Raw genomic sequence first — 139084 nt, 5'->3', positions numbered from 1 at the left:
AGGGCAGTAGGGAGCGCTCAGCGGGACCCAGGCCTGCAGACTGCACGAAGGACCTCATTTGCACTTCAATAACGTGCTTTTCTTTCACTTAACTATGTATCTTGGTGTTAGATGTGTCAGTGGAGAGACTCCCCAGTGCAATTAAACGGGAGTATTGAGCCGGAGAGAAATCAGTGTGTGTTGACTCAGATATTTAAGCAACCACCTTTCAGTATTGACTCAGAAATTGGCCTTCCAGCTGTCCCTGCTGGCAGACTCTTCTGGCATCTCGTCAGGCCTCTGTTAATGTGTTTTTCAAATTTTAACTTGCTTCGACTTGTCTCCTAACTGATCCTCCTGATGATGATAATAATGGTTTCCAGGCTGACCTGCACACAGCACTTAGGCAAGTAGCCCAGGCCGCTCTCTGGAGGCGGCCCCTTCCTTATACATCGCAGTCCGAGGGCGGCTGCTTGCTGGGTTTGTGGCAGGTTAAGTCAGCTTGGGGGACTTCTCAAGCACCTCCTAATTGTTCCTCTGGAGAACTTGAGTGGTGAGGGTCTCTCTTGTGATGGGGTTAGACTTTAGTGGTCTGCTGCTGGAGGGGGGCGGGTTGCTGATTCCCTCCAAATTTTATTCACTCTTCCAAACAGGAAGAACTTTCCCACCATTTGCAGTCCCCCTGATGAGTAATTATTGGATGGGTTTGTGGTCACTTAATTGCCAGGGCCCTTGCCCCTTGCTTTACAGAGACGTGACTATACGAGCACCTTTCCCAGACGTGGCCAATTAGCGGGGGCCCAGCTGGTTTGGAGCCAGGCTTCTAAGGAAGGCTGAGTCCCGGTTCTCAGCTCTGAGGCCTTTCTGCAGCTTCTCTCAGGCCTTCCTAAGTGCAGCTGTCAAACTTTGCTGACCTTTCCCCCTTGGGGCTAATGAGTGTCACAGCCATTTTTAACCTTGGGTTTTCTAGAAGTTGAGCTGTTAACCTAGCTCCTACAGAAGGAGGATCCTGGGAGGTGTAAGTGAACTCTTCACACACAAGGAGGTGACTAATGGAGGAACATAGGATTTTCAGTGTCAGGGCTAGCCTTGAAGTTTTGCATTGACACCCTTGATAACATCGACCAGATGTCAAATCAGAGCTGGTCAGCACAGGCAGCATGGGTGGGAGGGCAGCCGGATCATCTGTGGAACAACCCGTTGACAGTATAGATGGCTGAGCCTCACCTGAGAGGGATTTGGCAGGTCTGCAGTAGGGCTGTGACTGGTTCGTTAACCAACTTTATGGGGGATTCTAATGAGCCAACTGGCTTGGGGATCACCATCGTGATGGAAAGAGCATTAGACTGAAATCAGAATTCCAGGTCCTGGCACTGAGTGACCCGTGTGTTACTATGGGCAAGTCCTCTTCAAGCCATTTTTCTTATCCTGAATGCAGGGGTGATGGAGGGCCTTCTTCACAGGGTTGCTTTGAGAAATAGATGAGATACTATGTAGCATCTGAAAACAGCAGAGCATCAGGTGTGCGGACTGCTGAGTCACTTGCGCATTCGTTCGCTTAACAATTACATGGGTCTTAACACAAAACTGTAAGAGGTACTGCAGAGGTGTTTTTTGTTTGTTTGTTTGTTTGCTTTTTGTTTTTTAAAGTACGATCTGTTGCCTGCAAAGAGCTTCAGACAAACGGGACAGAGGAATCCACATGGAAGTCAGGATCTCAGCCTTGTGCAGGGTGCTCCAGCGTGACAGTGTGCACAAGTGATGCTGAAACACACACTGGGATTTGGAAAACCTCTTAGACAAGGTGCACGCAACAGCAGACATGAGAATAGGCAAGGATCTGCTCTGGTCTCTGGAAAAGGTGGGGACTTCTGGAAGCTGGGAATTTATTTCCTGCACAGCATGGCCTCTTTTGCCCATGAATAGAAAGAGGCAACCAGGTAGGGTGATCCCAGAACAGCCACCCCTCCCCTTATCCTGGAAATGCCATTGCACTCTTTGTATCACTAGGGAAGAAGTCTACACTCACTGGTAGAGTTTCCCCTAAAATTTCATTTTTGAAATTTGTGTCTCTTTTCTCTGTTCACACTTCCCCTGTCCTTTCTCTGGGATGACGGTGAATGCTGGGAAAACTGAGATGGAAGCAAGCGGGAGGGGTACAGAGCTCTGTACAAGTGGAGACCACACTGAGCAAAGGCCAGTCCAGGGTGGGGAGAGAGGTGGGATGGTGGCACAGGCCCTGTGCTGTCAAGGACCAGGATTGGGTGAAGCCATGGGTAGGGTGAAGCCATGGTGGTGCAGGGCCCTGGAGACGACTGAGCATCTGATTTCAGGCTCAGGCCAAACCCTCCACCCCAGTCATGGAGAATCAGTGTTGAAACCAAGATGTGGTCTTCCATATCTTATTCTGTTTAGAAGGTTAGAAACAGATGCAGAAATGCTATGAAGTGATTATCTTAATGGAAAATGCAATAATCCTTCTTATAACCCCATATCATATCGTGTATGACTCATAGAGCCTGCCTGTGATAACAGGTGATGATCCACATCCCACCTCTATTCCCCAAGGCAACAGCATTGCCTCATGTTGCATGTTGCTACCGCTGCAGCCACTACCACCCCTAACTCCCCAGCCTCCAAGTTTGTGTTTGACAATCTCACGTGATAGGTGTTTTCCAAATGGGAAGATTTCTTCTGCAACCATTCTTTTCATTTAATCTGTTCTTGATCTATGTTGAGATAGATTTCTGTGCTGATTTTAATACTGAGCTATGTGATTTGTCCAATTAAAGACTATTTGTGCTATAGAAGAAATATTTAATTTTTAATAAGTAAGGATAAACCAAAAGAAGAAAACAAAAGCACTTATAATTACATCACCCAGAGAGACTACTATTAAAATATGGGTCATATCTTCCCTGACTTGTGGATGGGAGGTTGTGTGTGTGTGTCTACATACATGTTTTTTCTTACAAAAATGGAATTGTCATGCATATACTGTTTTGTAATCTGGAAGGTCATGAATTTCTTTCCTTTGAACATTTAAACACACATTAATACTGAGGAGAAAAATTTTAAAAAGATATAATGTGCTTCACATGGTACCCTTATTTCCCATGTGACTTGTGCTATTGCATACCCCCAAATCACTTTTACATTGTACCAAATGAAAATCCCAATTATCTTATACTACCCGCATCTACAACACATCTTTGGTACCCTTGATGTTCCATGAGTCCTGAAGTTTCCTCTAAAATTTCCAAGAATGACTAAACTTGTTCAAGTTAGCTTTGGTGTTTAGAGTATCCCAGGTGTCTAGATGTCAGCAACCCATGGAAGATGTACCTTGTAAGTTCTATTAATGGGAAAATGTAATTAACCAGAAGGCTACATTTCCCAGCTGTGCACAACAGTGAGCATTAACTGTAACAAAATGATGGTGCTCATAGGCAGTCCTTGGGGGTTGTGAGCAATGGTCTTGTGGGAACGAAAGATGATGGATGAGAATTTGTCTCAAGTAAACAAAATTCTTCCACCATCTGGACTGTGGAACTGAATTGGAGTAGAATGTCAAACATATATGTGTGAAAATTCCAAGACAGCCTTGCGGTTCTGTGCTGACCAAGTCTTGTTTGAATTGTCAGAGGTGTCAACTCAAATTGATGGAGTCAGGTTTGGCTTGTCCAGCTTTCACTGTGCTGTGTCAGTTCATTTTCTCAGCACAATCCTAGCTGATTGTCCTATTTGTTGTCTGTTCACTCTTTAGGGAGAGAAAAGGGGAAGAGGAAAATGAATTTAAAGGAAATAGGAGTAGAAATGGAGGAGATGGAAGATCCAGTTAAGATACAAGTGAGAAAAATGAAAAATGGACAGGCTAGAAGAGAGAAAAATGTGCTATGAGGCAGGAGAGATGAATCAATGCTAAAAAGTGACATTTCTGAGAAGAGAAATTGCAAGGGGGAAGAATTAAAGGGTGTTGAATAAAGAGGAGACGAAGAGATCTGTAAAATATTATTTCCTAGTGTTCAGCTTACTTCCAAAATACCTTATAAGAGGTTAGGCCAGAAAATAGATTATTCCTCTTGGTTACAAAGAAATCATGGTGCTCTCAGGAAGCAAGAGCAGATCATGAACATAGCCTGACAGCTGCTGGGTACAGGGAATGGTTTCCTTCATCGTATTTCTGCTCATTTTAGCAATTCCAGCCCTTTCCAGCTCAGTTTTCAGTTTTTACTAGAGTAACCTCCACTTTTCACACGATTACAAAGATACAAAACAAATAAGTTCTGGGATCACAACACTTTTGTGGAGATTCTTTTCTCTCAAAGATTCTTATAACATTTCTTTGAGTTGAGGGGGAGACAGATGTGTTGAGTGGTGTTGTTTTACATCTGGAGACACTGGGGCACAGAGGAGTACTGAGGGGGAGTTCAGCTGCCCTTTGTAGTGCTGATGGGTGGTGATGGATGTGGAGGCAGATGACCAAGTCTTCTCAATAGAAAAAAATTAGACTTCCATCTGTAATCAACTCATTTTTTCTCTGTTTGCTACGATGACAAAACAAAATGGAACCCAAATTTCACAAATACACTATCCTTATCATTTAACCTGCATGTTCCCATTTTTGAAAATCTTAGTTCTAATTATAATAGTTTTTACATCTCAAAAATACAATACTGCAGTAAACTCCATAATTCAAAATGAGATAAGGGTATTGGGAATAACAAAATTAGTAGAGAATCAGCAAAAAGCAAAAACAAAACACCCTGTATCTGAGTAAGTAACAATTTCCAAAGAGCATAAAATACTGCTGAATATAATTCAGTTGTGTGTGTGTGTGTGTGTGTGTGTCAGAGAGAGACAGAGAATACGTAATAGCAATCAAATGAATCTATAGCTAATGACATCTGTACTTAGCTAACTCTGGTTGGGCCACACCCTATAAGATGTCACAATTGAGAGTTTCATGAACTTTGATTCCTTTTCGGATTGGCCCCAATCTATGCATAAGCTAAATGCTTCCTGTAAATCATTGCTGGAAATTGCCTCAGTGACATGGCCCTACATGTTCCAGGAACCCCCCTTTCTCTGCTCCAGGGCCCTTTCTCCAATTTTCACCTCATTCTGGGCCTGAGACTGAGATGAGACTGGGGAGAGGTCTGGTAGCCCCAAATTTTCCACATGTACGTCATCACTGACATTCCTCAACGAGCAGTGCATTAGCGAATGGGGCCTGTTTCAGTCTCATCGTTTGTGCTCTTAGGATCTTAAAACAAAACTGATCACTAATCCAGGTTCAGGAAGAAGTCTGAGGTGCTAACAGCCTCTAATAGTGAAAAAATAGTCATCCATTATTTTGGGAAGATAAGGCCGAAGACAGGAGCCCCTCTTGATTTCCCACTTTCTATAACACTAGATATACATGAGCCTCAGACCTAACACATGCGACTTTCTGAACTTGAATGTCTCTGTGACAATGATTTATATTTTTAAAAAGGAAATGGGAATGATATATGACTTTAAAATCTTAGACGCTGCCCTTCCAAATGAAACTGCAGGGAACACGGGAGGAGATAGATTCAGTGTCCTCCACCCAGCCTCCATCCCATTCCTTCTCTGATCCCACTCTCTCTCTCGCCTTGGTTCACAGTTCCGGAGGCAGTTTTTCTCCAGGGCCTTCTCCCAGGGTTCCCTCCCATGCTTAGAAATACTAATTGGCATCTTTGAGTTTGTGCTCTGTGGGGCATTGTGTGACTCACTTGGTATAAATCATCTAGTTTAATGATCAAAACAGCCCTGGGAGGTAGGTGTTATTCCCCATTTTTCAGATGAGGAAAACTGAGGCCCAGAGAGCTTCAGTAACTCATTCAGGGTTACAGGGCAAGTAGTGGTAATGCTGGCTCTGACCTTCAGCCTCCGTGTCTGTTGCTCAGAACTCACAGACAGTCACAGGCCAGAAGACAAGGAGGCTTGGTGCTATTGCGTGACTTATGTAGAAGCAAAGATTTGGGCATGACCAAAAAGATGGCACAGGGCAGTTCAAAGAAATCATATAGCCACAAGGCAGTGGTCTGTCTGGGCTGTTTGGCCTCGGCTGTGAAGACTTCTTCCTGTCCAGGGTCACACTGAGTAGAAAAGGAGGCCCATAGTGTCCACACGTGTTCCCCAGGGTCTGGCCCAGACAGACAGTCTGAGGCTCGATCGCTTGCTCACCCCTCTGTGTTCTTTCAGCTCCTGATGAAACCATCCCTGTGGGGAGGGCAGGGGCAGATGGGGACTCCATGGAGGCAGCCGACCTGCGACAGCCTTCAGTTCCGACAAAGACACATCACCTTGCAAATGACACTCTGCCGTCTGGTTTCTGTGTTTTGTTGTAACAGGTTAAATGAACCCCTGGGCTTAATTTTCCCCCTACTTAGTTCTGTGGCAGCAAAGAAAAGTGATTTCTTTTCATTTCTCAGCTCAAAACTTCTTAAAGCTGTGTCTCTTCCTCATCACCCCTTTGAGAATAAAAGTCTAGAAATGAAACACAATCCTGACAAGTTTGGAAAATGTGCTTTTATAGTCTTAGTTCAAAGCCAACCCTAAACTTTGAGATTTTGGGTCAAATTTGTTCTCAGAGATGTAAGTTCAACCTTGAGGCCTATTTCTGTCTTCTTCTAACAGGAATGAATGGCTTCAAATTCTCATCACTATGGTTCCACTGAGCCTTTGCCTGAACAAGAGCCCCAGTGGCTGACACCCTGACTCTGGAGGCTCACCTCGTTTTAAAGGGTGGTGGGAAGGAGAAAGGGAGGAGGAGGGGAAGGGGTTGGGGGGGGAGGTGGAGGAGGAGGAAAGACACCCAGGTTCTGCAGTTTATAAATCACCCCAGAACACAGCCGGGCTGTGAAAGGCACTCAGCCAGAAGTTGTGAAAGGAAATAATTTTCATTCCCAGCCCTGGGAATTGCGTGAAGCAACAGAACAAAAGCTGCATTCCCCAGAGATTTTCTGAAAGTAAAATGAAAGGGAAAACATGAAAATCACCGGAAAGGCAGAGTTAGGAAAGCTAAGGAAAGAAGGCAGAGTACAGCCAAGACACCCAGGTCCTTTGGCCGGTTCCTCTCCTGCTTCCAGCTGTAGGTACAGAATGCCTTCTGCAAAGAGGAGTGTTGGAAATGTTCTCAGAGGCCACCCAAACAAGGGGAGGAGAGACCTGAGATGGGGCTATGCATCTGCATTTCTTGATGATAAGAAAATACGTATTTTTTTGACCTAGACATTAAAGAAAATCTTAAGGGCACACAGGAGCTTGTGATCCATTTAAGATCCATTTAAGTTGTCCCAAGAGGCATTAACTGTCTCAGCAGTTCCCAGGAGGGCACAGGCAGGACCTAGCTCCATCTTCAGCCAATCCCGGGGCCTGGAGACAGAGGGAAAGTGACAAGAGTTGAATTCCTTGCTCCAGTCTTTCTAGAGAGCAACTGTGTCTTGTGTCTAGAAATGGACAGGTGTGACCTGCAGTCCAGCAGGAAACGGCAAGCTCAGATTAGACAAAGTGCAGAGTCAAGAGATGGGGGTTCTTGCCCAAGGTTTACCACCTGATACACCAGCTATACAGTGGGGTTAGTGACAGCTGCCCCACCTACCTCACAGTTTTATGTGTGCATGTGTGTGTGTGTGAGAATTCAGTGAAATACAAGAGCACAAGATAATGACAATGCTCACAGTAGTAGTAACCACAGATGATCCTCAACTTATGATGAGGGTTCTGTCCAGATAAACCCATTGTAAGCTGAAAATACAAAAATGCATCAGGTTTATATCCTGATCAAATGTTTATATCCTGATAAACCCATGGTAAAGTTGAAACTGTAAATCAAACTATCTTAACTCAGATGCTCCTTGACACACGACAGGATTACTTCCCAACAAACCCACTGTAGAGTTGAAAAACTGTTAAACCATCAGGGTACCATCTGTGCTAACATTTATGGAGCCTCAACCACGTGCCGGGCACTGGCCTTGCAGGCATGTATGTTACACATTACTTCTGCTCCTGACAGCAACCCTATAAGACCACTATCCCAGTCCTTCCTTGACAGATAAAGAAATGGGAACTCAGGGAGACTTACTAGCCCAAGATGACACCACTGGTGAGCAGCCAAAACAGGGAGCCTAAAGCTCAGTTATTATATCATCAAAAGAGGCGGGAAAGCCTGGTGGTATGGACCCGGGACTAGCTGTGCAACTTTGATAAAGTTGCTTAACATCTCTAGGACTTGGCATTCCATTTGTAAAACAAGGATAATCAGAGAACCTGCCGCATAGGGTTGTCATGAAGATTACATGAAATGTACACAAAACACTTAGAAGCAGGGCCGACACTTTGGTAAGCGCTCCTTAAACGCTAGCATTTTACAATTTTCTTAAATGCTCCTATTGAGTGACTGATCTCCCTGCTTAAGTGGAGGCAAGGAACGATGATGGAGCTCACACTCTTGTTACTTTAGTGATATCGTTTCCTTCGAAATCCTTAGCTCTGCTGTGAGTGAGAATCCTGTACAGAACGAAGAACCCTGTTATGTGGTAGCATTGCCTGGGAGATAAAGAGCAGAACCGTTTTTTGGTGGGTTGCTGGCTTTCCATTTCATTTTTGGAAAGAAGAAAAGCCAGAGCCTGTGGTTTTAGCCCCCAGCTGGCAGCTTGCTTTGCTTCCTTGGCCCTGACAGAATACACCAGCTTAATGTTCAGTTTTACCGACAACTGCCAGGAATTGTGAAGCAGGTGCCCCCATCCTGGGCTGAAATTGAAGAGAATTGTGCTCAATATTTATTAGGAGTTAAATAATAGTTTCCAGCTGTAAATGAATGACTACATCTCCCCGCATTTGGTGTCACCCTGGAAACTACTATTTATTCTTTTGGGTAAACACTGCTGGAGACAAGCTTCAGGTGCCCAGGCAACCTAGCCAGGCTGACAAAGTACTCCGTGAGCCCCCTGCACTCAGTCCCACAGGCACCTTCATTCTCTCTTGGTCTGCTTCTCTGGGTGGGAGGCCTCAGGAGCCCTGGTACCAAGCTGGGTATGTAAACACTCACTGAGCAGGCAGATTCGCTCGAAGGAGGCCTGCAGCTCTGCACACACCTGCAAGTGCTAGGCCCTAACACCAGCATCTGGTGGTCTGTCTGATGTCCACCAGCCCCCACGTGTGGCTGTCACTCCAGACAACAGACTTGTTTATGAGCAGTGAATGCTTTGCTCAGCAGGGCAGGCAGAATGACCCCAGACGAGGCCCCTCTCAGTCTCAGAATCTTCAAGGATAGGAACCCTCCCACACCTACAACCTGTCGGTTCCATTTGTCTGCCCCCATTCTCCAGCTACCTCCACCTCAGGCCCCTGTTCAGGAGCATGGCAGACCAGGATCCCAGCAGATGGCTGGTCCTGCAGGCTGAGGACTGACAGACTCTTTGGCCTGTGGCCCACAGAGACAGGCAGACATTGTCATTAGGAAGAAATGAAAACATTGCTCACTGCCCCTTTCCAGTGGGGCACAGAACTTAACCCCATGGCCTCTACAGTAGCCTGCACCCCTCCTCCCAGTCTCTACACACCAAGCCTTCCAGGCAACATTGGATCGTGGAGGTGAAGTTCATGGATGTGTGTGGAGGAGATAACAAGGTGTCGGGTGTCCCCTCTGTCTCCCTGTCTTCTCCTTCGTGGACATCTGGAGACAATTCTTCAATGTTCAGGGCTGGCCTGGTGTCTCTCTTCCTCTGGGCTACGAGGACCTGCTTGTTCTTTACAATCACCCGTTTTCCCCCACCCCTTCCTTTTCACCCTTTCTCTCTTTTCCAACTTCCCTTCAGCTCGAGTTGTGTGTGAGAGAAAGAAGGCGGCTCACGTGCCCGGCTGAGGAATGAGATCATTTCTCTCCCCGTGTAGCGGGCTTGCTGTCTGCTGGTCGGGGTTACTGGGAGAAAGCAGGACAGCTCGCTCTCCACAGAGAGCCATCTGGCTCCAACAGACTCACGCGGATGCTAATCTATTGGTTTCTTTTTCTTTTATTCTTTCATTCTTTCTTTTTGTTTGCTCCCGAGGAACACTTCATCTGCAGCTGTAAATTCAGACCTGGCCCCGTGAAGGCGAGCGTTCATTCGTGCATTTATTTATTCCTGCATTATGCGCCCTCGCCCCCTCTCCTCTGGTAGGTGTCAGGAAGCCATTGTTATCATTGGTGTGTCTATGTCGTTTTAATGTCAGGGCTGTACTTTCAAATGGAAATCAGGCAATTATGCTCCACATGGAGAAATCTGACAGATGCAGAGGTTTTACACCACTGGCCGTGTGGCAGGGACAAAAGCGACCAGGGCTCCCAGGGGACGGTTAAATAAATAGAATATGTTTCAAGAGTGCAGAAAAATTCAAGAATAATTAACTGCCTGATGAGAGTTCATAGATCCTGTGGCTGTTTATCTTCAGAATGTGATAATGATATGTCAACGAACCGCTTAACTCATCCTTGTAAAGGCAGAGTTAGAAAACTGATTACAATGTGCATTTACACAGAGGCAGACTGCTCTGTGCATCTGTTTTCCGGTTTCTAAATGCAAAGCTTTGCAGTATTTTCACTTGCTGTTTCCCCCTCGCAGGCGTTCTGGTTGGAGAAAGGAGATGGAGGCATGCCTGAAGCCTGATGTCTACCTAATGAAGCACTGTCATGTCTACATTTACTGTTAGCTAATCACAGTGGTATCTACAGATACCAATGGTGTGTAATATCAGTGTTATCTAATATCAGAGGTATCCACCTGGGAACTCAAGCTGAAAAACATGGTGACAATATCATTGTGGCTATTGTTGGTTGATGCTTGTTTTGCGTCAAACACCCAGCTAAATATTCTCCATATGTGGCCTCCTATAGTCCTGTGAGTGTGATGTACATAGTATTATTATCCATGTTTCACAGAGGGGAAACTGAGGCATGGGCTAAGTGGAAGAAGTGGCCTTCAGACCTAGCTCTGCCCAACTCTGACCTTAGCTCTAAGCCACTGGGCCCCAGTCCTCCCTAATGTTTCAACAGGAAGAAAGGTAACTACTCATTCACACCCTGTATAAACACTCTCATAATGTCAGACACATAGAGTTGGGGTGAACTAAACAGGAGAGATCTAATAAAAGTTAAAGCTTGATTTTTTCCCTGACATATCCTGCTGTTTAAACAGATAGTTCATTTGGAGCCTGAAAAAGAGTCATCATTCAATGTCTCCAAAGCTGGGTTTACATTAGTCTATTTTATGAAAAAGTAAAGTACCTCCAATTACTGGTCATTGCTCTCTTCTGTTGTGGAAGGAAGAGTCAGGGAGCAGGAGACGGTGTGTTTGGATTCCAGCGCCCCCTGCATCTCCCCACTAAGCAGCTGCCTTGAAATACACAGAAGCTGATGCCAATTAGAACTCAGAAAAAAGGGAGGACGTTTTATCTCTCAGGAAAAGTATGTTTTAAACAAATGATAAAATAAACACAACAGGTTTACGTAAGAATCTCCAATGCTTTCTCCAATGAATGAGCGCCATCTTGAAAGTCCATGAGGCCCCACTGCAGCGAGCAAACATTAATCAAAGCCAGAGTTATCAGGAGACAAAACGTCTACTAATTTGCTAGGGACTAATAAGCATCAGTCACACCCACCATTATAACTTGTTTTACCTTGTCCAAGGGTAAAGACACATGTAAGGAGACTCACAACCTTTTAGAACATTAGTTTTGTCTTAAGTGAGGAAAAAAAAATAAACTTATGCTTATGGAGGAATTAGTTTTCTTTTTTCATCTCTATTGAACACATTGGCTTGAAAACATTAGCATAATAAGCTTGTATTACAAAACCAAAAAGTACTATTAAAGTAGCCTTTCAATAAACACCTTAATTAAAAGGATTCAAATACTAGGGGAAAACAAGAAAGAGACAAAGTCATAGCTCACTCAAGAATGGATCACTCAAGAGCTCAAGAAAACAACAGGCACATCATGTCATGGGAGGGCTGATGCAAGGTCTGGGATAGTCAGAATGAACAACTCTTGTTCCACTGAGACCAAACACTAAAGAATGAAGGGAATCAAAACAGAGAGAAGAAAATGGGAAAACCAATTCAAAGCCAGCCTTAAAACATCTGAAGAGGCTGGGCACGGTGGCTCATGTCTGTAATCCCAACACTTTGGGAGGACGAGGTGGGCAGATCACCTGAAGTTGGGAGTTCGAGACCAGCCTGACCAACATGGAGAAACCCCGTCTCTACTAAAAATACAAAAAGTTAGCTGGGTGTGGTGGCGCATGCCTGTAATCCCAGCTACTCGAGATTCTGAGGCAGGAGAATCGCTTGAACTCGGGAGATGGAGGATGCGATGAGCCGAGATCGCACCATTGCACTCCAGCCTGGGTGACAAGAGCAAAACTCCGTCTCAAAAAAAAAAAAAAAAAAAATTCTGAAGAACAAAAATAGAGGTCAACAGTCCTCAAAATACATGCCATAGCTGATGTCATTCAATTGGTTAATGTCCATAATCAATTATTTTCACATAATAGCTTTCCACACATAAATTTGGTTAACATCTTCATAAGATTTTTACATAGCAAAAACTATTTTAAATTAAACACTAAACAAAAATTAAGATTCATTTACAGAGGAATCTCGAACACTTCCCCAGATTCAACAAGTGCTATTGTCAAGTTCAAGATGCGCAATTGCAGGGATGATTTATTAACTAAACAGAACCTGAGGTGTCTACTAATTTACCTGTGATTAATGAACACCAGAAACAGACACACAATCATTAGTCAGTTTAACTTCCCAAGTAGAGAAAATCATTTAGAAAGCCATTCAAAAGCTTTTGGCCATCAACTTATTTTAGGAAATAAAATTTTAATAATTTTCTCTGATTAAAATAATCTTGTGATTATGACTTTTAAAAAAATGCTTGTGATTGGCAAAATCAAAATTGATGTTGACCCAGCTCTTCCAAAAAGAAAAAGTGTATATGTATGTGAATGTGTGTGTGTTTATATGTGTGTGTATTTTAATATTAGCCCACCTCTCAGGTGACATATGCACTGTGACAATACAGGTGACTATGTATGCCTATCACCATAATACCTAAGCATCTTAAGAAAAGTAAAGCAAGTGACTGGCCAGAGAGGGTACAGGTAAATCAGTAGGGTTGCAACAGTATGGGAAGGCTTTCCATTAGTTATACATAAAAATCAAACTTCTTCACACCTGATCACGGACAACGTGAACTTTGAAAAACCATGTCATTTATTAGAAGGAGACTAAAACAGCACAATGGACAGACCACATGAAAAACACGTGGAACTTTTCAGATGACACCTTCATACCTCTAAGAAAAATCATTTCAGAGCGAGCCCCATGGGGTTCCTCAGGATAAAAGAGTCATAGAACTCAGATGGACCGGGTTGGAGAAATGGTAGAAAGCTGCTGATTTAGATTAAAATATTAAGAGTGGTCATATTTAGAAATGAGAATTATGGGTGACTTTATTTTTCTTCTTCATTCTTTTCTGAGTTTTCCAAAGTATGGTGTGATGACTTTTCAGCCTGATTCTGCAGCTGCTTGGCTCATGCAAACCATTTCTCGCCTTTGGACCCTGAAGGTCCTTTCTGTGGGAGGGAAACTATCATAGTGCCTACTGCAAAAAGTTGTTACAGTGATGAGTGACATGGCGCTGGCAAAACATATAGTGCCTTGCACATGTAACTCTGCAATAAATGTTAACTAAGAGAAAAATTCCCTCTACAGATGAAGTCTGTAAGGGTTTTTATAGAATAAGTGGAAATCCTAAATCTTAGTGGTGAAGTCAATATGCCTTCCTATTGCCACATCACCTGGTCACCTGGTCTGAGCGAGAAGCCCCTCTAATTCCTTCTCTGTGCTTTGTTGTCTTTCAGGATTAAAGTTTCCTGATAATATGTATGGAATATTTCTTAGATTTATTTCTGGTTATTTAAGCTTTTTTGTTCTTGAAAGTGTAAAAGGGTCTTTTTTTCCATGACATCTTCTATCCAGCAGTTGCTTAAATGTATAAAACCTTTTGATATTTATATATTGATTTTATATTAAGCTACCTTATTGAATTACAATTTTTATAATCTTTTTCAGATGATCCTCTTGGGTATTCAAATATAAAATCTGCAAATAATGATAATTTTACTTTTTTTCAATTTGTATATGCCTCTTTTCTCTCTCTTATCTAACTGTTTAGAACATTCTTATCGTACTCCTGACTTTAATGGTAATGCTACTGATATTTCTCCACTAAACATAATGTTGACTTTTATTTTGTATATATTAGGGAAGTACACATCTATTCCTATTTCACTGAATTATTTTGAGATCAATAAAGGAAGTTGAATTTTACCAGGAACCTTTTTTTTTTTTTTTTTTTAAATACAGGAAGGGGTTTAATTGACTCACAGTTCCACAGGGCTAGGGAGGCCTCCAGAAACTTACAATCGTGGTGGAAGGGGAAGCAAACACGTCCTCCTTCACATGGTGACAAGAAGAAGTGCTAACAAGTATCTTTTAAGTATTTAAGGAGATTAATACCTTATTTCTTTCTCAGATAACAAAAATGGTAAGACTTCCTAATATTGAACCATCTCTAAATTATGAATAGACCCCACTTTGTCACATTGTATTATTCTTTTAATGAATTATTTGAGCCTACTTGGTAATATTTTATTTAATATTTTTGCATTAATATTTACAAGTAAGCTTGTTTTTATTGTACAATCACCAGGTTTTAAAAAATCAGTATTATGCTCACTTTTTTGTCCTGTTTAATAAATCTTTCCTGTACCCATATCGATTTCATTTTGCTTGGTTTTCTTATTTTTAACCTCTAAGCTCTTGTGCTATTATTATTGTCTATCTTCCTTCAAACACATTTTTGTTTCTTTGATGGTTTATTTCTTCCCCCATGTCTACCCTGTAGTGCGCCAGCTCGTACAACGTCACTTGTCTTTCTGTCACTTCCATGATTCTTTCCTCTCTACTTTGTGCCCAAACTTCATAGAGGTAATTGTTTCATTAAGTGTTTTATGTTTGTAGTAAAATACTTTTTACTATTTTTATCTGCTCTTTGGCAACATTTTATCTGCCATTTACTTTTTCTGGTCTTTTTTTTCTTGTTTTATATCTTTGAAATAACTTGGGTTTGCTCTTTTTGGTTTCTCATCTTTGAGGCACAAGAGTTTTCCTTGGGCCAAATATTTACAGGGCCACATCCCAGCCTAGTAGGAATTTTCTTTATAAATCAGGGTTTTGCATGCAAGTTTTAGATCTATTTCTCCCTGATCAATAAAGACAGGCAGCTATGGGTTTTTTTAAAAAAGCCAATGTCTCTCTTCTTTCCCTCTGCCACCGAGATAGATAGTTCCTGCAAATGTTGTGGATGTGTGATTTTTTTTTTTTTTTTTAACCCCATCATCGCTTCATTTCACAACTAAATTGGGTCTTGGAGAGTTCTTGCTACTCTGGTGTGTATACTGGTTCCTTCTGTCAAAAACATGTGACTTAGACTTTATTCTTCACCTCTGCGCTCCCTGTTTACAAATGTATTTCTGCTGACTCGGTCTCATTTCCACAGCCATGAAGTCTTCCTTTCTCTTTCTCCTGGAAGCTCCCCTGCTTTTTGCAGCCCTTCCATCCATCTATTTGTTGTTTGTAGCTTAAAATACCCTCTAGTTTTACTGAAAATTGATTTTTTGGTTTCCATTTCTTATTTTCCTTTTGTTTTGGATGATTTCAAAGAAGAGATTGGGGGTGGGAGGTGGGGACAGGGGATGAACTTCCCACATCCATCTTCAAATCAGAAATACTAGTATTTCAAAACTTCAGTGTGAGTAATCTAATGGGTAAAAGGCAGCTATTTCTGAAAATTTTTCAAAGAGAAACAATATGGGATTCATTTTATAGAGCACATAGACATTGAAACCTCAAGGTGGATTTAAAGCATTCAGGGTATTTTCTTAACTTATCACTTGGGAAAGTCATCTAATCTTTCTAGGCCCCATTTTTCCAGTGAAGGGGTTCGACAAGAAGATTCCTAGAGCCTGAAGACAGAACAGCCAAAACCCAAGGTTTAATTCCAAGAAATGAATAACTGGTGGTAGATTATAGGCTCAGGGATACTTGGATTGAGGAGAAGTTTGGGGCCTTGGAGTAGAAAGAGAACTAACTTGTATTGAGACATGATTATGTGCCTGGCTCTGTGCTAGGAATTAAATATGTGAATATTTTGGGGAGATGAGAAACTGGAAAGAACAATATTTTGGGGAGATATTATGGTCACCTCTACTTTAATGCCATAGAAAATGACGTTCTAAGAAGTTAAAGGACCTATTCAAGATGGCAGAGCCAGGATGGAAATCCTGGCCTTTCTAGCCTTGAAGCCCAGTGTTCTCTCCCAGAGAAATATACAGAGGCATGCAGGCCTGTCCTGCCTGAGATTCATGGGCTGGTTACACTCCAGCCACTGCTGCCTCTGTCGCCCTGTCTTCTGCTCTAGCTCCATGGCAAATATTTAAAAACCAGTCCTTTTCATATACATCATACTGATTTAGTCTCTAATCATGAATCCAACCAAAATATCTGGATCCCTTCTGCCATCAGTCCATGGTGACCAGATCCAGGCTGTGTTAGGGGTCACTGCATTCAGCCTGCACTCTGGAAATTACATTCCAAACAAGAGAGTATTCATTTACTAAAGCTTGAACAAATGCATTCAGGCAAGTTATCCATTTAAAAAGTAGACTGAGTAGGTATCTTTGAAGACCCAAGATTAACAAGAAAAAACAAACCGAAAAAAAAATTGGTAATTTTGTTCACATTAAAAAAAAAATGCTGCATGTTGACCATCTGTCATGGTTTACTTATTAAATCACTGCAATTAATCTTGTATTACTATTTTTTTATTTATTTTTATTTTTATTTTTTTATACTTTAAGTTCTAAGGTACATGTGCATAACGTGCAGGTTTGTTACATATGTATACTTGTGCCATCTTGCTGTGCTGCACCCATCAACTCGTCATTTACATCAGGTATAACTCCCAATGCAATCCCTCCCCCCTCCCCCCTCCCCATGATAGGCCCCGGTGTGTGATGTTCCCCTTCCCGAGTCCAAGTGATCTCATTGTTCAGTTCCCACCTATGAGTGAGAACATGCGGTGTTTGTTTTTCTGTTCTTGTGATAGTTTGCTAAGAATGATGGTTTCCAGCTGCATCCATGTCCCTACAAAGGACACAAACTCATCCTTTTTTATGGCTGCATAGTATTCCATGGTGTATATGTGCCACATTTTCTTAATCCAGTCTGTCACTGATGGACATTTGGGTTGATTCCAAGTCTTTGCTATTGTGAATAGTGCTGCGATAAACATACGTGTGCATGTGTCTTTATAGCAGCATGATTTAGAATCCTTTGGGTATATACCCAGTAATGGGATGGCTGGGTCATATGGTACATCTAGTTCTAGATCCTTGAGGAATCGCCATACTGTTTTCCATAATGGTTGAACTAGTTTACAATCCCACCAACAGTGTAAAAGTGTTCCTATTTCTCCACATCCTCTCCAGCACCTGTTGTTTCCTGACTTTTTAATGATCGCCATTCTAACTGGTGTGAGATGGTATCTCATTGTGGTTTTGATTTGCATTTCTCTGATGGCCAGTGATGATGAGCATTTTTTCATGTGTCTGTTGGCTGTATGAATGTCTTCTTTTGAGAAATGTCTGTTCATATCCTTTGCCCACTTTTTGATGGGGTTGTTTGTTTTTTTCTTGTAAATTTGTTTGAGTTCTTTGTAGGTTCTGGATATTAGCCCTTTGTCAGATGAGTAGATTGCAAAAATTTTCTCCCATTCTGTAGGTTGCCTGTTCACTCTGATGGTAGTTTCTTTTGCTGTGCAGAAGCTCTTTAGTTTAATGAGATCCCATTTGTCAATTTTTGCTTTTGCTGCCGTTGCTTTTGGTGTTTTAGACATGAAGTCTTTGCCCATGCCTATGTCCTGAATGGTACTACCTAGGTTTTCCTCTAGGGTTTTTATGGTATTAGGTCTAACATTTAAGTCTCTAATCCATCTTGAATTAATTTTCGTATAAGGAGTAAGGAAAGGATCCAGTTTCAGCTTTCTACTTATGGCTAGCCAATTATCCCAGCACCATTTATTAAATAGGGAATCCTTTCCCCATTTCTTGTTTCTCTCAGGTTTGTCAAAGATCAGATGGCTGTAGATGTGTGGTATCATTTCTGAGGACTCTGTTCTGTTCCATTGGTCTATATCTCTGTTTTGGTACCAGTACCATGCTGTTTTGGTTACTGTAGCCTTGTAGTATAGTTTGAAGTCAGGTAGGGTGATGCCTCCAGCTTTGTTCTTTTGACTTAGGATTGTCTTGGAGATGCGGGCTCTTTTTTGGTTCCATATGAACTTTAAAGCAGTTTTTTCCAATTCTGTGAAGAAACTCGTTGGTAGCTTGATGGGGATGGCATTGAATCTATAAATTACCTTGGGCAGTATGGCCATTTTCACGATATTGATTCTTCCTATCCATGAGCATGGTATGTTCTTCCATTTGTTTGTGTCCTCTTTTATTTCACTGAGCAGTGGTTTGTAGTTCTCCTTGAAGAGGTCCTTTACATCCCTTGTAAGTTGGATTCCTAGGTATTTTATTCTCTTTGAAGCAATTGTGAATGGAAGTTCATTCCTGATTTGGCTCTCTGTTTGTGTGTTACTGGTGTATAAGAATGCTTGTGATTTTTGCACATTAATTTTGTATCCTGAGACTTTGCTGAAGTTGCTTATCAGCTTAAGGAGATTTTGGGCTGAGACAATGGGGTTTTCTAAATATACAATCATGTCATCTGCAAACAGGGACAATTTGACTTCTTCTTTTCCTAACTGAATACTCTTGATTTCTTTCTCTTGCCTGATTGCCTTAGCCAGAACTTCCAACACTATGTTGAATAGGAGTGGTGAGAGAGGGCATCCCTGTCTTGTGCCAGTTTTCAAAGGGAATTTTTCCAGTTTTTGCCCATTCAGTATGATATTGGCTGTGGGTTTGTCATAAATAGCTCTTATTATTTTGAGGTACGTTCCATCAATACCGAATTTATTGAGCGTTTTTAGCATGAAGGACTGTTGAATTTTGTCAAAAGCCTTTTCTGCATCTATTGAGATAATCATGTGGTTCTTGTCTTTGGTTCTGTTTATATGCTGGATTATGTTTATTGATTTGCGAATGTTGAACTAGCCTTGCATCCCAGGGATGAAGCCCACTTGATCATGGTGGATAAGCTTTTTGATGTGTTGCTGAATCCGGTTTGCCAGTATTTTATTGAGGATTTTTGCATCGATGTTCATCAGGGATATTGGTCTAAAATTCTCTTTTTTTGTTGTGTCTCTGCCAGGCTTTGGTATCAGGATGATGTTGGCCTCATAAAATGAGTTAGGGAGGATTCCCTCTTTTTCTATTGTTTGGAATAATTTCAGAAGGAATGGTACCAGCTCCTCCTTGTACCTCTGGTAGAATTTGGCTGTGAATCCATCTGGCCCTGGACTTTTTTTGGTTGGTAGGCTATTAATTATTGCCTCAATTTCAGAGCCTGCTATTGGTCTATTCAGGGATTCAACTTCTTCCTGGTTTAGTCTTGGAAGAGTATAAGTGTCCAGGAAATTATCCATTTCTTCTAGATTTTCCAGTTTATTTGCATAGAGGTGTTTATAGTATTCTCTGATGGTAGTTTGTATTTCTGTGGGGTCGGTGGTGATATCCCCTTTATCATTTTTTATTGCGTCAATTTGATTCTTCTCTCTTTTCTTCTTTATTAGTCTTGCTAGCGGTCTGTCAATTTTGTTGATCTTTTCAAAAAACCAACTCCTGGATTCATTGATTTTTTTGGAGGGTTTTTTGTGTTTCTATCTCCTTCAGTTCTGCTCTGATCTTAGTTATTTCTTGCCTTCTGCTAGCTTTCGAATGTGTTTGCTCTTGCTTCTCTAGTTCTTTTAACTGCGATGTTAGTGTGTCAATTTTAGATCTTTCCTGCTTTCTCTTGTGGGCATTTAGTGCTATAAATTTCCCTCTACACACTGCTTTAAATGTGTCCCAGAGATTCTGGTATGTTGTATCTTTGTTCTCATTGGTTTCAAAGAACATCTTTATTTCTGCCTTCATTTCGTTATGTACCCAGTAGTCATTCAGGAGCAGGTTGTTCAGTTTCCATGTAGTTGAGTGGTTTTGATTGAGTTTCTTAGTCCTGAGTTCTAGTTTGATTGCACTGTGGTCTGAGAGACAGTTTGTTACAATTTCTGTTCTTGTACATTTGCTGAGGAGTGCTTTACTTCCAATTATGTGGTCAATTTTGCAATAAGTGCGATGTGGTGCTGAGAAGAATGTATATTCTGTTGATTTGGGGTGGAGAGTTCTATAGATGTCTATTAGGTCTGCTTGCTGCAGAGATGAGTTCAATTCCTGGATATGCTTGTTAACTTTCTGTCTCGCTGATCTGTCTAATGTTGACAGTGGAGTGTTGAAGTCTCCCATGATTATTGTATGGGAGTCTAAGTCTCTTTGTAAGTCTCTAAGGACTTGCTTTATGAATCTGGGTGCTCCTGTATTGGGTGCATATATATTTAGGATAGTTAGCTCTTCCTGTTGAATTGATCCTTTTACCATTATGTAATGGCCTTCTTTGTCTCTTTTGATCTTTGATGGTTTAAAGTCTGTTTTATCAGAGACTAGTATTGCAACCCCTGCTTTTTTTTGTTCTCCATTTGCTTGGTAAATCTTCCTCCATCCCTTTATTTTGAGCCTATGTATGTCTCTGCGTGTGAGATGGGTCTCCTGAATACAGCAGAGTGATGGGTCTTGACTCTTTATCCAGTTTGCCAGTCTGTGTCTTTTAATTGGAGCACTTAGTCCATTTACATTTAAGGTTAATATTGTTATGTGTGAACTTGATCCTGCCATTATGATATTAACTGGTTATTTTGCTCGTTAGTTGATGCAGTTTCTTCCTAGCCTAAATGGTCTTTACATTTTGGCATGTTTTTGCCATGGCTGGTACCGGTTGTTCCTTTCCATGTTTAGTGCTTCCTTCAGGGTCTCTTGTAAGACAGGCCTAGTGGTGACAAAATCTCTAAGCATTTGCATATCTGTAAAGGATTTTATTTCTCCTTCACTTATGAAACTTAGTCTGGCTGGATATGAAATTCTGGGTTTAAAATTCTTTTCTTTAAGAATGTTGAATATTGGCCCCCACTCTCTTCTGGCTTGTAGAGTTTCTGCCGAGAGATCTGCTGTTAGTCTGATGGGCTTCCCTTTGTGGGTAACCCGACCTTTCTCTCTGGCTGCCCTTAAGATTTTTTCCTTCATTTCAACTTTGGTGAATCTGGCAATTATGTGTCTTGGAGTTGCTCTTCTCGAGGAGTATCTTTGTGGCGTTCTCTGTATTTCCTGGATTTGAATGTTGGCCTGCCCTACTAGGTTGGGGAAATTCTCCTGGATGATATCCTGAAGAGTGTTTTCCAACTTGGTTCCATTTTCCCCCTCACTTTCAGGCACCCCAATCAGACGTAGATTTGGTCTTTTTACATAATCCCATACTTCTTGCAGGCTTTGTTCATTTCTTTTTCTTCTTTTTTCTTTTGGTTTCTCTTCTCGCTTCATTTCATTCATTTGATCCTCAATCGCTGACATTCTTTCTTCCAGTTGATCGAGTTGGTTACTGAAGCTTGTGCATTTGTCACGTATTTCTCGTGTCATGGTTTTCATCTCTTTCATTTCGTTTATGACCTTCTCTGCATTAATTACTCTAGTCATCAATTCTTCCACTTTTTTTTTCAAGATTTTTAGTTTCTTTGCGCTGGGTACGTAATTCCTCCTTTAGCTCTGAGAAGTTTGATGGACTGAAGCCTTCTTCTCTCATCTCGTCGAAGTCATTCTCCGTCAAGCTTTGATCCATTGCTGGCGATGAGCTGCGCTCCTTTGCCGGGGGAGATGCGTTCTTATTTTTGAATTTCCAGCTTTTCTGCCCTGCTTTTTCCCCATCTTTGTGGTTTTATCTGCCTCTGGTCTTTGATAAAGATGGTGATGTACTGATGGGGTTTTGGTGTAGGTGTCCTTCCTGTTTGATAGTTTTCCTTGTAACAGTCAGGACCCTCAGCTGTAGGTCTGTTGGAGATTGCTTGAGGTCCACTCCAGACCCTGTTTGCCTGGGTGTCAGCAGCAGAGGCTGCAGAAGATAGAATATTGCTGAACCGCGAGTGTACCTGTCTGATTCTTGCTTTGGAGGCTTCCTCTCAGGGGTGTACTCCACCCTGTGAGGTGTGGGGTGTCAGACTGCCCCTAGTGGGGGATGTCTCCCAGTTAGGCTACTCAGGGGTCAGGGAACCACTTGAGCAGGCAGTCTGTCCCTTCTCAGATCTCAACCTCCGTGTTGGGAGATCCACTGCTCTCTTCAAAGCTGTCAGACAGAGTCATTTGCGTCTGCAGAGGTTTCTGCTGCTTTTGTCTACTGTGCCCTGTCTCCAGAGGTGGAGTCTACAGAGACAGGCAGGTTTCCTTGAGCTGCTATGAGCTCCACCCAGTTCGAGCTTCCCAGCGGCTTTGTTTACCTACTTAAGCCTCAGCAAAGGCGGGCGCCCCTCCCCCAGCCTCGCTGCTGCCTTGCCGGGAGATCGCAAACTGCTGTGCTAGCAATGAGGGAGGCTCCGTGGGCGTGGGACCCTCCCGGCCAGGTGTGGGATATATTCTCCTGGTGTCCCTGTTTGCTTAAAGCGCAGTACTGGGGTGGGAATTACCCGATTTTCCAGGTGTTGTGTGTCTCAGTTCCCCTGGTTAGGAAAAGGGATTCCCTTTCCCCTTGCGCTTCCCAGGTGAGGTGATGCCTCGCCCTGCTTCAGCTCTCGCTTGTTTGGCTGCAGCAGCTGATCAGCACCGATTCTCCGGCACTCCCTAGTGAGATGAACCCAGTACCTCAGTTGAAAATGCAGAAATCACCGGTCTTCTGTGTCGCTCGCGCTGGGAGTTGGCGACTGGAGCTGTTCCTCTTCGGCCGTCTTGCTCCCGCTCTCCTGTTAACTTTAAGGACGCTGTAATAGGCAGTCCCAGGATGGACCCCAGTGCTCCTTGCCTCCTGGTATGTATATTTCCTTCCCAATCCTCAGGGTTGATAGTTCTACGTGGCTGGGGAAGCTTCACAATCATGGACGAGGGGAAGGAGGAGCAAATCCCATCTTACGTGGATGGCAGCAAGCAAAGAGAGAATCTTGTATTACTATTTTTTAAAAGTTAAGAATGAGTTTCCTGAAAATGCTTGGAATTTCTGTGGAATTGCTTAGAAATTCTTTCTACTTTTTGAACTTCCTTGGCCTTATAAAACTGTCAGCAGAGCAAAGTAAGGGCCAGTTTTCTGCAGCCATAACTATTCCCTCTCTTTTACAAGTCTTTATTCTTCGGAAATATAAAGGGTTGTGTTGAAAAGCATTAACTGGGAAAATAAATGAGTAGCACAATTATCAGTTTCCATTTAGTGATTAGTTGCCTCTGGTCTGCTGGTTAACAGTGGAAAGCCTTTGAAGGCTGACGCCTTTCTTTGCACCTGGGTAAATGAAGTCTCCTGACTTTGCCCTCACCTTGCCTGGGCCTGTCCAACCCTAGGGCCCCCAGATAGCTGCTGGCCCTCTAGGCTGTGTCCCCACTGGCCTATTAGCCAGCCCTTATGATTCTATAAACAACTTATCTTGGAATTTCCACTGCCAGCTTTAGACTATAGCACCAGGCAGAGAAAAAGTGAAATTATATCCCAAAGAGATTCTTCAAACCCCAAGAGCTAAGACTGCTTCCTTGCTGAATTCTCACTGCTTCTGATTCTGAAGTCAGGGAAGGTGGGACTATGATGTGTTGTTAATTCCTTTCTTTCCCTTGGGGCTTGCCTTGGGCTGCACCTGCCTGAATCCCATTCATTCCAGCTCAGTTTCACCCACTCCACAGAGCCTCCCATCTATACCTGGCAACCCTGTAGCTCCCTTTTTATGGCTCTTTATTCTGTGTGAGAACCTACATTTCCATCCCTTCAAAGCCAAACTCCTCTGTCTGACTTCAAGACATGAATAGCCTTACCTCACCCAATTTATTACACACTGCTTCTAGACATAGATTCCATTCCCTGAGAAATCTACCTGGGTGTTACAGAGGAAAGATAAATCACAGCTCCGCCAATTAATAGCTCATGCATCTCATGGTCTGCTGTCTTGCCTAGAGAAGGGTTAAAAAATGGCAAATGTATAGATTTACATTTAGTGGAGGATGGAGCTTCCCAATATAGGAAATAACATATGCCTCCTCATCACTGATGATGAACTGTTACCAAATATTCACAATAAAGTGAATTCACATCATCTTATATGTAAAGAGAGACATATATTCCTTAGTGGGCAACCGGCAGTGTAGACTACTGGTCATTATTAAAAACGATGCTCTCCTGAATGATTCTATTCTGCACCCCAGCCACGTCCTTAGGAGTGACCCAGTCCGCCATAGTCCTGATTTGTATAGTTTCGAGTTCCACCTGCTTGTCTTAGTTGCTCCAATCTTCTCATGTGGTGGAGGCAAAAGGTGTTATTTCTTCCTCTTATCAGCTTGCCTGCTAATTGGCTATGAGTTCGAAAACCAGAAACCAGAAATTTTAAGAAGCATTTACAAAATAAGAATTCGTTTTGGTGGAAGGATGGACCTTATGAAATCTGATTGTCAAAGGGGATGTGTGAGGGAGGAAGGAAAGGAGAGTGTGGTGTCAGAAGAGGCTGCACATTAAAATCCCAGTGCCTGGACCACACCTCAGGCTGATTATTTGCAGCATCTGTAGGAGTGGGGCCCGGCATCAGTATTTCTTCAAGCTTCCCAGGTGATTCCAACATACAGCCAACGTGGAGAAGCTCTTGCTCCCCTGATGCTGGGGCGTCACTCTCCATGACGAGCTGGCCGACAATCTAAACACACAGGAAAGGGGGCAGAGATGGTGAAGGCAGCAGAACAGCATCAGGGCCCGAGAGGAGCTGCTGGCTCATCTCTGCCCTGCTGTCACTTCAGATACAGAAAATTCATCTTCATGAGAAAACAGTTCTAACGGGCTTTGACGGGGCTAAATTTCCTGAATCATTTTTTTATTCTGCCTTTTCCAGAAAGATGTACCTTCTCTATTTGGGTCATTAGGATATAATTGATGAATCATAAAATTCCTTAGTTCTTTAGAGAATTTCCACAGGATAGACTTCGTCCTAGTCCTCTGAGGTCATTTTCTTTTCATTAAAAAATTATGTATTAAGCAATTCATTAAATGTCAAATACTGAGCAAGATTCTGGGGATACCATGGTGAGTTGAGAGTCCCCAAGACACCCCGATGTTTGAGTATTTGCAATGAGGACTCACAGGAGTTGGCACATAGCTGTGTTCACAGCTAGGACTTATGACAGTGGTGTGGTGAGGATACACAGCCAAGCCAGGAAAAAAGACATGGGCAGAGTCTGCAGAAATCCACGTACAGGCTTCCTTATGTTCTCTCCCTCCCAAGTGAGGTCACATGGGGTGCACCTCAGCAATGGAAATGCAGCACCATGCCTGCAACAATTCTGCCTAGGGAAGTCCATTATCGATTCCATGACTAATGTTGGGGCTGGTCACGTGGGCTTCCTCTGCTTGGTGAGTACCAAAATCCCAGACCCCCGGAAAGAAAGTCGCATGTTCAATATAAAGCACATGCTTCTGCCCACAGTTTAGGCACAGCCAGCCCCTCTGATCCTATCACTGTTTCATACCAGTGTAAGGAACCATTTACCACGCAAGCTCCCAGATGCCAGCCAAAGGCCAACCTTGCAAGCAGGCCGTTCTAAGCACAGCAGTCTCAGGCCTGCCGTGTTAACTCTTCACATGAGTGGTTAAATGGTCTCTGCCTTCCTGAAGCTCGGTGTAATCCAAGAGATAAACATTAATGTAATTATTAGGCCTAAAACTATAAAATTGTCTCTGTGATAGTTCCATGAAGGGGAGGTCAAGGGCACCATGACAGCTGTGATGGGAAGATCTGACCTGCTCTGGGGGTCAGGGGAGCTTTCCTAAGGCTTCCCTATGGCTGACCACGGTAGAGCAGATCTGAAGGAAGATCGGGACTTAGGTCATCAGAGGAAACTGGCAGAACATTTCAGGTGAGGACACAGCACAGCTAAAGGCCACATAGCCAGAGTAAGCATAGCACGACTGAGGGTCTGCAGTGCAAGTGTGGCTGCAGAGGGAAGGGCTTCAGCTCTGGCATGCAAGGCCTTGCAGGTCATGATGCGGGGCTTCATCCAAAGAGCAATAAAAGCTTTACAGTGGAGCTGGGTATGTACGAGGGCATGGGAGAGGCAGGGATGATAGTGAACTTTGTGTTTGAAAGGCATGGAGAGTGCACAGGAGAGTTCTAGAGTTGGATGCTGGTCCTCCAGGTAGGGAGGACACAGTTGTGCTCTGGGAGATGACAGTGGTTTGAACGAGCAGGAAGGTGATAGGAATGGAGCAAAGTATCTGGCTTGGTGAGATTTTAACAGGATAAACGGAAAGATCATGCATGGGGTGTCGGGGTTAAAATAGCGAGGGGGACCAAGGATGACTCTAAGATTTGCGGCTTGTTATCAACAGGTAAAGCTAGGAAAAACTTGGTCCACCATGTTTGGTTTTAAACACTTTCCTTCTCTACTTCCTTTTCTTTTTTCTTTCTTCTCTCCTTCCTTCCTTTCCTCCTTTCCTTTCTTCCCTTTCCTTTCTTCTCCTTCCTTCCTTCCTCTCTTCCCTTCCCTTTCCTTTTCTTCCCTCCCTCCTTCCTTCCTTCCCTTCCTTCCTCCCTACGTCCCTCCCCCCCTCCTGTCTCTCTCTCTTTTTCCTTCCCTTTATTCCTTCTTCTTTGTCAATCAAGGAGAAGATCATGAGTTGATATAGTCCTTAAGATACCCAAGTGTGACTGTGATGTCAAAGGACCACTAGACATTCAAGCATGGAGCTCAGATGGGAAGTCTGGATGGAGGTCTACATTTGTGGAATAGCTGAGTCTTGAGACTTTGAAATAATAATGAAAAGGTGGTATTCAGCCTGGATAACCTTATAGAAAAAATATTTAACACCTTCATAGATAACATTTAATCAAATAGAACTGGGTTTTCCAAAGGCTGGTAATACTAAGTTCTTAACAGCTGTATTGTGATGGATTGAAATGATGTAAGCATGAACAAGGGAACAAACAAATGTAAAACAACACAAAACCCAAACAATAAACACACACCCAAGGGTTCCTAGATGGATAGGATTCTGGAACACGATTCATCTGGAAGGCTTTTCTGCTTAAATTTTTAGGTTAAAGCTTGGGTGTTATGCAGCTGGAGGGCGTCCGTATCACTAGACTGGCAATCTAGCTAGACTGTTCTGAGGTCTGTGCTGTGCTATTTTATGTATGTTAAATATTGTGGATAACATTCTTGCCATAAAGTGACTAAAGAAGGTGCAAGGAAAAGTCCCAAAGGAGTTTTATGAAATAGCAGCTTATTGAGACACTATATGGGAAAAATAGTTAAGAGTGGTAAAATATATCTGGGAATACTGAAAACTGAATGCATCTCTAGTTTTACAAGGCACATGAAGATATTTGCTCCAAAATCGGTCAGGAAAGAAGTCTGTCAAATTCGGTATAACATACTTATTTTGCCACAAAATGCTGTTCTTTCTCTTAGGTAATATGTATCAATATCTAACCTCTTTTAGCAACAATGACACAAAGAAAAATGTATCTCAATTTTCTAAAAAGGCCTCAACAATATCAAATTTTTATAGTTCCCTTTATTATATCATCAAATCACGTAAAAACTGAGGGAGAAATGAAACATTAAGTTAGGCTCATACAATTTTACATATTTCCAGAAGTGGCCTAAGTAACATTAAAACCATTAAAAGTATAGTAGCAATTAATTTATCCCTACAAAGTTCTTTTGAAAAGTCAAGTACTAGCACTTAGAAATTGAGTCTCTAAAGTTCTTGCTGTGAAGCTGAGCAATTTGGTTACAATCTGCTAGGGCAAAAAAACCCAGCAAAAACTGCATGTCACCAAGTGTGAAACATGCACTGGCTTCTGAGCTCTGCTCACTCAGTAGTATGTTTTTCTCCCTCCCCTTAGTTTTGTAGACAAAAACGGTAGTTATCAGTCCTGGTTGTGATATACTCCAGAGCATTTGCAATTATTTCTAGGGCTCTTAGGAAATCTTCAAAGCAAAATTAATTAATTTCAGCATGTGTGTACATGCCTGAAACACACAATTCCGAGCAAATCATATATCGCTGACTGGGTTGGGAAGTCAAGGAATCAGATAGTAGAGACCTGAAACTCTAAAGGTGTGGGGACAGAAGAAGGGCAATTATTTGATTACTGGTAGGATTTGCTATGATCTACTTGAATGCTAAGCAAAGAACGGTGAAACATATATAGTATGGTTCTTCCTCCAAGAAACTTACCAAATGAGACACAAAAATTTGAAAAGAGATTATAATCTGGAGAGGAAAATGATGAGAGACCGATATATAAAATAACGAACTGAGTATTTTTATTTTTGTATTAGCATAATAGTAAAATGTTTATCTAGAAAATTTCTACAAAAGGGAGACAAGAAAAAAGAAAGGAGAGAAAAGAAGGAAAGAAGGAAGAGGGGAAAGAGAGGGAAAAAGAGGTATTACTTATACTTGCAGTACAAATTTGTTTTTGTTGTTGTTGTTTGTTTGTTTGTCTGAGGCAGAATCTCTCTCTGTAACCCAGGCTGGATTGCAGTGGTGTGATCAATAGCTCATTGCAGCCTCGACCTCCCAGACTCAAACCATTCTCCCACCTCAGCCTCCCGAGTACCTGAGAATATAAGCACAAGCCACCATGACCGGCTAATTTTTCTTTTAATTTTTCTTTTTTCTAGAGATGGGGGTCTCCTTATGTTGCCCAGGCTGGTCTCAAACTCCTAGGCACATGTGATCCTCTCACCTTGGCCTCCCAAAGTGCTGGGATTACAGGCATGGGCCACCACACACAGCCCAGTAAAAAAGTTTAAAAAATAATTTCAGCCTCCTAATTTAGTTTTTTTCTAATTACTTACTATTTAAATAGAACCACAGTGAATATTCTTATGGCTAAACCTTTGCACACATTCCTGATTATTTCCTAAGGCTGTCTTTCTAACAATGGATATTGCTGAAACAAAGACAATGCAACACATTCAGGCTTTTCATATTTACTTCCAAGTTGGCCTCCAAAAGTTGTACCATTTTCTATTCTTACCAGCAAGGCACACTTTCCACCTCCTCTCTAGCTCTGAGCATGGCTGTTTTCTAAGTCCTTGACAACTTGATAGGGAAGGAGTATGTCACCTTGTGTGTCTGTGACTCACGCGCTAAGTGGGGGATACATGCGGCATGCTCAGTGCTATCCTGGTGTTTTTAGCAACGCGGGTGCGTCTCTATTTGAGACATGGGCCATATGGTCTCTGCCCTCAAGTGAACAGTCTTATGCTTGGTGGCAGTGGGCATGAAGAAGAAAGGGCTAGCTGGGCACGGTGGCTCACGCCTGTAATCCCAGCACTTTGGGAGACTGAGGCGGGTAGATCACTTGAGGTCAGGAGTTCAAAACCAGCCTGGCTAATGGTGAAACCCCGTCTCTACTAAAAAATAATTAAAAAAAAAAAAAAAGTTAGCCGGGCATGGTGGTGCGTGCCTGTAATCCCAGCTAATTGGGAGGCTGAGGCAGAAGAATCGCTTGAATCTGGAAGCAGAGGCTGCAATGAGCCAAGATTGTACCACCGCACTCCAATCTGGGCAACAGAGCAAGACTCTGTCTCAAAAAAAAGAGAAAAGGGCTTATTCAAGTGCCGGAGTTTTCTATTTCTTGATTTGTCTGAATTTTAATTTTCCCATGAGGTATTTCTGAAGGAGAGCTCAAGAGGATTGGATTCTTAGAGGAAACGATGAAATGGACTGTATGAACAGTGACTGTAGGGCTGCTCGGGCTGCGAGGAAACAGATAGAAATTGGAAGTGGGAAAGTGGATAACTAAGAAACGGACCTGAGTCAGGGCCCAGGACGCAGTCACCCAGGGAAGCCTGAGCACTGCTGGCAGTGGGAGGTGGGGATCACTTCTGCCTTCCCTTTTTGTGAGAATGTATCATGAATTACTTGTGATTTAAAGAAAAAAAAACAACCGAATGAAATCTTGTAATGTTAGGTGTTTGAATTTAAAATGTTGGAACAGAAACTCGGGGCACAGGTAAGAGAGCAGGATCTCTAGTGACAAACTTGAACATCATCAGAATTTAGTGGCTTTGGTTTTTGCAGAAGGAAGATTCACTTGTCCACTACAGAAGGGCAGGAATTTTAAAAGTCCCTGAGGCTAACAAAAATTTCTACATGTGAAGGGAGGTGTGGAAAAATGGTAAACTACTTCCCAGAACTAGGGTCTAATTATTAATAATCTTTGTAGTCAGAGATTCGGAAACAAAATTATTTCCTGAAGAAGCAGATTGGGGTCCTGTGTGAATGCGGGAAGATCAGCTGAGCGGCACCCACACATTCCTCATGCATGTCAAGTGGACAAGCCAGCTCAAATCCGCAGACATTTTTGCACAAAACCTCCCACTGCCTGCTAAAACATATTCACGACGCACCAGATTCCCCACCAAATCACTTTTTGGCATCTACTTCCAACCTTCCCTCATCTCCTATGTCCTTACTCTGAAAAATAAAATAATACACATACTGGACAAATCTTTTAAAAAGGAAGAAATGTTTAATAACTCCTGGAGAGATAAAATGCCAATGTTTAGGCCTATTTATGAATTAGAAGCTTCCAAATGGACATGGAGTAAAGAAGTGTCAGGTTTTTAAAGTAAGGGTTGAAACTTGGTTTGCCAAAGCTTTCAGGGTGAAATCAAGATAATCAAGTACTTTACGCCACCACATCCATGCCTAAAACATGCCCAAGCTTGAGGTCCTCAGACTATGAACAGGTGCACAGCTGGGATGCTTTCAAGCTCCCGGACAGAACCGCCTAGCTGAGCGCTGCAGGGAGGAACGCTGCTGCCACATAGACTAGTCGGACTCATCAGAGAAATAAAGCATTTACAGTCAGCGCTTTAAAATACACCTTTTGGCACTTGGCAATTTTCCAGAAAGTGCAGAAGAAAAAGTCCGAGCCTTCTGGGAGTGTCTGAAGTTGCAGGGAAAACCGCCAAGCCTCGCGTGGAGCCACCACTGTCACTTGCCCCTTTTCTGTCTTTGTGCTGCCATCTAGAGAGGAAAGGAAAACATGTGTTGTGTCCTGGTGAGGAGAAACAGTCACCTGAAATCCCAAGCACCATCTGCAGCTCCTAGAACAGAACGCAAGGCTGGCGGGTTTAGTCCTGAGGGCAGCTGAGCATTTTTGCTTCTAAGAGATGACCTCAGATACAAGAAGGGGCTCCTATCGTGGCCAGCCTCCGAGATCTCATTCTAGGGTTCATAGCAGGCTCCTGGAGAGCACACCAAGAAGTATATTTTCTTTAAATATTCAAAGGCAGGGAAATATAATGTTGGGGTGGCCCAAACTTATGGGATGGGCACCATCTTATAGGAAAAAAAGTAAAATACAAGAAATGCATGAAAATAATGTTCGGAGATGAGTACTTCTTAAACCATTTTTCTTTTCTTTTTTTTTTTTTTAAGAGGCAGTTCCTTTTATAAAAAGCAGGAAGCCTTATGTGGACTCCAATGTATAAAAAATAGATAAGCAGATACTTGTTGCTGATAGAAGTAATAGCACCTCATGTCCCTGTGAAGAATGTACTGAACAAGTTTAATTACTACAAGTTGGTTTTTATTGAGTGCAAAGTTAAAAATAACTTATTTTGGAGCTATATGTTACCAAAAAAATGTACATGGAAATTAAATTCCTATGCCAGAATGTGGGTAAGAAGGAAGCAAGGCCTTCTCTGACCACTCACTCCCCAGAACTCAGTGCCCTGCCTGGTCAGCTTTTTCCATAGGTCCTGGCACTACTTGAGATATCATCTGTCTACTCACTCTAGAATGGAAATTCTTGAGGGCAGTTATTTTTGCCTGCCATGTTGATATCTGCATTTCTACCATCTAGAAAATGTCTAGCACACAGGAGGTGCTCAGTACATGCTCTTAAAGGAACAAATAAATCTAAGTTAATTCCTTAGCTTCTTTTGCTTGTTTATGTAAGAACTAACAACATGTCTAACTTTAATTTCATATGCATTCTGAATCAAACATGTGTAAAGTAACAATTCTTTTAAAGTCCATGAAGAAGCTCTGATTTCTCTGTAAATTTCATTTGGTGCCATCCCCCATTTCAAATAGTCTTGATTAGCCTGAGACTATCAAAATAACATTTATTAATGAAAGTACAGTAAATGCTAAAACACTGACATCTGAATTAAAGATTTGACATGCAAATGTACCAGCTAAGTAGAAGCTTTACTTAAATTCTGGCTTGCCACCATTGAGGATAAATTGACCTGCAGAATTCATTATGAATAAAGCAAGAAGATGTAGCAGAATAAATGTGATTTTTTTTTCCTTTCTTAAAGTAAAATTTGCAATGAAAACAGATTACTTAAGGCTAAATGGTCATAAGCTACATAGACAATGGTATGAATAGGAACCTTGGGTAAACAAAAGGAATGAGGCCTAGGCTTGGGCACCTAGGCTCGGCCACCTACTGTCTGTATGACCTCACATGAACCATCAATAAACAGGAATACCACCTCCTTCCAGTCTAGCTCGGAGGGTTGTTGTAAAGATTAATTTATTTTATTTTACTTTTTTAAGAGACAGGGTCTTGCTCTGCCACCCAAGCTGATTAATTTATTTTATTTTACTTTTTTAAGAGACAGGGTCTTGCTCTGCCACCCAAGCTGAAGTAGAGTGCTACAGTCATAGCCCACTGTAACCCTGAATTCCTGGGCTCAAGCAATTCTCCTTCCTTAGCCTCCCAAGTAGCTAGAATTACAGGTGTGTGCCACCACATCTGGCCAATTTTTTATTTTTTAAAATATATATATTTTTTTATTCTTTAAAGTTTTATTATGAGATTGCAGCAATTCGGTTCCATTCTCAGGCTTCACTTCTTTTTTTTTTTTTTTTTTTAATTTGTTTATTATTATTATACTTTAAGTTGTAGGGTACATGTGCATAACGTGCAGGTTTGTTACATATGTATACTTGTGCCATGTTGGTGTGCTGCACCCATCAACTCGTCATTTACATCAGGTATAACTCCCAGTGCAATCCCTCCCCCCTCCCCCCTCCCCATGATAGGCCCCAGTGTATGATGTTCCCCTTCCCGAGTCCAAGTGATCTCATTGTTCAGTTCCCACCTATGAGTGAGAACATGAGGTGTTTGTTTTTCTGTTCTTGTGATAGTTTGCTAAGAATGATGGTTTCCAGCTGCATCCATGTCCCTACAAAGGACACAAACTCATCCTTTTTTATGGCTGCATAGTATTCCATGGTGTATATGTGCCACATTTTCTTAATCCCATCTGTCACTGATGGACATTTGGGTTGATTCCAAGTCTTTGCTATTGTGAATAGTGCTGCAATAAACATACGTGTGCATGTGTCTTTATAGCAGCATAATTTATAATCCTTTGGGTATATACCCAGTAATGGGATGGCTGGGTCATATGGTACATCTAGTTCTAGGTCCTTGAGGAATCGCCATACTGTTTTCCATAATGGTTGAACTAGTTTACAATCCCACCAACAGTGTAAAAGTGTTCCTATTTCTCCACATCCTCTCCAGCACCTGTTGTTTCCTGACTTTTTAATGATTGCCATTCTAACTGGTGTGAGATGGTATCTCATTGTGGTTTTGATTTGCATTTCTCTGATGGCCAGTGATGATGAGCATTTTTTCATGTGTCTGTTGGCTGTATGAATGTCTTCTTTTGAGAAATGTCTGTTCATTCCTTTGCCCACTTTTTGATGGGGTTGTTTGTTTTTTTCTTGTAAATTTGTTTGAGTTCTTTGTACGTTCTGGATATTAGCCCTTTGTCAGATGAGTAGATTGCAAAAATTTTCTCCCATTCTGTAGGTTGCCTGTTCACTCTGATGGTAGTTTCTTTTGCTGTGCAGAAGCTCTTTAGTTTAATGAGATCCCATTTGTCAATTTTGGCTTTTGCTGCTGTTGCTTTTGGTGTTTTAGACATGAAGTCTTTGCCCATGCCTATGTCCTGAATGGTACTACCTAGGTTTTCCTCTAGGATTTTTATGGTATTAGGTCTAACATTTAAGTCTCTAATCCATCTTGAATTAATTTTCGTATAAGGAGTAAGGAAAGGATCCAGTTTCAGCTTTCTACTTATGGCTAGCCAATTATCCCAGCACCATTTATTAAATAGGGAATCCTTTCCCCATTTCTTGTTTCTCTCAGGTTTGTCAAAGATCAGATGGCTGTAGATGTGTGGTATTATTTCTGAGGACTCTGTTCTGTTCCATTGGTCTATATCTCTGTTTTGGTACCAGTACCATGCTGTTTTGGTGACTGTAGCCTTGTAGTATAGTTTGAAGTCAGGTAGGGTGATGCCTCCAGCTTTGTTCTTTTGACTTAGGATTGTCTTGGAGATGCGGGCTCTTTTTTGGTTCCATATGAACTTTAAAGCAGTTTTTTCCAATTCTGTGAAGAAGCTCATTGGTAGCTTGATGGGAATGGCATTGAATCTATAAATTACCTTGGGCAGTATGGCCATTTTCACGATATTGATTCTTCCTATCCATGAGCATGGTATGTTCTTCCATTTGTTTGTGTCCTCTTTTATTTCACTGAGCAGTGGTTTGTAGTTCTCCTTGAAGAGGTCCTTTACATCCCTTGTAAGTTGGATTCCTAGGTATTTTATTCTCTTTGAAGCAATTGTGAATGGAAGTTCATTCCTGATTTGGCTCTCTGTTTGTGTGTTACTGGTGTATAAGAATGCTTGTGATTTTTGCACATTAATTTTGTATCCTGAGACTTTGCTGAAGTTGCTTATCAGCTTAAGGAGATTTTGGGCTGAGACAATGGGGTTTTCTAAATAAACAATCATGTCATCTGCAAACAGGGACAATTTGACTTCTTCTTTTCCTAACTGAATCCCCTTGATTTCTTTCTCTTGCCTGATTGCCCTAGCCAGAACTTCCAACACTATGTTGAATAGGAGTGGTGAGAGAGGGCATCCCTGTCTTGTGCCAGTTTTCAAAGGGAATTTTTCCAGTTTTTGCCCATTCAGTATGATATTGGCTATGGGTTTGTCATAAATAGCTCTTATTATTTTGAGGTACGTTCCATCAATACCGAATTTCTTGAGCGTTTTTAGCATGAAGGGCTGTTGAATTTTGTCAAAAGCCTTTTCTGCATCTATTGAGATAATCATGTGGTTCTTGTCTTTGGTTCTGTTTATATGCTGGATTATGTTTATTGATTTGCGAATGTTGAACCAGCCTTGCATCCCAGGGATGAAGCCCACTTGATCATGGTGGATAAGCTTTTTGATGTGTTGCTGAATCCGGTTTGCCAGTATTTTATTGAGGATTTTTGCATCGATGTTCATCAGGGATATTGGTCTAAAATTCTCTTTTTTTGTTGTGTCTCTGCCAGGCTTTGGTATCAGGATGATGTTGGCCTCATAAAATGAGTTAGGGAGGATTCCCTCTTTTTCTATTGTTTGGAATAATTTCAGAAGGAATGGTACCAGCTCCTCCTTGTACCTCTGGTAGAATTTGGCTGTGAATCCATCTGGCCCTGGACTTTTTTTGGTTGGTAGGCTATTAATTATTGCCTCAATTTCAGAGCCTGCTATTGGTCTATTCAGGGATTCAACTTCTTCCTGGTTTAGTCTTGGAAGAGTATAAGTGTCCAGGAAATTATCCATTTCTTCTAGATTTTCCAGTTTATTTGCATAGAGGTGTTTATAGTATTCTCTGATGGTAGTTTGTATTTCTGTGGGGTCGGTGGTGATATCCCCTTTATCATTTTTTATTGCGTCAATTTGATTCTTCTCTCTTTTCTTCTTTATTAGTCTTGCTAGCGGTCTGTCAATTTTGTTGATCTTTTCAAAAAACCAACTCCTGGATTCATTGATTTTTTGGAGGGTTTTTTGTGTTTCTATCTCCTTCAGTTCTGCTCTGATCTTAGTTATTTCTTGCCTTCTGCTAGCTTTTGAATATGTTTGCTCTTGCTTCTCTAGTTCTTTTAACTGCGATGTTAGTGTGTCAATTTTAGATCTTTCCTGCTTTCTCTTGTGGGCATTTAGTGCTATAAATTTCCCTCTACACACTACTTTAAATGTGTCCCAGAGATTCTGGTATGTTGTATCTTTGTTCTCATTGGTTTCAAAGAACATCTTTATTTCTGCCTTCATTTCGTTATGTACCCAGTAGTCATTCAGGAGCAGGTTGTTCAGTTTCCATGTAGTTGAGCAGTTTTGATTGAGTTTCTTAGTCCTGAGTTCTAGTTTGATTGCACTGTGGTCTGAGAGACAGTTTGTTACAATTTCTGTTCTTGTACATTTGCTGAGGAGTGCTTTACTTCCAATTATGTGGTCAATTTTGGAATAAGTGCGATGTGGTGCTGAGAAGAATGTATATTCTGTTGATTTGGGGTGGAGAGTTCTATAGATGTCTATTAGGTCTGCTTGCTGCAGAGATGAGTTCAATTCCTGGATATCCTTGTTAACTTTCTGTCTCGTTGATCTGTCTAATGTTGACAGTGGAGTGTTGAAGTCTCCCATTATTATTGTATGGGAGTCTAAGTCTCTTTGTAAGTCTCTAAGGACTTGCTTTATGAATCTGGGTGCTCCTGTATTGGGTGCATATATATTTAGGATAGTTAGCTCTTCCTGTTGAATTGATCCCTTTACCATTATGTAATGGCCTTCTTTGTCTCTTTTGATCTTTGATGGTTTAAAGTCTGTTTTATCAGAGACTAGTATTGCAACCCCCGCTTTTTTTTGTTCTCCATTTGCTTGGTAAATCTTCCTCCATCCCTTTATTTTGAGCCTATGTATGTCTCTACATGTGAGATGGGTCTCCTGAATACAGCAGAGTGATGGGTCTTGACTCTTTATCCAGTTTGCCAGTCTGTGTCTTTTAATTGGAGCACTTAGTCCATTTACATTTAAGGTTAATATTGTTATGTGTGAACTTGATCCTGCCATTATGATATTAACTGGTTATTTTGCTCGTTAGTTGATGCAGTTTCTTCCTAGCCTTGATAGTCTTTACATTTTGGCATGTTTTTGCAATGGCTGGTACCGGTTGTTCCTTTCCATGTTTAGTGCTTCCTTCAGGGTCTCTTGTAAGGCAGGCCTAGTGGTGACAAAATCTCTAAGCATTTGCATATCTGTAAAGGATTTTATTTCTCCTTCACTTATGAAACTTAGTCTGGCTGGATATGAAATTCTGGGTTTAAAATTCTTTTCTTTAAGAATGTTGAATATTGGCCCCCACTCTCTTCTGGCTTGTAGAGTTTCTGCCGAGAGATCTGCTGTTAGTCTGATGGGCTTCCCTTTGTGGGTAACCCGACCTTTCTCTCTGGCTGTCCTTAAGATTTTTTCCTTCATTTCAACTTTGGTGAATCTGGCAATTATGTGTCTTGGAGTTGCTCTTCTCGAGGAGTATCTTTGTGGCGTTCTCTGTATTTCCTGGATTTGAATGTTGGCCTGCCCTACTAGGTTGGGGAAATTCTCCTGGATGATATCCTGAAGAGTGTTTTCCAACTTGGTTCCATTTTCCCCCTCACTTTCAGGCACCCCAATCAGACGTAGATTTGGTCTTTTTACATAATCCCATACTTCTTGCAGGCTTTGTTCATTTCTTTTTCTTCTTTTTTCTTTTGGTTTCTCTTCTCGCTTCATTTCATTCATTTGATCCTCAATCGCTGACATTCTTTCTTCCAGTTGATCGAGTTGGTTACTGAAGCTTGTGCATTTGTCACGTATTTCTCGTGTCATGGTTTTCATCTCTTTCATTTCATTTATGACCTTCTCTGCATTAATTACTCTAGTCATCAATTCTTCCACTTTTTTTTCAAGATTTTTAGTTTCTTTGCGCTGGGTACGTAATTCCTCCTTTAGCTCTGAGAAGTTTGATGGACTGAAGCCTTCTTCTCTCATCTCGTCGAAGTCATTCTCCGTCCAGCTTTGATCCGTTGCTGGCGATGAGCTGCGCTCCTTTGCCGGGGGAGATGCGCTCTTATTATTTGAATTTCCAGCTTTTCTGCCCTGCTTTTTCCCCATCTTTGTGGTTTTATCTGCCTCTGGTCTTTGATGATGGTGATGTACTGATGGGGTTTTTGTGTAGGTGTCCTTCCTGTTTGATAGTTTTCCTTGTAACAGTCAGGACCCTCAGCTGTAGGTCTGTTGGAGATTGCTTGAGGTCCACTCCAGACCCTGTTTGCCTGGGTATCAGCAGCAGAGGCTGCAGAAGATAGAATATTGCTGAACCGCGAGTGTACCTGTCTGATTCTTGCTTTGGAGGCTTCCTCTCAGGGGTGTACTCCACCCTGTGAGGTGTGGGGTGTCAGACTGCCCCTAGTGGGGGATGTCTCCTAGTTAGGCTACTCAGGGGTCAGGGACCCACTTGAGCAGGCAGTCTGTCCCTTCTCAGATCTCAACCTCCGTGTTGGGAGATCCACTGCTCTCTTCAAAGCTGTCAGACAGAGTCGTTTGCATCTGCAGAGCTTTCTGCTGCGTTTGTTATTGTTTACTGTGCCCTGTCCCCAGAGGTGGAGTCTACAGAGACAGGCAGGTTTCCTTGAGCTGCTATGAGCTCCACCCATTTCGAGCTTCCCAGCAGCTTTGTTTACCTACTTAAGCCTCAGCAATGGCGGGCGCCCCTCCCCCAGCCTGGCTGCTGCCTTGCCGGTAGATCACAGACTGCTGTGCTAGCAATGAGGGAGGCTCCGTGGGTGTGGGACCCTCCCGGCCAGGTGTGGGATATGATCTCCTGGTGTGCCTGTTTGCTTAAAGCGCAGTATTGGGGTGGGAGTTACCCGATTTTCCAGGTGTTGTGTGTCTCAGTTCCCCTGGCTAGGAAAAGGGATTCCCTTTCCCCTTGCGCTTCCCAGGTGAGGCAATGCCTTGCCCTGCTTCAGCTCTCGCTGGTCGGGCTGCAGCAGCTGACCAGCACCAATCCTCCGGCACTCCCCAGTGACATGAACCCAGTACCTCAGTTGAAAATGCAGAAATCACCGGTCTTCTGTGTCGCTCGCGCTGGGAGTTGGAGACTGGAGCTGTTCCTATTCGGCCATCTTGCTCCGCCCCCCTTTTTAAAATATTTTTGTAGAAACAGAGTCTTGCTATGTTGTCCAGGCTGGACTTGAACTTCTGGCCTCAGCTTCCAGCAGTACTGGGATTACAGAAGTGAGTGACTGTGCCCAGCTAATATTAATTTAAATACTGATAAATGATTGCTGTGAGAACTGTAAAAATACTATGAAACATAGGGAGGAGTCCTTTTGGTCAGTCTAATGGCTCTGAGGAATATGTAAACCTCAGGACTGTGTAATCTCAGAGTGTATACCAAGGTGTAAAAATCAAATCATTTCTTCTGATTATTCAGATGAGGACAAAGCCCATAAACATTTTCTAAGCACACTTGGAAAACACCCTCCCACTTGTTTCTCTAGACTTGGAGCTCTTTGTCTTCCAAGAGATCAGACTATGACATAGCTAACTCCCAAGACTGCCAAATTTTGGATTAGTCCTAGAGAAAGGGGTGTTTGGGAGAAAATATGTAATACAAGGCAGATAGTCAAGTTAGATTAGCTTTAAGAACAGAGAAAGTCAACTCCTAAACTATGTGAAAAGGCTGTCTTTCATATCTGGTGAAGAGCTGATGGTCTAGAATGTAACAGCGTCAAAGTTAGGGCCCCTGGGGAAAGGGAATTTGATGTGGTGGAGTCTGGATGTGAGAGGTCCTGAATTCAAGTTCTGGCTCAGTTATTCATTAGCTGTGTGATGTTGGACAAACGAGCTGACCTTCCCTTTTTCAACTGCAAAACAAGAGAAATAATACCCTTTGTGCCATATGGCTCCTGGAAAGATTAAACACATAAATTCATGTCAAAGGTGCTTTAAAAAAATCACAAAGCACTTTGCCAGTCTTTGTTATTACTTTCCAACAATTGTGTTCTTTGTATATCTTTCTATTGCAAAGTGAAATAATCTTTGGAAAATGAAGAAAAGAAATATACATATACATGTATCATGGACACCCCAAATCCCAGCATGAGCATTTTGTTGTATTTTCTTCCAGACTTTCTTCCAGCAAAACACACAAGCTAGTTCATCTAAAGAGTTTAGGGGAGTGCCTAGTATATGGTAAACACTGCATGAAAGCGAACTCTAAAAGCACTTTCCTCCTAGGTATAAAGGAAATGCGGCTCCCCAGGCACCAGTGACTGGAGGGAAAGACATAAAAAATCTTGATGATGTAGTCCCATCTCATGCTGAGAGGTGACTGGGGCCCAGCGATACCAGTGACTTCCTCCACGCCTCATAGAATTGAGGCGGAACTGAGACTACAACCAGGACCAATCCTGCCACGTTGTATTAATTAGTCTGTTTAGTACTGAAACATGGTTAATGTGAAGTCCTTTTTTCACTTTATCTGTGTTTTTAAAGATTAAGATATCTGTTTACTGTTGTCAGAAGTTTGCATACAATATAAACAGCACTGTACATTTAGTAAGTAAGTGGGTACACTTTAGGTTCTCACTTTGAGCTTGCCTTTGTGTCTTGCTAGGCCTCAAATAAGAGAACTATAATTTTGGGAACGGACAGCAGCACAATATGAAATAGATTTGAACAAACAAAAGACAATTCCACTTGACATCCAATTTAAGCCTTACAGAGAGTCTCTTTGGCAGTGCAGAACCGAGAGGCACAGACCTTGAAAGATGACAGGATCTGAGAGTACAAGAAAAATTTAAATTGAAGATAAACTAGTCATAAAAAAGGAAAGAATGTTGGTAACTTGGGATCTCTTTCAGGAAAAAAAAAAAAATTTATGGTTCGATGAAAAAGATGGAGGCTCTTGTCTGTGTACCCAAGTGGTTTTGCAGTTTGTAGAAATGTTTTGAAGTTTTCCCAAACTTGGCACATTAATCAAAAAGAAAAATGATCTAAGTAAGAGAAGCAAAGGGCCAAAGGATTCGAGTAGGCTAGCGTATCCTAACGTTTAGTACAAGAGAGTCTAAAAAGGCTCTAGTTTGAAATTCCTTAAATAATTTTAAAGGACAGGATATGTAGATATAAGTCCGTATCTGTGCATATGTGGGTACGCATTTATGTTTGTGTGTATATGTGTGTGCTTATGAACATTTTATGTACAAATATAAACCCACATGGATTTGTTCCTAATATTATTCCCCAAAACAGCACCTGGTATGTGTAACACCTTTTGTTTTTCACTTTTCAATTATTATTCAACTCAGTTAATGTTGTACATTGCCAGTGAGATCTTCAACTTGGCATCAAAGGTAAAGTCAAATAGGCAAGAAAAAAAATTGCCAATTTCCCAAATTCCCAAATAATTTGTAGCTAAATCATAACACGAGCTTTTATTCAAGCTCCTGTGAATACAAGGAGTTTATAAAGACCACACATATTCTCAAACTGCAATCATTTAGGTTGTGGGCTTAATATAAATAATCTCTAAGTGCTACGTAAAATGACTCCAGCAAGTGCAGTTCAATCAACTGACAGAAGCAAATTCACAGCCCTTTATCCAGAGAGATTAAAGACTGTATCTATTTCATTCATTACCAGCAACATTAACACACAAATTTAAGGCCCATACAAGTTTATGAGTGAGTTTATGAATAAGTCCTTGGACTTCAAATACTAACGCATCACAGAAAACTCATTCTCAGAATGACTCTTGAAGTTCAAGGTTTAGCAACAAGGCTGTCAAGGACTCCAACACTGTACTGCTGAACACCTGTCTGGGGTGTCCAGAACGGATTGATGGATTGGTTGGTTGGTTAATTCTCTCATGCAGCAAACATCTTTGAAGGTCTACTGTATACAACCCCAAGTTAGGTGCTGTGTATGCACAGTCATGTGTTGCTTATTGATGGGATACGTTATGGGAACAGTGTTGTTGAGCAATTTCGTTGTTGTGTGAACATCACAGAGTGCACTTATACAACTTATACAGACCTATGGTGTAGTCTGCTACACACCTAGGCTATATGGTACAGCCGACTGCTCCTGGGCTACAAACCTGTATAGCATGTTAGTGTACTGAATACTGTAACTAACTGTAAAACAATAGTAAGTACTTGTATATCTAAACTTATTTAAACATAGGAAAGGTAATGCATTGCGCTACAACTTAGGTTGTGATGGCTACAACTCATTAGGTGGTAGGAGTTTTTCAGCTCTGTTATAATCTTATGGGACCACCGTCACATAGGCAGTCTCATCAACCAAACATTGCTGTGCCAGGCATGACTGTATGTGAAGCAGTCAGGCAAGGTCCTATGCAGAGAGTAATGCAGGAAAATGGTTTGGAGAGTACTGAGTAGGAGCTGGGTGGAGGTAGGGGAGGAAGGTCAAGGATTGGGTCTCTGGAAGAGTGATTAAGATAAGTGATAATAACAAGATGGAGCCAGTCCTGTGAAGACTCAGAAAAAGGCACATAGAGACAAACCAGTCATCCAAAGGCACCAGTGTGGAAACAGCTTGGCATATTCGAGGACCCAAAAGAAAGCCAGAAAACAGCTTAGGCACTTTAAAGGTAGATAAAGAGCTCGACTTCACTGGAAAAATCAAGTCTCAATTAGTGAGAATATTGCTGAGATTATTCAACCTATCTGACTATCATGTACTCATCCTTTACCAATCGCATACTGTGTGCTCAGCACCATGCAAGATGCAAGCTTGAATGGCACAGAGTTCCTGTTGTTAAGAAGCTTACTTTCAACAGGGATAATGATGCAGGTGTTTAAGCAGCTCCTTCTCTCATCTTTTACCTTTTGGGTGGGTATCAATATTCTGGCTCGTATGGTACTGTACGATTATAGTTTTTGTAGGGATTAAATGAGTTATTGTATGTAAAGTGCTTAGGTCAATGCCAAGCACATAAATGCTATGCAGTGTTTGTTACTATTAGTATTATTAGTTAGTAGTATAGTGAAATGATCATAAGAGAAATAGGATATTAACATAGTTTCAAAGTATCTCAAAAATTGAGGGGCATTTATAAAATAACTGGCTAGTACTCGCAAAAGTGTCAAGGTCATTGAAAGACAAAGGAATATTGAGGGACTTTTTCTCTTTTTTTTGAGATGGAGTTTCCTCTTATTGCCCAAGCTAGAGTGCAATAGCACGATCTCGGCTCACTGCAGCCTCTGCCTCCCGGGTTCAAGCGATTCTCCTGCCTCAGCCTCCAGAGTAGCTGGGACTACAGGCATGTGCCACCATGCCCGGCTAATTTTTTGTATTTTTAGTAGAGACAGGATTTCTCCATGTTGGTCAGGCTGATCTCAAACTCCCAATCTCAGGTGATCTGCCCACCTTGGCCTCCCAAAATGCTGGGATTACAAGAGTGAGCCACCGTGCCCGGCTGGGACTCTTACAAGTTAGAAAACACTGAAGAGATGTGGCAGCTAAATGCAATGTAGAATCACAGACTGAATTCTGAAATTAAAAAAGTATTAGTGGAAAGATAGGTGAAAGTACAATAAGGTTGTAAATTTTCTGGTTTTGATTCTTGTAGTATGGTTATGTATGCTAACATTGAGGGAAGCTGGGTAAACGTCATATCTAAACTCTACTATTTTTGTGACTTTTCTATAAGTATAAAATGATTTCAAAATAAAAAAGTAAAAGACAGAGAGAAAAAAAACAGACCTAGAAGATAGAAAATAACAAAGATAATAGAACTAGCAGATGAGGACATTTAAGTAGCTTTTTTTTTTTTTTTTTTAAATTTTTATTTTTTTATTTTTATTTTTTATTTTTATTTTATTTTTTAAAATTTATTTATTATTATTATACTTTAAGTTGTAGGGTACATGTGCATAACGTGCAGGTTTGTTACATATGTATACTTGTGCCATGTTGGTGTGCTGCACCCATCAACTCGTCATTTACATCAGGTATAACTCCCAATGCAATCCCTCCCCCCTCCCCCTTCCCCATGATAGGCCCCGGTGTGTGATGTTCCCCTTCCCAAGTCCAAGTGATCTCATTGTTCAGTTCCCACCTATGAGTGAGAACATGCGGTGTTTGTTTTTCTGTTCTTGTGATAGTTTGCTAAGAATGATGGTTTCCAGCTGCATCCATGTCCCTACAAAGGACACAAACTCATCCTTTTTTATGGCTGCATAGTATTCTATGGTGTATATGTGCCACATTTTCTTAATCCAGTCTGTCACTGATGGACATTTGGGTTGATTCCAAGTCTTTGCTATTGTGAATAGTGCTGCAATAAACATACGTGTGCATGTGTCTTTATAGCAGCATGATTTAGAATCCTTTGGGTATATACCCAGTAATGGGATGGCTGGGTCATATGGTACATCTAGTTCTAGATCCTTGAGGAATCGCCATACTGTTTTCCATAATGGTTGAACTAGTTTACAATCCCACCAACAGTGTAAAAGTGTTCCTATTCTCCACATCCTCTCCAGCACCTGTTGTTTCCTGACTTTTCAATGATCGCCATTCTAACTGGTGTGAGATGGTATCTCATTGTGGTTTTGATTTGCATTTCTCTGATGGCCAGTGATGATGAGCATTTTTTCATGTGTCTGTTGGCTGTATGAATGTCTTCTTTTGAGAAATGTCTGTTCATATCCTTTGCCCACTTTTTGATGGGGTTGTTTTTTTTCTTGTAAATTTGTTTGAGTTCTTTGTAGGTTCTGGATATTAGCCCTTTGTCAGATGAGTAGATTGCAAAAATTTTCTCCCATTCTGTAGGTTGCCTGTTCACTCTGATGGTAGTTTCTTTTGCTGTGCAGAAGTTCTTTAGTTTAATGAGATCCCATTTGTCAATTTTTGCTTTTGCTGCTGTTGCTTTTGGTGTTTTAGACTTGAAGTCTTTGCCCATGCCTATGTCCTGAATGGTACTACCTAGGTTTTCCTCTAGGGTTTTTATGGTATTAGGTCTAACATTTAAGTCTCTAATCCATCTTGAATTAATTTTCGTATAAGGAGTAAGGAAAGGATCCAGTTTCAGCTTTCTACTTATGGCTAGCCAATTTTCCCAGCACCATTTATTAAATAGGGAATCCTTTCCCCATTTCTTGTTTCTCTCAGGTTTGTCAAAGATCAGACGGTTGTAGATGTGTGGTATTATTTCTGAGGACTCTGTTCTGTTCCATTGGTCTATATCTCTGTTTTGGTACCAGTACCATGCTGTTTTGGTGACTGTAGCCTTGTAGTATAGTTTGAAGTCAGGTAGGGTGATGCCTCCAGCTTTGTTCTTTTGACTTAGGATTGTCTTGGAGATGCGGGCTCTTTTTTGGTTCTATATGAACTTTAAAGCAGTTTTTTCCAATTCTGTGAAGAAGCTCATTGGTAGCTTGATGGGAATGGCATTGAATCTATAAATTACCTTGGGCAGTATGGCCATTTTCACGATATTGATTCTTCCTATCCATGAGCATGGTATGTTCTTCCATTTGTTTGTGTCCTCTTTTATTTCACTGAGCAGTGGTTTGTAGTTCTCCTTGTAGAGGTCCTTTACATCCCTTGTAAGTTGGATTCCTAGGTATTTTATTCTCTTTGAAGCAATTGTGAATGGAAGTTCATTCCTGATTTGGCTCTCTGTTTGTGTGTTACTGGTGTATAAGAATGCTTGTGATTTTTGCACATTAATTTTGTATCCTGAGACTTTGCTGAAGTTGCTTATCAGCTTAAGGAGATTTTGGGCTGAGACAATGGGGTTTTCTAAATATACAATCATGTCATCTGCAAACAGGGACAATTTGACTTCTTCTTTTCCTAACTGAATCCCCTTGATTTCTTTCTCTTGCCTGATTGCCCTAGCCAGAACTTCCAACACTATGTTGAATAGGAGTGGTGAGAGAGGGCATCCCTGTCTTGTGCCAGTTTTCTCAGCAGTTACTTCGGCGACATCTACTAGGATTAAGTAGCTTTTTAAACTACATTGAAGCATTTAAAGAAAACCGCAACCATAATAAGAGATCTGGGAAGACATAAAGAAGAACCAAATGGAACATCTAGAACTAAAAATTACAATATTTAAGGCCGGGCGTGGTAGCTCAGGCTTGTAATCCCAGGACTTTGGGAGGCTGAGGTGGGCAGATCACCTGAGGTTGGGAGTTCAAGACCAGCCTGACCAACATGGAGAAACCCCATCTTTACTAAAAATACAAAAATACTAAATACTAAAAATAACCCCATCTTTACTAAAAATTAGCCAGGTGTGGTGGCACATGACTGTAATCCCAGCTACTTGGGAGGCTGAGGCAGCAGAATCACTTGAACCCGGGAGGCAGAAGCTGCAGTAAGCTGAGATCGCGCCATTGCACTCCAGCCTGGGCAACAGGAGCGAAACTCCATCACAAAAAAAAAAAAAAAAAAAAAAAAAAAGAAGAAAACAAATTTACAATATTTAAAGTAAAAATTAAATAAGGTTAACAGAAGATGAAATACTATAAATCAAAGTAAACTTGAAAATACACCAAGAGAAACTGTCTAAAACTTGAACATAAACAACAAAACAGAAACTCAGTGATAGGACCTGGAGGGACAATACCAAGTGTTCCAGCATACATGAAATTGGAGGCCCAGAAGCTGAGGGGATAGGGAGAAAAGGGAGGAAAGAACAGAAAAAAGTATTTAAAGAAATACTGGCCAGAAATTTTCCATATTTGATGAAAATTAAAAACCCAAAAGTTCAAGGAGCTTAATAAACTCCCAAATGAGATAAACAAAAAGAAAATCACATCAACACATCATAGTCAACTTGCTGAAAACTAGTAATAAAGAAGAAAATTTTAAAAGAAGCCATGAGGAGGAGATACATTATGTAAAGGAGAGGAAATATAAGAAATATCATAGATGTTTCATCAGAGATTATGCAAGCCAGAAGACAATGGTTCTTTGAAAGGATCAATGAAATTGATAAACCTTTAGCTATACTAATAGAGAAAGCAAAAAGAAGACACAGATTACCAACATCAGGTATGAAAAAGGGAACATCACTACAGATCCACAGACATTAAAAGGATAATAAAAATACGATGAACAACTTATGCCAATAAATTTGACAACCTAGATCAAATGGATACATTCCTTGAAAGATATAAATTACCAAAACTGGCACAAGAAAAAAAATGAAAATTAGAATAGCTCTTCATCTATTACAGAAATTGAATTAGTAATTTAAAAGTTTTCCCCAAAGAAAATTCTAGATCCAAATGGCTTCAATGGTGAATTCTGTCCAACATATAAGGAAGCAACAACACCAACCTCACACAAACTCTTTCAGAGAGTAAGTGATAAAAGAATACTTCCCAACTCATTTTATAAGCCCAGTTTTACCCTGACATCAAAATCAGACAAAATCATTACAAGTAAAGAAAACCACAGACCAATATCCCTCATGAACAGAGATACAAAAGTACTTAACAAAATATTAGGAAAAAAACCCCTCATACTACATACAAAAAGAATAATGTACTGTGACCAAGTAGGGATTATCTCAAGAATGCAAAGTTAGTTTAACATTCAAAAATCAATAATTATAATTCATATATTAAAAGACATTCCTTTATTAAAAAGAAAACTACTTGATCATCTCAATAGATACAAATTATTTGACAATATCTACATATGATAATACCTATATATTCAATACCCATATACGATAAAAACTCACAGTGAACTAGGCATGGAAGGAAACTTTCTCAGCCTGATAAAGGGAATCTACCAAAAAACCACATACGTAGATAAATACTGATAGATACATGGATAGATTCAGAAATGTTGATATGAGTATATAGTGTATATATGTGTGTGTACATGTTGTACACACACACACACATTTCCTAGTGTTGGCTCCTAAGCAATGACATACCAATAGCAATGAGCATACCTACTGCCTAGATCTTGGTTTCTAAACTCCATTCTTCCCTGAAAGGAACCAGCATTCCTTGAAAAAAAGGTGGATTCAGGGCTTGCACAGGGAAAGTACAAGAGGCTGAAACTCCAGTCACAGAAGTAGGAATGTATTAAAGAATGATAGAAACATACTCAAAAGATACAGAAGTCAGCTTGAAGGGTCTCCCACTAGCTCTTCTGAAACAACACGAGCATTAAAATTAATAATAATAATGTAATATAGCCCACTGGACAAAATAAAAATCTATAAAGCCATACTGTTAAGAATTCATAAATGAGTGAGGAAGAAGGAAAAGGGAAAGTTCTTCCTTACAGAAGAATACCAATTGATAAATATAGAAGACATGAAAGTTAGAAAATCATCAGATCCTACAACTAGTGGGCAAACATCTGATAAGAAATAGGATACTTACAAAGTCCCAGAATACTTACCCACAAATTACTTATTAATTACAAAAACAATCAACAATAATTCACAATGAAAAACTTGTAGGCAGCACCTTAATCAAGTGACCGAAATCAACAACACTGATACTGGGATAGACTGTGATTCCTGCCATGGTATACTGAGAAAGACATATTGCTTCTGTAGGTGCCCTAAGAGTATGATCTGAATTTAATCAGAAAGAAACATTAGAATGAGAAATATTCCAGCAAATATTTACCCTGTACTCCTCAAAAATGTCAAGTAAGACAAAGAACAGATGAGAAATTCTTGCAGATTAAAAAAAACTGTAACAACAACAAAAAGGCTCCAGTGCTAGATAGTTTTACCTCTAAGATTCTTAAACATTTTCCAGCAGTAAAATATCATAATGCAAAATGAATCCTTCCAGAATATTGGAAAAAATGGAAAGCTAGCCTAATTCTAATGCTAAAGCCTAACAGCAGCATTGCTTATGAATATGGCTGCAAAATTCCTTAATAAAAGCGTAGAAAGTCTAACTGAAAACTATATTTGACAAAGGCTAAGAAAGATAGGATGCATCCACTGTGTTATTGATCCTTTACTGCCAGGGGGAGTTTACTAGACACTCAGATACAGTTTGATAGTAGTAAAAACTTTATGGACACTTCAATAGATGCCAAAAAGATATCTGAAAACAACCAACACCAATTACTAATTTAAACCTTAAGGAAACTAAGTATAAAAGGATGGATATTCTTTATCATATTAGCAACAGCTAGTGTCAGAATTAATGGTAAAGCACATCAATAAAATCACCAATTAGACACAGACAGCTATTATTACTCTTTAATACTGTTCCGGATATTCTAGCCCATGTAATATAATGTAAAAAATATAATAAAAGAGGTGTAACTATTAGAAAGAATTGCATGCAATTTTTAAAAACTAAATTACATACTATATTATGTACTGAAACCCAAAATAAATAAAATGGAAATTTTTTCCATTAATAGTTTAGTAAACTGGTTATTTAAAAGATAAATATATAAAAATATAAAACTTTACCACAAAATGACCAGTTGGTAGACCTAGCTGGAAAAAACCAGATTTCATTAATAGCAATGAAAATATCTACACATACTCCTACAAAGAGATGTCTAGAACCTATTGAAGATGAAGAACCAAATGTTAGTGAAAGGTATGCTTAAGATTTGAGTAAATAAAAATAAATACTATATTCCCAAATGAGAATATTTAAGTTTGTAAAGATGTTTGTTTTCCCAAAGTAAGTTATGCATCTAACAAAATCTCAATAAAAATTCCATTGGAACTTACTCTGAGAATTTGACAAAATAACCCTACAGATTAAATGAAAAACTAAACTGGTGAGAAAATAATTAAATTACAGCTTTACCTCACAACATATTTAAACATAATTATACATTCTCTAGATGATTTAAGTAATTAAATATAAAACAAAAAGAGGCCAGGTGTGGTGGCTCACACCTGTAATCCCAGCACTTTGGGAGGCCAAGGCAGGCAGATCACCTGAGGTTGGGAGTTCAAGACTAGCCTGACCAACATGGAGAAACCCTGTCTCTACTGAAAATACAAAATTAGCTGGGCATGGTGGCACATGCCTATAATCCCAGCTACTCAGGAGGCTGAGGAAGGAGAATCACTTGAATCCGGAAGGCAGAGGTTGTGGTGAGCTGAGATCGCACCATTGTACTCCAGCCTGGGCAATAAGAGCGAAACTCCATCTTAAAAAAAACCAAAAAAGAACCAAAAATATAACTATTAAAAAATCAGAAGGAAATAAAAGTGTCTAGTTAAATTTCCTGTAAAATGAAATATCTTTCTAAGTACAATATCTGTGTAAAGGAAAAGTTTATGTATATATGTCTACATAAAAACTAAAAATACCTGCATGTCAAGAATCATAAGCAAAATTAAAGGCAAAGTATAAACCAAGAAAAGAAATTTACAACAAACACAGTAGACAAAATTAATGTCCTTCAGTTATAGAATACTTTTAGTCAATAAGAAAAATATTGATACTCTAATAATGTAGCAAAGAATATAAAAGACAATTCTCTATAAGATGACAATTGATTAGTAAGTACGAAAAAATGTTCAAAATCACTACTAATGAATTAAAACTACAATAAAATGTTTTTTCACTTATTTCCAAAGGTAACAACCAGTGCTAACAAGGCGGCATTAAGCTTTCACACCCACTGTTTGTTAGAGTGCAAGAGTCTATAAGCTTTCCATGAAATATATTCCCACAAATATATATTTGAAAATCTAATAAGCCCACATCCAAAAATCCATTATAAGGAAACAATAAAAGATGTGGACAAATATTTACTTATAATCTGATTCTTCAAACACTGAACATTTGTGAATAATCCAAATGTCCAAACAGGATCATGGTTGTTAAACAACCAAATATTCAAATAATCAAAAATTACACTGTCATTAAAAAAAACCATATTTACAAAGAAGAGTTAGTAGTCTGGGAAAATAGTAACAAAATAAAGTTTATAAAAAGGTAACTAACGTGATTCTTCACAGAATTAGAAAATAACTATTCTAAAATTCATATGGAACCAAAAAAGAGCTTAGATAGTCAAAGCAATCCTAAGCAAAAAGAACAAAGCCAGAGGCATCACATTATCCAACATTATCCACATTATCCAAGGCATCCACATTACCCATGCAAACTATACTACGAGGCTACAGTAATCAAGACAATATAGTACTGATATAAAAACAGATACATAGGTCAAAGGAATAGAATAGAGAACCCAGAAATAAAGCCACACACCTATAGCTATCAGATCTTCAACAAAGTCAACAAAAATAAGCAATGGGGAAAGGACTCCCTGTTCAATAAATGGTGCTGGGATACATGACCAGCCATATGCAGAGGAATAAAACTGGACTCCTACCTATCACCATATACAAAAATTAACTCAAGATGGATTAAAAACTGTAAGACCTCAAGCTATAAAAATCCTAGAAGAAAACCTAGGAAATACCCTTTTCAACATCAGCCTTGGCAAACAATTTATCACTAAGTGCTCAAAAGCAATTACAACAAAAATAAAAATTGACAAGTGGAGGCCTAATTAAAGAGCTTCTGCACAGCAAAATAAAGTATCAACAGAGTAAACAGACAACCTACAGAGTGAGAAAAACTATGCATCTGACAAAAGACTAACATCCAGAATCTATAAGGAACTTTACACAAATCAATAAGATACAAATAGCCCCACTAAAAAGTAGGCAAAAGACATAAACAGACACTTCTCAAAAGAAGACATACAAGTGATCACAAACATATTAAAAAATGCCCATCATCACTAATCATCAGAGCAAAGCAAATGAAAACCACAATGAGATACCATCTCCCACCAGTCAGAGCAGGTATTATTTAAAAGTAAAAAAATAACAGATGATGTTGGCAGGGCTGCAGAGAAAAGGGAACACTTTTGGTGAGAATGTAAATTAGTTCAGCCACTATGGAAAGCAGTTTGGAGATTTCTCAAAGAACTAGAAACAGAACTACCATTCGACCCAGAAATCCCACTATTGGCCACTACTGGCTATGTACTCAAAGAAAAATAAATTATTCTACCAAAAAGATACATGCACCTGTATGTTCATCACCGCACTCCTTACAATAGCAAAGATATGGGATCAACCCAGGAGTCCATCAACGGTGGAATGGATAAAGAAAACATGGTATATATACACCAAGGAATACTACACAGCCCTAAAAGAGAATGAAATCATGTCCTTTGCAGCAACATGGATGCAGCTGGAGGCCATTATCCTGAACGAATTAATGCAAAAAACAAACAAACAAATAAAACCCAGCAAACCAAATATCACATGTTCTCACTTATAAGTAACAGCCAAACGTTGGGTACAAATGGACATAAAGATGGCAAAGATAGACACTGGGGACTTCAAGGGGAGGGGGAGTGGGAGAGGAGCCAGGTTTGAAAAATTACCCATCGGGTACTATGCTCATTACCTGGGTGACAGGTTCAATCACATCCCAAACCTCAGCATCACACAGTATTGCTCTGTAACAAACCTGCATATGTACCCCCTGAGTCTAAAATAAAAGTTGAAAAAAAAAAAGTCATAAAATTACTATAATTCCCTTCTAAAAATTATTATAAGAAAATATATTATCTCTGGGTAATGAAGAAATGGGAGATTGAAATTCTTATTTTATTACTTTCTCTATTTTCTACAAAGAACATGTATTCATAAAGACAGAGAAACACCATTAAAAAAATTTACCAAAAACTAAAGCTTTTTTAAAAGTAATAATTTACCTGACAGTTTTGTAATCCAGTTTCCCTCAGTATACTAAAAATATTATTACTGTACCTACTGGGTGCAAAGTTGCATTAAAAAACAGTCATACACTCTAACATTGTCACAGGTCAGTTTATTGAGAAAATCCTGATGCTATATGTTAATTCGCTTCATGTGATTACTTTTCATTATGTCTGATGAGACTCCAAAAGGCCATAGCCATGAAGTTACACAATTACTTTCCCATATTTCGTTCAGGAACACAAAAACCAAATGCAAAGAAATGTTTAAGAGAACATGAAATTGGCCTCTTCCTTCCCCCCATCAAAGGTAGTCATTAATGGGCAGGAAGCACAAATTGAAACATGTAAAAAGCAAATATTTTTGCTAGATTTTATTTTCAAAGTTTCAAACCTTTCCAATTGTTTTTTTATTTTTTACAACAAAAAAGGTATCAATACTTTTCATTCCACTCTTGTCAACTTTAGCCAAAGCCTTCTGAGCTGCAGTCATTTTGCTATTTTTCTGTTAATGCAAATAAGAGAGAAAAATTGTTATGAATGTAACATTTATTAATCATACATGCAAATCAAAGGAGACTGCATGTCTCAAGTTTCATTAAGGAAGGTAAGCGTCCCCCACTAACATGCTTCATAAGGGAGTGAAAAAGTTCTGATTTCTATTCAGAATTCAGACCTAAGAGACAGAATATGTTAAAAGAGGTGGAAGACAAAACTGCCGCCTTCTAAGGAGCAGAATGTTCCAACCAATGGTTTACATTGGAGAGGGGGTGGATAATTCTGGAGGGCGCATAAAGTGCAATAACACAAACAATGGAACTGACACAGGCCGCAATTGTCAGAGGTAGGAATTACAGCCTTGTATTACCACTTGATGAATAATTCACACCAATTTACCATCTGATTTCATTCATTTGCTCCATGGGAAACCAAGGACAACCCCATGATATTCAAAAGACGACTCGTGTTGCAAAGCATCCCAGACCAGCAGGATAGCTGCCTTATTTTTCCTCCAACAAAGCAATACTTTCCAAAAAGCTGACTCCAAATAATTCTGCCCTGTACATTTCTCTCTCTCTCTGGTCACTGAATTTTTTTCTTCCATGTCTTATATAAAGCACTTGCAGAAGGTAAATAGCGGCTGATTTAACTTTGATGCAGATGCACCACAGCTTGTTTGGAAGAAGCATAAATGATGGGAATCAAAAAACAAAAAACCACCTGTCTACCTGGGAATTGTAAGACAAAGTCATTGCCAAAGTATTTTTTAGAGGCACAGTATATGATTCCCACAATTCTGCTTTTCACATTCAGTCACTTATAATTTAGTAGGCTTATTTTTGACTCAATGGTGCAAAGCAACAGTCTGCTTCAGACTTATCTCTGCATTTAAGACATTTCCCATGCTGTGCCCAAGTGGATACAATAAGTGGCACTCACACAGAAGGGCGGGGCACAAAGATTTCTCTCAGAGAAACTGACAATGTCCCTGCTGACACAGCATCGGGATAACTAGCTGTTTGGGCAGATCTTACATCGAACTATCCCCAATACCATATGCCCAAATAAATTACATATTGATGTAAGAATCACAGTTCTAAAAAACATTAAACTCAAAGGGGAGTTAGTATTTTTAAAATCTAAGTGAAAGTTAACTTATCTTGAGATGGGCAATGCCTTTCTAAGCATAAAAACAATGGGAAAATCATAAAGGGAAACAATTTCTGTACTTAATCCTCAGAAAAATGTAACACTGTTAAAAAATCAAATGAGAAGGTTAAAACAAGTTTGTATCCTATATTTCATGAAAAGTGTATAGTAGCCTTAATTTAGAAGGAGCTCACACAAAGCAACAGAGAGACATTACTATCTCAACATAAAAACAGGCAAGGGACAGGAACCAGCAATCTGCAAAAATGCAAATGGGCCATAAGCATTTGGAAAGACAACCTTTCCAGTTAAAGAAATGTAGCCTAATTTGACAGGCAGCAATGTTCAAGAATAAAAGTGATACTCAATGCCGTCAAAAATGCAAGATAAATACTCATTGGCAATAATGTTTGGGAGTACAAATTTCTACAGTTTTGAAAAGCACTTTAGCTTATATATTTCAATTATCATGAAAGAGTTCATGTTCTCCAAGCTCTTACTTAATTCAAAGTTGTGTCTAATGAAATGATTGGAGATACAGTCTATAAGTAAGAATGTCTATCACTTCAATAAAAACAAAAAATAAAAAAATCAGAAGTAACCTATATGTCTAAATATAGGGGAATTATTAAATTACATTCCATATGGTGAAATAAACACTCATGGCTGAATATCATAAAAACATGAATAATTTTTCAAAGAATGTTTAATGACATGTGAACATTTTCACAATTTAATGCTAACTAAAAAGGGCAGAACTGAGTATTATAATGCCAGTGTTAAAGGCCACATATGTATTTACAAGGCATGTATAAAACTCAGTAAGGAATGTCACCAAAATGCCATTTGCCAGGGTGAGTGCAGAATGGTGAAATTGTTGATAATTTTTATCATCATCATCATAATTTCTGCTTCTGGGCAGCAGGGTTGATAAAAAAATTACCTGTAGAGCTTCCTCCTTCCTTTCCCACCCTATCACTCTATGAATACATAGCAAAATTTAGGCACACTCTTGATAAGTAGTATATTGTTTTTCTTTGACTCATTATAAGTCTTAATTAACTAGTAACTTAATTAATAAATCATAAATGCTTAACATTTTCATTGTCATACACAATTCTGAATTAATTATTAAGTCACAGAAATGCAAGTTAATAATTCTTCCTGGTCAAAACTGCAATCTCAGTTGCAATCAAGCGTGCAACTGTTCCGCGTGTATTCATGTACATCACCCAATGAATACGAATGATACACCACTACACCTGAACCCACATACCTTTTCAGTCTTCAAATCTTTAGTATTAAACTTAGTGTAATCTTCTTTTGCTTCTACAGGCTCATCTGATAACTTTATTTTCTGCAACATTAGAGCAGTGAAGTGGTGTCAAATGTCACCTTGACACTAACATCAATCCATTAAAAAAAAAAAACCAACATGTATAATTTAGACCTCCACAGAGGCAAATGGAACAGAAGACAGAGCAAAGGGCTTACTTTTTACAGGCTCCTTTACATTTTGTCAATCATTTAGGGAATCAAGTCACACATCACTTCTAAGAAGCAGCCTTGGTGATGGTGCGTAAGATTGGGTAAGTACATGGCTGAGGTCCTTAGCTGGTCTAGCAAACACAGGCTTTGTAGGTGCCAGGTATGGTGGGCACGAGGGGATTGCTAATTACCAGATGAAAGCAAAGCACAGAAGTCAAAATGAGAATAGTCTCTCGAAGGAGGCCAGGTGTCCAGCCAGAATCCCTATTTCATTTACCTCCTGGGCTGGTTTAATGTTCACTTATGAATGAAGGGACAATATTATTCTATAATCACTATCTTTGTACAGCTTCATGTCCTTCCCTCCTTTCAATTCAATTATCTTACTTTATCCATGCAAGAACAACCTTGCACAAGCAAGCAGCCAGCAAGAGAGGGAAGCACAGAGAGGCTAAATGAATAGCTTAAGGTCACCAAGTAGAGGACTTCGGCCGAGGTTTCAATTTTGATACAGTGTTCTTTCCATTAGGCCCAATGCAAGTAAGTCAGACCTTTACTTAACATTTTCTCCTTTCACATGAACATTTTACACCAGTGAATGTGAGAATCTTGTCAAGGGCTAGACTTTGGCCTTAATGATCACAATATAGAAGAAATCATGCCACACTTATTATGTAAAAGGTAAAATAGCAGGGAAGACAAGTCTTGCTGTTGAACATGGAGAATTGACTGCATGGTAATCACAAGCCAGATTTTTATAATTTTCAGGCTGTTTGTGGAGACACCAGGTTGACCAGACCCAACATGGATCTACCCTAGGAAACAGACTTCTTCCCAACTTCATTCTTCATGCCCCTGTTTGGCTAAACAAAGAACTGGTAGAATTGGTGCTAAAAGATTCCACAGCCCATGGTGTTTTATCCCATAACCCAAGAGGATAAAACACCATGTCTTGAAATTGTTTGCTGTAAAAAACAGAGGCTCATCCTGGGAATATACCACATACTATAGGAAAACCTCTTGGCCACACAGCAACCTCTAGCAAATCAATCATTAAAGGACAAAGACTAATCCATCGCAAATGAACCACCTATCAGCATCAAGTGAATGTATATTTGCAACTTTGTTAAGAATATATGTTTCAGCTGGGTGTAGTGACTTATGCCGGAATCCCAGTACTTTGGGAGGCCAAGGTGGGCGGTCACTTGAGGTCAGGAGTTCGAGACCAGCCTGGCCAACATGGCAAAACCCCATCTCTAATATAAAGATAAAAATTAGCTGCACATGGTGGCATGTGCCTGTAGTCCCAGCTACTCGGGAGACTGAGGCACGAGAATTGCTTGAACCTGAGCAGAGGCTGCAGTAAGCTGATATTGTGCCACTGCACTCCAGCCTAGATGACACAGCAAGACTCTGTCTCAAAAAAAAAGAAAAAAAAAAAGAAAAGAAAAAAAGAAAAAGTAAAGAAAAAAAAAAGTAAAGAAAAAAAGAATACATGTTTCTATTTAAATTAAGACAGTAAAGGGTGTTTAGGTGATGCACATTTTTTCTAGAAAGGGATCTTCAGCTAGGAGTGTGGAACTCACAGCTAATAATGCTGAAGGCCAAAATACTTTCAAAACACAAAAAGCTTGAAGTTATGAGGATGCTGTGGCAAAATGTTCCTAACATAGATGTCATTATAAACACTTAGACATCATTCCCTTTTTTTCTTTAGAGACAGGGTTTCACTGTGTTGCCCAGGCTGGAGTGCAGTGGCTATTCATAGTTGTGATCATTACATACTATAGCCTTGAACTGTTGGGCTCAAGCGACCTTCTGCCTTAGCCTCCTGAGTAGCTAAGACTACAAGTGTGTGCCACTGCACTGGTGAGGTTTACTTTTCACTGATAATTCAAATAAAAAGTGTTCATTACAAGAACTTAAGATGAAAGGTACTTTTGTATGGACATAAAATGTTTAATTGGAGAAATGATTTGTTCAGGTGTTTAAATAGCTCACGACAAAACAAGATACCAGTTATAAGTATTTAAAAAAAGAAAATGATTGTGGTAGTCTCTACATATAACTAGTTTTTATGTTATTCCTAGGGCACTGTTGAATATATTGGAAAAAAAGATGATTGAAGCATTTACTAAAATTTTTGTTATTTAAAAGACCAAATCACTATGGATTTGGGAGATTGTTTCAGCAGAAAAGTGGCCCAGAAAGACAGTAACAAATGACTAGATGGATACAGTTCTGGAAAGAGAACAAACTACAGAGTACCACAGGGATTAATGTTAGGCCTTCTTACAAATGATTTGCAAGAAGGAACTCGGGAACATCTCCAAACCCACTGGTTGTATTCAACTCTGCTTGCTGACAGTGACAAATTGAAAAAACTGGAGCGAGTGAGGATTGGAAGCTGAGTTTCAACAAAGGCAGACATATGATAGTAAAGGAAAATAACATAAAACATATTAAGGATGACAGGCTCCATGCTATCGATTACAACATAGATACAAAGATACCTAACAGCTACTGGAATATATTTCCTGCAAACAGTCAACTATATTACTGTAAAAATCAATCAAATCCTGTATACAGACAGGAAAGCTAGCAGAAGATATGTCCTACGCTTGTTTAAATGATGGTACATCATCCAGTATAGTTTACAATGTGTACACTGGAACCCCAGAAAGACACAGAGTAGAAGACCTCGAAAAGCAACTCAAATAATATAGAAGACAAGGCTGGGGTTTAGGAAGAGCAAGATGCCAAAATCGAAATCAGGGCTTGGCAAATGACGGCCTGGGGGCCAAATCCAGCTGGCTGCCTGCTTTTATAAATGAAGTTTTACTGGAACACAGCCATGCTCATTCGTTTATGTATTATCTGTGGCTGTTTTCACAATAAAACAGCAGAGTTGAGTAGTTGCAACAGAGTCCATCTGCTTCATGGAGCCTAAAATATTTACTATCGGGCTTTAGAAGAAAAAGTTTGCTGATCCCTGATCTAAATTATAAATGATGAAGTCACAAACAACTTAAATTCTGAAAATTAAAATAAGAAAACAGAAATCAGGAGCAGAGAAGAATAAAGTTATGAAACATATTACTCCAAAAGGTACCCAAGGCTAAAGCTTTCAAGAATAGGTTTAGATCAATTCATGAATGATCTCTAAGTTACTAAGGAAGATAGATATTTGGGAGAAAAAAATCTGTTTAAGTTTTGGATGAAGAAAAATAAGAAACACTCTCAGAGAACCTACCCTCTTAGTTTCAGCAACACAATTGTGCCTGCCTAGGTCCTCTAGAGCTACTGTCAGAGATCAACGACTGGAATGAAAGAAGCATGGGTCTGGCCTAGAGCAGTCCTTAGATCTTACAGGAACAGGCTTCTGCCCAGTGCATTCTCCAAGAGAGTAAAAAATGCATTTTTTTTTGACAACATGCTGAACATAGCCCCAGACAAACACTGCTGTACTTTCAATTTTCTGTCCTTTTCCAAGGACAATGTTTTTGGAGCCACCACCACCTCTATAAAGGGAATGATATAAAAAATTCTGAGCATGTTGGCTACCTTATAGGCCAAGGAATGAATGCAAGGGAGAAGGAAAGTTTGTAACATCCGCAATATGTCCATTTTACATTCTCAAGGCATTCTTTACTTTGCTGGCTGAAGAAATGACCTCACTGACAAGCTGGTGAGCATGCTTATTTCCCTGTCTTGGAGCAGTGTTTAACTCATCTGAGATCTGGTCTGGGCTGAAGGAACGCTGCAATTTGCAGTCAGGTGTGGTTTATGATTGGCTTCTCCATTCTCTTGATCTAGGAGATAAACACACCAGCTGCAGAGTAGCTGTGGGTAGCAGCCTGAGAATGAATGAGGGAAAGATTTTCCACTAACAAATATTACACGTAAATTCATCAATCATTTCAAACTCAGAAAAAAAGTGATCATCCTTTCTCAAAGGATTCTTTGTGTTATGGAAATCATTTTCTGTTCACCTTTGTGTGCCAGTGACAATTAGATTTGGCAAAATGAATTTTAGTTATATATAGAGTATGCTTAGTGATTACTAAATTTAATTAAGTGATCTAACTAATGCAGGAAGATTTAATTTTAACTATATGTCTTTAATATTTTCATAGGGGTACCTTGCTAAAACCAACTCTTCTTGGGTTTTCATGGCACTTTATTTACCATTCAGGTGGAATCTACAAAAATAAAAAATAGTGATGGACAGCCCACTACAATCTTTATTCCACATGGTATCACTCCATGCAAAACGGATTTAGTATGTTTTAAAATATATTAGAAAAAACTAAACTCATGTGGTAAGAGTGTAATATTTTTCTAAGTCCCCCAAAGATACCTTAGTCACAGCTTCTTACCTTTGATGGAGGATTTGGCAACGAGGCTGAAGGTTCTGGCAGCCTAAGCAAGTTAAAAATAAGAATCAAAGTCATGGTTTTTCATAGACAAACAAACAGAAAGACAGGGCCAACTTAAGACTTAGTAAGTCCTACTTTTCAACTTACAGCTTTATCTCCATATATCTTCCTGTTCAATTACCTCAGTGTAAAGAATGAAAGTTTTCTCAATAAAAGAGTCTTTATTTTGATATGTAATTCCTTGTTTTGGCGTTGTCTGAACTAAAAAATAAAATTAGAACCCATCTGTTGGAACAGAGTTGCTTTTCTTTAGCCTCTATAAATTTGTGTTTGGGTGTTGGAGTGTTTTTTCTTCATAATAAAGATGCTAACATATATTTAAAGGTGAAAATTATTTTAACTGTTCACAAAAAGCCACATAAATTTCAACTTTTCTTCCATTAGAAAGCAGTTTAATTAGCATACCTTTCTTCTGAACTCTTCAACCAAAACTTAAAAATGTTAGTGGAAAGAAAGGAATCTATACAAATAACGGAGTACAAAGACATGAGGTCTCTAACAAGATAAGGCAGCATAGAAATCTGGGGATATTAAGCAGAGGGATATGATTATCAATTTGAAGCAGGCTTTCAACACACTTTAACTATTATAGAAACCAGCTTCCAATCATTGTTTTTTAAAGTAGTACCTCTGGAATTTGCTAAAACCAGTAACTATATCTATTAAAAATTCATTTTATCTTCATGACTCAGAGGATAAAAAGGATTTATAAGGATCAGGAAAAGCTATTAAATCATCACACGCACAAAATCTTAACAACAAAATTAAGTAACGATTTTGCAAAAATCTAGAAAATATACACTTCTTTTTCAACTTAAAGTCTAAATGTATAAACTCTTTATAAAGAAAGGAACATACATTAAACCATTCTTAAAACCCTTCTTCTGCCCCTCAAAGACACAGATTGTGTTTCATGTTACTTTGACTTCCAAGTCTTGGGCATAGTAAAGTCCCTTTAGTGAACATCTAGTGATAATAGTGCAAATGATACAAATATTTTATAAATTTTTAAAAATTCTATATTCCATCTACTCTTTCCATCCCTTTTTTCTACCTCTTAAAATGATCATAAAGAACCAAATTAGTTAAGTATAATTGAGGATAAAATTTTAACGTAGTTAATCCTCTAAAATCAGACCAAGCCATAATTCCAATCTTGACATTAACTAGTTCCTGCAATCTGTATCCATCAAATCAGTTCATTCCAATCATCCATTAAAAATCACCTCCAAGGCACAAAGTAATATGACACAGCTCAAGAATAATCTTGTATCATAAACAGTGATATGATAAGCCATAAGGAAACCCCACTGCTGGGGAAACCAAGAAACAGATGGTACTTCATTATGACTGAAGATAATCAATACTTACTTTAAGTATTTAGATAAGTCATCACTTAATTCTTTAGGGATGTAATCAGATATCAGACCATGGGCATAACGAATATAATCCTCTGAAAGAAACAGAAGGAGGAGTGAAAGTAAAAAAAATAGTAATTATGGTGGTTTTACAGTCAAATTGACCAGAGTTCAAATTCTGACCCTATCTGGATAAAGGGAACTCACTTAAGCTCTAGCCTCAGTTTTCTCATTTGTAGAATGGTGATAGTAATATCTATCTGTCAGACTAGTGGGAAGATATGATGGATGAGATATGATATGGGATGATACCAAAGATATAAGATAAAACAAGTATAATACAGTAGACGCTCCCTAAATGACAGTAAAAACAAAAACTCAGGGTTGCTTTCTTAGTCGAAACCATTGAATACAAATAAAGTTTAAAAATCAGCTATAACAATATGAAATAGTCATGTCTTTGTTAAAAGGGTAATCTTTTCTAAGCCTGTTTCAATAAAGAATAAATCTAATTATTCAAAGTAATGAACATACTCATTTAAGAGAAATAAAATACCATATGTCTCTACTACTAGGTATTTGCTTTATAAGAACCCTGAAAAAAATATATATATATAGTTCTATATGTACATATTGTTCTATATATAGTTCTACATACACACACAGACACACACACTCCCAAACTAATAAAACACTTAAAAAAACCAACTAACTCAGCAGAATTTATCATCATTAGTTCTAAAGTATCTGGATTTTCAGTACTAAAATGCAGCTCTGGCAGCAATTAGAAACACAGTTACATAAGAAGACAACAGAAACTGTTTCAAAACTCTGTTCCTGAATTCAATATTTTATGTAGAATACAAGCAGATAATCAAACTTAATCATAAGATGGGATAACCATGCGGGGATATAAACCACCAAAAGCAGACCCCAGGTTTGCTGCTGGGATATTCATTCACTTCCTTTTTTCCATTCTCCTCTGCTCTCAAGTCAAAGTAACAATTTGCCTTAGTATTACATAGAAAATGACTGCCGTCTGGTGACCACCTGACGTCAAAAAGTCTTCAGTAAGAGATTTTCATTGTCAACGTAGAACTGAAAGTTATCATTTGACCCTTCTTAAAATTGCTCATGGTTCTGGGATAGTCATTATCCAACCAGTCATGACTAGACAAAGAAAACTATTTTAAGAAAGTCAACATATAGTTCATTTGCTTCCTCTGGTACCAAACCAAGCTAAATATCTAAAAAAGGAAATAATGTACAATATGTAAAGCTTACTTTACGGCCAGGACACTAAATGGCAATATATAGCCAAGCCCAGAACCTTAATATGTAGAGTACTGGTAAAAGCACTAGACTTAGAACAGAAGATCTTGAGGGTAAGTTACTATCTCTCCATTTAAAAAATGAGATGATCTGTCTAAATAACCTCTAACATCCCTTCTTCTACTTTTAAAACAAAATCTATGGTTTTATCCATCCATCCATGGATGCATCTATCCACCCACCTATCTATCCATTAATCATCTATCTCAATCCCTCATCTTCTATTGTTAAAGCCAATTAAAGACACTGACAGCTGGTAACTCAGTATGGCAAAGGTGCTGTCCACCACTCCCAGAATAGCAGTAGCCAACTAGCTATCCATGCAAGGCAGATTCCTGCAAATCAGATCGCCTGAATTACTATCAATCACAAACAGGCCACTATTCCTAATTTTTATTTATGTAATGACTAAAGCCATATGTATACCCTGAACAAAGGAACAACGAATTGGAGTTTAACGTCAGAATAATTTCTGTCTCACCATTTGAGATTGTTAACTGTATTATATAGCTGTCCTTATTCAACAATACATATAAAAATAAGAGGACTCTACTTGGAAAAGAAAATAATATACCTTTTTGAGATTATGAAAGAATAACCTAAAAGAAAAATTGCCAAGCAAATCAATTTTCATCTAAAATCAAAGTATATTGATCCCTGTATCAGGAAACATGCGTCTTGAGAAGAAAATGCAGACAGATGCAGCCACTGGAACAGTACAACTGTGTTGCAGGAACCGTATCACAAAAAGGTTATGAGTGTGGGCTTGAGAGACAAGCTCCATAGATAGCTCAGCTTTGCCATTTACCAGTTGCGAGACTTTGGACAGGGCCTCAAGACGCTCATTATGAAATTTACTGGGAGGGCTGGATGAGATCATATTTGTATAGTGGCAACTTAGCAAAGGGCCTGGCACACAATACACCCTCAATAAATGATAGCCAGGGTTGTTACTACTATCAGTGTAAAAGAAATATTTGCTGAATAAATAACTTAAGTATCAATGAATAACAGAAGTAACCTATCGTAGAAATATTCTTTGCTTCTGAAACAAGATGCACACCTGCCACAATGTATACCAGGCATTGGTAGGAATATGAGGCTTCTGTGACATTAAGATTTTTAAATCTTAAGATAGGCATTTACACATAAGCAACTTACTCCAGACAAAAATCATTTCTGATAAAATGCTTTACTTACCTTCCTTGTCAGTGGAAACTTGGTCACCAGAGAAAAATGCAGTTGACTGTACCCGGCAACTGACATTCACATTATTGGTTTTTAATGCTGCTGTAGTTTGGTTAACCTACAAAGCAACCAAGAGGGGGAAAGCAGCGTATTTTCAACTTAACTTTAGAAATCTACGACTTCATAGGTGGCCTTCAAACCATTTAAGAGATCTGCAAAGATGTATTCGAGAACCCAGAAGTATCTTCACCAGACACCAGAAGATGAGAAATGGCTGCCCATTTGAAGAAAGGCTGAGTGGCAGCAGTATCTCTGGATGATCTCACTACATGGACTGCCATGGCCTACACAATATGAGAGGCAACATATTGTGATAATTGAGAGCTCTGACTCTGGAGTCAGGCTGCTGGGCTTGGCTCTGTAACCATGGCTAGTTACTTAACCTTTCTGTGGCTCTATCTGTGAAATGGGGAAAAAAATAACATCCACCTCACAGGACTACTGTGAAAATTAAATAAGGTAATATATGTAAATAAAGCCCTTAGAATAGAACCTGGCATAAAATTTATATGTAATAATTTCCTAAATAGAATAATATAAATTTCCCACTTCCTAGGAAATATAATCAGTAAGTATAAACTCCTCTTCGCTATTCATATCCTTTTCCCTGGCTAAGAGCAAAAGTAAACATCAAGGATTCTGCTCCGCATTGATGCTCATTCTTCGTCTACATGGAATACTACTACTACTACTATATCACAAATGAAAAGTGAAACATGGCACTCTAAATCTTTCCACTACTTTGCACATTAGGAGCCTGATTATTCTACTGGACTCATTTCCAGCTTCTCAGGCTTCCAATGAGCCTGGTAACATGATATGACAAATAAACATGATTAATTTATTATTATTATTTATTAGACTTTAAGTTCTGGGATACATGTGCAGAACATGCAGGTTTGTTACATAGGTATACATGTGCCATGGTGGTTTGCTGCACCCATCTACCCATCATCTAAGTTTTAAGCCCCACATGCATTAGATATTTGTCCTAATGCTCTCCCTCCCCTTGCCCCGATCCCTGAAACGGCCCCAGTGTGTGATGTTCCCCTCCCTGTGTTCATGCGTTCTCATCGTTCAACTCCCACTTATGAGAGAGCACATGCGGACAAACATGATTTTTCACATAAAAGATGGAAGAGAATCTTAGGAAACAGTACTACAACTACTGGTATACACTGATCTTGCAAAAACTTTATCATTATTCTATCTGGTTTAGTGAGATTCTTAATCAATGTGAAAGTACATATTATCCTTAGACCAGTGGCTTTCAAAGTTTTTTTTTAAATCACAACCCCATGGTAAGAAATGTACAGCAATCCAATACTTAAACACATATAAATATGTTTCATAGAGCCATACTTAATACTTGCCCTTCCTCTGCTATATTTTAATACATCCCATCCCATCCTAATCTGTTTCATTGCAAGAGAAATACTGGTTGTGACCTACTAAATTGATTTGCAATTCACTGCCCCAGTCCTTCCATTAGGTCAAGATTCTTAGAATCACTAAGATACAGGCTTTGCCTATAAGACGACCCCTCCTCAGCATCCAGACCCTGAAAGTGGGACATACTTCCTCTAAACCTGAACACCTTTGCCTGGCTGTGTCCCTGGGTCCCTTTGCCTGGCTGTGTGGGAGCAACATTACCCTTGGAGACACCTGCAGAACTGACAGTGGCCAACAAGTACCAGGCCTGGTATCCTCTTACTTGGAAGACTCAAATCTACACCAACAAATTATTTCATTCCGTAGTAGGATCAGGGAGAAATGAGAATGCAGGTCATGAGAAAACATAAAGTTAACTTCAGAGATACACAAGTTAGGGAGGATTGAAAAGTCAAAGCCTTCTTCTCATACTTGGTATCTCTACACAGTTTTCCTCTTTTCACTGAATATACAGGATGGTCTCTGGATTCAGACTTACTGCCTTCTCTGAAAATTTCTTAGAGAACTGAATTTTTTTCTTTTACCACAAGGCACTAGAGAGGAACTATACCTTTTTTCCCAGCCACTTTAATGTCTTCTCTTTGCTGTACTTGTAATATTTCTTGTTGTCTATTTCTGGATTACATTAAAAGAAAAAAAAAAAGACTCAGCACAATGAATTTAAAAAATAAACTCATAAGGTTCTATCATATACAAGTTAACCATTTAAAAATATTTCGTAAGTTTATATTCTTGAAAAACTTAATTTACAAACCTGAGAACATACTTGAAATGTTTTTTTAAATGTTAGTAGTAGTGTGGCTACCTCAGGAGTCATCAACCACTAAATGAGTAAGAATTTAAGGACACCATCCAATTATACACACAACTCTGTAGAAAAGGTAATTTTAAAACCTCAGCAAACTAATGTGAAAGGAAAATAAATCTTGGTGATAGGGACAGGAGGCAGGGAAATTCTGGGCAGAAGAGGGCCAGTCCCTAGCCACGGCCCTACCCTCAAGCCAGACTAAATTGTGTATTCAGTGGAAGGCTGATCAAAAAAATGCAACCTTTTGTCTCTTCTCTATGTCTAATGTGGAAGCCCCCACTTTGAGTTGTTGCTGCCTTACTGGACTAAACCAGTGTACACCTGACACATATTGATTGATGGCTCATGTCTCCCTAAAACATACAAAAGCAAACTGTACCCCCAACCACCTTGGGCACACATCTCAGGACTTCCCAAGGCTGTGTCATGGGTGCGTCCTTGACCTTGGCAAAATAAACTTTCTAAATTGACTGAGACCTGTCTCAGATACTTTGTGTTCACAGTAGCATACTAAGCAGTCTTAACTGTTTTGAATAATTTTAAGCTCATCTCAATGTTTTCAATGAAACACTTTTTTTTTCTTAAAATAAAAATGAAAATCCCAATAAAGAAAATTGAAACTAAATGCAGGTATCTATGAAGTTCACTACATACATTCAGGAAAAAAATCTTGGTAACTACTCAGTAGTGGCCTGGTGGGATTGGGGGAGCATTAAAAAAAGATCTATCTATCTTTTAACATATTACCAACATAATCATAGCTCTTTCAGAAGATTTAGATTTATGGTAGGCTCAACCTGGCCCTTTATGGGGATAAAAGTTTCACCTCTTATAAATTACACTTACTCTCTTCACAACCCACCCAGCCTTATATACCATGCCATTAAACCATGATTTCCTCTGCAACCTTTTTCATTCATGGGATTTCTTCTTTATGTGCAATTAGCAAGGGCAGCACTTCCACTCCAGGCCCCTCTGTCCACGCAGGATTTATCTTTATGACCACTAGTAACCCTTGGGTCTGATGTGAATTCACCACCTCTGAGTTATATAGAATGAGGCTCTTTCTCCCTTCTACCTTGTGATGGGAAATGGAAACTGTCCATTCAGGGGTCATTTTCTGCAGTCTGTTAAATTGTATGGGAGAGGGGTTGGGAGGTCCCTGGCCTTAGTTCCTGTGAATTTTCTCCCTGTGTCAGCCAATGGTTGTCAATGCTGTAGGCAAGATGAGGCAGGCTGGATTGAGGGCTGGACATCTACAGCCATCTCCTTGGGACATGTCACTACAGTAACAAAAAAGAGGGACAGGTGCAAATAGCATTGTCAGGAGTGTGAGAATTCCAAGGTGCAATGTCTGCTGTTTTGGAGCCAGGACTACCTGGGCAAACAGCCTACTGTAAACCAAAGCCAATGGGACTGAACTCAACTTCCTTGGAGACCATGTCCCAACCTATGTACAAACCAGGGGAATTCTAAGAGCATACAGCAATCACTAAATAAATATATGCTGCTGAATGGCTTTTAGAAGTTATATTCATTGCCTGAGAAAAAAAAAACAACTCCAAAAGAAGCTCACTGCTCAAGGTTCTCCCAAAAATCCTACCCTGATCTGGCATCTCACTTCTTTCTTGCGTCTACCTCCAAATTTTCTGAAAGAATGTCTACCATCTGCTGCTGTTTTCCTTCCTGTCTCCCACTCCCTGAGCCCCACCAGGAGGTTTCTCCTCTGCCTCTGGGCATTGTTCTCTAAGAAGGTGCAGAGAGCACACACTGAGCCATGCTACCAGGGCTCATGCATACCCCAGCACATGCTGTCTCCTTGGGAAGCTGCGTTGCTCTCAAAGCCTGTTTCCCCATGTGTAAAGAGAGGCTTTTTTCTCACTGGGCTATTCTGAGCATGAAATGTGATAATCCATACAAATCCTATAGCACAACACCTGCCACTTAGCAAATACATAATATTAGCAAAGACATCATGATGCAAAAGATGATTTATTAATAAAAAATAAGAAACTAATGTTTATTCAGGTCTGTGCTAGGTACATGATACACATTTCCTCATTGAATGGTCAGAATGAATCTCAGAATCAATTAAAAAACCATGATTTGTCCCCATCTTTGAAGACTGGGTCTGAGCGACATGAAGTAAACTGTCCTAAGTCACTGAGGAAGTAGGCAAGAGCACCCAACTCCCACCCACGCTGACATCAAAGCTGTGGATCTGATGTTCACTTTACCAAGATCACTAGGTCTACACTTTCCTCAGTACCTCCTAACAACCGGTTTGTGGGAAAAACCTCTCCTCCATGGCATATATAAAATTGCTATTTTTTATGTCTCTAATGACTTGTCTGATTCTTTTCCCAGCTCTGCTTCACCCTCCTCCAAAGCAAACTGTATCCTTTCATCTGGTGTGATCTCCTCCTGGCTCAACAAGACTAAACAAACTAACTGGGAAGCCCAAAGCCCTGAACTGAGGCTCCATGTGTCTAAAACCCAGTGGCTCATCTTCCTCCCACACCACTCTCCTGGATATCAAGGCCTAAACCTCAGAGCCAGTGCTCACACCGGCCTTGCCTCCCACATTCCACCTCTCCATCCCATGGGAGGTAGCAAGTGTGGAGAGAAAAGGAGCCAATATTATTTTGGGGGAAAGGGGGAATTTAAAAAAAATACTGTGTTAGAAATCAGGAGGCTTAGCTTCTAGTGCTGGATCAGTAAATTTTTTTTAAAAATGAATTTTATTTAGATGTTCACACAATGTTCATGTTCACACAATGGACACACCCATTTTAAATGTACAATTTGAGGAGTCTGGAGAAATGTATGCAGTCATGTAAGCATCATCCCCAAAGTTCCCTAGAACCCTTATGTAGTAAATTCTCCCATGGCTACCCAGACCGCAGGTCACCACTCATCCATCATTACAGCGTAATTCTTGCTTTATTCTGGAACACCATAGAAATGAAATGATACAGTATATACTTTCCATGTCCAACTTCTTTTGCTCAACATTATTTCTGTGAGATTTATCCATTTTGTTGCAGATAGCAGTAGTTCCTTCCATTGTACTACGGAGTAGTAGAACTCCTGAGTTGTAAGAAACTGTAAGTGGCTTTATCATTGTAAGCCTTGGACAGCCGGGTAGGTAAGTTCCAACTGTCCCACAACTCACAATCTCCTTTATTCCTTAATGACATTTTTCAAAAACAAAAGATAATACTTTTCATAAAATACAATTTATAATTTTTTTACAGTTAGTGGGTTTTGTGTCCTAAAAAATCTTTGCCTTATTCCCAAGGCAACAAGGATTTTATCCTATGCTTTCTTCTAGAAGCTCAATAATTTTCATTTTTGAATTTAACATAGTGATCCACTTTGATTTAATTTTTCTGTATGAGGTGAGGATCAATGTTATTTTTCATATGTATACCAAATTCTTCCATCAACATTTGTTGTAAAGACTATCCTTTTTCCCACTGAATTATCTTCACACCTTTGGGAAAAAAAAATCAATTGACCATATAAGTGTAGGTTTATTTCTACATTCTCTATTCTATTCCATTTATCTATACATTTATCTTATACCAATACCACATTCATTTTATTTTTATTTATTTTTTAAATTTAGGGACAGGGTCTCACTGTGTTACCCAAGTTGGAGTGCAATTGTGTGATCATTGTTCACTGTAACCCTGACCTCCTGGGCTCAAGTGATCTTCCCTCCCCAGCCTCCCAAGTAGTTGGAACTACAAGTGCATACCACCACAGCTGGCTAACTTATTTTATTTTATTTTATTTTTATTATTTTTTTTGAGACAGAGTCTCAGTCTATCACCAAGGCTGGAGTGCAGTGGCACAATCTCGGCTCACTGCAAGCTCTGTCTCCTGGGTTCACGCCATTCTCCTGCCTCAGCCTCCTGAGTAGCTGGGACTACAGGTGCCCGTCACCACACCTGGCTAATTTTTTTGTATTTTTAGTAGAGATGGGGTTTCACTGTGTTAACCAGGATGGTCTTGATCTCCTGACCTCATGATCCACCTGCCTCGGCCTCCCAAAGTGCTGGAATTACAGGCGTAAGACACCATGACCGGCCCACAGCTGCCTAATTTTTAAACTTTCTGTAGAAATGGGGTTTTGCTATGTTGCTCAGGCTTGTCTCGAACTCTCAGCCTCAAGCAATCCTCCTGCCTCGGCCTCCCAAACTGCTAGGATTACAGGCATGAGTCATTGTGCCTGACCTCCACATTTTCTTGATTATAGTAAGTCTTTAATTCAGTTTGTGTAAGTTCTCCAAATTTATTCTTCTTTTTCAAAATTGTTTTGACTATTACAGGTCCTTTACATCAGGGCTCCCCAATCCCCAAGCCATCGACTGATACTGACCTGTGGCCTGCGAGGAACTGAGCCACACAGCAGGAGGTGAGTGTCAGGTAAGCAAGCATTACTGGCCGAGCTCCGCCTCCTGTCAGATCAATGATGGCATTAGATTCTCATAGGAGAGAGAACTCTATTGTCAACTGCACATGCGAGGGATCTAGGTTGTGTGCTCCTTATGAGAATCTAATGCCTGATGATCTGAGGTGGAAGTTTCACCCCAAAACCATCCCCTTCCCCACCGCATCCATGGAAAAACTGTCTTCCACAAAACCAGTTCCTGCTGCCAAAAAGGGTGGAGACTGCTGTTTCTGCTGCTTTACGTAGTCATATAAATTCTAGAATCAGTTTATCAATACTTACCAAAAAAAGAAAAAAAAAAGAAGCTGGCTAAGCATTACACTGAATCTATAGAACAACTTGGGGAAAATAGACACCTTAAAAATATTGAGTCTTCCAATCCATGAACATGGCCTATTTCTCCATTTAGTTAATTTTTCTTTAATTTCTCTCAGCAATATTTTGTAATGTTCAGTATATTGGTCTTATACATATTGTGTTACATTTAGCACTAGAATGTTATTTTTAATGGTAGTATAAATGGTATGTTTTTATTCCATTATCCAATTGTTCACTGCCAGTATATAGAAACACAACTAATATTTGTATATTGAGCTTGTATCCTGAAAGCTTGCTTATCAATTGTAGTAACTTCTTTTGTAAATTCTTCTGGATTTTTTCATATATGACAATATTGTCTATGAATAAAGACAGTTGTACTACTGACTTTCCAATCTGTATGCCTTTTTCTTATCGTATTGCACATGCTAGGACATCCACCACAAGGTGAATAGAAGTGGTAAGAGCAGGCATCCTTCTCTTGTATCCAGTCTTGGGGGAAGATTGTGTTCAGTCTTTTACAATGAAGATGATGTTAGCTGTAAGTTTGCCATAGATGCCTTGGAAGTTCTCTTTTATTCTTCATTTGCTGATAATTTATATCATGACTGAATTTTATCAAATACCTTTTCTGTGTCTTTTCAGATAATCATACAATTTTGTGATGCATAAATATGGTAAATTACACTGATTTTCTAATGCTCAACTAATTGTGAATTCCTGCAATAAACCCCACTTAGGTTTTACATATTTAATTTTTAGATATTTGATTTTCCAATATTTTCTTAGGATTTTTCAGTCTATAATCATAAGGGATAATGGTCTAATTTTTTTGGTAATACTTTTGATTTGGTACGAGGGCAATTCCAGTTGCATAAAATTAGTTGGGGAACATTCCTTCCTCATCTATTTTCTGAAAGAGTTTGAGCAAGTGTTATTTCTTTGACTACCATTTCTTCCTTAAAGTATAGTAAAATTTATTAGTGAAGCTAGCTGGGTCTGGAGGTTTTTTTCTCAACTTTCATAGAAAGTTGACACTTGCCAGGAAGTTAACACTCCCTGGTAAGATGATTACTATATCCCAGAAGGCTACACATGGACCCAGTGAATAAATTACTGCTTATTTTTGAAATTTACAAATTTTGAAAAACAAGGAGGTTTAAAATATTCATGAAGGCCACAGACTACCCATAATTATGAAAAATACCAAAGCATATTCATTTGTGTCCTAAATTTAATATTTGTGAGAGTCAGTGAGTTTGATAAAACACGCATATGCTGGAAAGGTTTTTTTTTCCCTTATGTGCCTGGTGCCTATAAAACGGATTTCAAACATCTGGAAAGACTGGGTTTACAAAATAAAGATGGAATAAAAGTGAGTTCACAGTTAAGTAACATGTTCAGCAATTGGGTAATCGGCTCACAAACTTGAATTTCCCTGATGTATTGTTGAACTGCCTCGAGCACATTTTCACTTCTACTTTCTCAATGTTTTCCATAACTGAGAAACTCATATGATCGCTTTCTTTCCCTGCTTCCTAGGGAAAGAAACTTGGCAATTGTACTTGGGATATTTTAATCAGGTAAGTTTTCCTGGCTCTCCCTGTTAATCACCTCAGACAGTGCACTGCAGCTTGGGCTGGCAATATGAAACAAAGGGTTACATCCAAGATAAGGTTCGTGACCCTTCATTAGTCCTTTCCCATACCATCTCTCCACTGAATGTGCACTTCTTTGGCAAGAAACCTGCTCTGAGCCCCACAACGAGCAAACAGAGACACATCATTTCTTTCACTAATAAAGTAGGCAGGGCTAAAGTCACAGCCATCATCATTCAGGGTACAAACAACTGTGGCTAGGTTCATTCACCAGGGAGAAGGCAAAAGGGGAAGATTCTCACAGGCCTCGCAGCCTTTTACCAGGTCTTTAATGCCACAGATGTTTAAGATAGCATCTGGAGTTTAATATCAAAACAGCTAGCTGGGGAATTTGAGTATTTCAGGCTTTACTCTATCTGCACAAGTGCCTATGGAGAGAATGGAAGTTAAAAAACATCGCTTTCTTCTTTACCTTTACTCCCCATCATGGATAGTAACTGACCACTCTTTAGTAGTCATGTTTCTTATTTAGAAATCTAGAAATAAATTAGAGAATGGAAGCAGACACTAATTTATAAATGGATAATAATCCACATTCAAATAAGTAGCCGGTACCCAATGCAATCACTAGAAGAAGGCCCGTGGGGTCACATAGTGCCTAGAAGGTCTAGGAAGTTCCCTGGAGGGATAAGAATGGACATTTCCTTAAGCTATGGAAGTTTTTTCTGTCTCCTTCCCTGTTTCTCTCTCCTTTTGCCACACAAAGGGAAAATATTAAGAGGGAATGTATGAGATTAAAAAAGAAAAATCAAAGCGAGGCGTGGTGGCTCACGCCTGTAATTCCAGCAGTTTGGGAGGCTGAGGTGGGAGGATTGCTTGAGCCCAGAAGTTGGAGACTGGCCTGGGCAACATAGTAAGACCCTGTCTCTGCTAAAGATAAAAAAACTTAGTTGGGCATGGTGGTGCACACCTGTAGTCCCAGTTACTCTGGAGGCTGAGGTGAGAGGATCACTTGAGCCCAGGAGTTCAAAGATGCAGTGAGCCATGATGACACCACTGCATTCCAGCCTGGGTGACAGAGTGAGACTCTGTCTCTAAAAAAATTAAAAGAAAAATAAATTTTAAAAGAGTCAAGTTTTTGGCTGGGTGCAGTGGCTCACACCTGTAATCCCAGCACTTTAGGAGGCCAAGGTGGGTGGATCACTTGAGGTCAGGAGTTCGAGACTAGCCTGGCCAACATAGTGAAACCCTGTCTCTACTAAAAATACAAAAATTGGCCAGGTGTGGTGGCGCCCGCCTGTAGTCCCAGCTATTTGGGAGGCTGAGGTGCGAGGATTACTTGAGCCCAGGAGGCAGAGGTTGTAGTAAGCCAAGATTGCGACACTGCATTCCAGCCTGGGCAACAGAGTGAGACCCCGTGTCAAAAAAAAGAAAAAAAAAAGAGTCAAGTTTTTATTTTCACATGAAACACCACACATACACACAGACAAACGCTTATAGTGTATTTTGGAAGTGTTACATACACAGCTATAAGAAGAAAGGCAAAAGAGTTGCTGTCAGATAGACATAGGTTCAAATCCTGGTTCTACCACTTCAAGTTCTATCGTGTCAGTCAAGTTACTTCAACTCTTTAAGTCTCGGTTTCCTCATTTGTGAGAACGCAGGTTATAACATATAATGAAAGAAAATTACTGCAAGGACTACATACTATATGTAAACCAATAACCACAGAAGTTTTGCCGTCATACAAGTGCATGTACTGCACTTGCCTTGGACTCTATGGCAGTGGTAAACTTCCGAATGCTGATCCCTGTAGATCTTCATGGAAAAAGATGTTTATCTCAGTACACTGTCCCTGTACACAGATCTTCCATAAAGACACATATTTCACATATTTATGTTTTGGGTCAAGGGGTAAAGCAAGTAACGTGAAAATGCTTGTATGTATTTTGATGAAAAGGTCTTTTTGAGGATGAGGCATTTGAGAATCTTACTTATTTTTTCCCCTCATTTAAAAATCTATTTGAGAATGGGCATGGTGACTCATACCTATAATCTCAGCACTTTAGGAGGCTGAGGTGGGAGAATCCCTTGAGTCCAGGAGTTCAAGACCAGCCTGGGTAACACAGAGAGACCCCCTCATCTCTACAAAAAAACCCCGAAAAAATTAGCTAGGCGTGGTGGCTTGCACCTGTGGTCTTAGCTAGTCAGGAGGCTGAGGTGGGAGGATTGCTTGAGCCCCAGAGATTGAGGCTGCAGTGAGCCGTGATTGTGCCACTGCATTACAGCCTGGGCAACAGAGCAAGACCTTGTCTTAAAAAAATAAAAAATAAAACTAAAAGTCTTTTTGGTTCTGTTTTTAAACCTTCCATTATTTTGAGATTCACAGGCTGCAGTTTATTAAGGGAAGAATTTGATAAAAAGAAACTGCCAAACCTCTAGAGATTGAATACATCTTTTACTGCGTGAAATTTATTCTAACGTATTTTATGTTTTGCCCATCACTTAAAAATAAAGAAAAAAAAATTGACGCCTAGAGTTTTCGAAATCTGGCAAATATAAAGGCCAATAATACAGCTACTTTGAAAATGGAAGTGCAGAACTTCCAAAAGTTAGGCAATATTGAGAAGCAAAAGAGACTAAGACAGAAGTTCAGATAATGATGCAATAAATGGTCAGGGGTTCAGTGTACAAGAGGGAAGGGATGAGACAGAGATAGCTTCTTGCTTTCAGCTGCAGACTGTAAGGAAACAAATGCTGAGGCACTAACACTGTTTCTAAACCCAGATTTCTGGGTTTTAAGATGATTGTTCTTATACAGCTAATAGCAGAATTCTGGACAATGAGTTAACTGCATTTTCAGCTTGTGTTAAGTTGACAAAAATTAACATGGCTTAATTAAATTATTCTTCATTACTTTATCTTTTAAAAGTGGTTATGGGTTACTTCATTTGTCACCCACAAAAAGATTGCTATCCTCTGCCAAATTCAGCATCAGAGAATATCTTTAATGGAACTGCTTTGATAAAACCTTGGCACCACACATCCCTCAGTTCCAAACTGGAGCTCCAAGTGTGGCCAAGTATGAATTTACTGGACCCCTTAAACATAAAATGCAATCAATAGGTTCTCCTCTTTCCCACCGTAAGCTTACACTTCTTGGAATCACCACTTTCGTGGTCCCAGAAGAACTGTTATAGTTGGCCAAACCATCTATGACCCAAAACAGCCACTATTTATCAGCCCAACGTTCTGGTTCCCACACTTTGTTTCCATATTAACTCTGAAACTACTTGGATGATTTTTCGAGACACTGAAATCAAGTGTTTACACTATTTCTAACCTGTCAAAACACATTCACACACACTGCCTTACTTTCCCTTCTGAAAAATTAAATGAATGACAGTGAAAATGCATCTCTTCATTACCCTATCCTGCTTCTCCAGCCCATGTTCCCTGTGTCCAGGATCCCACCACTACACATCCTTTGGGTCAGGCACAAACCTGGAAGTCACTCTTGACTCCTCCTTCTCCTTGACCACCACCCAACCACTAGATGCAGTTGGATCCATCTCTAAATGGTTACTTTTTTCTTGTTCTGTCTCCTAAGATCAAGGCCACCATTATCTCCTGTCTGGATCACACTGCAACAGCCTCGGTGGACCTGGCTTCTCCAATATACTCTCCACACTGCAGACTGCCATGCTTAAAACTTCACACACACTCCACTAACATTAAGCAAAGTTCAAACACACACAGTGTCCTTTACAATCTGGACTCATGCCCAACATTCCCACCTCATTCCTTACCAACCTAAATCCTTCCCCAGCATCCTATACTTTGAACTTCTTGGAACTTCCTGAACCTGACAAACTTTTCCATACATCTAAGCCTCTGTTAAACTGCTTCACTGACTATCCTTCAGTACTCCATAAAGCGGTCATTTCCCCCAGGAAAGCAACACAACATCTACCCACCTGCACCCCCCACCCAACCCCGCCAGATTAGAAACCTGTCCTGTGCATCCCCAGCAAATTCAGAGTTCACTTCCGTTACACTGTGCAGGCACTGCTCAGCTTGTCACTGACCCCCATCAGACTGGGCGCAAAGTGAAGAAAAGGATTATGTCTTATTCATAAGTACCTAGAGCTTAGCACTAATGTGCAACATGTGCTTTTGGAAGGTGCTCAATAAATGCTTCTATCTATTAAGGTACAGGTTTTATGTAATTTTACAATGAGAAATCTGAGGAAGAAGGCAGCTGAGTGACTTGTCTGATGTCACAGAACTAGTTCAAAGAAGAGGTGAGACTGAAGCCACACCTTGTGATTCCTGCCCTGTGGGACACAGCACTAGACTGCCATGGTTGTAGTTTCAAAGGCTAAACACTCCAAAGCAATAGAGGAACAGTGCTGGCAGTGTTAGCAAATCTGAATGACAGCTTTCCCTATGGTGGACACAGAATAAGCCTTACATTCAGTGGGCCTGTAAGCAGTCACATTCTTAGGCAAGGTCCATCCTTTCTACCAGCCATAAATCTTTAAGTTATACCATACCTTTTTCCTCCGTCACATGGTGAAGTAACTTCTCAAGTCCAGGAAGTTTCAGCAACAAGATGCAATTTGGAAACATGTTATCCACCACAACTTGATCAAGGGGCTGAAACTTCCCCTGAAAAAACACTTTAGTTAGTTGGAAAGCAAGCATTTCATTCAACAAAGACATTCAGAAAAAAAGAGAAAAAGACACATTTACTCATGACTGGGCCTTTAAACTTAGTGCAGAGCCACCTATTCCATCTAAGGAATCCCTACAATGGGACAGGCTCTAGGACGGACCCCAGCTCCCTTTAGGAAGTACCTGTGAGCACTGTGGTCCCACGCAGCACACCATCTACCTCAGGTGTACAGTCCCCAAATGAAACGGGGAACAAAATCAATCAATAAAAGCACTGGAAGCCACAGAAGCTTGCAAAGATGGTGGAGACTGCCTGGGGCTGGTCCAACCCATTCAATTTGAAGAACCAGCTGTGGTCACAGAGCAAGAGTCCTGACTATCACATTGGAACAAGCCCAGACCAGGCTCAGACATACATCTGCCTCCCCATCGTCACTCTAGGGATGATGAAAGAAGCACCCACCACAAAAAGAAAATACAAAAGTGAATCTACCCCTGTCAGAGCTGCCTGACAATGCTTCCAAATTTAGACCAGAATAAAAGAAAAGACAGCCAGAGAGAGAAGTCCTGGGAAGCTGCAGACAGGCTAAATCAGGCTCAGCCACAGAAGTTTATACGGCCTGGTTGCCAATGGGCCAGAAGTGCAGACCATATGGATTCACAACATCATTCTTCGGAATTAGGTCCAGTTTTTCTTAACTGTACTAGTAGCAAGTAGAGATGAAGTTTGTCTAAATTAAGGTATTAGCCCCCTGATTTGGGGTCACCAGACTGTACCAGATGTATGGCCTTGCCCATGCCCCACTTCTAGCTCATTCTATCTCTCGTGTACTGACAACTCCTCCTGAAGACACAAAAACTGTGTCTGATCAATTTCTGCAAATGCAGCTTTCTTGGGTTTTAAGGGTAAAATCTTTTCAATCATTTGGGAGCACATGTGATAGCTTGCCATACTTTCTCTTAGGTTAACTAGTGCCATGAACTATCTCAATTTAAATATTCTTTTTCCTTCAAATAGTAAGAATAATGCATAGATTTTTCCCAAGTCTTACTGTCCTTAGATTTCTACCTTAAATCTTTAGTCTTCCATGATCAATCAATATGTTAAATATTTGACTACTCTAAAACAATATTTATATGTAATGGACTACCACACAGTCATGATACAAAATAATTTCATAATTAACTAGCGTTTCATTCTTATTTTTATTTACCGTATATACATTGAAGGAAATGCAATAAGCAACCTGCCTTGACTATAAAGCTAGTAGCAGTGGGATACCCAGAAAAAAAGTTATTTTTACTGATGTTAAAATAAAGTTTAAAAGAAAAGGTCACATTTCAAAAGTGTGTATCTAATTTTTAACTTAATAGGAAATGATCATGTCTAAAATGCAGAGAAGGAAATACCCAAACATCTCAAGTATTACTTTAAAGGGCATTTCTGGCACTTGGGAAGACGTGTTTGGGAAGTATGACAGTTTAAAATGAAAGCCAAAGACCATCCTGAACAGCATTTCTGCTTCATTCTGCACCTGTCAACGTGAGTTCCATAGCACCCCAGAGGCACCCAGAGTGCCAGGATAGGGTTAATCCCTCAGAGTCATGGTCCTAATGGGAGATGGAGAAATGCTATCAAAAAGGGGAGGGGAGCCTTAAGTGCAGATCAATACATGTGCTGAGGCTGGTTGGTGTCTTTCTGCTTATTAATTTATCCTAGAAAACACCACATAGGTGAGCCACTGAAGTTTTCAAATTCCTCACTGAATATTCCCCAGGGCCTTCCTGGTGGTGATTAGGACCATTTCTGTTCCTTAAAGACATGAGGCTTACCAGCCTCACAGCTTGTGTGCCCTCGTTATACTGGCCATCACAGTAGCTTCCAGATCAAGGGACTCATGATTAAACGAAGGGATAAAACTTCACTAATCCACAGTGAAGGGCAGAGGGCAGGGAAGGAGGAGGCTAAAAGAGGCTAAGCTGCATCAAGAGAAAGCATGCATTGATACTTTATGACTTTCAGCATTTATAGCAACTTAAATTAATTTACCTATCAAATGGAGGTTTCAGGAATTTGGTCTAAGGATTAAGCAAGAAATTTGTAAGTGTTCAAACTTTATGCAAACATGAGAGTCCAAAAAAACCAGATTCTTCTAAGCAGTTTGAGTAACACTTATCACTTAAAATTATTAATTAGAAGATTTTCCAACTATGGTTGATGGATCCCTGGGTCATGAAGTACCCAAGCTCAAAGCTATTTTCCTAATACTGCTAAGATGCTATCTGCATTTTCACTGTGTGGATCTGCGCTGATGATTCAAATGCAATGGTGGGTAAAACTGCTGGCTCCTTAGCACGAGTCTGCTGGCGGCACCAGACTGTCCTAGTCATCATTTGGATCCTCACTGCCATTTATGTGCAGTCTAAAAAATGCCAGTATCACTTAAGAATATCCTTGAGTAAGTAGTAAAAGCAATTAATTTTACTTAAATCTTGAATCTTGAACACAAGTCTTGTAAATTATCTGTGATGAAAGTGAGGTATGGCTAAAGGCCTTTGGATGCTTAACCAAAGGTAAGCTGATTACCAGGAAGAGCATGTTCTCCTGGGGCTGGCTTAGTTGCAAGCAGAACCAGCTGCTTTTTCACGGATACCATTTTTATTTGAAAAACCCACTATGAATTATGGTGATTCAGGCCCGGTATTAGGCAGAATATGAATGAAGTGAGCCTGTCATTTCAAGGGAAAGATTAACAGTATTTGCAGTCAATAATAAAATTTGAGCTTTCAAGCAAAAATCAGAATTGTAGAATATTTCTATCTGCCACTATGACAGCTTCTCAATACCTAAAGAGCTTTCTGATGAGATCAGTGGTAACATTAACCAAAGGGAGTGTGTGTATGTGTGTGTGTGTGTGTGTGTGTATATAAAATGAGATGTGTCAACATTTGGAAGATATGCATAACTCAACAAATCAGTATTTTCCAAATGACCAAAGCATAATGTTACAAAATCATACACGGGTAAAAAGATCCTTTTTTGAGACGGAGTCTCGCTCTGTCGCCCAGGCTGGAGTACAGTGGTGTGATTTCAGCTCACTGCAAGCTCCGTCTCCCAGGTTCACACCATTCTCCTGCCTCCCTCCTGAATAGCTGGGACTACAGGCACCTGCCACCACGCCCGGCTAATTTTTTGTATTTTTAGTAGAGACGGGGTTTCACCGTGTTAGCCAGGATGGTCTCGATCTCCTGACCTCGAGATCCACCAGCCTCGGCCTCCCAAAGTGCTGACATTACAGGTGTGTGCAACCGCGCCCGGCCAAGAAAGATCCATTTTAAGTGCAAGATAGACCAATGGATTTTAATGTAACAGAGCATAAAAAGTTAACTGACAAAGTTTCAGATTCCACATTGCAACTAAACTTTAAAAAACTACCACTTGTTGATTTTTTAGGTAGTATTAAAGAAAAATATCCATAATAATCTAAAAAGGCTGTAACATTATTTCTTCCTTTTCTAACTACAAAGATGTACGGGGCCGTATATTTTTCATATAATCTCACCAAAATAACATACGGAAACAGACTGAATGCAGAACCAGATATAAGAATCCAGTTGTCTTCTAGTTAAGCCAAACACTAAACAGATTCGCAAAAATGCAAAAATGTCACATGCCTCATTAAATTTGGTTGTTTCAATAAAAAATGTGTTATTTATGTTAACATGTAATGGTCTTATTATTTTTAACTTTTAAATAAATAATTTTTAAATTTCTCAGTTTTAATTTCTAAGAGTGAGTATTGCTAGAACCCACAGAAACATAAGCTCTTTGGAACCCTTAATAATTTTAATTGTAAATATATCCTGAGACCAAAATATTACAGAAATTCTGGCTAAAATTATTACTATTAGTAAGCTGTGTCTTTATTTCTATTCCAAAGGTAAATTTTATCCATCTGGGATTCCTTAAGTCTCAACTAGCACATCCCCATTAATGAGCTTCTACTGGACCTGCCCCAGGTTACCTATTCCACAGTATCTCACTAAAGAAGATACATTTTTCCTCTCCTAAGACATGTGGTCAATTTTTAAATACCTGTTTTGTATTTCAAAGGTAAGGAATACTTAATGATAAAGGGGTGTTAGTTGTTGGCTTTGTCAAGCAGTAAGGTGCATAGCACAGTGAGTTAGGCAAGTCAGAGGTCACAAGCAAGCCAGGGGCAGACTGGATCAAGAGTAAAGTACTGCTTCTCTGGCCTGTGCAGTAGTGCTCTGTCCTGCACTGGCCCATATATGACTCATGTTTTTTCTAGTTACTGTATTAGATCTGAAGATAGAATCCACCTTTGGATCATTAAAAGCAGAGAGAGGAGATCAAGCAAAAATAGTTGATTCTGTTTCCTCACTGTGGATGCCCCAAACTGGAAACTCACCTCCTTATCAGCCTTTATGAGGTAGTGGAGAAGCAGAAATAGAGGATCCACAGGTGTGGCGAAGTGGAGAAGACCTCCTGCAGATTACAAAAAGGACGAAGGGAATTAAACGCCTTGGAAAGACAATGTGGCTATTTCACCTTAATCTCAAAGTGAAAAACAGTGTTGAAAAATATATGTGAAATTCCAAACTCAAATCTCTTCTTATACAGGTCTGAGAGTCTATGTGATTCTCTCAAAAGGCAGAATGTGCTCTGTGAGATTTTACTCCAAAGAGCTTCAAATCCCTGTGTGGAGAGGAGAATCAAGACCCTGAAGTCGATCTTTAACTTTCCATTTCTTCTTTAGAAATCATTTTTAACACAGCCTCCCAACCCCCTGCAAAAAGAGGGGTTAGGAGGAAGCACAGGCAGAATGAGAACACAGCAATGTTAGGAAACCTGTATAGTCAGTCTATCTATAAAGCTGCAGTAAAATGTAATTTCCTGTGCTTTTGAGGACAAAGCCATGGGAAAGCAGTGCCATTCTCTCTATACACAGTCCCTTCTGTAGTCTGTGGGCAGCAGGATGTGGGATGCTTTGAATACCCACTGACTGCCCCCACCCTAGAACATGAGGCAGAACAGTTCCATTGGCCTACTCCTCCTTTAGTCAGCACTGTCCCCAAATTAAGGGAACACCACAAGAAACAGAACTTTGGTGCTGGGGGGTGTATGTGTGTATGGGGGTGGGGGAGCACGTGGGCAGGCAGGTATATGACAAAGCATTTTAAAGAAACTTTGTTAAGTTCGAGCCTATGTTAGAAGCCATATCAGTATTCAGTTTCAAGGAAATAACATGCTAAAAACACAAAGATCCTCAAAAGAGTTTCCAATCAACATGGTATGTGCCCCATGTACAAACCTAACTTCTAACTCAGGACATGTCACCGTTTTAGGAGTCAAATCAGAGTTGCTAGCTTAAAATTTCCTACCGTCTAAGACACACAGGAGATGACCTAACCTTAGTGCTTAAATGAGCTTTCCTTTCTCTTGATTAAACCTGCTCTGATGCCAAGGAAGGCTAAATCAGTGACCAGACTCCCAACCCCGTGACAGACCCACAACCCCACGTGTGAAGAATAGAAAAGCTGCAGTATGTGTTTAGTTATTAGAAATGCTTACACTAGTCACCTACCTGATTGAACTGACTGATTTATAAACCAAGAATGGTGTTTTTCCTTGAAAACTTTTACTTCAAACAGCTGCTGTAGACACATATTGAACAAGTAAATGGCTCCTTCTCCTGTTAAGACAAATCTGTCTTTTATTTGTAAGTTTTCTCACACACACACACCCCAAAAGACTATCCAGTATCTCTGAGGAATGTTTCTAATATGAACATAAACATACACAGGTCTATTCTAAAATTTCCTTGATTCCAAGGAAAGCTTATAGCTATTATACATAGATGGTAATTTTCCAGCTCCATAATCCTCACTGGACTTAAACCAAAAAATCAAAAAGTGCAAGTCATTTATCTTAACTGCTACAAAGCCTGTCCTTAAATCCTCCATCAGATCAAGAGGGAATATCCATTCCTAAACTATCAAAACACAATAGTTCAGCCATATGACATGAGCTGGCACATGGGTCCCTGCCTCTGGGCAGTGTGTGGCTCTCTCCACACAGGGTCTAAGACAGGGACCAAGCCATGGACCCCACAGGCCATCCCTAAGTGAGAAAGACAGACATGCTTGAAGCCATAGGGAGTGAGTAAAGCTTTATTCAACTGAATGAATTTTTTCCTTTTCTGTCTTAACCAAAAAAAAAAAAAAAGGGAGGAGGCAGAAGAGGGTGAAGACTGTGCACATCTGCATGTTTTATCACTTCAACTAATGAAAAAAAATTCTTTTAACCATAGCACAATCTCTGGAGACAAGGATGCTGCGTTTAACTCTATCTTCACCATATGCTGGGCACATGCCCTTGGGGAAGTTACATAAACCTTCCTGTGGCTGTTTCCACACCTGTAAAATGGGGACAATACTGAACATCCTCATAGGGTTTTATAAGAATTAAAAAAAGAACACATGTAAATTTCCTGAACCAATACTTGGCACATGGTAAGAACTCAGCAAATGTTAGCCTTTACTTTCCCACTGCCAATGTAGCAAATAAAAACATTTGTTCCTCTGTGGTCTATGAGCATTTAGATAAAACAGAAATTTTAAAAGAGGGCTGGCTTTCTTCTGTACCTGTACTTTTCTTAAATGCTTTAGAACCTTTACTGCTACCTAAAACTTCTCTTCAAGAAATATTTCTCACCTCAACTTAGTCTGATATATAACTAAGAATTCTAAATATAGCTGACCAATTACAGTCAATTTCATTTTGAAGAAAAGAACACTGGAGAAAGTCAGGAATGTGTTTCTTCTCTTGTTGCTTCTATTTACATGTCTCTATAACAACAAGGCACTACCCATTGGCCCTCCCGTACTTTTACTATTCAGTATTACTGTCACCAGGAGAAACCTCTAATATGGCAAGTATCGGGTGTCTATGCAAAACCTTATAAATTAATGGAAAAACAATTACACACAGAGATAAACACTATCACCCATATCACTCCATATTTAGAATACATTTTAATATTTTTGCCTAAAAAATGTGAAGACAAAACTGAAAATGCACTGAATATAAAGTTAAAATAAAATTGTTTTTCAATAAAATATGAATCTCTTCAATATACAATGCTTATCATAAAAAAAAATCATCCCGACAGAGAAAAAAATGTACTACTTTTTGGTCAGAAGAAAATAGGGAAGTATAGCTAAAACTGAAACTAATCAAAATCTTGGCATGTCAAGTAAAAGCCTTCTGTTTTTGTTTTTGTTTGTTTAATTCTGGTTGTTTATTTTACTTTATAAGATAAAATGAATAAAAATGGAGGCTAATGTTGAATAACTACTCTAAGAAAAGTTGGCTTAAAGAAGCCAAAGAAAATTAATCTGATTTTAAAGAGACTCAAACATGCTACTTTTTTGTTTTGCCAGTATTTCTGATGGCTGAATAGTTCTGTGAAATAAAATTATGAGAAGAAATTGTTTAAATGTTTAAGTCAAATGAATTATCTGGGAAGACTAGTAATGTCATCAGCTTGATTTCTTCTCATCATGGTGCCATCTTAACTTTAAAAGCTATTCAGAAAGAGCAAAAGCAAGGACACAAAGACATAAAAGTATATATACTCATTAGCCACAACATTCAAGAACATTCAAGTTATGAGAAGAGAACTTACCTGAACACGGGTTAACCAGTTTTACAAACATTAGCCCACTTTTCATCTTCTTTGAAGCATCTTTTAAATATTCTGAAAATAAACCATGAATATCTAAAATTAAAACACACAACTGCTTTGTTGCTCACCTTACTTTATCCTGTTTTCCTTTCTTCTACTTACACAACTTTTCTAAGATTTTTAACTCAACTTATCACTTACAAATGATGTGATCTTGAGCAAATTACCAATTTCTCTGCAAGCTGCAGTTGAATTTCAGGTAGTTTAAATTTATTTCTATGAGGAATAATGAGAAGCAGGGGTCTAGAATCAGAAGGCCTGGGTGATAATCTTGGCTTAGCCACTTGGATAGCTTTGTCACCTTAGGCAAGAGTCTTAATCTCCTGTCTCAAATGCCATTTATAGAATGATAATAATAGTATACTTGTTCTTCAAAGTATCAAATTAGCCAATCTACTGAAAACATTAAAATAATCAGGCAAATAGAAACATGAAATAAATGATAGCTATTATTAGTAGTACTATCATTTGTAATTGTTACTGTTATTATGAAGTAGAGAATTGTAAACATATTTACCTGAAACTTACATTTTTTACACAATTAAAAATATAAGTTGCCTAATTTTTTTTTTTAGGCAACTTATATTTTTTTTTCTTTGCCTAATTTTCAAGTGGGATATTTGGCTTTTTTGTTGTTGTTGTTACTACTTTGTGAGGTATCTTTATATACTAAGGATATCAACTATGTTTTTAATCCTGCTCATAATGACTTTTGTCATATAAAAGATAAAAAATCTTCATGCAATCATATCAATCTTTTTCATTATGGTTGTATCCTTTATATCACACTTAGAAAGGCCTTTTCTTAAGATTATGTGAATTGCCTGTATTTTCATCTAATATTTAGAATATATTTCATCTAATATTTATATTTTTAACTTATCTGGACTACATCTGGGTATAAGATATTAAGAGGAAATCCAATTTAAATATTTTTTTCGATGAGTTAACCAGTTGTACCAAAACCATCAAGTTTTTATCACACAAATTAAAACATAATAACCATGACTATTTTATTGGTAACACTCATCATATATTTTGAGTGGCATATTCATGGAACTCTCAAAATGTCCCTATTACCAAAAGGAACAATGGGGCTCTGATTAGTAAGGGGGCATAGCAACAATTTACCAAAGAGAGCAAAAGAGAAAGGATGAAAGAAAGGAGATTTTACTCTCTTTTATTTTTCTATGGCCCCCACTCCCTTTACTCTACTTCAGATCTTCATAAGCTTAAATAGAGCAGACATATTTTAGAAGTTGGCTTACCCATGAATGGTTAAAATACGACCATTTTTTTCTTAAACTAATAGTGACATTAAGTATCTACAGAAAAAAAAAAAAAAGAGATTTCTACTTTCCACCAAGATGGAATAACAGGAATTCAATTAACCCTCTGAAACAACAACAACAAAAATCCACAAAACACCAGACAAAATATATGAAACAACTATTCTCAAGGCACTACACACAAGCCATGCAGGAGTCCCTGAGAGGTGGGAAACAAATTAGATGAGCCCTATGATTGCCCAGCTTACTGCTTTAAAAGAGTTTCCAGGCCACAGTGCAAAAAGGGAGAACACAGTAAAGCCTCGCTGACTCGCTGAATTGAAGAGATGATGCTGAGAATTCCAGTGACACCAAGGTGGTTAGTGTTCACAGGTCAGCACACACGAAAGGAGAGGGCTAAAAAGAAACAAGACCCCAAAGATCTGCAGAGGGTCCTACTTAAGTAGGATCAGTGCATGCATGTGATAAAACTACCCAAAAGCCAGGAGAAAACCCATCTAAACAGATTTGAGGGAACAGTACCTCACACTCCCTTAGGGTCTTGAATTGTGCCTAGTCCCAGACACACTGTAAAACCTCACAATTCAAAAGGGTATAGTACTCAAAAGGGCACTCAGTAGTAGGGAACAGTCAGCCCTATTTGCTGCTCTGGTCCCACCAAACTAATTATAAAAGCAAGACCTAAAAGTATCCAATTCTTTCAAAGTAACTGTGTCCTAGAATGAAGTTCAAGAATATTTATAGAAACACAAAAATACTCATCACCCAAAAGGACAAAATTCACAATGTCTGCCATCTAATCAAATACTATGAGGCATTCAAAGAAGCAGAAAAATATGGCCCAAAATGAGCAAACAGAATCAATTACTGAAAGAGGGGTATTAATATACAAGATAATAGAATTGATAGACGAAGGCTTTAGAAACAACATTCCTCATGGACAAGTTAATTAGAGACATAGAAGATCGCAAAAAAAACACCTAAACTGAATTTCTAAAGATGAAAAACACACTGGATAAAATTAATAGCTGAAGAAAAGATAAATGAACTTGAAGACACAGTAATAGAAACCATCTAGAAGATGGCCGAATAGGAACAGCTCCAGTCTCCAACTCCCAGCGCAAGCGACACAGAAGACCGGCGATTTCTGCATTTTCAACTGAGGTACTGGGTTCATCTCACTGGGGAGTGCCAGACGATCGGTGCTGGTCAGCTGCTGCAGCCCGACCAGCGAGAGCTGAAGCAGGGCGAGGCATTGCCTCACCTGGAAAGCGCAAGGGGGAAGGGAATCCCTTTTCCTAGCCAGGGGAACTGAGACACACAACACCTGGAAAATCGGGTAACTCCCACCCCAATACTGCGCTTTAAGCAGACAGGCACACCAGGAGATCATATCCCACACCTGGCCGGGAGTGTCCCACACCCACGGAGCCTCCCTCATTGCTAGCACAGCAGTCTGTGATCTACCGGCAAGGCAGCAGCGAGGCTGGGGGAGGGGCTCCCGCCATTGCTGAGGCTTAAGTAGGTAAACAAAGCTGCTGGGAAGCTCGAACTGGGTGGAGCTCACAGCAGCTCAAGGAAACCTGCCTGTCTCTGTAGACTCCACCTCTGGGGACAGGGCACAGTAAATAATAACAAACGCAGCAGCTCTGCAGACGCAAACGACTCTGTCTGACAGCTTTGAAGAGAGCAGTGGATCTCCCAACACGGAGGTTGAGATCTGAGAAGGGACAGACTCCCTGCTCAAGTGGGTCCCTGACCCCTGAGTAGCCTAACTGGGAGACATCCCCCACTAGGGGCAGTCTGACACACCACACCTCACAGGGTGGAGTACACCCCTGAGAGGAAGATTCCAAAGCAAGAATCAGACAGGTACACTCGCTGTTCAGAAATATTCTATCTCCTGCAGCCTCTGCTGCTGATACCCAGGCAAACAGGGTCTGGAGTGGACCTCAAGCAATCTCCTACAGCTACAACCTACAGCTGAGGATCCTGACTGTTAGAAGGAAAGCTATCAAACAGGAAGGACACCTACACCAAAACCCCATCAGTACATCACCATCATCAAAGACCAGAGGCAGATAAAACCACAAAGATGGGGAAAAAGCAGGGCAGAAAAGCTGGAAATTCAAAAAATAAGAGCGCATCTCCCCCGGCAAAGGAGCGCAGCTCATCGCCAGCAACGGATCAAAGCTGGACGGAGAATGACTTCGACGAGATGAGAGAAGAAGGCTTCAGTCCATCAAATTTCTCAGAGCTAAAGGAGGAATTACGTACCCAGCGCAAAGAAACTAAAAATCTTGAAAAAAAAGTAGAAGAATTGATGGCTAGAGTAATTAATGCAGAGAAGCTCACAAACGAAATGAAAGAGACGAAAACCATGGCACGAGAAATACATGACAAATGCACAAGCTTCAGTAACCGTCTCGATCAACTGGAAGAAAGAATGTCAGCGATGGAGGATCAAATGAATGAAATGAAGCGAGAAGAGAAACCAAAAGAAAAAAGAAGAAAAAGAAATGAACAAAGCCTGCAAGAAGTATGGGATTATGTAAAAAGACCAAATCTACGTCTGATTGGGGTGCCTGAAAGTGAGGGGGAAAATGGAACCAAGTTGGAAAACACTCTTCAGGATATCATCCAGGAGAACTTCCCCAACCTAGTAGGGCAGGCCAACATTCAAATCCAGGAAATACAGAGAACGCCACAAAGATACTCCTCGAGAAGAGCAACTCCAAGACACATAATTGCCAGATTCACCAAAGTTGAAATGAAGGAAAAAATCTTAAGGGCAGCCAGAGAGAAAGGTCGGGTTACCCACAAAGGGAAGCCCATCAGACTAACAGCAGATCTCTCGGCAGAAACTCTTCAAGCCAGAAGAGAGTGGGGGCCAATATTCAACATTCTTAAAGAAAAGAATTTTAAACCCAGAATTTTATATCCAGCCAAACTAAGTTTCATAAGTGAAGGAGAAATAAAATCCTTTACAGATAAGCAAATGCTTAGAGATTTTGTCACCACTAGGCCTGCCTTACAAGAGACCCTGAAGGAAGCACTAAACATGGAAAGGAACAACCGGTACCAGCCATTGCAAAAACATGCCAAAATGTAAAGACCATCAAGGCTAGGAAGAAACTGCATCAACTAACGAGCAAAATAACCAGTTAATATCATAATGGCAGGATCAAGTTCACACATAACAATCTTAACCTTAAATGTAAATGGACTAAATGCTCCAATTAAAAGACACAGACTGGCAAACTGGATAAAGAGTCAAGATCCATCAGTCTGCTGTATTCAGGAGACCCATCTCACACGCAGAGACATACATAGGCTCAAAATAAAGGGATGGAGGAAGATTTACCAAGCAAATGGAGAACACAAAAAAGCGGGGGTTGCAATACTAGTCTCTGATAAAACAGACTTTAAACCATCAAAGATCAAAAGAGACAAAGAAGGACATTACATAATGGTAAAGGGATCAATTCAACAGGAAGAGCTAACTATCCTAAATATATATGCACCCAATACAGGAGCACCCAGATTCATAAAGCAAGTCCTTAGAGACTTACAAAGAGACTTAGACTCCCATACAATAATCATGGGAGACTTCAACACTCCACTGTCAACATTAGACAGATCAACGAGACAGAAAGTTAACAAGGATATCCAGGAATTGAACTCATCTCTGCAGCAAGCAGACCTAATAGACATCTATAGAACTCTCCATCCCAAATCAACAGAATATACATTCTTCTCAGCACCACATCGTACTTACTCCAAAATTGACCACGTAATTGGAAGTAAAGCACTCCTCAGCAAATGTACAAGAACAGAAATTATAACAAACTGTCTCTCAGACCACAGTGCAATCAAATTAGAACTCAGGACTAAGAAACTCAATCAAAACCGCTCAACTACATGGAAACTGAACAACCTGCTCCTGAATGACTACTGGGTACATAACGAAATGAAGGCAGAAATAAAGATGTTCTTTGAAACCAATGAGAACAAAGATACAACATACCAGAATGTCTGGGACACATTTAAAGCAGTGTGTAGAGGGAAATTTATAGCACTAAATGCCCACAAGAGAAAGCAGGAAAGATCTAAAATTGACACTCTAACATCGCAATTAAAAGAACTAGAGAAGCAAGAGCAAACACATTCAAAAGCTAGCAGAAGGCAAGAAATAACTAAGATCAGAGCAGAACTGAAGGAGATAGAGACACAAAAAACCCTCCAAAAAATCAATGAATCCAGGAGTTGGTTTTTTGAAAAGATCAACAAAATTGACAGACCACTAGCAAGACTAATAAAGAAGAAAAGAGAGAAGAATCAAATCGACGCAATTAAAAATGATAAAGGGGATATCACCACCGACCCCACAGAAATACAAACTACCATCAGAGAATACTATAAACACCTCTACGCAAATCAACTGGAAAATCTAGAAGAAATGGATAATTTCCTGGACACTTACACTCTTCCAAGACTAAACCAGGAAGAAGTTGAATCCCTGAATAGACCAATAGTAGGCTCTGAAATTGAGGCAATAATTAATAGCCTACCAACCAAAAAAAGTCCAGGACCAGATGGATTCACAGCTGAATTCTACCAGAGGTACAAGGAGGAGCTGGTACCATTCCTTCTGAAACTATTCCAATCAATAGAAAAAGAGGGAATCCTCCCTAACTCATTTTATGAGGCCAACATCATCCTGATACCAAAGCCTGGCAGAGACACAACAAAAAAAGAGAATTTTAGACCAATATCCCTGATGAACATCGATGCAAAAATCCTCAATAAAATACTGGCAAACCGGATTCAGCAGCACATCAAAAAGCTTATCCACCATGATCAAGTGGGCTTCATCCCTGGGATGCAAGGCTGGTTCAACATTCGCAAATCAATAAACATAATCCAGCATATAAACAGAACCAAAGACAAGAACCACATCATTATCTCAATAGATGCAGAAAAGGCTTTTGACAAAATTCAACAGCCCTTCATGCTAAAAACGCTCAAGAAATTCGGTATTGATGGAACGTACCTCAAAATCATAAGAGCTATTTATGACAAACCCACAGCCAATATCATACTGAATGGGCAAAAACTGGAAAAATTCCCTTTGAAAACTGGCACAAGACAGGGATGCCCTCTCTCACCACTCCTATTCAACATAGTGTTGGAAGTTCTGGCTAGGGCAATCAGGCAAGAGAAAGAAATCAAGGGGATTCAGTTAGGAAAAGAAGAAGTCAAATTGTCCCTGTTTGCAGACGACATGATTGTATATTTAGAAAACCCCACTGTCTCAGCCCAAAATCTCCTTAAGCTGATCAGCAACTTCAGCAAAGTCTCAGGATACAAAATTAATGTGCAAAAATCACAAGCATTCTTATACACCAGTGACAGTCAAACAGAGAGCCAAATCAGGAATGAACTTCCATTCACAATTGCTTCAAAGAGAATAAAATACCTAGGAATCCAACTTCCAAGGTATGTAAAGGACCTCTTCAAGGAGAACTACAAACCACTGCTCAGTGAAATCAAAGAGGACACAAACAAATGGAAGAACATACCATGCTCATGGATAGGAAGAATCAATATCGTGAAAATGGCCATACTGCCCAAGGTAATTTATAGATTCAATGCCATCCCCATCAAGCTACCAATGAGCTTCTTCACAGAATTGGAAAAAACTGCTTTAAAGTTCATATGGAACCAAAAAAGAGCCCGCATCTCCAAGACAATCCTAAGTCAAAAGAACAAAGCTGGAGGCATCACGCTACCTGACTTCAAACTATACTACAAGGCTACAGTAACCAAAACAGCATGGTACTGGTACCAAAACAGAGATATAGACCAATGGAACAGAACAGAGTCCTCAGAAATAATACCACACATCTACAGCCATCTGATCTTTGACAAACCTGAGAGAAACAAGAAATGGGGAAAGGATTCCCTATTTAATAAATGGTGCTGGGAAAACTGGCTAGCCATAAGTAGAAAGCTGAAACTGGATCCTTTCCTTACTCCTTATACGAAAATTAATTCAAGATGGATTAGAGACTTAAATGTTAGACCTAATACCATAAAAATCCTAGAGGAAAACCTAGGTAGTACCATTCAGGACATAGGCATGGGCAAAGACTTCATGTCTAAAACACCAAAAGCAACGGCAGCAAAAGCCAAAATTGACAAATGGGATCTCATCAAACTAAAGAGCTTCTGCACAGCAAAAGAAACTACCATCAGAGTGAGCAGGCAACCTACAGAATGGGAGAAAATTTTTGCAATCTACTCATCTGACAACGGGCTAATATCCAGAACCTACAAAGAACTCAAACAAATTTACAAGAAAAAAACAAACAACCCCATCCAAAAGTGGGCAAAGGATATGAACAGACATTTCTCAAAAGAAGACATTCATACAGCCAACAGACACATGAAAAAATGCTCATCATCACTGGCCATCAGAGAAATGCAAATCAAAACCACAATGAGATACCATCTCACACCAGTTAGAATGGCGATCATTCAAAAGTCAGGAAACAACAGGTGCTGGAGAGGATGTGGAGAAATAGGAACACTTTTACACTGTTGGTGGGATTGTAAACTAGTTCAACCATTATGGAAAACAGTATGGCGATTCCTCAAGGATCTAGAACTAGATGTACCATATGACCCAGCCATCCCATTACTGGGTATATACCCAAAGGATTCTAAATTATGCTGCTATAAGGACACATGCACACGTATGTTTATTGCAGCACTATTCACAATAGCAAAGACTTGGAATCAACCCAAATGTCCATCAGTGACAGATTGGATTAAGAAAATGTGGCACATATACACCATGGAATACTATGCAGCCATAAAAAAGGATGAGTTTGTGTCCTTTGTAGGGACATGGATGCAGCTGGAAACCATCATTCTTAGCAAACTATCACAAGAACAGAAAACCAAACACCGCATGTTCTCACTCATAGGTGGGAACTGAACAATGAGATCACTTGGACTCGGGAAGGGGAACATCACACACCGGGGCCTATCATGGGGAGGGGGGATGGGGGAGGGATTGCACTGGGAGTTATACCTGATGTAAATGACGAGTTGATGGGTGCAGCACACCAACATGGCACAAGTATACATATGTAGCAAACCTGCACGTTGTGCACATGTACCCTACAACTTGAAGTTTAATAATAATAAATAAATTAAAAAAAAAAAAAAAAAAAAAAAAAAAAAAAAAAAAAAAGAAACCATCTAAAATGGGAACACAGAGAAAAAAACTTGAAGAAAAAAGAGTATTAGTAAACTAAGGGACAACTTTATGCATTTTAATATATGTATAACTGGAGTTTCCAAAAGGAGAAGAGGGAATGAAAAAAATTTGAAGAAAATAAGTCTGAAACGTTCCAAATTTGATGAAAACTACAAATCCAAGAAGCTCAATGAACTCAAAGCATAAGAAACAGGAATAAAACTATACATCACAATAATACTTTGAAATCAGTAATAAAAAAAATCTTGGCTGGACATGGTGGTACATGCCTGTACTCCAGCACTTTGGGAGGCCAAGGTGGGCTGATTGCTCGAGCCCAGGAGTTCAAGACCAGCCTGGGCAATGTGGTGAAACCCTGTCTCTACAAAAAATACACATGTAGTGGCATGTACCCATAGTCCCAGCTACTCGGGAGGCTAAGGTGGGAGGATCACTTGAGCCCAGGAGTTTAAAGCTGCAGTGAGCTGTGACTGCACCACTGTACTCCAGCCTGGGTGACAGAGTGAGATTCTTTCTCTAAAAAAACACTGTTATTGTTCAATTGTCTACATCTCCCTTCACTTCTGTCAGTTTTTGATTCATGTAATTTGGGGCTCTGTCATTGGGTGCATATGTTTATAATTGCGGTATCTTCCCAATAGACTGTTACATGTCTAGTAATAATTTTTATCATAAAGTTGATTTCATCTGATACTAGTATTGCCACTCCAGCTCTCCTTCAGTTACTGTTTGTATTGTATATCTTTTCCCATTCATTTACTTTCAATCTATTTTTGTTTTTAAATTTAAAGTGTGTGTAAGTGTGTCTAGTAGATAGGATATAGTTGGGTCAGGAGTTCCCCTCACTCTGCCATTCTGCCAATCTCTGCCTTTTAACAGAAGTGCTTAGTGCATTTATATTTAATATAATTATGGATAAGGTAGGATTTACATCTGCCATTTAGCTCTGTTTTCTGTATGTCATATTCCCTTTGGATTCCCCATTACTGTCTTATTTTGAGTTAAATAGATGTTTTCTAGGGTACCATTTTTGATCCTTTGTTGTTTCTTTCATTTAAAGGAGTTATTTTCTTAGTGGTTAACCTGGGAATTACAGTTAGTATCTTAACTCACAATGTAGTTCAGATTAGTATTAACTAAGTTTCAAGAGTATTTAGTAAGTTTTCTGCATATTCTATCTTTACTAGTGCTCTTTATTCTTCATGTGGATTCAAATTATCATCTAGTGCCTTATCCTTTCAATCTGAAGGACTCCCTTCATAATTTTTGTGGGACAGGTCTGCTAGTGACACATTCTGTTTCCCTTTATCTTAGAATGTCTTGGTTCCTTCCTCAGTTTTGAAAGATAATTTTGACAGACATAGAATTCTTTGTTAAGACTCTCTTTATTTCAGCACCTTAAATATGTCATCCCACTCACTTCCAGCCACCACAGCTTCTAATGAGAAGTCAGTTGTTAATTTTATTGAGGATCCCTTTTATTTGATGAGTCATTTTTCTCTTACTGCTTTCAAGATTCTCCTTGTGCTTTCACAGTTTGACTATGACATACGCAAGTATGGATCTCCTTGAGTTTATCCTATTTAGAGTTTCCTGCACTCATTAGTTGTACAGACAAATATTTTTTAAATCAAATTTGGGAAGTATTTGGCATTATTTCTTCAAATATTCCTCTCCCACCCTTCTCTTCTCATCTGGGATTCCCATAATGCATATAATAGTAGGCTTGATGGTGTCCTACAGGTCTCTGGGACTACATTCAGGTTCAGTTTTCTTTATGCTTCTTCTTTCTGTTCCTCACCCTGGATAATCTCAATTGACCTGTCTTTGAGTTTTCTAATTCTTTCCTCTGCCAGCTCAAATCTGCTGTTGAGCTCACTAGTGAATTTTTCATTTGTTATTATACATTTCAAATCCAGAATTTAGATCCTTTTACAATTTATCTGTCTATTGATATTCTCTATTTGGTGAAACTTCATTGTCATACTTGCCTTTCATTCTTTAGACATGGTGTTCTTTAATTCTTTGACTATGTTGATAGTAGCTGAATAAAATCTTTGTAGAATAAATCCAACATCTCAGCCCCCTCAGAGACAGTTTCTATTGACTACTTTCCCTATTGTGTATGGGTCATACTTTCTTGTTTGTGGATGTATGTCTCATGCTTTTTGTTAAAAACAAAAGAAAACAAAACAAAACTGAGCACTTCAGATAATAATAAATGTGGCAATTCTGGAAATCAGACTCTCCTCTCCCAACTCCCCAGGATTTGTTGTTGCTGTTTTTTGTAGTTATTGCAGTTGTTGCTGTTTGCTTGTTTAGTGACTTTTCTGGACTAATTCTGTAAAGTCTGTATTTCTTGCAGTGTGCAGCCACTGATGTCTCTGTTTAGTTAGCTTAGTGGTTAGCTAATGCTGTGAACCAATAAGTGATCCAATCTTTGCTGAGGGGTGCTGTGTGTGTAGGTTGAGGCATACTTTCAACACTTGGGCACTTTAATCTTCTGCCTTAGCTTGTATTTGTTGCTTTCTCAGGACCTCATGGTCAGTCAGAGGTGAGACACTGAGACCCTCTCAGGTCCTTCTGAGCATGCACATAGCCCTGCATATGTGTGTAGCCTTCTAATCCCCTAGGAATATGACAGAGTTTTTTAAAGCCTCTGTGTACATCTTGTTCCTCATATCTTACCCTTAAGTTTTTGGCCAGGTTTTTATTTGCGCAAATGGTATTGACCCCTCAGAAGCTACAATATTAAACGATTGTCACTGATTGTTTTTGACAAATACCCTGAAGATAGGGCTCTGTGGGAACACAGCAAGCTCTGAGCTCCAAGGTAGGTCAAATAACAACTATGCCCTGCAAATGAGACTCTTCCAAGGAGCTGTGAGAAAAGTCAAATAGGGACAATGCTCTGGGAATGGGACTTCTTGAGGATCTTCCATCCAGGCCTATCCTATCCAATGGTTGAAGGCTGTTGGTTTTTACAAGTACTGTGTTTGCAAGACTGCTGGTTTTCAAGGCTACTGCAGAGCTGAGGAGAGGAAAGGGGAGTAGTTCAAGTTACAATCCCACAAACCCTGCTGTTCCTAATAAGATTCAGAAGATTTTCTTGAATAAACACTTCTCAAACTGTTGGAAGCCTTTGGCTAATTTCAGGGGTTCTGAAAAAGTTGCTTTTTGCTATCTTTGCCAGTTTTTTCATTGCTTTTATGGGAGAGTGGATTTACCCTGACTGAACTTTGAAGACTTGGTATGAGAAAAATAGTTCATTTACTATAATATTTCTGATAAATTCCTTAGTCTATACCTGGTATTAGGCATACAAAATTACTTGTAACTATAAATTAACGCTATCAAAGTTAAAAGAGTTTCCATTTACTCTGAGAAAATCCTGGGTCATTTCATGGACCAACTTCTCACCCAACAGGTTTGAAAGCTCCATCCTTTTTCTAACTTCTGCTTTATTTTACTTGCATCTAGCACAGGTGAAGAATAGCTAAATTAATTAGAGAAGAAAACCCTGCTTTTAGAATAATGGGAAAGAATTAGAAAAGAGAGAGTGAGTGTGAGGAAGGGTCATGATCTATAAACCTACTTTTAACTTATGTCTATTTCTTCAATGATGTCAGCATAGAAAGAACATTGGACCTAGAGTCAGATGGGTTCATACTCCAATCTCAGCTCCTCTCCTGACTCAGCAGTGTGACTCTGTGCAAGATACTCAACTTCTCTGTGGTTCAGTTGTTTTATCTATAGAATGGGTATAATAATAATAATTTTACATGTTTCTGTTAGATTGAAACGAAATGTATGTGAAAGTGCCTAGAACACATAATAAGCAATCAATCAGTTTCCCTTCCTTCAACTACGTGGAAAAAGTCAGGAACATGTAGGGAATAATAAGATCAAAATATAAAAGTCACAAAATCTAAGCACAGAGTTACATAAGGGCTTAACAATTAGTCTTCCAAGAAAATACTAAACTAGAACCAGCGTATCTTGTTTAAAAGCCAGAACAAGGCCGGGCATGGTGGCTCAAGCCTGTAATGCCAGCACTTTGGGAGGCCGAGGCGGGTGGATCATGAGGTCAGGAGATCGAGACCATCCTGGCTAACATGGTGAAACCCCGTCTCTACTAAAAACACACAAAAAAACTAGCTGGGCGTGGTGGCGGGCGCCTGTAGTCCTAGCTACTCCGAGGCTGAGGCAGGAGAATGGCGTAAACTCGGGAGGCGGAGTTCGCAGTGAGCGGAGATCGCGCCACTGCACTCCAGCCTGGGTGTCAACAGCGAGACTCCGTCTCAAAAAAAAAAAAAAAAAAAAAAAAAAAAAGAACTCAATGCATTTTATATGTAAAAATCAAGATAATGTAAAGTCCCAGTGGTGTTTCTGGCACATGAGATATACTCAGTAAACATAACATAAATGAATTGTTCAGTTTTAGAAAAAACTCAATAAGAAATTATAAAAGCAAGTTTTGATACTAAAAGAGCCAAATTTCACTTGTCTAGAAAATTTACTCATATGAGACACCTTCTTCCAAAACTATGCTTCCAACTCTATTTTTAAAAGAGTAGCTATACACTTTGTCTTTTTTTACTCTTTTATCTAAGAGATGATATAGTCATGCTGGCTAAAAAAGTATTTTCACAAATAAAGAAAAAACTCAGACAACTGAGAAGCAGCTATCGGTCCTGCTGGCCATTTTAGGTTTAATAATATGTTAAACTTCCCAATTATCTCAAGCTCTGCCCCTCTGGTTCCTTAAAAGTAACTGATTCCACAGTAGTTATTCTCATGGTCTCTATATTCTCTGTAAAGATTCAATTGTATGTCCCACTGGTCACCATTAACTCTGGCAGCAAATCTTCCATCTCTTTACTATCCTGATCTAAATACTTCCACAGGCTGGGCACGGTGGCTCACACTTGTAATCCAGTACTTTGAAAGGCTGAGATGGGCAGATTACTTGAGTCCAAGAGTTAGAGACCAGCCCGGCCAACATGGTGAAACTCCATCTCTACTAAAAACAAAAAAATTAGCCGGGTGTGGTGGCACATACCTGTAATCCCAGCTACTTGGGAGGCTGAGGTATGAGAATTGCTTGATAAGAATCGCTTGAACCCAGGAGGCAGAAGTTACAGTGAGTTGAGATCACGCCACTGCACTCCAGCCTAGGCGACAGAGCGAGACTCTGTCAAAACAAAACAAAAAACCCTCAACAAACAAGGAATCTCTGATTGCTACTTTCCTGACATCTGTACTTTAAAGAAAACATACTAGTGACAAAGAGACAACTGTGTCTAATGAATGTAAAATCAGAAATAACAGCTCATATATATTGGCCATTTACTGTCTACCAGGCACTGTTTAAGTCCTTTATATTGGTCACATAGTAAGTGCCATATTAATTTCCACTTTTTTGGATGAAAAACTTGCCTGAAGGTCAGAGTGCAAGTCAACTACAGAGCCAGGATTTAAATTCAGTCAACTATTATCCAGAGCCAACGTTTTAAACTATAATACTGTAAAGAAACTCTTAATCTTAAGTCCCATACCTCTTAACTTAAAAAGCACAAACTGCAGCTTGGAAACACAATGATCCTGACATGACTATTCTCCTATGATGTAAACATTTAAAACTTTCCCTCTCTTGTCCTGTCCTCCTCATCCTCAAAAACTAGCAGAGTCATCTAATCAGCTGCAATCCAGCTACTGTAATCCAGCCAGTAGACCCAGCTATGGGGCAGAAGCAAGAGAAAGGAGGGAGAGCTGGGAAAGCTAAAAAGAGAAAGGGGCAGGATCCAAAAATACATATAAGAAGGATAAAGAGAAAGAAACTGGTTGTGGGATATAAGAAACACCTAGTGAACAAAAACAGACGAAACGTTTGACCAATGGCAAGAAAAGAAAACTGATCTTCCTATTAGAGTTTACAATATTCTATACATAGCTGTATATACTTCTCCCCACCACCCCCAGATATCTGTGACATTTTCATGCTTAAAAATTAGGTTACACAGCACGTATCAATGCACAGACTTAACCATTCTGTATTTTTTAAAGTTAGTCACAAAGTATTGTACAAGCCAAAATGGTACATGATTTTTCATCCACAGACTATACAGTACAGGTTGTTGTACAGTTGATATGAAGTTATTTATCAAGCAGGTTTTTCAAACTTGACAGCTCTTTCTTATCCCTCTCTTGGTTAAGACAAGTTTTTTTCACTGCATTTAAAGTTCAAAGACAAAAGATAAGTGATTTTTGCCAATTGTTCTTATGACTTGGAATCAATGGACATTTGTTCCTGAGCCTGTCTGATTTTTGGCACATAGGAGATAAGCTCTGAGAAACATACACCCACTGTTACATAGAGGAGAAAGTACAGACATCAAAGCACCATTCACTTTATTTTTAGATACCATATCAAGGCTATTCAGGTTTCTTAAGAAGATCCAATAGAAAAAAGAAAAAGAGAGATGAGATTATCACTCTCATGCTTATGCAATACTACGTCCTAAACAGGTTCCAGTTCATTTTCTTTAGACTTTAGCCATCAAAACATATTCAGACCCTCCCCTTCCCCCGACCCCCAGCACCCTCCTGCCTGTTTGCCAGATACTTCCTTGGAAACACTTTGGTAGGACACAAATATGATGCATGCAAGACAAATCAGCATAATTTTCAAGTAACTTGCAGCTTCCAGGAACACTAATTTCAGTAATAGCTATACGCCTTCCCTTCCCAAAACATCAGCACTGCTGTCAAAGACATCTGGGTCATTTTCCTGACTTTGAAGCTCTTTGTTTCTTCAAAGACTACAAGAGGCAACCAAGAAAGCAAGAGACACATACACCAGGAAAATTATGTGATTACTGAAGTAATAGGTTTCTCTAAGCATAACTTTCTTTTGAAGCTTTGGAAAAAAAAATAAAAATTAGAAAACTAGCCTTCAGCAGGACCACAGAAGACAAAATCTCCATTCTTTCAGGGTTGTCCCTATCAACAACCATACTTCTAGGAACGACCTGTGCACTGGAGAAGAAGCTAGTAAAAAAATTCAGGTTCACAGACAACTCAGAGCCACAAAGACCAGCAAACATATTGAGATGGAGCATGAACTATGTGGGAAGCAGGAAAAATTCTGGAATGCTAGAAAAGACAGACCTGATTGGGGGGACTGAGAGCAACCACGTTTGGTTCCAGGGAAGGAGGTATATCTAGTCCCCAGTCATCAAACTGAGAGCAGTTTGAGACCAGCCTTTCCTGGTCCTCTGGCCTCTCCCACAGTGGTGAGGTATCATTATTCAGTCAGCAGAGTGGCCTCTGGCACATGCAGGAGTCCTGGAAAAGAACTTGAGAGAGTTGACAGTCTCTGCCACTGGATTTCTATTGTATGTTGACAGATTATTTGACTTCTCTGAGTCTTGGTTTCCCGATGTGCAAAATGGTGATAATAAAGCTTGCCTTAACTGCTTCCCAAGGTCATCAAGAGGGTCAAACACAATTATATGAAAGTGTTTTGCAAAGTTATAACAGCTAGAAGATGCAGACCTAGAAGCTGGGCTTCCTAAAAATTATACAAACTTTGACTAAATGAAGGCAAGTATAAGTTACAGCTAGAACCCAATTCTCCATACAAATAAAACTCTGCCATACCTATATACAAGTCAGTCAAAGAGACAACCAGCAACTGAGAAACCCCCAATGCTGGCCGCAGGCAAGACAGCTCACGAGTGGCTGAGGTTTCTGGCCAGAGCTCAGAGTCCCACTGGTGAATGACGTGGTAGCTAGTTCCTCTGCTGTCTATCCTGGACCCTTTCCTTCTTCCAGAAAAGCACTCTTTATCCTCAAGTGCCCACTTCATCCTCCTCTTGCACCTTGTGCTTACAGTGAAGCCTGCCCTCCTTGGCTACAGTAGGTATGTGATTACTGAAGTAACAGGTTGGAGGTGGAGGGTAGGACTGCATGTGACCACAGCAGGACTGGTCAGAAGGCTGTTTTGAAAGGTTTCAAACTGGAACTAAGAGGAGAGGCCCCTCCCAGCAGACACCAGGGGATCTGAGGCTTGGGAATCATGTGAAACCAGTTTTCCACTAAATGGAGGAAGTCAGTTTGAGAAGAGGAAGTTAACACTCAGTCAGAAACCCTGGACTCCCCCTGCTGCAACACCCTAGGGCCAGATGTCCTATGCTCTCCCCCACGCCACCACCCCTGCTCCTTCCTGGGAAGATGTGAACCTGCTAAGGAACTCCCACAAAAGTTCAAGTCTGGTTTTGTAACACACAACCCAGGTGCATTGATCCCACATTAAAAAAATGGCAATTTTCATACTAAGACAGACTCACAGGCTATTCAAACCAGTATCTGCTTTCAGGAAAGCACACCAAGGGATGTTTGCAGGAGGCTATGGTTGTCCTCAAAAATGCAACCTGCTTTGAATGACTTCTGAAACATCCTAGTTTGCCATTGTGTCCAACATAGCTCTGTAAATGTATCTTTACCTATTTTGCACCTATTTGTATTTTCAATCTTTATCCACTTTCAAAGATAACCCATTCCAAATATGTACTGTCTACTGTGTGACGCAATAAGTAATACACCTCTTAAATGTTCAAAGCCTAAAATACAAATTCTTTTTGTCAACTTGGTTCATATCACTGTGTAAGTTTCTGTCCTTATCAAAATTAAGAGGCAAAAAACAGCCCCTACCTCTATTAAATCAACTGAACTGTCTTTCTCCGATTTTATGTAGAACAGCACCATAAACTTTTATGTAACCCCAATCTCCCTGAGTGTTTTAGTGTTACATTAAATAAGTAGTAAGAGTAAACAATGAAATAAAGGCAAAAATAGAAAAATAAGAAAAAAAAAATTAACAACACTGGAATTCATTTTGTAATATAAACAACATGAAAAGACTGGAAATAAGTATCTCCAAAATTTTTATTTTGGGTGGCAGGATGATGGACAAATTATTTTATTCTTTATTTTTTTTTTCCTGTATTACTACAATTTCTATACTGGGTTAAGTATTACTATTCTAATTATTTAAAGTTATTTAAAAAAAAAAAAAAACTCTAGGAGAAAAACGTGTAAATGTAGAGTTAACTGGTTAAAAGGGCAACAACAACAACACAAAACTTGAAAAACAATGAGGCAAAGGTAGCCAAGCATGCAGGAGAGCCTCACCAAATGCTGAGACCCAGGCCCTCAGAGGAGTCAGCACTGACTGGGGAGACCTCAGCCAGCCTCCAGCTTAGTTGTTTCGGGGACAGATAATGAAACAGAGACCAGAACATGTAGCCCCAAATCCCTTACATTCCCTTGCCCCGGGGGGGCCCATTCCGCTTTAGCAAACAGTCATCTTTAGACAAGGAAGTCATAAAGGGTAGTGCTGAACAAAGGCCTGGAAATCCAACGTGACATGGTCTACTGTTTGGAGGTTCTGCTCTAAGCTGAAGGCTGAGGTGCCCACACTGAGAAGTGGAATGGCCAGTCAGGGAGAGAACACACTTGGACTCTCTCTAGCTCCTGGCATGTATTAGGTGTTCAATACATATTTACATAAAAATGGCACTTAAATGAATAATCATGATGAAATGTGTAGGTGGTCAAAGAGGTACCATGAACCTGGGCAGTAACAAGAGGAGAGACCCATGGGAAGGCTTCCTGGTAGAGGTGATACATGAGCTGGGTTTAAAGGATAAGTAGGAATTTGCCAGGTAGATAAAGTGAAGAGCAGGCAGGATTCCAGGGAGACACAAAGTCAAGACAGAGAAGCTGACCTGGAGCAAATGGCTTAGCTTTGTGGAAAATAAAGTTGAACAGAACCTTGAGGAAAGGGTAGAATTTGGATAGAAGTAGAAGGGGAGGAAAAAGCAGAATAAGCAAAGACATTGCAGGAAGAAATGGAATGTGAGACTTTTATTCGTTCAGTAAATATTTATTGAAATATCTACTCTGTCCGAGGCCCAGGGTTAAAAGCCTGAGGTGTAAGAAATCTTATGAGTAACTCAAACCACAGATAACAACCCCACGAGACTGGTATTGTTCTCCCCACTGTAGAGATAATGAAAGTGAGGCTTTATAGTGAGGAGGTAAACCGTCCAAGGACACAGAGCTAATAAATAGCATAAATCTAGCTTTTAAGTGTGTGTCATTATAGCCAGGCTTTGGAGCACACTGACTGAGTTGTTTGTTTTTTAGCATCACAGTTAAAGCTCAGAGGATGTGGGAGAATCCATGCAGTCCCTATTCTGTTACTCAAATAAAAAATCATGAACGCTGCTTGCTTTCCTTTAATGAATATATTTTTTTCTGACCTGGAGAATAAATATGTGGGAGTCATGAGTTCTTACTCATAAATATCCCAAGTATTTTGGAACAATTACTAAAGGGACAAGATCAGACCCTGGAAACAGCCTGATTACACCAACTGGCAACTGAAGTCCATCCACTTCAGAACGTGCTCAGATAGATAGCAAGGGGGGCGGATCCAGTGGCCATCTGAGAAAGGTCAGTTGGGTTCCACCAAAAAACATTTTGCAAAAACAAAACCAGACTGAGGATTCGTGTGGAAAATGTTAAACATGCTCTATGCTGGAAAACTCTGAGACTCCTGCATTGCTGACTGCCTGCAGTAGACTATTCGGTAAATGACACATCTTCCAAAAAGGTGAGCTTAACTATTCTGAGGTTGTCTAAAATCAGCACTTGAACTGGCCAGGTTCTCTATCATTTGCCAAGTGAAGTTCATCTCTTCTGAAAATAAGGAAGCTTTTGGCCCTCAGGTGTATTTCTAAACACAAACATATACATACATACCGTTTTGACAAAGAACAAAAATCCTGCTAAGTTTTTCTTCTGAGATTAACCATGTGCCATTAGGTAAAAAAGAGAAAAGTGTGTTTTTTTAGTGTCACTGAAAAGTCAATTAAATCTATAGTAGTTCTTCCTTTGCCATACACTTTAAACCTTTACTTTTTTTTCTCCCCCAAAACAAAGGGCATTTCTTTGGACTTATAAAAAGCTACAATTATGCCAGTTGGTGGATTTAAAAAAAAAAAAAAAAAAAAAAAGCTTCAAGACTATAATCAGAAATAAATTTTTCTCCATCATTAAGAAAATTAGTTTTTCCTTTTAAATTTATTTTTTAAATCCTTTAATTAGAACAGAGTTCTAATGCACGAATTTATACAATCCTTCCACATCTATTTTTGCATTCCACTTGGAGAGACAGCTCTGGCATAATCATTTGTGATTATCATGATGCCTCACATAAAAAGCTGTTACTGTATTTGAAATGTCTAAGGTAGACAGTGATTCTTATCTCCCAAAAAAGCAACCCATCCTCTACCTCCAAGAAACTGCTTTCTGTGGGGAAATAAATAATAAGTGCGATCTTTCCTAAAATACTTTTTAACATATATATTCATGAAATAAAGGGGGATAACTTTATTGCAAAACTTGTTTCTAACTGAAAATCTGAGTTGAGGTCCAGTTTCACCTCAGGACTGTTTAATCAGGGAGCTGATTAAGGAACATTGTAATCAGCCTAAGTAAACCCAAATGAGTTTTGTTTTAATAGGCCTGAAATGATTTTTCTTCTTTTTTTTTTTCCATACACAATGTTAGGGTTTCCCAATTAACAATTCCTTGGAGGTGAACCCAATTAATTGTTCAGCCCCCAATAGCAATAAATGCAGTCTTCTATACACAGTGAATCAGGTGACCTCTCACACCTGGGTACATCCCAACTTACTAGCATTAACAAGAAAAATGGACTTAAGAAAAATATTAAAAATATGACTCAAACATTTACTTTTAGGGCAGAAAAAGAGGGATAGAAATTTATACTACTTTCCAAAAAGTAAAGAAGTTAATGGTCTCTTATAGAAATTAAAACTGCAAACAGGGTAGTATTCCCAGGCCATTTTACAGAAACATTTAAGACAACCCCAACTAAAAGAAATGCTTGCCTTTGCTGAAATGGGAAACGGTTCTGTCTTCACCAGCCTATGAAAACCAACGTCCCAAGTCTGAATATCTCACAAGTATCTCTTCCAAGTCCCAGATTTGTTTATCTGGGATAGTCGGCTTCTCCAAACAAATGGAAAACTAGAGGCAAAAATACCTAAACCAAACATTTAAATATATCCTTCAAGATATTACACAGTGCTGTGGCAGGCAACTCGATGAACAGCATGAATTAAATGTTGAAAAAATGTATCATTGCAAGGTTAGGCAGCTTTACCCTTGTCTCATGGATAAATCCCTTTAAAGTTCTGTCGGCCTGTGGGTTCATGTGCTCACTTTTCAGTACACAGGGTAAGTTCTTCAGATCCCAAGTTTTCTAAAACCGAATACAGGCCGCCTCCACCAAATACTTTTGAAAAATGTTTCATAATCTTTGGTTTCTTTATTAAGGGCCCAACTTTACTGGGGTATGGTGCTCCCTCAGCCGAGGGCATATCATTTCCAACTCCCAAATGTGTAACTAAGCAGGCTGATTTCTCACCTTCTGGAAAAGACAACTGGGAAGATGAACCTCATACTCTGCACTTACATGCACTTCCTTGACCATTTAAATTCTGGCCCACCACAAACAGGGCCAAACATGAGGCTGGTCATTCCTATATCCCAATCTAGTTCCCAAAGTCTTTACTGCAGTGGTTCCTGGGGTGGGGCCGAGATTTCCAGACAAGCAGCATCAACATCTCCTGGGAACTTGTTACCAATGCACATTCTCTGGCCCCAGCCCAGGACCTACTAAACCAGAACCTGTGGGGGCTGAGGCCCACCTCCCTAGGTGAGTGATGCCTTCAAGTTTGAGAACTACTGTTGCACTGCAGTCGCTATCAAACCGTGTTGTACCCTCAGAGCCTGCAGGTGGCACTAAAGGCCAGAAGGAAGAATTGCAGGAGCTGGCAGCCCAAGTTTTTAACTGTTAAGAGTTCCTGCCCGCCTGACCACACAGCTCTTTCTAGCAGTTCCCAACAGCTGCTCAGCCTCCGCCAATGCCTTAAAAGGTCACAGTAGATCTCAGCTTTGACCAGAAACTCAACAGAAACTCTTCTCACAACCCAGCAGTAGATATATTAAAACCTACATTTTTCAGGGATACAATCAATATTTAATTCTTTTGAGGGTTTTGTGTTTAATACAATAAGGACACAAACACACTTTTAAAACGACGATGTCAATACTGATTAAACAGAACAAAATAAGAAGCTCAAATTATCATCAGCTATTGTGTATATCTGAATAATAATGCACTTGATTCTGAAAGAATGGTTAGAGTTCCTACCCTGAAAATCTAATTGTCTTGAAGTGACAAAGTGAGAAGGATGATTTTTCTAATGAAAAGCATGTATACGGGTAGTCCTTTGCGAGATTGTCAAAATTCTGAATTTTGCATTGGCTGTTTTACCACCCAAACGTCTTTACTGAAGATGTGCAGCAATGGGAATTCTCATACACTGCTTGTGGGAATATAAATCAGTATAACCACTTTGGAAAACCATTTAACAGTGCCAACTACAGCTCTACACACAAATACTTAGAACCAGCCATTCCACTCCAGGGCATACACCCTGGAGATATGAATGCCTATGTCTACCAAAAGCCGCCTAAAGGAATGCTCTGAGAAGTGTAACTTGTAATAGTTGCAAACTGGAAACAATTTAAATGTTCATCCACAGTAGGGCAGATAGTTTAGATATTCATACAATTAAACAGAAGTAGCAATGAAAAAACTAACCAACCAAACAACTGCTACAATATGAATGAATTTCACAAACCATGGATGAATCTTTCAGCGTGAAAGAAGCCAGACACAAACGGGTACACTCTTATCCAAACAGGCAAAACTAACCTCTGGTGACAGAGGTCAGCATAGAGGTTCCTGGGGCTATCTAAGAATAGGCATAAGGACCTATTGGAAACAGTCTACATCTCGAACTGGGGGATGGTTACTAGGGTGATGTATACGTATGAAAAGTTCAATGAGTTGTACACGTAAAATTCGTACACTTTATATATGTTTTTTTAGAGGCAAAAAATATTCTTCACAGCCTGTCATGTAAACATTTTCAATAACCATCATAAAACTGAATTCCTGGGAAAGAATATTGGTATCAGACTATATTTATGCAACGAACACGCTGCATTTGCTGAGCTAAACTCAAAATTTAATACACGGAACAGGAGATTTTCCTTTTTTCCAATGTTATACATATATAAAAAGACCAAAACTTTCTGGCTTGCATTCCGTAGTCCAAATTCCTTTAACTGTGTCATTTAATCGATCCTTCCTTGTGTGGCACTGGCTGTCCATTGTCCCAAGCCCTCGCATGTCCTGGATGGCCGGTCATCATCCACACGGGGGCTGAAAGGCCCGGCTCCAGCACTCCTGTGGTCATTATCCTGCTGAGTCGCTTTGAACCACCCTTGGCCTAACGGCGACTCCCATCCCGCTTCCCTCCTGCCTCGCCACCGCAGGCCTGTCCCTCTGCTTTCTTGTTAAAACGGCGCACCGTCTGGGGCCACTTCGAGCCTACTGGATCCCTGGTTCCAACCCAGTAGGATCACAGAAGCCGGGCCAGCTGCCAGGTGGGGGACACCAAGGGCAGAAACCTCCGGGGCCCGCAGCGCACCGATGACCCCGAACCCGCGTGGCTCCCCGCAGGCTGAGTCGGCTTCCACCCGCCCACCCGAGCTATGGGGGATCAGGGCCCAGGAAACACGCTCGGTCCTTTTCGGCGCTTCCGGGTTTGAAAACCGCGGTTTGCTATGACGTGTGACCAAGATGAGGGGCCAGCTGTCCCAGAGAGAATCCCATCCCGCGCCAGGCCGGGGAATGGGAGCTGCCGCGGTGGGGGGCAGCGCGCCCGGGGTGGCGTGCCGCTTCACCAGCTCTTGGGCAGTCCCCGCCGCCCAGGCGCGCGTGTTTACCTGGAACCAGGAACACGTGCTGCCGGGCGCCAACCCTGTCCCTGCAGTCCACGCCGGCGGCCATGCCGCCCGCCTCTTCCGGGGCGCCGCAGGCCCAGCGCTGCGGGCCTCAGTCTCCCAGCCCCGCCGAAAATGGCGGAAGAAGGGTCTGTTCCGGGTGGCGCGGCGCGCTGAGGGACCGGCAGCGCCCGGGAGGAGGCCCGGGGGCCGAGTTTCGTTTCGCTTCCGGGACCAGCCTGCTGCTGGTGTTACGTTTTTAAATTTAGCGCCAGGCGAGGGGCTCTGAATGCCAGCGCGGGGCCGCCGGCAACTGGAAGGGGCCGCGGCCTCTCCCTCGCAGCTACGCTAGTGGTAGGTGCTCACAGCGCGCCGCAGGGCGCCGAGTGACGCGGCGCGGGGCGGGGTCGTCGGGGCCCCGCGCTCTGTCGCTGCACCCAGTGGCCCTCCGTGGTCTAGCGAGCGAGCTAGGACTGGGTCTGCGTGGTGTGGGTCCGGACAACGGGTGACCCCTACCACACCCCCAGGGCCGGGGGACTCTCCTGGAGCTAGTCCGTGTTAGGGACATTAGCAGTCACATCGGAATCCGAATCCAACTCTTAGGCATGGTCCTCAATTATTTGTGAATATATATTGGTCATCAGTTGCATTCTATGTTGCTATTGATGTCAGAATATATGTGCATGGTGAGTTACAAGGGATGTCCTCAATTTGGACTCCGTCCTCATCACTAAAAGAGGTGCACAGTTTTAGGCTCAGAATATGAATTTGTTGTTTTGGAGAACGCTGTAATGAGTTAAAAATTTAGACATTTATTTAAAAAGTTAGAACCATGAAATTTGGGGGTTTAAACTTTTAAAAATAACATTTTAATTGAAAAGTGATGTTTGGTACATGGTTTTTAAGAAGAAAGTACATATTCCTTTCATACTTTAGAGAAAAGCATGGGCCAGGCGCAGACGCTCAGGCCTGTAATCCCAGCTCTTTGGGAGGCGGAGGCAGGCGGATCGCCTGAGGTCAGGGGCTCGAGACCAGCCTAACCAACATGGTGAAACCCCGTCTCTACTGAAAATACAAAATTAGTTGGGTGTGGTGGTGCACATCTGTAATCCCAACTACTACGTAGGGAGGCTGAGGCACAAGGATCACTTGAACCCAGGAGATGGAGGTTGCAGTGAACCGAGATCCCGCCACTGCACTCTGGCCTGTGCTACAGAGCTAGACTCTGTCAAAAAAAACACACACACAAAATCCACAAAAACCTAAATTTCTTTTCTTTTTCTTTTTTTTTTTTTTTAAAGAAAAGCATGACGTCTCTCTTTTATCCCAGATCCCAGGGGTAACTGTTAACATTTCTTGTCTATTCTTGCAGAATTTTTCCATGCAAAAACGAGTTAATGTCTTATTTTTGCACAATTGAAAGAATAATATACATAACTCATGCACTTTGCTTTTCATGTTTAATCTTGAAAGTAGTTAAATTTAGCAGCACTAAATTTATCTCGGCCCTCTGAAAAGGTTTTTAACTTCAAACCTGTTTCCCATGGGGTGAGACAAATATGCTGCAGTTGATTGCAGGACAAAGCTGACGGAGAAGAGGCCTTTCTGGCTGAGGAAAGGCGCCTCTTGCCAGTTTTGGGGCAAGGAGCAGCAGATTGGTACCGCTCTGATCTTCCCTCTTCCCCAAAACTACGGTAGAAGATGCTGTGGTGTATAGCGCAAATCCCCAGGTACACCATCATCTTACTAACAGCTACAGAAGCACCCCATTATTCCTACAGAAGCACTACATTATTCCTGCAGGATGGGATCCAAAACCCCCAGTGAAGGCCTAAAACTGCAGATAGTACCAAACCCTATATATACTGTTTTTTCCTTTGCATGTATATCTATGATGAAGTTTAATTTGTAAATTAGGCCCAGTAAGAGATTAACAACAACAATAATAAAATAGAACAATTTTCACAATATGCCAGCATCACTACTCTTGCAGCTATTAAGTGGCTCATGAGGAGTGACTTCTGCAGTGACTCATAAGTGACTTCTGCAGTGTGGATCTGCTGGGCGAAGGGAGAATTGAGGTCCTTTGCAGGATGAAGCTGGATGGTGCAAGAATTCACACCACTCAGAACACTGAACAATTTAAAACTTACGAATTGTTTGTTTCTGGAATTTTCCATGTAATATTTTTGGACCAAGGTCGACTGGGGGTAACTGACACCTTGGAAAGCGAAACTTCGAATAGGGGGAGCTACTGTACATGAGAAATGTTACCCATTATTCCGTTGCTCAGACATACATACCTGTTTCATTTTTCTCTGATCTTTTCCAACCCTTGGCTATATGAATGTGTATTTTTGTGGTTGTTGTCACAATTTAGACTATTTTGTCTGCTCTTCTCACTTAACATTGTCAGAAGCATGTGCCCCTTCATATTGAGAGCTATCATTGTTAATGGAGGCATGATATTTAACACTGCTGGTGTACCAGGATTAGTTATCCATTCCCTAGTGTGCAGTATTTAGGTTATTTCAAGCTGTTATTATAAATAATGCTACAATATGTATTGTATATGGGCCATGTATACAGAAGTTTGACACAGTGATTGATGTACATACACAAACAGATGCTTTGTATCTAAAGAAAAAAATTTAGATGCAGGAAATTATTTTTAGCAGAATACTATGTAGGTAAATTTAAAAGGCATAAAGAACAACATGATGTATTTTGCAAGGATACATGTGTATTTAAGACCATGTCAAGCACATAAAGAAATGGGTGTCTTTACATACATGTGGCCAACAAACATGAAAAAAGTTCAGCATCACTGATCATTAGAGAAATGCAAATCAAAACCACAATTATATACCATCTCATGGCAGTCAGAATGGTGGTTATTAAAAAGTCAAGAAACAACAAATGCTGGCAAGACTGGGGAGAAATAGGAACGCTTTTACACTGTTGGTGGGAATGTAAATTAGTTCAACCATTGTGGAAGACAGTGTGGTAATGCTTCAAAGATATAGAGCTGGAAATACCATTTGACCCAGCGATCCCATTACTGGGTACATACCTAAAGGAATAGAAATCATTTTATTATAAAGATACATGCATGTATATGTTTATTGCAGCACTATTCACAATAGCGAAGACATGGAATCAACCCAAATGCCCATCAATGATAGACTGGATAAAGAAAATGTACGTATACACCACGAATACAATGCAGCCATAAAAAGGAATGAGATCATGTCCTTTGCAGAGACATGGATGAAGCTGAAAGCCATTATCCTCAGCAAACAAATGCAGACACAGAAAACCAAACACCGTATGTTCTCACTTATAAGTGGGAGCTGAACAATGAGAACACATGGACACAGGGAGGGGAACATCACACACTGGAGCCTGTAGGGGGAGGGTGTTAGGGGAGGAGATCATTAGGGAAAAGAGCTAATGCGTGCTGAGCTTAATGCTTAGGTGATGGGGTGATAGGTGAAGCAAACCACCATGGCACACGTTTACCTATGTAACAAACTTACACATACTGCACATCTGCCCTGGGACTTAAATAAAATAATAAAAAACAAACAAAAAATGGGTGTCTTTAATATGGAGAGGAATGGGAGAAAGGAATAGGTAAGGAATGAGGGGCAGGAGAAATTAAATGAGAGGGCCAGGCTCATATGGGTAATGGTCACTATACTCTGTGAATGAGAAAACAATGAACTCTGCCCTCTCTGTAAATAATTTCCTTTATCATTAAAAAAAATTATGTAAGTACCTTTTTGAAAAGGGTACCATTACTGATAGACTGACTCCAGATCCCTATTGTCTTCAAGGTAAAGTCTAAGGTGCTAAACTTTGAACACATGGCCCTTGAGATCCGGTCCTGGCTGGAATCCCCAGCTACAGTTCCCACTACCTACGTCGCTCTCCATCCAGTCCACAGTGTGGCCACAAGGAACTGCCTGTGGTTCTCTCCTCTGTCACATCTAGCACTTGGTATTGTGTCCCCAATGCTGAGGCCGTTCTGTTCTCCACAAGCCTCGTTCCTTCCTTTCTCCCTTACCCTTTACCACTGCCAGGACAACTTTCACTGATCCATCAGGTCTCACTAAGTGCCTTCTCTTCCTGCCTCCTAATACCCTCCCCAAGAATAAGTGAGATGCCTCCAATTTCACCAGCTAGAGGAACCAGTCAGTTCCTTGAGGGAAGAATAGCATCTAGTAATTCACCACTATATTGTCAAAAAATAACAATGGCTTCACTGAGTACTAACTATGCTGAGCACTGGACTGAGCAGTTAATGCAAATGACCTCTTTCAGCCCTCCAACAGCATTAGGGGTAAGTATTATTGAGTCACCCACATTTACAGAGGAAGAATGTAGAGTCGAGAGAGATCAAGTACCTGCCTATGATGACATGACTAGCAAGTGGCTGAGCAGGAATTCCAACCCAGGCCTTAGGACTCCAGAGATTGAGCTCTTCACCTTCCTTCCCTCCCTGGTGTCCCCATGCCCGGGACAAAGTAATATGGAAACATAGCGTGTGTTCAGCAAATATTTTTTGAGTAAATATTTATGCAGATAGCTAGGCAGTCGTGGCTTGTGGTATTCCCAATTTTATAAATCAAAACAAATTGATTATATCCAGTTGATCATAAAATAGTCTGTGAATTACTTGCAGTGCTAGTCTGTACTAGTTACTCTAACAAGAGACAAGCAGGTTGTTCTTCAAACAATAAAAAGGGAGCAGCAACTTTAACACCTCTGAATAGAAAATTTGCGACTCTTCTAAATGCTGGAAACGATAGATGTTTGGTTTTTAGTAAAAAGAGAAAAAAGAAAAACTGGGTGGAGCACAGGAGAAGACGTCAGTGCCAAATAACCTTTAGGAATGCTTAGTGGTAATTAGAGCAGACATTGTATCAAAGGTAGTGGAATAATATTTTCTCCTCTATATTATTAGAAACCTGTAAGATTGCTTCTTTCAAAACAAAATTAAAATTAAAATCCATGTTTATCACCATTTTTCTCAGGAGAAATGGTTGTTCTCTTTTACCAAGTTTTCCTGCCATCAAATGCTCATCGAGTGACAACAGAGAAAGCACCACAGTCCTCAAGCATCAGATTGGGAGAAGAGTTCGCTCTCAAGCGCATCAACTATGTAGAAAGGGGACCAGGGAGTATGAGTAGCACTGAATCATTCTTTCTGGGAAGAATATTCCCTTTCTGTTCTCTCGTAACCAACCCAACTAAAATTGAACTGTAGTTGGCAGTGTGACAAAAAGGCACACATAAACCTGTGAGCTCTGCCCATTGTAGGATAAGAATGACTGAAGCTGTTGAGAAAGGAAAAAGGGCAGCCCCTGACACCCAGAAGCTGGCCTGGCTCTCATAGGCAGACCCTGTGATTCTCCTATTAGACATGAACCATCTCACAGAAAACCAGCCTCTGACCAGGCTATTTTGAGACTATGATTAAATAAGACCAAGCAAGGCCAATTCATAATTTTGTCTAAGCACAGACAAAAGCAAGTCACTGTACCACCCACGAAATACCAAACACCCTATCTCTTGGCCAAAATAAGTGCTACTTCTTTACCAATGACAACTTTATTCTCACTATAATTTCCCCTTCCTACAAGAGTAAGTGAGATCCCCCATTACAGAATTACTCCGCTTTCTAACAGCATCCAATCTAGAGGGAATCCCTGCTGCCTTTGACTCTGCCTCAAATCACCCAATCAAAGCCCAGATCCTATAAGGTCCTTTCTAACACCCTCTTACTGAAACACCCGTGATTCCCGTGACGTGTGTTCTCCCTCGCTGCAACAAGTAATAAACCAAACGTGTTCAACTACAGGTGACTTCCTGGCTTCCTTGGCTGAAGAGTATTGATGCTATGTTTACACATTTCCATATGCGTATATGTGTGTATAGAGTTATAAGTGTTACATTTATTTATATAAAATCAAGGTAACTAGAAATTCAGGCAATTCAAACTCCAAAGTATACTTCTCTGGCTGAAGTATCTGTAGAGACAGACTACCAGAATTAAATCAGATAATCAGATAATTACATATTTTGCTGCCTGGCACCCTAGTAACCATCATACAATTCATATAATTTTAATAACTTGATGTCCTAGTTATTCTCACCTAATTTGCTTTTATATATGCTATTAATATTTTCTACAATGCAGTGTGTTTGAGATTTTTTTCAAGCTATGCATTTTTAACATGATAATAAATGGAGAAATCAAAATGTTGGTTACTTTAAAAAAATTGTTTTTCAAAGCAGGATATAAACTTTTATAGAAAATATGATCACAGGTAAAAAGAATAATAAGAATAAAAGGGTAATTACTAAAGTCTAACCATAGTTGCACTTGAATCATTTCAACTGTGATATATTTTCTAACATTTTTAATATTTTTAATTTGATGGTGGAAATACTATTAATTTCTGGTTTCATTTTACCCTGTTCTTCCTCTTAGGTGCCTAAACAATGATATCCTGATTCGCTTTTGGTAAATCTTAATTACTTTTACCAACAGTCTCTACAATTAAGAGGCTTAAGGAGACAGGCATTACTAAAATCAAAGCTGTTCATATCTGCTGCTTTCTCACTGTAAGTAAAATACTCTTCAAATAGTAATAAGATATTTTATTAATTCATGCTAATAAAACATCTGTAAAACAGGAAATGCAAGTACTAAATATGGTTTGTTGCTTGCCAAAGATTAACAGATTTTTCTGGTAATGTGAGCATTTCACCCAATGTTTTGCTTAAGAGCAAAAACAGGTAATATTGACTGAGTATTTAAAGAGAAAGTGTTGTAACTTCTACAGAATAATGTCAATTTCATGTTGACTTTTGCAATTATGTTGATCCTGAAAGAGCAACATTTGTGAAAACTTAGTCTTCTTCATTTGTTCACTACATATCTCTAATTATTTGAGAATGTAATTCAATTAATAAACAGATTATTCTTTAAAAGTCCTTATAATTTCTCTATTTTTAGCATAAACATGCAGCACATTTAAAGAAATATCTTTATCAAAACCTTTAGGCAGAGTAAATGAGTCTTTTGTATTTCTTATTAAGATTATACTAGAGGTGAAGATTGTAACAAAGCAAGCATCCTTCTTCTGGATTTGGAAAGAAACCAGAGATTTAAAAAGGATTTAATATTGAGTTAAAATGTAAAAGGATTGCTCTGTACTTATAGACTACAATATTCATTCTGTAGGATTAATTTTGAGTTAAAATGTAAAAGGATTGCTCTGTACTTAAGGACTACAATATTCGTTCTGTAGTAATTTCCATAGCAATGGCAGTAATTGATTAAATTGTAACTAAATTGACAAAAAAGTGGCAAGCCTATAATGAAACAGACTCCTTGTCACCTGCTTGTGGATGGGCACTCTCCAGACATTGCTATCTAATTAAAATGTGGATTAAGATTTTAAAAATTAAGAAGTATGAACAAGCTATGGCGTAACATTTCTGGTTTCAGAGTTAAACACTGAGTTAAAAGGAGCTTTATTGCTGAATTGATGTTCAAATTGCTCAGACCGTAAGTATAGACTGGGACAAAGAAGGTATAAATTTGGGGATAGAAGAAAAAAATACTTTTTTGTTTTTTACATTATCTGAACAGTAGAGGTTAGGACAATGATTAAAAGGAGTGGCCAAATCTTTAGACATCCCTTGCTGAGCTTTTGAGCATTTTCTGTTTGTTTACTTGCTATTTTATGATGTCAGTGTATTTGAAGTTGCCTCTGTTTCTTATTTCTAACATCAGATGTGTCTTCTCTGAGCAAACATCCAAATGACATTACTGTGGTAACCATGTACAACTCAGAAGTGATTTTCTACCATTTTTTCCAGGAATGATTTATTTAATAATAAACTCTTGAAAAACAGAAGCTACTTTACGTATGCTTCATATAGCAATGTCCAGATCAAGCTATCATTTTTGGAGTCAGTACACAAAGGCATTGTTGACTTCATTAGGTGCAAATAGCAGCCTGTCGTTCTGGGTATGCTGGAAATTTTCAGGCAGGAAATAATGAGATGGCCCAAGTATGTAACACTCCTGCCTCAGCAGCAACGCCAACTCCACAGTTTAGTTTATTCACTAAATGTGGTAACTCCAGCAGGGGCGGGGGAACCTCTGGGCCCATTGCACTGATCCTGTTACTTTTGTTCCTTAGTTTTATGTTGTAAACCAACTATCCCCGAGATTTATTTTCTGATCTTTTTTTACTATTTCATTTTCCATGTTGGATAAATAAGTTCAGCAGAAGCACACGTTTTGATGATTTTGCCTAGATTTGCTATATTAAGACTATAAATTGTAAAGAGACTCCTTTTTTTTTTTTTTTTTTTTTTTAAACTTTCAATACACTCTTCTGGGATGAATTCCTAGAAGTCAGTAGAAGCTGTTGCTCTAATATCTTGTAGAGCCAGATGGGAATGGGCCCTATAAGGAGGAAATGTAAAAAGAATAGCTACTTCAAATGAGAGTTAGAAGTTTTTCATAAAAGACAGGACATAACGTAAGAATGCACTAGAATCTCCTATAAATTTGTATTTGATGCTTGGCCAGTCTCTTTTTTTCTCTCTCTCATGATTTGGACCAATCTGAATTAGCTCATCAATATTTATTGATACCTACTTTGTGCCAGACACTGTTCCAGTTGCTTGAATTACATCCATAAATAAAACATATTAAAATACCTACCCTCCTGGAGTTTATATCTAGTAGAGGGAGACAGACAAACAATACACATAATAAATACATTCTGCAATGTGATAGAAGGTGGCTGGTGCTGTGGAGGAAAGAAATACAGCAGAAAAAGGAGGTCTGTGAGAAAAAAGAGGAGGGCCGCTGTTTTAAATAAAGTGGTCACAGTGGACTTCATAAAGAAGCTAACATTTGAGCAAAGACTTGAAGGAAGAAAAGGAGTTAGGTGTGTGAATACCAGAGTGAAGAGTGTTCCAGGCAGAGGGAACAGCCAGTGGAAAGGCATTGTAGCTGCAGCCTGCATGGCACATTCAAGGACAGCAAAGGAGGCTGCGAACTGAAAAAAAGAGGGAAAGAGCAATAAGAGGTAAGGCAGGAGAAGTGAGGACCTCACATGCCATTGACAGGGATGAAATGGGCTCCACCAACAGGCTGGCCAAGGGGTGGTAAGAAAGCATATGTGTGTATAGGAGAACAACTTCAATCATTATGCAGCCAAGGGCCAAATCTAGAACAACTTCAGTTGCAATAAAAAACCCGAAAGAAGCCTGGGGTTTCTCAAAATGTTTTTACTGTAATCCACAGTCAGAAATACATTTTTAGGATGACTTTGCAGTCACACAAAAGATACACACATTATTAAAACAAAGGTTTCATAAACCTACACACTATGTTGTGCTCAATGTATGCTAATATCTTTGGTATTATTCTAATCTATTAGGTTTCTTTTCTTTATTCAACCCTAATACAATCTATTAAATTGATTTTATAACCTAGTAATGACACTTCAGAAAGCATTGCTATAGGCAATGTGATCATTTTGGCTATACGCTAACCCGATAACATAATCACATCATTGTCAACCCTGAGCACACTTTGGCTAAAAACCACATTGGGGCTAATTACTTTAAACAGAGAACCACCATTAGCTCATTAATCAAAATACAATGTATATATAAGATATTCTGCTTTCCTGACAGCTGTCATTATGTAAAAATATTGTGTGGGCTGGGTTACCATGAGGAAATGTAAAACATGTGAAATTCGGGTACATCATTTCTGACAGGCAGCCAATATTTATGGTAGTTGGCTAAAGAGATTTTACCTCAAATAAACAAATGTTTAATGTTTCCATAAACACATAGACATGACCCTAATTAGTAAATTTACTAATAGATTTTGGTTCATTATCTCCAGACCAATCTTTAGATATATTTATTTTTAGAAAAACAGTGAAAACTTTACAACCGTGTCTCAAAATATTTTGAGAGTTTCTTAAAATGTTTGAAAGCAGCATGACTTTACGAGTGTATAAGCACTGGTACTTTTCCAAACTGTTAAATTGCCCTTTCAAAACTCAAAATTCATTTTCAACTAGATTCTGGTTTTAGATATTTTTTTCTGTGCAGAAAGTTCTTAGATTTACCATAAGATGGGTTCAAGTTTTTTAATACAGTCATGTACTACGTGATGACATTTCATCAACAACAAACTGCATATATGACAGCAGGCCTGAAGAATATAATATTGTATTTCTACTGGACCTTTTCTATGTTTGATATGTTTAGATACACAAAGACCATTGTGTTTCAATTGCCTACAGTATTCAGTACAGTAACATGCTGTTCAGATTTGTAGCCTAAGAGCAATAGGCTACAGCATACGGCCTAGGTATGTAGTAGGCTACACTATTTGGGTTTGTGTAAGTACAGTCTACGATAATCATGCAACGATAAAATCACCTAATGATGCATTTCTCAGAATGCGTCCTTGTTGTTAAGTAACACGTTACTGTAGATCCATAAGAGAAATCTTAAAAGCATACTGTCTTAAGTATAAGAAAGTTCCAGAGTGATACATAAACTGTGGTATGATTTACATAAAGAATATGAACACTTAAAAATGGTGCATATTGTATATGGAATTTATGTAGATATCCCATGACATAAACATGTATATGATATATATGTGTATATGAGATATGTTCATTATGTATATTTCTGTGAATATACATATATATTATTTTTAAACTTGCCAGGAAAAAAAATGTCCCTGACTTCAGAATAGTCATTACTCTTTGGAAGGGAAAACAGGCAATGGTACAAAGGCATCATTCACCTCTATCTATAATATTTCAAATTTTAAAAGAAAATATTTAAAGCAAATGTGACAAAATTTATCTCTATTTTCTGTATGTTTCAAGAAGAGCTTACTTCCTTATAGCCAGTACTGTAGATAGTCATTTACTTTCAAACAGAGACCAGATATAAAACACAACACCATGTCTTTAACTTGTAAAGAAGATAAGCTGGGAATACATGTTTTTAAAAACAGTTATATGGTGTGGACACAGTTTTCAGCAAAGAAAGCCCTAGTTCCTGTTTTCACTTAGGGTTGTGATAAAGGGAACAGACTTGAGTGGCAGACAGAGATTTAGATTAGATATTAGAAATAACTTCATATCTCTGCAAGACACTTAAGACTGCCTGGGGATTTTGAGAACAAGAACTTTGCTGAAACAGCTTAGGCCCTACCCTACTTGGAACTAGAAGAGATTATCAGTGTCCTAGTGGTCCTTTAAAATTTGAGATTCTGTCTGCCATTTCTATAGGCATGAAGATCTTAACTGATCTACTCAGACTCTACAGCAAGGCAGAAAGAAGGAAGTGGAAGAGAACTAAAACAAACAAACAAAAAAACTTGGTCCTCAGCCATCAAGAGCCTATTCTAACATTAGAAGCTAATGGTACTCTAACAGGACAGTGGCAATGAAGGCCCTGGGGAGGGGAGGAAGGCAAAGAGGGCACCACTTCACTTGTACTCCAGTTATTTCTATCCATCAATCAGTAAGCTTGTAGAGGAGCTTTCATCTTCCATATGTGCAAGATGCTCTGTAGAATGCATGTAAGAAAGAAAAACATCATTGCTTATTCTTAAACAGCTTATAATCAAATTTGAAAAGATCCACACATTAAATACGGAAAAAAACAACCTGTAACACAACAATTGGTGGCACAGTTGTGAAAGCAAGAAAAGGTAAGGACAATCAGTATGGGCTAGACTCATCATGAATGAGAAGGCATTTATAAAGAGCCCCATAGGTTGAATGGAACTTCAACAGTCATGGGAAAGTTGGTTGAGAGGGCATTTCAGATATAGGCTAAAACCTATAAAACACAGGCTAAAACCTGAGGGAGGAGTACTCCTGAATATCAGAGCATGTTGTTAAATGGAAGTTTCTGGCTATAGTGCAGATGTTTTAGAGAATACAGGAGGTGATGAAGTGAAATAGCTGAATAATTGGGGGTTACAGATGGCTTTTTATTTATTTGTTTTTAAATTTTTAATTTTTGGGGGTACATAGGTGTATATATTTATGGGGTACATGAGAAATTTTGATACAGGCATTCTATGTGTAATAATCACATCAAGGTGAATGGAATACCTATCACCTCAAGCATTTATCCTTTGTGCTACAAAAAATCCAATCATCCTTTTTCAGTTGTTTTTAAATGTATGATTAAATCATTATTGACTACAGTCATGCTGTTGTGCTGTCAAATACTAGGTTTTGTTCATTCTTTCCAACTATTTTTTTTTTTTACCCATTAACCATCACCACTCCCTGCCACCTCCACCACTACTCTTCACAGCCTCTAGTAGCCATCCTTCTACTCTCTATCTCCATGAATTCAATGATTTTAATTTTTACCTCCCAAAAATAAGTGAGAATATGCAAAGTTTGTCTTTCTGTGTCTGGCTTATTTCACTTAACATAATGACCTCAGGTTCCATCCATGTTGTTGCAAATAACAGGATCTCATTCTTTTTTATGGTTGAATAATGCTCCAATGTGTGCATGTACCACGTTTTCTTTATCTATTCATCTGTCTATGGACACTTAGGTTGCTTCCAAATCCTGGCTATTGTGAGTTGTGTTGCAATAAATATGGGAGTGCAGATATCTCTTTGATATACTGATTTGCTTTCTTTTGGGTTTATACTCAGCAGTGAGATTGCTGGATCATATGGCAGCTTTATTTACAGTTTTTTTGAGGAACCTCCAAACTGTTCTCCATAGTGGTTGTACTAATTTACATTCCCACCAACAATGTGTGAGTGTTCCCTTTTCTCCATATCCTCGCCAGCATTTGTTATTGCCTGTGTTTTGGATATAAGCCACTTTAACTGGGGTGAGATGATATCTCATTGTAGTTTTGATTTGCATTTCTCTAATGATCATGATTTTGAGCACCTTTTCATATGCCTATTTGCCATTTGCATGTCTTCTTTTGAGAAATGTCTATTCAGATCTTTTGTCTATTTTTAAATTGGGTTATTAGATTTTTTTTCCTATAAAGTTGTCTGAGTGCCTTACATTTCCTGGTTATGAATTCCTTGTCAGTTGGGTAGTTTGCAAATATTTCTATGGGTTTTCTCTTCATTTTGTTGATTGTTTTCTTTGCTGTGCAGAAGCTTTTTAACTTGATGTGATCTACAAAATACTTTAAAAATCAGCCAGAGAATTCTAAATTTGAGGATGGCAAAAAGAAACAAGTGTCTGTTCCTAAGTAGGTCAAGGATATATTGAAAATGACATTTCAAAGTCTTCTTTAGCCGCAACTTTCACAATTATTTCATATGGATTCTGCATAAAGTAAAATTCATCTTGCTATTTGTGCTTTTTCATATTAAAATGTAGGGTGTTTTGTTAACTAGCTACTTGATTATTTTATAACACACTTAAGAAGCCTAAATATAATCAGATAAACTCAACATCAGTAGGACAACTGATGTTAAACCTTAACTTGGAGCTTTAAACTCTTTCCCAAATGGTTTGTCCTTTAGATTTTCACTGCATCTGAGCGCTGTGAGCTAGTTATTTCTCAGAAAACACCAATAACAGTAATAACAGCTAATATGGCAAAAATAAAAAATTCTGATGTCTTAACTATAGACTCTTAACAGTTTTATTTCAGATTCCCAATACAGTGTTTATATAATGCTCATGTACCATTGAGAAGGGGTGCTGGAAGTGAGTGTGCAGCCTCAGTGTACCAGGACAGCAGGTCAAGCACAGAACTGAAGCCTTGGGATCTGTCCTATCTCTAGGTCTAGTCTATTGTTTCTTAGTCATTTCCCCATTGTAAGTTTACCTAAAAAGAGGGGATTAAGCTGAATAAACTAAAAGAAAACCACAATATTTTTCAGCTCAAATTTTATAAAACTACATTTGTTCATGTTTTGGGAGTTCCAGCATGAGCCTAGTTTGACATTGTAGGGCATAACAGGGCCTATTTGTCAAGTGGGTAGGAAAAGTCTAATTGCATAATTCTCCCAAGAATTCTCTTGGGAGAATAACCCACTAAAAGAGTTGAGCTCACACCCTTGGGTCAACCACAGTGCTCTAGCACTGGAAAAAGAGGACAACATTGAGTTATATTGTTTACTGCTCAGAGCTTCTTCTGGCCCAGTCCCTGGGATTAGTAGTTATATTCTAGGAACATTTCAGGGACATTGGAGTACAAATTACTCATAAGACCACTTAAATTAATTAAGTAGTTTCACCTATGAGGAATCAAAATACCTGACTCAAGCTTGTATATGCAATAAGAACATTTGTCTGCATCACTGGATTTCAAAGGTAGGGCAGCATTAGTTTCATCCTAAGGCTGGTCCTCCTTGTGCTCACAATATGGCTGCCAGTGGCCATGGGGGATATATACTTCCTGGTTTACAATGTAACATGAAATATGAGTCTTTCTTTTTATTCTGCTTATTTCATCTCGGATTATGGTGCCCATCCCTGTACTAATCTCAGAGGGTGGAAGACTGCCATTGGCTTCAACTAATTAGGTTCTATCCCCAGTGATCTAGATATGGTCAGTTTCCTCTGAGGTATTTGGAAAATAGGTAGTTTTCTGATAATTACTTTGGTTCTCTAAAGTACTAATGAATATTTTGCAGAAAGTGAACACCTTCCATGACTCTGACTGGTGTCTGGGCTGGTAGGAAAAGAGAGCATCTGCTGGCTGATGAAATAAACTCACCTTGAGGACATCAGAGCAGGAGGTTGTTGACAAGCACGGGTGTCTATAACAGTCTTGGAAGAGCTGAAAGTGTTACTGGCGGTGAATCTGTATAGGTCTGCAGCAACCACAGTTCTTGCCTTCTCAGAAGAAAGAATTTGGCTCAGGGACATAAGGCAGAGTGAGAGACTGAGGCAAGTTTTAGAGCAGTGGTGAAAGTTTATTAAAAAGCTTTAGAACAGGAATGAAAGGGAGTAAAGCACACTTGGAAGAGGGCCAAGCAGGCAACTTGAGAGATCAAGTGCACAGTTTGACCTTTCGACTTAGAGGTTTATGTGCTGACATACTTCCAGGGTCTTGGGTCCCTTCTCCCCTGATTCTTCCCTTGGGGTGGGCTGACCACATGTGTGCTAGTGCTTGGGAGGGGTCGCATGCGCAGCGTGTTTACTGGAGTTGTACGCATGCTTACTTAAAGCGCTCTTCTCTTACCAGTTGATTGCTCCTAGAAGGTCATATACCAGTCAAATGCTGCCATTTTGCCTCTTAATGCGCATGCTTGAACCCACTGGCCCAACTCCTGAGATCTTATCTGGAAGCTGCTGATGACCAGTTTCAGGTGTTTTTTATCTATTGAGAGGCTGCCTTTCCCTGGCACCTGGGTTTCTCGTTCACTGCTATTGACTTGGGCTGAAATTACATGTTCCATGCAGCTGGAAGGAAGTTGCCTAAGAAAAGCTATCAAACACATGTGAGGATTGGAGACTATAGCAAATGTACAAGTGATGAACCTGCTGGCTGGGATATGAGATGAATGAAAATTCAAGAAATATATTTGGACAGACTTCTAGAGATTTGGCAAAAATAAAGAACAGCAGACACGTAAAAAAGTGTTTTTCCTTGATTCGTGGTATAATTATTCTTCAAACCATGAATCTAACCCATTTCTTGATAGGTGGGTTTGAACTGCGGAAATTCTGGTTCAACTTTTACCTCTTCTGATGGCATCATTTTAATGTTAATGCATGTTGATATATGTCTCCTTTCTTTAGCAATAGGACTTCCTTGAGCTGATTAGAGTAGCTGTGCCATCAGCAAAAACCCTACCTTAATGCACTACTTTAAAACCTTAATAACCTTAATGCATCTACTTTGCATGTAAACAGGGAGCATGGCTGTGGCCTAACTGAATTTCTATGCCTGTAAGTGTGGTTTCCTGAAAAAGAAAATGAAACCCTGTCTCCTTGTCTTTACAGCATGCATGCTTTTTTTTTTTTTTTTTTTTTTTTTTTTAAATCTGTGCGTCTGAGTCACACTGAACAACGCTCTTTCTACTCCAAAGGGGGAAAATAAGTTAAATTTATGTTTCATGCCTGTAAGGCATTTTAAAGTTAATCGGGCCCTTTGGGCCTAATTTAATTTGTGTAAGATTGCTGTTGATGATTAGAATAGCTATTTAAGATTTTTGTTAACAGTCTGTTACGTGGACTTAATGGAAGCACTCCAAAAGCAGTCTGTTCACTTTCCCCTGTCAAATTCAGGTTACAGAGCCTTCGCAGATGTGAGTAGACATCAATACGAAAAGGGGATAGAACACAAATTAAAATCAGAAGTGTACTCAAACTGCCAGTGTTGAGCTTTGGTTAAAAACATCTGTCACATAAAAGCAAACACTCAAAGCCGTTATGTCTTGTAACAGTTGTCTTTATTTTTCATATCTTTGGCATTTTCATCATTTTATGTTAGTGCTGTCTTTGGAATTTTTCATACAAGTGATTGCTTTTTTAACATCACTGATTTCTCTACACAAACATTTGTAAGGCTTTTGTCCCAACACTACAAAGAGAGAATGCCCAAGCAGAGCTGGAATTCTAATGGTCTCATAGAATCTGAAAAATCGGCTGACCAGGGCAGAGCACTTTAGTGAAGTGAATGCATTTGACTCATCCTGGCCAATATTAGATCAAACTCTCCCCTTGATTCCTGCTACAAGGTTATTTTTCGTCGTTTCAAAATTTACAGCTACCATTCTTATTTTACAGATGGCCGTGATCATAAGAAGCCCAGGTCTCCCTTCGGTACAATCAAGGAGATTTCAGGATGCTCTTGAGTCACTCTCCTGATATTTGTTATAAATCATATATATTTTTTTCAGAGTTAAGACTTTATTTCTCTCATTACTTTGTTTCATAACTTTTACAGTTTCATTCCTTTATTCTGTTTTCATTTTCTGTTTTCCAGGCATTGTATTTCAAAACCATGGCCCTTCTATTTCCTCTTTCTTATTGTTTTTCTATTCCATGTCCGCTTCTGCCTTCCTTAATTTTCTTTCCCCTCCTTTACTCTCATTTCTTTTACAGAGTGAGTGATTTCTGTGAAAGCTTGGCAAATGTCTCATGAGCTCCCGCTAAGGATGCAACTACCAAAGGCAAGATCAAGAGACAAATGAGCACCACCTCCCCCAGCGCCATGTTCCCCTGCCCGGGAAACACCACCTGCTTCCTATGTGGCTGGAGGGGTGGGGGCTCTGCACAGCAGCGAAGATGCTAGAGATTACAGGCAGATATTTTGCAAATAATCTTTTTTAAAGTTATTGATTCATATGAGTGGAATATAAGATTTATGTTAATCCTATTCCTTAAATCAGAAATCTCTAATGTTATACTGTTTTATGCAGTAGGTAATTTACATTAAGAAAAAGGATTAAAAAAAACTAATACGAAAGTTTGTGGATCATCCTATCCCAACCCACTTTCTTTCTGGTCACCCCTGACTGGTCACCTCAACCTTCTGCTTTCTTATGCTGCCATTTGCGACAGGCATGACATTATATCAGCTCTCTCTTTCTCTTTGTTCAGAACAAAATCCCTTTTATAGTAAAGTGGAGAAAATTCTCGATGCCATGAATGCTGAGTGAGACTCAAATACAAAGGCCCTGCAATCACATTTCCCCCATAATTAATTATGTAATTATAAAGCTTTGTCAAGCCATTGTATTCCCCCTCAAATATATTTTAAATAATTTTAAAGCTTTTGTTTCTATACCCCTGACAATAATGATAAAACACCCTTACCTCTCCTATTTCTACATGTCTATCACCTTTTTAATAATACTCTTGATAAAAACATGAGATCACTGATATTAAAGTAGAAAGGTCTTGCAGCTTTTTTCCTATTTACTTTGATTTGTGGAACTCTAATTTGATTGTGGGCATCCTTTATACAGCTGTTCCACCCTCTCCTGTGGAGCTGTACCAGCTGTGACTCCTGTTTTAAGAACTATGTTCTCTTCTCTGTTGCAGACCTATGTTATATTTGCCTTAGTGCATGGGCTGCTGGTCCATGCTAATAGCTGGCTCTCAGGGGAAAAAGAAAAGCCATCTGTGGCATCTGCCGATTTCTGTGGTGTAAATACTCTCAGCTCTGCCAATTTCAAGCCATCAATTTGACATTGCTGAACCCAAAGTTGGCAAGGGGTGTGCACCATTGGCTTTTGTGAGCAAGTAAGAGTTGTCTTGGGGATTATTAAGCTACTCAAGAAGCATTTGCCTACTGGCACCCACTGCTTTTTTAATGTACTCTGGGAGGAGAGGGTATATAAAATAGTGCTCTTGGCTTAAGGGGTTTACATTCTAGCCAGTGAGAAAGAGTCCAAAGCAATGACCAGAGAAAGCAGAGTGCAACAGTGATCCACAAACTCCACTGACCCTTCAGAGCAAAGCCCTCAAGAAAGGCACTTTAGCAAAGAAAGTGTGTTTAAAGGATGCAGAGGGTTTCATTACATGGAGGAAAAGGGGAAAGGCATTCCAGGCAAGGGAAGGCTGGAAGGTTGGAATAGACATGGAGTGTTCTTAGAAGAGACAAAACAGAGTCTCAGTCACTGAGACTGCCTCATGATCCAAACAGGAGGTTTTTGGTACTATGACAGAATATTCACTTCCCTGTTTACCAGGTACTTTTACACACATATTTCTTTTGATCCTTCCTATAACTGTAGGACATTGGTAGAATATAATAGGTGTTATTATTATTATATTCACTTAGCAAAAATGTATACTTAGAAAAGTAAGAAAACTAAGGGAAGTTAAGGGCCCTTGTGGACCCTTTTAAGCCAGGCCCAGAATGCTGTCTCCTGAGCATTGCACCCCAGTCTTATCACAGCCCAGTCTGCTCTGAGGACCCTCATTAGGCAGTCCTTCCATACAGTAGCCTCTCAAACTGCAAAGACCTTTCATTGCATGAGCAAGATCCATTTTTCCTTACAACAAAACTGAAGAACTGCCTCAATGGCTTTACAAAGAAAAGCAAAGTCTATTTCTCTTCTAATGCCTGTCCTGAAAAGGGCTTTGGGGGCATGGTGCAGTGGAAAAGTCACTGAGCTGGGTATCAGAAGAGCTAGATTAAGGTTTGGGATCTGATTCAGGTTTGGGATGTACTGGAGAGCTCTGTGATATTGGGCAGATGGCTTAACATTTCTGGGATTCCGTATGTCATACAGGAACTGATGAGTTTACTTGCATGGCCTCAAATGTTCCTTTTATCCCTGAAAAGCTGCACTTCTAGATATACTAAAATGCCAATCAAGAACTATATCATTACATGGGCCTCCAGAGAAGCCGGGGAGCCTAGAGGAGTTGAGTGTGTTGAAGGTTGAAGCACAACTACCTTACAAAATCATTTAATTGAAGTTGTTGGATATTAGTTCCTCAAGACGGCCTTTTTTTTTTTTGCCTGGGCTAGAATGCAGTGACATGAACATGACTCATTGCAGCCTCAACCTCCCAGTTCAAGCAATCTTTCCATCTCAGCCTCCTGAGTAGCTGGGACTACAGGCAGGTGCAACCACACCTTTTCTTTAAATTTTTCAATCTTTTCTTTAAATTTTTTGTAGAGAGGGGGTCTCTCTATGTTGCCCAGGCTCAAGATGGCCTTCTAATGGAGCCAATATCTATATATTCATTCAACATATTGCAAATAAACTTTGGAAATAAACCAGTTATGTGAAATAGAGAAATAAATAAATTATTAAATGAATGGCCTTACTTTATTCTTTCTCCTCTGCAGGCTTCTGCAAAAGACTTGAGACAACTCACGATGAAGTGCTCTGTATCAGTCAGGGTGATATTGATTGCAAGTGACAGAAACCCAATCAGAAACTCACTGGAGTCATGAGGAACACTTATGGGCTCAGATAACCTAACCATTGGATGGGCAGGGATGTATCTGGTTTGGAAGCAAATAGTACCAGGTGCTGAAAGTAGCTGTCTCAGACTCTGGTCTGTCTGTCTGTCTGTGTCACATTCTTTCACACCTTGGAGGTTGTGGCCATCTGGCTTATCACTGGTCAGGAAGATGCCTCCTTCAATAGTTCCTTGATTTCAATTTGAAATAATGCTAGTCAAAGACTCTGGTCTTCGGCAAACACCATGGCAATGGTCTGAGAGTGGCAGAAAGCAGAGGTTGACTGCATTAATAAAATGACAAGGTTGGGTTGGGACAGGTGGGGAGAAGGGTTTATCTAAAAGAAGGTGCTGCTGCTACCAGAAGAGGGAGTGTTTGGGCTGGGGGGACAAAATAAAAGATGTCCACAACAGATATATAAATAGAATCATTAGATAAAGCGGGATGGGATGGAAATGAGCAGGGTTTGTTGTGTAAGAAAACCTAAATTAATTATGGTAGCTTCAGTTTAGCTCTCACCTATGTGAAAGTCAAGGTAACACAGAGAAACCTATCATTTATAAACAAAAGGAAGCAAACATTCGCCTATGTGTAAACTGTACTATGATACTAAAATAGGTTTACAGGAGTCGTTCAGTGGACAACATCTTCCATAGTGATTTTCAAAAACGATGCAAACAATTTTTATTCTGTCATATCTTATGTCAAAAAATTATATTTAGAGCATAATATTAGCTCATATTTCTTTTAAGTCTTCATGGTGTATTTAGGATGATAAATAAGGTATATCTGGGGAGATAAATTCAGGTATATAGCTTTCAGATGACCAAATCTATTAGCACATCCAATTAATGGACTATTCATGATACCACATTTTTATCAATGTGTAAAGGTTATGTTTGCTCTCATTTTGAACCTTTTGTTCGTGTAGAAGACTGGAATGATCATATTATGTGACACTGTGTTGAAGAGAGTCACTGAGAAAGAGGTAACGTCAAGTTACAGGGAAAGTAAGAAAGGCTGGAACACACTGGGACTCTGCCGTAAACATAAAAGACAGGCATTCAGAACAGTAAAGAATTGTACTCAAATTGCTCGAGTACAAACTGTGTGACACTGTGGAACTGTGTTAGGGAAACCAAATAGTGTATTCATTGGCAATGTCTTTTATGGATACCAGGAGATATTGTTAGTCAGCTATAGTGCAATTATTGTTGATTTGTTTGGTGTATTCTTAATTCATTGAATCTTTTGAATTGTGCTACTCCAAGTTCTAGTAAATACTAGAATGTATTTACTACTCAAGTATTCCAGTAAATACTAGAAAGTATCCAGCATATTCCAAAAGACCGAGAGTCGTTGACTTAGGAGACAATGAAAATTGTTACCTTAGTTGAACGAATTTCAAACTGTATGTGCTGTATCTCTGGGGGCAGAGGGAAGAAGAGTGACTCCATCACAGTCAGGTAGTTCCAAATGTATCTGTTGTGCATATTTGACTTGCACATAATTGACTTTTAAAAGAAATTGTCTTTAACCCAAAACAAAACACCTTGAAAATCAGTCTTAGACTGTCACTTTTATTTTTCTAATATCTCTTAGTATTCCTGGACTTTCAAAATTGTTCTATCAAGGAAATTCTCAAACATCCAAAAGTAAAAAGACAGTATAATAAACCCCATTTACACAATATTCAAATTCAACAATTTTTAACATTGTGTTTTTCTTGGTTTTAAAAAATATTTCACATAACTGATCCAAAGGTATTTTTTTACACATAATGTCACCATAGAATGTTAGACTTTTTTATTTAAAAAAAAAAAACTGATTATAAATATTTGCACATTTATAAGAGGAGTTTTCAGGAATTTGACAGGGCACACCTAGAACCACCAGGGTAGTGCTCAGGACCCACCAGGTACACCAAGGACCCACCAAACACAGGTCCAGCCCCAGTTGTCCATCTTGCTTTATCTATTATTCACTGTTTTTGATATCATATTGTTTTTATCCATAATTACGTCAGTAGTAGATAAATCTAACAGATGAGGATTTTTAAAAGCCACAAATCCACCATTCCATTATCACACCTGACAAAATTAACATTAATTCTATTATTTCACCTATTATGCAGTCCATGTTCAAATGTCCCCGATTTTCTCAAATATAAATATTTTACAGTCCTGTTGAAATCACAGAATAAAGACCACAAATTGCATTTGGCTGAAATGTCTGTTAGGTATTTTCTAATCTATGAGAGTTCCCACTTCCCCACTTTTAGTCATTTTTTTGTTTGTTGAAGATATTGATTCATTTGTCCTGTAGAACTTCCGGCATGCCAGATTTTGCTGATCACATTAGATTAACCAACCTATTAATCTAATAACTTGTTCCTTTGTATTTTTCATAAGCTTGCTGCCTGAGTGTGAAGCTTGCTTAGATTCAGATGCATTTATTTTGGCAAATACTCCATAGGTAGTATCGTGTGCTTCCGATTGCATTCCATCAGGCGGCACATGAGGTCTTGTGGTCCCATTTTTATAACTGTTAACATTGATCAAGGGTTAAGTGTTGTCATCTAATCTACCCTTTCACTAGTGTTTTCCTGAGCCTCTGACAGATGTTTCATTGAAAATGAGGTCTGGCGTGCCCATCCAGTGGAAGCATTTTGAATTTTTTATTGATTCTTAAATGTCCTTTCTCATGGAAGCCTTCATGCCATCCAATTAAAATGGCAACTCCTTCCTCTCTATTAACCTTCTCTGCTTTTTTCCTTCCTCCATGGAATGTATTAGTATTTTACTCTTTTATAAACACATTACTTATTTCCCCCAACCATTGTATAAGCTCCATGAAGACAAGGATTCTTGTTTTTTTAATTAGTAGACTTTATTTTTTAGATCAGTTTTAGTTTTAGAGAAAAATTGAGTAGAAAGTACATAGAGTTTCCTTATATGCCCTTTCCCATCTCACCCTAACCCCCCTAAATTTCCCTTATTATTAATATCTTGCATTAGTGTGGTACCTTTGCTACAATTGATGAACCAATCTTTATGCATCATTAACTTAAGTTTACTCTTTGTTTCGTACAGTCTTATGGGTTTTGACAAATGTATAATGTCATGTATCCATATTATAGGATCATATAGATGATCCTAAAAAATCCCCTATGCTCCACCTATTCATCCCTCCTCCCTCCATCCCTGAACCACTAGCAACTTCTGATCTTTTCGCTGTCTCTATAGTTTTGCCTTTTCTAGAATGTCTTACAGTTGCAATCATACAGCATGTTGTTTTTTCAGACAGGCTTCTTTCATTTAGCAATATGCCTTTAAGTTTCCTCCACATCTTTTTGTGGCTTGACAGCTAATTTCTTTTTATTACCACATAATATTGTATTGTCTGGATATACCACAGTTTAGTTATTCATTCACCTACTGAAGTCATCTTTGTTGCCTCTAAGTTTTGATAATGACGAATAAAGCTGCTATAAACATTTGTGTGCAGGGTTTTTTGTGGACACACATTTTCAACTCGTTTGGATAGATACCAAAGACTGTAATTGCTGGATTGTATGGTAAGACTACGCTTAGCTTGTGAGAAACTGCTAGACTGTTTTCCAAAGTTGCTGTACCATTTTGCACTCCTACCAGCAATGAATAAGAGTTCCTGCTGCTCCACATCCTCGCCACCTTTAGTGAAGTTTCTGTTTTGATCTTTTGCCCATTTTTAAGTTGTGTCATTTGCTTTCTTAATGCTGTTTTAAGAGTTCTCTGCATATTTTTGATGTAAGTCCTTTATCAGATGTGTTTTGTAAATATTTTCTTCCACTCTGTGACTTGTCTTTTCATTCTTTTAACAGGGACAGTAGAATTTTTTTAAAATCTGCTTTGTTTTCTGTCTTATCTCGAGTGCCTAGAACAGTGCCTAGTTTATAATAGCTGGTCAGTCTAGTGAGTGCTTGCTGAAAGTGGTCTATATGCCTTAGATACAGCTAAGAACAAAGTTGACACTTGATTGTAAAAACAAAAAGAGCTGATCCAATTGGAGGACTATTCCCCTCTTCACAGAATTAAAGCTTTCATTGACCAACAGTTCTGATTTTATCAAAACATTCATACAATTGAAAGTCTTTCTTTCAAATTGGAGGTAGTCTTAAAATAATCTAATTTGTTTTACAGTTAAGACCCTGAGCCCTATTCACAGAGCGTCAATCTCTGCTCTCCCAATGACCACTTGAGGCTTAACAGAATGACTCTCAAGTTCTTATTTCTCTGAGACATATTCTCTAGCATTTTCTTTTAGCGTTAAATAATGAAGTATTCAGACATAGAAAAGTATAAAAATATCACACATTCCTATTTTCACCATATGGTAACATTGAACTGGTTTTTACCTTTTGTCATGTTTGTTTTAATTCTCTCTCATTCTCTCTCTCCTCCTCCCGTCTTTCTTGGAATAAATATTAAAGGAATGGCTGAAGCCTCAAATACCTCATCCCTACCTCTGTCTCTACCTTCATTTTCCCTCATTAGTACCCATATAGTGAAATTGATATATAATTCCCATACAAGTGTTTGCAATTTTTTATGTATTTATATAGACGTAACTAGCATATTGCTTTTTGTGTGTTTATAAAATGACATAAATACTATATTAATACTAATCGGATCATTCTGGGTGGTAGACACTGTGGTGTGGCCCACCGGATCTTCAGGACAAGGTACTTGCTCCCTCATTTGGAGATGTAAGCTTAGAATAGCTTCCAATTGAATCTCTTTTTTTGAACCGAGAATTCCCTTTGACCATAAGCCTTGCCCAAAGTCACACACCATCCCTGTGAGCATCCACTGACCGTTGGCTGGGAGAGGAGATAGGACATTTATGACACCGGAGTAAGGGAGTATTTACTAAATAAGATTTTAAAATATAAATCACAAAAAGAAAATGAACTTGAATATCTTAAAATTTTAAAAATACCTCTGCACAATAAATGAAATCATATAGTGAAAAAGCAAGATACAAACTAGTATATTTGCACAGCAAATACAATTATTAGTACGTAAACAATTCCTATTCCTTCTTCAATAGGAAGATCTGGCCTTCCTGCCTCAACTCAGGGCTACTCTACAGGGAGATCCCAGCTCCAGAGCTCCCCATGGGCTTGACTGAAGCCTCTGCTGCAATTGCATTGTGGTTCAACTTCTCCCTCTGCCAATCTCACTTTCCTCACTCCTTGCAGGGTTTTGTTTTGTTGTTGTTCTTGTTGTTTTGTTTTGTTGTTGTTGTTGAGACAAGGTCTTTCTCTGTCAACTAGGCTGGAGTGTACTGGTGCAATCTCAACCTCCACCTCTCAGGCTCAAGCAATCCTTCCACCTCAACTTCCCAAGTAGCTAGGACCACAGGCATTTGCCACCATGCCCATGGAGTGGACGGGAGTCGTACACTGAAAGCTGGTGCCAGGGTAGGAGAACTGAGAAATACCCTCCCCAGGTACTCCAGGTCTTCCCAAAGTACAAGAAAGTAGCCCACTGAGCACAGGAATTAGGCAGGAGAAGTGAGAATGATTCTCCAAGGCATATGAAGTTCATCCGTTGCAAGGCAGTCCCCATTACACACTGGGGGTAAGGCAGGAAAGCTGAAAGAAATCCCCTCCTAAAAACCACGGGGCTTTCACCAAATGCAAGGCAGCAGCCTGCAGTAGCCAGAGGTAAAGCAGGAGAACTGAGAGAAATAGATGCTCCCCAAAACCTTTTCAACTCTCCAATCCCCTCAACCCTACCCACCCACCTCACCCCAACTCACACCCCACTACACAAGGTCTTTACTGAGTACACTGTAGCCACCTATTGAATGCTGCAGGAAGAGCTATCTCAAGGCTCTGAGATGCTAAGGCAGAGTTTAGGCAAAGAAAAGGCCCCAGCAACCCAAGAAGTTGGTGGCTGGGCTGTAAGGCATAAAGAGAACTCCCACAGTTTGGAAAGTTGGGAGCTGGGCTATGTGAAGCTTGGAGAAATTCCCAGAGTCTTACTGTCTCTAGGATTCCAAGATACACTGAGAGAAAAGTACTCATCCTACTTTTCAGATATTAAAACCAGTCAGGAACTGAATTCCAACAAGCTGTGACAAAGCTCAGACCCAGCCCAACCACACAGAGATCAGATGGACCCTGTCTCCAATCACAGGGGACTGACAGAGCCAGGGTTTTGCCATTTTATAGCCATCAGTATTATTTGCCTCAGTCACTATTGTTGTTTCTACATGAAATGGTCAGCATACAACAAAAACTGTGTATATGTATCAGCAGTGTTTGATTGTTTTAACTATGTTTATAGATAGATGATAGACAAATAGATACTAATACCATGTTCATGGGTGAAAGATTTAATATTATTAAGACATCGATTGTCTCCAAATTGATCTATAGATTCATTGCAGTCCAAATCAAAATCCCAACAGGCTTTTTTATTTGTTTGTTTTTGTAGGAAATGACAAGCTAATTCTAAAGTTCATAGGAATGTAAAGCATCTAAAATAGGCAAATTAATTTTGAAAAAGAAGAACAAAGTTGGAGGACTAAGATGACCTGATTTCAAAGCAGAGTGCAAGGCTTCAATAATCAAGACAGTTTGATATTGGCACAAAGACAGACGAAGAGATAATGACACAGACATTAGGTCCAGAAGACAGTCCAGTAATAGACTTTCACATATATGGACAACTAATTTTTGACAGTGCCAAGGCAATTCAGTAGAGAAAGGATAGTTTTGCAACAATGGTGCTGGAACATTTACATATCTATATACAAAAACCCCCAACATTGATCTGTACTTTGCTTCACATGCAACAATTAACTAAAAATGAATCTCATACATAAATGTAAAATGTAAATCTATAAAACTTCTAGACAAAACATAGGAGAACATTTTTGTTACATTGGGTTAGGCAAAAATTTCTGAGATGCAACAACAAAAGCATAGCCCATAAAATAAAAAAAAAGATAAATTGAACTACATCAAAATCGAAAACTTCTGTTCTTGGAGAGACAGAATTAAGAGAATGAAACGAGAAGCTGCAGACTGGCAGAAAATATTTCTGAAGCCTATATATGATAAAGGATTTATAGCCAAAATATGTAAAGAACTATTAAAACTCAATAATAAGAAAAGAAACAACCCAATTAAAAATCAGGCAAAAACTCTGAACAGACACTTTACCAAAGGACATATACAGATAGCAAGCAGATACAGTAAGATGTGCTCAACATCATTATTCATCAGGAAAATACAAATTAAAACCACAATAACACTCCACACTTATTAGAATGACTAAAATTAAAAAGACTGACTATATCAGGTGTTGGGAAAATGTGTAGGAAATATACCTCTCATATGCTGCTGGTGGGGAATGTAAAATTGTCCACCTGCTTTGGAAACATTTTTATAGTTCCTTAAAAAGGCAAACATACACCTACCATCTGACCCATCCATTCTACTCTGTGATGGTTAATTTTATGTGTTAAGCTGACCAGATCTTGGGTTGCCCAGGTATTTGGTAAGGTATTATTTTGAGTGCATCTGTGAGGGTGTTTCTGGATGAGAATATTTGAATCTATACACCGAGTAAAGCAGATTGCTGTCCCCAGTGTGGGTGAGCCCTATTCGATTTGTTGGAGGTCTGAATAGAATTAAAAGCTGAGTAATAAAGAATTCTTTCTCTGCCTGTCTTCAAAGTTGGACATGGGTCTTCTCAGATTAGAACTTAACACCCTTGGCTCTCCTGAGTTTCCAGCCTGGCAACTGCAGATCTTGAACTTCTCAGTCCCAATAATCATGCGAGCCAATTCCTTATAGCACATATTAATATATATGTACACACATACACACATATCTATATAATTTATGTTTATGTTTATATATATTTACTAGAAAAAATTAGCCTGCACATGCGCGCATGCATGCGTGCACATGTGCGCACACACACACACACACACATCACAAGGTCCAATAAGCATTTCCTTTGAGTATGACCTTTGAGCATTACATCAGATTTCATAAAGTTTTGAATTTTGGAGCATTTCAGATTTTGGATTTTCAGATTAGATATGCTCAACCTGCATCTCCTATTGCTTCTGTTCCTCTGGAAAGCCTAGTCTATTACATACTCTTAGGTGTTTATGCCCCCCAAAATGAAAACATCTATCTACACAAATACTTGTAGACAAATGATTGTAATAGATTTATTCATAATAGTAAAGAACTAGAAATAACCCAAATGTTTCAGCAGGTAAATGAATGAAGAGAATGTGGGTTATCCAGTGTAACCATACAATTAAATACAATTCAGCAATAAAAAGAAGGGAACAATTTATATATATATATATATATAACCACATGGATGAATCTCAAATCCATAATGATGAGTAAAAGAAACTAGATAGAAAAGACGATACATGTATATACTGTATAATTCCATTTATATAAATTTCTAGAAAAAAATTAATCTATAGTAACAAAAAACTGATTAGAGGAGGGAGCACTGGACTGCAAAGGGGCGTGAACACACTTTTGGGGGTAATGGAATGGTTCTGCTTGGATTATGATGGAGGTTTACAGTAATGTACATCTGCCAAACTCATGAAATTATACAGTTAAAATGGATGTAGATTATTGTACTGTATTGTAGGTTATATTTCAATGAAGTCATTTTTACAAAATGGAAATACACTGTTATACGTATGCAAATATGTAACAAACGGTTTGGATGATCACTTCTGTACAAGAACTTTACATTTTCCTTTATATAGTTCCAGATTTTAAAAATGTGCTAGAAAGTATATCAATGTATTTCTTGTAAAATCTTAAATATTAAAAAAATCCAGTTTTATAACAAAGACTGGGGAAGTTGACAAAGATTCTGATTGGCCACACTTTAGTCAGGCTTCTGAAACTTCCCCTAGGCCCATCTGGGCACTTCCTTGTAAAATCCAGTTTTAGAAAAGAGCCCTGCTCAGTTGGTTTAGCAAGTGGTCCCATCCTCAATATCTGATCACCCTTGATATCTGATCGGGTTCCTCATCCTGTACCATTCCCCTCCCCACCCTGGGTGATGTCTGATCACCCTGGCCTGTCTTCAGCAAAAAATCACATTAAAGTGGATTAGCCAGAATTCCCCTTACCCCTGCTATTTCCTCCTGGTCATTTTCCATCCACTGACCCCCACCCTGCTGCTTGGCTATAAATTCCCACTTGCCCATGCCATATTTGGAATTGAGCACAATCGCTCTCTCTCACTGCAAGATTCTGTTGCCGTGGTTCCTACACCTTTCACAATGCTCCTGAATAAAGTCTGCCTTACTGTGCTTCAACAAGTATCATCAAATAATTTTTTCTTTAACAAAGTACAGAAAGCTTTAAGAAAAATTACAGATTACTCATAATCTCATCACTCAGGAAGAGCCTTCTTAACATGTTGACTTAACTTAAATCAGTTACGTGTGTGTGTGCTTGGGAACATGACTGTACAGATGCACATAAAATTGAGATCATTCTGTATGTAATTTTTGTATCAGGATTTTTTTATTGAAGATTATAGAATGAGCATTTCCAAATGTCTGTACTTATTGTTTGAAAACGTGATTTTTATGGGAGCATATGGAATATAGTTTCCACTATATGGAAACACCATAATTTACTTAACTTATTCCTTATGGTTGGATATGTAGATTATTTTGAAAATTATAAACAATGCCCCAATAAATACACATATATGTTAATCTTTTCATGCATCCCTATTTGTTTTCTCAAAATAGATTTCTAGAGGTAGAATTTTTGGATCTAAAGCAATACAGACACTATTCATTTTGCACAGTTCTGGTATCATTGAGTTTCTGAAAAACATGGCATCATGCAAAGAAAGAGCTGCCTGCATGTAAAGGCTATTGATGCCTATAACCATATCACTCTTCCAAAAATAGTGCCAGTTTACATTTCC

The 139084-nt window shown here is 39.4% G+C and overlaps 1 protein-coding gene and 1 long non-coding RNA gene across 5 annotated transcripts; one reads left to right on the top strand and one right to left on the bottom strand.

The window, feature by feature from the left end:
• Positions 1 to 30856: 30856 nt before the first annotated feature.
• RNASEH2B (ribonuclease H2 subunit B) lies at positions 30857 to 109497 on the bottom strand. Of its 4 annotated transcripts, XM_073014357.1 has the most exons (12): positions 109134 to 109229; positions 99238 to 99369; positions 85539 to 85610; positions 83436 to 83543; positions 82260 to 82336; positions 77706 to 77820; positions 66517 to 66581; positions 64467 to 64572; positions 61948 to 62029; positions 60517 to 60559; positions 55926 to 56006; positions 53359 to 53504 (listed from the first exon to the last, which is right to left on the bottom strand). In XM_073014357.1, the coding sequence occupies exons 3-12, from the start codon at positions 85582 to 85584 to the stop codon at positions 53388 to 53390; spliced, it is 840 nt and encodes a 279-aa protein (XP_072870458.1). In that variant the 5' UTR covers positions 85585 to 85610; positions 99238 to 99369; positions 109134 to 109229; the 3' UTR covers positions 53359 to 53387. The 4 variants fall into 4 exon arrangements, with proteins under 4 accessions (XP_007958626.2, XP_072870458.1, XP_007958623.2 ...); XM_007960432.3 differs by lacking the exon at positions 99238 to 99369 and having other exon boundaries at positions 109134 to 109497; XM_007960435.3 differs by lacking the exons at positions 53359 to 53504; positions 55926 to 56006; positions 99238 to 99369 and adding an exon at positions 30857 to 31376 and having other exon boundaries at positions 109134 to 109497.
• LOC103214448 (uncharacterized) lies at positions 109387 to 128897 on the top strand. The gene is made up of 3 exons (XR_489542.3): positions 109387 to 109484; positions 115630 to 115763; positions 126272 to 128897. It is a non-coding gene; the product is annotated as an uncharacterized lncRNA (long non-coding RNA).
• Positions 128898 to 139084: the final 10187 nt, after the last annotated feature.

Source organism: Chlorocebus sabaeus, chromosome 3, assembly GCF_047675955.1.
Source record: "Chlorocebus sabaeus isolate Y175 chromosome 3, mChlSab1.0.hap1, whole genome shotgun sequence".
NCBI lineage: Eukaryota > Metazoa > Chordata > Mammalia > Primates > Cercopithecidae > Chlorocebus > Chlorocebus sabaeus.
This window is presented reverse-complemented; position numbering and strand designations above follow the sequence as displayed.

Bases quoted from the DNA above. Each gene is read 5' to 3' on its own strand.
- RNASEH2B (XM_007960432.3), bottom strand. From the start codon at position 109,197: ATGGCCGCCGGCGTGGACTGCAGGGACAGGGTTGGCGCCCGGCAGCAC. The intron at 62,030-64,466 runs GTAAGTAAAGCA...TGTTTCTTTCAG, and splicing joins AGTTTCCACTGACAAGGAAG to AGGATTATATTCGTTATGCC. The intron at 60,560-61,947 runs GTAAGTATTGAT...TAACTTGCTTAG, and splicing joins GACTTATCTAAATACTTAAA to GCTGCCAGAACCTTCAGCCT.